At 56.8% G+C, this 138,598-nt stretch overlaps 3 protein-coding genes across 14 annotated transcripts; 1 reads left to right on the top strand and 2 right to left on the bottom strand.

Moving 5' to 3' along the window:
• Window positions 1-4,214: 4,214 nt before the first annotated feature.
• On the bottom strand, window positions 4,215-21,769 carry PTTG1IP (PTTG1 interacting protein). The gene is made up of 6 exons (XM_061193833.1): window positions 21,557-21,769; window positions 14,699-14,751; window positions 12,768-12,876; window positions 8,967-9,141; window positions 8,110-8,156; window positions 4,215-6,008 (listed from the first exon to the last, which is right to left on the bottom strand). The coding sequence occupies exons 1-6, from the start codon at window positions 21,654-21,656 to the stop codon at window positions 5,962-5,964; spliced, it is 531 nt and encodes a 176-aa protein (XP_061049816.1). The 5' UTR covers window positions 21,657-21,769; the 3' UTR covers window positions 4,215-5,961.
• A 6,161-nt stretch (window positions 21,770-27,930) lies between these two features.
• On the bottom strand, window positions 27,931-63,753 carry ITGB2 (integrin subunit beta 2). Of its 4 annotated transcripts, XM_061193828.1 has the most exons (18): window positions 63,569-63,753; window positions 56,440-56,504; window positions 54,767-54,929; window positions 44,112-44,172; window positions 43,730-43,818; window positions 40,831-41,011; window positions 39,606-39,776; window positions 39,137-39,378; window positions 38,082-38,237; window positions 37,221-37,316; window positions 34,720-34,809; window positions 33,794-33,934; window positions 32,334-32,521; window positions 32,007-32,251; window positions 31,670-31,889; window positions 31,276-31,478; window positions 29,320-29,486; window positions 27,931-29,158 (listed from the first exon to the last, which is right to left on the bottom strand). In XM_061193828.1, the coding sequence occupies exons 4-18, from the start codon at window positions 44,167-44,169 to the stop codon at window positions 29,096-29,098; spliced, it is 2,310 nt and encodes a 769-aa protein (XP_061049811.1). In that variant the 5' UTR covers window positions 44,170-44,172; window positions 54,767-54,929; window positions 56,440-56,504; window positions 63,569-63,753; the 3' UTR covers window positions 27,931-29,095. The 4 variants fall into 4 exon arrangements, with proteins under 4 accessions (XP_061049811.1, XP_061049813.1, XP_061049815.1 ...); XM_061193830.1 differs by lacking the exons at window positions 56,440-56,504; window positions 63,569-63,753 and adding an exon at window positions 55,340-55,403; XM_061193832.1 differs by lacking the exons at window positions 56,440-56,504; window positions 63,569-63,753 and adding an exon at window positions 55,051-55,322.
• A 7,888-nt stretch (window positions 63,754-71,641) lies between these two features.
• On the top strand, window positions 71,642-101,309 carry SLX9 (SLX9 ribosome biogenesis factor). 9 transcript variants are annotated; one of them, XM_061193819.1, is made up of 8 exons: window positions 71,647-71,855; window positions 76,718-76,826; window positions 87,717-87,785; window positions 94,304-94,439; window positions 96,810-96,855; window positions 98,141-98,344; window positions 99,286-99,351; window positions 100,378-101,309. In XM_061193819.1, exons 1-8 carry the CDS (start codon window positions 71,718-71,720, stop codon window positions 100,519-100,521), a joined length of 912 nt encoding a protein of 303 aa, XP_061049802.1. In that variant the 5' UTR covers window positions 71,647-71,717; the 3' UTR covers window positions 100,522-101,309. The 9 variants fall into 9 exon arrangements, with proteins under 9 accessions (XP_061049801.1, XP_061049804.1, XP_061049806.1 ...); XM_061193821.1 differs by lacking the exons at window positions 99,286-99,351; window positions 100,378-101,309 and adding an exon at window positions 98,515-99,010 and having other exon boundaries at window positions 71,644-71,855; XM_061193822.1 differs by lacking the exon at window positions 98,141-98,344 and having other exon boundaries at window positions 71,648-71,855; window positions 96,810-96,947.
• Window positions 101,310-138,598: the final 37,289 nt, after the last annotated feature.

Here is a 138,598-nt window from a genome sequence, read left to right as displayed (position 1 = left end):
TTCCAGTGGTCTAACACATGTGTAATTGGAGTCACAGAAAGAGAGGAGAGACTGGGCAGGAGAAATGTTGGAAAAAATAATGGCTACACATTTTCTAAAAATAAAGACACCATAGCACAGATCCAAATTCAGAAGGATTTAAATATATACATTTAATAATATATATAATAAATATACAAAAGGCACAACAAGACACAGCATATTCAAGCGATGAAAACCAAAGATAAGGAAAACACCTCGAAGGCAGAGAGAGGGGAAAAAAGACACGTTACGTGCACAGGAACAAGGATCAGAATCACAGCACACCTGATGCAGAAACGATGCAAGCCGAAGACAATGAGGACGAGGACACGCTGCCTCTACACACACGACGCTCAGGTCTCTATACTCAGCAAACCAGCCTTCAGAAGCCAAGGAGAGACTTCTGGTGTGGACAGGACACAACCCTCCGAGGACTCTGAAAGGTCAGTAATAGCAGGCAGCTTTGAGAGCAGACCCAAAACTTAAAGACCTGATGGGGTGACTTTCCAAGTGTTTCTCCTCTTTCATCGGCTAGCTTCGACCAGAGGGCGACCCCAGTGTGGGATTACATACCGGTGCAGGTGTCAAAACCTCCAAGAGAAAGCCTCTCTCTCTGGCCAGAGGAAAGGAGACCCTGCGAGCCAAAGCATGTGAGTGAACCCAGGTTTTGGTAGGTTGGTCGGTTGGCTGGTTTTGTGCTTTTTACTCACCGGATCCTGTCCTGAAGAGACCCCGATCCTGGAGCTGCACTGTGGCCACCGACCAGGCACCCCAAACCTCAGGAGAAAACCCATCCCTCTGGCCACAGAAAACGGGAAAAGGGGTCCTGTGGTCCAGAGAGCGTCAGAGATCCTTCATTTTATCCCTCTTCCCTCCCTGCCTGGCCCTCAGGCAGCCCCAGTCACATGACCCCACCGGCCCCTCCCCTAGGGAGGCGGGGCCCCTCCGCTGACCGCCTCCCGGCCCCAAAGAAGGGTCAGAGGTCCACACAACTACCCGAAGGTTGTGGGTCCTCACCAGCTATATTGGCAGGGTCTGGGAACATCCTAGAAACAGAGCTCACACCTGTCAGACCAGGGAGATGATGCACAAGACTGACTGGGCTGAAGGTACCTCCGTGAGAGCCACCCCAGGATGCGGGGATGGTGTCACCAGTCTGGCTAACGGAAACGTGGGCATCACCGGCATCCAACCGCGTAGAATAACAAACGTCCCTGGCATTCTAGAGCAATCTTCCCGACGTCCCTGGACCAGCAGCACCCACGTCTGCTGGAAACGTGTTACAAGTGCACACTCTGGGGCCCCTCCCAGACCCGCTGGATCGGAAACTCTGGGGTGGGGCCCCGCCATCTGGGTTTTACGAGCCTTCCAGGGGGTTCCGACGCAGCTCAAGCTTGAGCACCCCTGGCGGACAGCGGTGCTGCTCCGATGGGACGCTGTAGACAAATCGTCAGGGAATCTTGGCGAAACGCAGGTTCTGACTCGGCAGGTCCTGGGTAGGGACTGATGTTCTGCAGGCCTGTCGAGCTCCCAGGTGATGCCGGTCTACTAAAACCTGGGCCGCGCCATGAGGAGCAAGCCCCGAGGGCAGTGGTTCTCAGCCTCGGCTGTGCATTAGAACCACCTGGAGATGTTGGGAAAAACCCACCTGTGAAATGAGACCCATGAGGTGGGTGTGGCTGGGAGTGCGGGCTGGCACTGGCGAGCGCCGTGAGCAGCCGAGGTGCAGGCCCGCTGCTGCGGAGGAAAGGCCTGGGCTCCCAGAAACGGGGGTGTCGGTGGGCCTGTTACGTGAGCCTGCGCACATCCCCTCCAGCTGAGCTCAGGACACTCCCTGCACAGAGTCATGGAGAAATGCATGGGCAAAGCGCCTCGGCGGCTGTCCTCTGCAGACCGGGGAGGCTGCCGTGGAGAGGGGTCACCCGATCTCCCTGGGGATGAGGGGTCCTGGCGTGGTGGTACCAGATGTCAGTGCTTAACGCTAGAGACAGACGCAGAGCAAATAATCATGGAAGGAGAGGAATCAGAATTTTTTGAACCGATGGCAGGGACCCTGGGAATGAAACTGATGCACAGCTGCTAAACTAGCAGGCAGGATAATTCTAGGTCTTTTGGTCAAGCCCCAACCCGTCACCGTAACGGGGGTGCCTGGCTCTTCCTAGCAGCTTCCAGGACTGGTGAGGAAGGAGCCTGCAATTCAGCCACAGGTGAGACCAGCAAGTGGCTCTCAGGGCTTCCTCAGAGGGACCAATGACCATTTTCAAGGGTCACTGTGTCCTGGAGCAAAGGAAAGCCCCTGACCCTCAGGGGTTACTACACACCAGCTCTGAAGAGGCCCGGCCAGCCACTGAGGTCCACTGGCCAGAGTGGGCTTGTGGAGGCCGGATGAGAATGGGTCTCACCCCGAGTCTCGCTCACCGTGGGCCCGTGGGAACCAGAGGCCCAGAACGTGTAGCGGGAACAAGCACACTTAGCGCCCTATAGAGTCTCCCGACTTGTGCTCGGGGCCGGAGCGGAGGCCACGCCGTACAAGGGCCCCGTGGAAGCCCGTGGAGCCCTACCCCCTGCTGCGGGAGGTGGACCAGAGGCGCCACATCCCCAGAGGGAGTGCTGCAGGTCAGGGCACCCCCCAGGCTCAAACGCAAGGCTTCCTGCCTGTGACTAGCTGGACTGTGTCCCCCCAAGTTCACAAGCCAGAGCCCTAATCCCAGCATCTCAGAATGTGCAGAATTCGGAGAGAGGACCTTTAATGAGGTAATGAAGTTAAAACGAGGTCGCTGGGTGGGTCCTAATCCAACCTGACCGGGTCCTTACGAGGAGAGACGAGGACACAGACACACACGGGACGAGCACGCGGGGGCACGGGGAGGGGACGGCTGTCCACATGCCCAGGAGGCCTCGGGAGGGACAGCCCTGTGACCCCTGGGCCTCGGACTCCCAGCCTCCAGACTGTGAGATGATACATGTCTGTTGTTTAAGCCCCAAGTCTGCGGTGCTTGTCATGGTGACCTGAGCAGATACCCCACGGCCAACTGAACCCTCTGTGGCTGTTACAGAGCAGACGGGTCCTGAAGAACGGCTGTGGCTCACAGCCAGGGCCCTGGGGTCGCAGCTCCTGGCACCCGGGCTCTGCTCTCTTCCCCCGACAACGCCGGCCGAGGTCGCCAGCCGGCGGGTGCCTGCACGGGCTGGGAAAGCAGAGCGCCTCCACGCTGACCTCGGCCGGGCGACCTTCTGGTCCGGCCATCCGCAGCGCACTCCGACATCCCTGGAGGCGGTGGGCCTGGTGCACAGGAGGCGGGGGCAGCCCAGATGCTCAGCTAGGACCGGTGGGGCCCAGGGTGGGGGAGGAAGCGGCCCCGGCTCAGGGCACGTGACCCTGGTGCCCCGCTCGGGGAGAGGGGCGGGAACGTGGAGTCGGGGTCACCGGGGCCTGGGGGAGCCTGAGCAGGGGGAGAGGGTGAGGGAGCTGGCCCGGCTCTGAGGCCGGACCCACGGCCACCATGCTCTGGAGCCCAGGACCGCGGGGTCAGAGCCGCCGAGCGGGCGGGCTCCTGACGAGCTGGCACCTCCTCTCTGTCCCTTGGGCAGGGGGCGCCCGGATCCTCCGGGGAAAGGGGCCGGCTCCCCCAAGCAGCCATCCAGCTTCGCTCCCACCACGGTTTCCCTTCCCAAGAAGCCGGGTCCTGGGGTGCGGCTTTGAGCCGCTCGGTCCCGGGCGTGGATTGTTCCTCCTCCCGGGGGCGGCCGGAGGGGCCAGCAGTGCCCTTCCAGTCACCGTCAGCAGCCCTGTCACTGAAGGCAAGTTCCTGTGCCCAACGCACAGTGAGGCCAAGCCAACCAAAACATTGCAGTTTGGAGCAGAGAAGGGCCCAGCAAGGAGACGGGCTCAAAAAACCCCTGGGCTTTAGTGTGGGAGATGTCTGTTGCTGGTCACTTGCTTCAAACAGGAGAGCCAAGGACTCCGAGCTCAAAGGTACAGCTGCTTCCCCTGTAGCTCTCTGTACCCGATCCCAGCGCTGCAGCAGGGACACACGGCGGGGCCGATCCCCGCCGGCCGCATGTTAGGAGGGAGGCTGCTCATTCACACCGATGGGTGCAGAAGCCCGTCTTTACCCGGACAGTCCCACTGTCCTCACTCCCCAAGCAATCACGTCCACACCGCCCAGAAATGAAACACAAGGAACGCAAAACATAGTCAACAAAAGCGTGTATTAATCTGCTGGCTGGAAACTGGTTAAAGATTAAGGCACTCAGGCTCATGGTCTCCTTGAGGTTACAGTTTTGGCTGCTCTTAGTACCATCTCAGAAGCTCATGGCTACAGTGACGCTCCCGGGGTGGGCCCCGTGCTGTGTGGGAGGACGGCGCCCGCTCTAACAACTCGCGCTAACAACCCGGCTCTGCTTTCAGCTCGGCAGCCTCAAGTCAAGAGAGTGATTTTACATCCACACCAACTACCGTGTTAATACAAAGTTCACTGAAGTCTATCACAAAGTTTCTTTTATGAACAAACAGTAGAAAGTAAAAATTTGCAAACTGTTATAAAATACTTAGGAATGTTTCATAATACTTCACTGCTATCAAATGCCCAAGAAACCAGAGAAATAAGACTAAAGAGTTTGTTAAAGGTTGTTTGTGAAACTTAAAGGTAGGATTGTTAAACAGATCTGTGTAGCTAACAAGGCACGTGCAACCGTTTGACGACATGTCCTTTGATCACTGGGTCCGCACAAACTCACTCACTTCATGTGCTTGTTCACCCGCCTCCCCAAAGCTCAATGGTTTTCACATTCAAAGCAATTTGGCAACTAGGACTATTTTCAGATTTAAGAAAGGCTGTTCACGGTGACTCCACGGTCTGCTGTCCCTGCCAGGAAGCGCTCAGACCATTTACTGCAGTCACGCATCTTGATCTGGAAGAAAAGGAACCACCACGTGCGGCCACTGAAGGAAGTTCCCAGAACACGGCCGAGACAAAGGAGCAGGCCGGGAGCTCAGGTTGTCGGCCAAGCAGGACAACCGCCAGCATCTGTCGTGCGTGGAGATCCCATCAGCGGCCCCGCGGAGCCTGGCCAGTGCAGGCCACTGCCTGCCGAGGGCGGACCTCTGGTCACCTGCGAGCCCTAGGTGACCATCGCAGATGGCAGGGAAGGTCTGATTCAGCAGACTCCGCCCCTGGGGCCTGAGGCCTGTGGTCAACGGGGCGGGAAAGGAGGCAGGCTAAGCCTCTTAGACACGCCCCCCTGCCATCCACACACCAGCACCTGACCGACTACTGCCCTTCAGAGAGGTTTTATAATTCAAACTTTCATTGGAAAAATATCTTGATGTTCCAGTAAAGAGACACACTAAAAAATCATCCCATAAGTGGCCTGAACTTTGACAGTAAAGCTTTTTGGTGGAATCTTTTAGGTGGGAGAATAAAATCCAAGAATTATTAAAAAAAAAAAAAAAAAAAAAAAAGACGTAAGGTGAGTTTAACTACCGCTCAATGCTATTCGGTACAGTCAAGGTCAGAAAGCAAACCCTCGTCCGACTGCGTCCTGTACCCCGAGGTCAACGGCAAGTCGTCTGTGCTTTTCTGGGGAAATGACAGGGGCTGGAGGGTGGCCCCAAGACGGACTGCAGACGCCCCACTTCCTGCGCGTGGAGCTGCGCAGGCCCGGACGCAGGGAGACGGTCTGCACTGGCTCGCAGACGGAGCAGAGGCCTGGGATGTGCAGTTTCCTCCCCAGATGAACAACAGAAAAGCCCTGACAGTCTTAATGTCTCAAGTGACTAAATACAGAAATGAGAGAAGAGGGAACAGAAGCTCCCAGGCCTGGGCCTGGAGGGCAGCTTCCCTCCCCAGGGTCGGAGGCGGACGGGGCAGCAGGTCCCTGCTGACCCACATCCCGAGGAAAGGCGTGGAGACCGCTCGCCGTGCCACGAAGTGCATCTCAGTTGTTCTCGAATCTAGCATATGGGTTTTCTTCTCTAAACAAACCTGAAAACAAAACGGGCCTGATTAGAAATGCACTCAGCCAACAGGAAACGAGGGTCAGAAAGCAGCACGTGGTGTCTTCTATGAAGATTTACTGAGGCCAAAAGGAAGACGGGTATGCTAAGCAGGCTCAAACACTACCCTTAACCTTTCGCGAAAGGCGCACCACAGGTGACTTTAAAACTGAAGTGGAATTTATTGGAAACGGTATTTCTAAGAAACACAGATCCTAAGAAATAAAGACTTGTTTGCTGATTCTCTCTAAATTATACAGAAGAAAACAAAACCAAACCACCTTACTTTAGATGTTCTTATAAATGCTGATTAATTTTCAGAATTAAGGCCACACAAAGAAGGTGACCGTCAGTTTAACTGTGAAGGAGCTAAGTACCCAAAGACTCGGAGTTTTCTCTCTGCATCGTGGAACCACACCCTCTCCCCTCTTTAAACATCTGGTCTGTACACGCAGCTATCCGGAGCCACTGCAACACATCTACTTACACAGGGTTTTGGGGGGCGGGGGACAATGGGGAAAGGTAAGGGCAGAGGGGAGAATGCCCTTCTGTCAGAGGAACAGGGCGAGCTCAGCCTGGGGCGGGGAAGAGCTCAGCCTGGGCCGGGAAGCGCTCAGCCTGGCGGTGGGGCGGAGCACACAGCTGGTTTTGGGTAAAAAACTATCATGTGCCAAATACCAAATACGAGCAGTCTTGTTAAGGCCCTGTTGGGAAAAAAAAAAACCCAAAAAACCCCCCAGATCCTGGCTCTACTTCTAGTTTAGAGGGAAAAACAGACATAAACTGCTTTGTGATAAAGAAACCAAAGGCCTTCTAAACTCAAGAGATGGTTTCGTCTGCGGTGCATTTGGTGTTAATAAGGCCAAGCACCTCCCTCCCCCTCCCACCAGGAGCTCGAAGGTTCCCCACAGCTGAGGCTTCCTTCCAAAGTCCAGGCCACTCAAAGGGCTTTACACAAAGGGCACAAGATAATTCTTTCAGTGCAATTAAAGGGCAACTGACCAGCTCCAAGATAGGAACACAGCGAATCCGTGACTGTTCCAGAAAAGGCCTCATGCAGGCCCGGCAGAGCAAAGGTCCAGGATCCCATCACTACCTGTGCTGTGTTGTGTGTGTGTGTGTGTGTGTACACGCACACGAGCACACAACCATCCTGTCTTTTATTTCCATTAATGTTAATCAGATGCCAAAGCTCCAGGATCCCATCACTACCTGTGCTATGTTGTGTGTGTGTGTGTGTGTGTGTACACGCACATGAGCACACAACCATCCTGTCTTTTATTTCCATTAATGTTAATCAGATGCCAAAGCTCCAGGATCCCATCACTACCTGTGCTATGTTGTGTGTGTGTGTGTGTGTGTACACGCACATGAGCACACAACCATCCTGTCTTTTATTTCCATTAATGTTAATCAGATGCCAAAGCTCCAGGATCCCATCACTATCTGTGCTATGTTGTGTGTGTGTGTGTGTGTACACACACACGAGCACACAACCATCTTGTCTTTTATTTACATTAATGTTAATCAGATGCCAGAAAGCTCCTTTCCATGATTTCCAAATTTCGTTGGAAACCAAGTGCCAGGGAGCAGAAAACACCAATGATATCGGTGGTTTGAAAATCAGTACAGAGCCAGCTAAACACAGGAGCAGGTTCAATGCTCTCAAACACCGAAAAAATAGTCCCCCCACCGAAAACCTCACCAAACAAAAACCCAGAACAGAACCAGGACACAGCTCCCGGGAAACAAGCGGTCCAAGGCCTCAGTGTGGCTACTGCCGACTCGGTCAGGAGGCGGGCCAGGAGCAACTCCAGCACAAGGGAGAAGGCGGGCAAAGCCCCGCAGGTAAGGGACTCACCCCACCGTAGGGCAAACAAGACCACAAGGTGGGAAAGGGCGACAGCACTTCACCAGCAAACAGGTGCCAGGAAGGCCGGCAGAGGCAGAAACACTCGCGGGCCTCGTCTTACGAGAAGCCGCTCCCGGTGCAGCCCACACCCTACAGCAGAGCCCGCCGGGCGCTGGACGTGGCCAAGACGGCCAGGCCAGCTCCTGCCAATGGAAATGGAGAGCCAGGCAAGTCTCACCATATTTCCTTCTGATTTCATCATGTCTTGACTTCATCTCTGCTCTCCTAGAAAACACAGAAATCTCGTTCAGCAGCAAATTACAGTGTAAAATTCTTGTGTGTGTGTGTGTGTGTGTGTGTGTGTGTGTGTGTGTGTGTGTCTGCGGGGCTCGCGGGATCTTAGTTCCCCGACCAGGGATCAAAGCCGGGCCCCCTGCAGTGGAAGCGCAGAGCTCTAACCATTGGACCGCCAGGGAAGTCCCCACAGTGTAATTCCAACAGCTGTGCCTTTCACTCCCTGTGGGCTCCGGGAGCCAGAGCCGGGTGGTGGCGGCTCTGACGTGGCCACGGCCACGCTCCCACCGGGACGGGCAGGGTGCTGAGCACGGACCCCTTCATTTCAAGAAAAGCAATCCCAATACCCCGTACTGTGATTGAGGACGTTTTTTTCCGTATGAAAACGAACCAATCAGCAAAGATCTTACGCTTGGTTCTGAGGATGGTTAGGAACACGCAGGAGCCTCGGCCTCAGCAGGTGCGGGCTGACAAGCCCCCCAGCCCGACCGCGCGCACGCCAAAGGGCTCCGGAACCTGGGACGCACGGTCACCAGAGCACTAGTCACACAAGAGGCCCGGTGTGGGCTCGGACAGACGGGAGACCCCAGTCAGAAGCCTTCCTCCTGCTGAGCCCCTGCGGGCTCAGAACCGGACGGGCCCCGAACCCCGGGCTGGCGGCCACCGGCCAGGTCCCTGCCACGCGGCTTCCCACCCTCCACGCCACCACCGAGAAGCCCCCTCGGACGCCCGACACGGTCCTGACTGTTCCACGTGGAGAAAGCTGGGACCGAGTAACCGCCCCCGGTCGCGGGGCCTCACCGCTCCTCCTGGCGGACCCGGCGCTCCTCGCGCTCCCGAGCGGCCCGCTCCTCGCTCTTGTCCGGCCGCCGGCTCCGCCGCTTCCCGCAGAAGCAGCAGCAGCAGCAGCAGGCGACGCCCAGCAGCAGGGCGCCCCCCAGCACCGACAGCGCGATGATCAGGGCCTCGAAGTTCACTGCCAACGCAAAGGCGCAGAGTCAGGGCCCCGCTCAGGCCACGCCCCCTCCGGGGGGGCGGGGACGGACGACGACGACACCCCCGCCTTCCTCAGCCTGCTGCTGTGACTTAGTCACCATTTCCACCAACCTGAAGCAACAGATAGCTTTTCTCATCACCTGATGCTGAAAGGCTGTTTCCAACCTGAGAAAAGTTAACAAAACCAGGAAGAAAGAGAAGCTCCGCAGTGCACTCAGCTGCTACGACACTTGACTCAATCTCGCGGAATCGGATGCTAAGCCCGACGCGGCTTCCGTGATTATCCAAGTCAAAGCCCAGAGCGTCCCATCTGCTGCCAACGGGACAGAGTCTGCCCGCGCGGGCAGAGCACCAGCTGGAGCTGCGGCCCAGGCCAATGCCCGGGGGCTGCAGAACGGTGACGGTGACGGTGACTTCCCGTCCAGACCAAACGCACTCGGAACACGTTGCAATTCTTTCCAACTTCTCTTGAGGATTTACAAATTACAGCCAGTCAGTCGGTACTTTTCCACTCCATTCAAGCCAGAGCCCATCACAGGACAGGCTGACACCTTCCAGTTAGCTCAGCCCCGCCCTGGACAGCAGTGCGACCCTCACAGGACAGCCTCCTGCCGCACACAGCTCGTAAGCTCTGGTGCCACTGGTTTCTTGGTTGGGGGGGGGGGGTGGGCTGGGGTCCGGAAGGTGAGAGCTCTTCCTTGGGTCGGGGAGGGGAGGGAGACACCAGTGCCCCGGTGCCCCCAGCCCCCCTCAGGCTGCCAGTGTGACAGCACTCGCTCTGCCTTCTGAGCTTTGAATCATGTGGTTTTTCCTCCTCTGACCTGTTCTGGAAGTGCCAGAATTGCAAGATACAGTAGTAACAGGAGACCCCCACAGGCAGATGGTGTAACTTTTTGACTAGAGAACTCGAGAACAATCAACTTTATTTTTATTTATTTTTTAAAATAAATTTATTTATTTTATTTATTTATTTTTGGCTGTGTTGGGTCTTCGTTGCTACACGTGGACTTTCTCTAGTTGCGGCGAGCGGGGGCTACTCTTCATTGTGGCGCGCGGGCTTCTCATTGTGGTGGCTTCTCTTGTTGTGGAGCATGGGCTCTAGGCGCATGGGCTTCAGTAGTTGTGGCGCACAGGCTCAGTAGTTGTGGCTCAAGGGCCCTAGAGCACAGCCTCAGTAGTTGTGGTGCATAGGGTTAGTTGCTCCGCTGCATGTGGGATCTTGCCGGACCAGGGATTGAACCCGTGTCCCCTGTGTTGGCAGGTGGATTCTTAACCACTGTGCCACCAGGGAAGTCCCGAGAACAATCAACTTTAAAAACCGGCGAGGGACTTTCCTGGTGGCGCAGTGGTTAAGAATCCACCTCCCAATGCAGGGGACGTGGGTTTGATTCCTGGTCAGGGAACTAGATCCCACATGCTGCAACTAAGAGTCTGCATGCCACAACTACGGAGCCTGTGAGCCACAACTAAGGAGCCCACGTGCCACAACTAAGGAGCCCGTCTGCCACAACTAAGACCTGGTGCCACCAAAATAAATAAATAAAATAAAAATTTTAAAAAACCAAAAAAAACGAAACCCCGTGAGACCAATAAAACAGCTGGCTCTAAAATACACCTACCCCCAAAAGAGCTTTTCTGATTAGCAGCTAAACCATTATAAAACAGAAACAGAAATCCCACCATGATGGGAAACAAAACTATGGGCTTCTTTCCGAGAAATCTACTCTAGGACGTACTAGACCTGAACGGAGAGAGACACCCGTTCCCAGACGGGGGTTCAAACGGTAAAGATCTTGCTGTTCTCCAACTGAACGTGTGTGTGTGTGTGTGTGTGTGTGTGTGTGTGTGTATTTTTGTTTGTTTATTGGCTGAGCTGTGCAGTATGCGGGATCTTAGTTCCCCGACCAGGGATCGAACCCAGGTCCCCTGCAGTAGAAGTGCAGAGTCTTAACCACTGAACCACCATGGAAGTCCCCTGAACATATATATTTAAGGTCATTACAATCACAACCCCAAAACAATTTTGCCTAGAACTGGTTAAGATGATTCTACAGTTACTTGTAAGAATAAAAGCACCTGTGGCACAGGGCTGAGTTAGTGTGAGGTGCTGCCCTGACGGGGTGGACCAAGAGGGTCTCCAGTGGCCTGACCGCAAGGCCCCACCCGCTCGGCTCCCGTGGATGAGGTCCCAGCTCCCTGCAGGCCCGAGGAATAAACCCGACAAGGCCAACGCACCTTCTCTCAGGAACCGGGGGCACTGCACCCTCCCGTTACTACAAAGCCTGCCCTCCCGCGCCCCTGCTCACCCCCCGTGAGCCCGTGTGCCCCCATGCTGCCTGGAGCAGCATCAACTGGGGCAGCCACTCTTGAGAAACGTGTGGCCGACCGACTAAGGCTAGACAGGAAAGGGGTACCACTCAGCAGTCTGCTGCTAAGCGCACGCCCAGGGCGGGTGGGCGTCTGTGTCCAGCCCACGCGGGAGCACACGGCAGCCGCACACAGCCTGGTGTCCATCGGTGCACCGCAGCAGTCGCCCACGGTGTCCTGAGGGACAGGCGAGCACCGGGCGTGGCCTGTGTGTTTTGCTGAGTGGCGATAACCTGCAGACTCACGTGAAAATTCACTGAGTACACGGGCATTTGTATATGCACAAGTGTACATGCATGTGTGCACGCATGTGTCTGTACTTGCACGTGTGTACGTGTGCGTGTCCTCTGGAGTCTAGGGCCCGGAGACAGGGAGCGAGGGCTCACGTGTGCACTGTGTTAGAGTCATGCTTCAGTTTAAAAGCATTTTAACAGTTAAGGCCCCATATGCGGATGGTTGGTTCCCTGGTGCGGGAGCCGTCTGTGCGGAACAGACGGGGAGGGAAGGTTCCACGGAGGAGGCAGCCGCTAACATGGAAGCAGACGGCCGTGTGGCCCAAGGAGCCTTTTTGGAGTGAGGGCAGCAGAGGGAACGGCCAGCTGGGAGGACGTGACGGGTGTGTCTGCACATGTACACGCACCCATATACACACACTCCCACAGACACAAACTTCTGGGTTCCCTGGGTTTCAGCTGGTGAAATCAGAAGTGAGTCATTTCAGATGGAGGCTGACAGATTCTGAGATGGAAATCAATTAGAAAAAAGACAGATAAAACAGATCATCGCAATTCTCTGCGAGAGCACTGGCTCCTATGACCTGTAGCCAGGCGGCCTCTCGATGGCCCCAAACCTGAAGCCATAAAGGAAAGGATTAATAAGCCCAACTCATAAAAATGAGTTCCATGTGGCAACACACACCACAAACCAACTTAAAAGGCCACCTAGCAAACAACCTGGGTCTCCCCTAGGGCTCACTTCCCTTGGAGAAAGAGCACCACTGAGACAGGTGCTGACACGCCACCCGCGTGGCCCCGGGACGTGGGGAGATGCCTGCGGAGCAGAGCCAAGGCCGTGGCCTTCAGGGCAGCCTCCAGACCCGGGCCGGCCACTTTCCCAGACGCCACGGCTCACACCAGCCTCCCCACCTCCCCACTTCTGGCAGCTTACAGTAACTGAGCACAACCAGAATTTTCAAAACGGCCCTGGTTTTGCAAGAAGCCAATGAGAACAGCGACTTACCCCAGCACACACCCCAACGCGCAGAGCTCAGCTTGCAGAGAGAGCTGGGCGGCAAGATTTTGGTCACCGGGTAGTCCAAGCACGCCTTGTCAGTGTTGCACCAAAGACACTGCAAGAGGCGATGACAGGGCATCAGACGCGTAAACGCTGAAGGGCAGACGGGCCAGGGTCCGACCTGCACCAGCCCCGCCAGCCACACTGCTGTTCCCCCTCGGCCCCCTTCCCAACACTGGCTTGACGCCGCCAACCCACCAAGGCCCTCCTCACTCAAACCTCTTCCACCAGGCGCCCTGCCTGCCTCGCGGCCTCCTTGCTGATCCCCGCCCGGGGCCTCTGCATGGCCTGCTCTTCCCGCCTGGATGCTCCCCTCCCTTCCGAGGCACCACCTTCTAACGCCCAGAGCACCCAGGCGTCAGCCGCCTGCAGGAAGGCAGGCCTTTGTGCCCTTCTCCACGTCCCCCTGCAGGAGGGACCGAGCCGGGCATGGTTGGGGTGGTGGCCACCCATGGTTATCACCCTGTAAAGATCCTAATTTGATCTCTAGGACTGGACCGAGAGGTCTGTCTTATTGCTGGCTGTCTTAAAGAGGATGCAACTAAAGCACATGGGCATCTGTCCAGAACCGCAGAGCTGGAGAAAACCTGGCAGGTGTGCCTGAGTCCCTGGAACGCACGGCAGAGACCTGGCCAGCACACCAGCCGAGGGGCCCAGAGCCGGGCAGGCACTGGCACAGATGTGAGCTTTGGGTCAACCTCACAACCCGCCCAGGTCAGGGCATTCAGAATATTTTCAAGCTTGAAGGTAAAGATTTTACTAAGTTTTTTTCTTTGAGGTTTTAACAGGATGGAAAATCATGGTATGTTTTGGTCCCAAGTTAGGGCGAAAATCTATTACAAAAAAATGTTTTAGTGAAACCTGGGGCCCCAGGGCCACTGACACAGTGTCCACTTCGGTGTCTTGTGTTCAAAATGACAAACAGCAGGGAGGCCCTCTTCATTTTGGCCGTTTCAGAATATCTTCCACTCCAGTGGTTCTTTCCTGGCTTAACAATTTCTGGGAAATCCACCATTTTCAAACAGCTCAAGTTTTAAACACCTAATTTTCCATTTTTACATGACAGTTTTACCGAAAGCCGTATGAGCTCACTAGGAGGATAAGTTCTCTTTGTGGTGGTGTCGTGGCTGTTTGTCACTCTTGTTTTTTAGATTAATGAGGTACACGCACGTGGTGAACGCAGGGGCGCCAGCAGATCCTTCCGGAAGCCCGTGTGCTTTAAGAATTCACACGCGGCGGGGTCTACCCTAGCCCTGGCTTTCCTCTGCACTTCTGACCTCACCTGTCTGGGTTCAGAGTGGGGGTCAGGCCTTCAGAGGAGGTGTGCACCCAGCTGTGGTCTGGGCACCCCCCAACCCCACACAACGAGGGAGAGCACGGGCACTCCAGCTCGCGGCCCCCTCAGCACTGCGTGAGCCCGGCGGGGGGCCGGGAGGGCTCCGAGCACACCCGCCGCGTCTCGGGGCCCGTCTGTAAGACGAGAGGCCTCCAAGGTGGAGTGAGCCCCGCGGGAAAGCCCTGGGCACAGGTCAACAGTCGCAGATGAGGGGCTAAACGTGCTCCCGCCTCCCCGGCCCCCACCCTGCTGCCGGGCACCTCTGCTCACGCCTGCAGGCCCCGGGAGCTCACACAAGTTCCGGGCTGTGTGAAACTTACGTGTTTTATTTCAGGAGTCGAAGTAGCATGTGAACAACACTCAAGTGGTGTGTGCAGCTTTCACGAGACGGTTTAATACGCCTGAGAAAGGCTGTTAAGAGCCATCATGAAAAATACCTCCACAAACCCCAGACCACAGAACCCTGAACACACACAAGCGGCCCTGGAGTCAGAGACAGCGGGTCTGCTTCTGGATCACGTGCTGACCCTGTGCTACTTACAGAGACGTTTTTCAGGCACTCTTCACAGGTTCTGTTTGTGTTCTGAGAACAACCTGCAGGGGAAAGAACAAACATCACTGAGAATCCTGCGGCATCGATGTGGGGAGGGGGAGGGCAAGTGACGCTCAGAACCCGAGACGGACGGCCCCTCCCGCGCCAAGCCTTCAAGGCACAGACTGAGCCTCTACCAGCAGGGCCCTGGGAGGACACGCAAGCAGCACACATGTGGTCCTGACCCCAGGGGTCTCCTGGGAGAGGAGACGGTGCCGCCCAGCAAGGCTGGCCGCCTGCCTCTCACCTGCATGGTCGCACACCACTGACCGGCTCGTCAGCAGACACCCTGGAACCAGAGGCCACAGCGATGCCGGGCCAGACTCAAGCCGGGCCGCGGCCCCCTCGCCGGTCCCAACCCTGCGGAGCAGCCCCTGCACCCCCGGGCACTCTTCACTGCGCAGGTGCTACGGGAAGGGCTCAAACCCCGGGCAGCTGACAGCTCTGGGACGCAAGCTAAGCAGAAGTGAAGAGCTGGTGTACGAATAAAGGATTCCAATCCACCATCAAGCAGCCGCTCTCCACCCCACGCCGCCCCTTAAGACACGCACACGCTTGGAAGAGGCCTGAGCACACCCCATCAGCCAGCAGGAAAGGCACGTGAGAATCGCAGTCAGGCCCCACTTCACCCCCACCGGAACGGCTGCATTACAAAGACTGACGACGCTAACGTGGGGCTCAGCGGCTCGAAAACAAACACGTGCTCCTCCGAGACCTGGCAATTCCACTCTCGGTCTCGTACCCAAGACAAATCAGAACACACGTGCACAGGGACACCTGCACAGGGGGGCTGATGGCAACTTTACGTACAGGAACAGCCGAGAGCTGAAAGCGGCCCAGATGTCCAGGCGCCCCGCACGCCCCTCGGCCTCCCCACTGGTCCTGAGAGCTGCCAGCTGGCTCCCTGGCCGGGGCCTCTGTGCGGCCTGCTCCTCCTGCCTGGATGGAGGACGCGACCCTCCCCGGGACCACCTCCTCCTAACACGCTGCACCCAGGGGGCAAGGGGACAGAGGTCGCTGGAGAATGGACAGGGAAACTGGCCCAGTCCTACAGTGGGACACTCTTCAGCCCTAAAAAGAAGTGCGCCGTCTACGCCACACATGATGACTCTACAAATGACCTGGGCTGGGGGAAGCCTCCCGCAAAGGCCCGCAGCGCAGGGCTCGGGGATGGGTGAGACTCATCTTCGGGGGCGGTGGGGGGGGGTGAGGATGGGCTGGGTGGGGCCCCAACCTCCTGGAGAGGCCTGTTCTGAGGCTTGTAGGAGGTCAGGGTCTCACAGGTATAAGTCGCTGGATGGCGCGTGTAGGATTCCTGCATTTCACCGTATGTAAACTTGATCTCAAAAGAAGGAGACAAACGTTGAGCTCTCGGTGATGACGTGCACGGGGAGGAGCTGGGGGCTCCTCCAGCTGGCGGGGGGGGGGGGGGGCGTGCACGTCTGTAACTTCAAAATGTGACAGACCTGGTGGTGGGCAGAGGGGTGCTCACTGCCCAGGTCTCTCAACTTCCCTCTACTTTCCAAGACTTTCCTAATAAAATGTACGGGAAAAGAGCTTTAGCTTTAAGTTACGATTGTATTCATGTTTGCTAAGCAGGACCCATACAGTAAACTGCTACTTTGAAAGAGTTGGAGAGTTCTTCTCTTCAACAGTCTTCTACGTTCCATTTTTAAAAACCAAAATCCTATTTTATCTGAAATGAAAGCTCATTCTGTCACAACATACCATTCTACGGCAGTCGTTATTAACTAGTACCCTCCTCAGAGCCTCTAGTGGCGTGCTGCTTGTTTTGTGTTCAAGCTGATCCTAAACTGCTTTACTCCCTCGGCCCCAGGAAGGCAGAGCCAGTTGGCGGTCCCCGAAATACCTCCACTTCTCAGAGCACTGCCGAGAGGGGCCCCGGGGACCTGTGCACCGGCAGGAGGGAACAGCCCCGAGGACGGTTTCACTCACAAGCCGGATTCCTAGTTCTGTCCACCAAGGGGCTGAGAGAGGACGGCACACATGTTGCCAGGCCTTTGGTCTCCAGCCACTGTCCCCACTAAAAGGAAACGGGCAGAACAACAATGCCAGAACCGGGGCAGAGAAAGGACAACACCAGCCTTGGACAGCTTGCTGAGCCAGAAAGTGGCACAAGGACCCAGAAGCCAGCGTGGAGGGGGTCCTCCTTGCCAAAGTGGCACAACTTAACATCAGAGTGAATGACAGTAATGGACTCTCACCTCCTGAACGCCCATGATTTCACACGGACACAGAATAAACACAGAGAAGGACAACTAGCCAAGAGTCTCCGTCGCAGTAAACAGGGGCGCCAAGACCACTGCGCCGTTTGCGGAGGGACAAGATGTTATGTACGGTCTCAGAGCACCCCCCGCCCCGGTTTAATTATACTTGTGAATAGAAAATGGCACCTGAAAAGTGATTGGAGATATCACCAAGACAACCTGTGACAAGACAGCGGCACAAAGTGACAGCAGGTGCCTCTGAGGGGCGCAGGAAGGACAGTCACCCAGCGGCTGAACCCTCCCCAAATGCACCCGAATCAAACCAGAGGAAACCAGGCAGGCCCACGAAGGGGCCCCTGAGCACAAGGACAGGCTGAGGGGCTCCCCCAGGGGAACAGAGGCTGAGAGACACGACACCTAAAGGCAACACGCCGGCCCGGGGTCAGAGGGCCGAGGACGCTATCGAGGTAGCTGGCGATCTGTGTGCACAGTCGTGTGTTAAATCAAGGGTCCGGGATCGTACCAACGGCCACTGTGCAGACTTGACCGTCACGTTCTGGCTACGTCCTTCTTAGGAGATACACCCTGGCGAATTTAGGGTAAATGGCCACATCACAACTTGCTCTCAAACGGTTTGGTGACAACAGTAACAGGCAGCGACTTCCCTGGTGGTCCACTGGTTAAGACTCAGCGCTTTCACTGCGGTGGCCCGGGTTCAATCCCTGGTCAGGGAACGAAGATCCCACAAGCCGCCAGGCACGGCCAAAAGAAACAGAAACAAGCAGATACAGACAAGGAGCAGTAAAGCAAATACGGCAAAGGCTGTAAGAACAGAAAGGGACTCAGGAGTTCACTGTACCATTTACTCCTTCAACTTTTTCTGCTAAAGCGTTGGGCAGGGAGGTATGGTGGGGACCTGCACGACGCCTACCACACCCCCTCTCGAGTCCTTCTGAAGCACTGTTAAGAGAGGCCCCAGGGAGCAGGTGATAAAGCGTGGGAATTTTTTCTCAGGCGTCTCCAATTTAAAAGTCTGTGTGATAACTGGTCTTGCGTGAACTAACAGACCTCGGCTCCAAGATACACACCATAAACCCGTCCACCCTGGGGTCTCTGGGTCACAGGCCAGATGAGTCAACAGAGAGGCCCGGGAGGGGAAGGGCCAAGAAGACGGCCTCGCCCTCCTCCTGCTCCCAGCATGACCCGGAACCGGGCAGGTTCTCAACCCAGAAACGCCAATGTTAAACAGCCCTCCCAAAGTCAGTTCAGAGCCGAGAGAAGGTCGTTCCCTCCTCGCCCTTGAAAACACCAGGGTGTTTTGCGCAGTAAGACAGGGAAATACGTTAACCATTTGCAGCTGCTTCAGAGACTGGGCGTCAGCAGTCACTCACTGGATCTTATCTCATCCCGGAAACAGAAAACTCTGTGCTGAAAGCCAGAGACATGTAAACATCTGGCCTGAGTTTCCGAGGTCTAACGCTGAATGTCACTGTTCTGACTTCGGAAGGCCCGTGGCCGGGACTCTTCAGCTTGCACTCTCCTTACCAGTGACTAGAGAACCTTAAGTCTCATGCTCTTGGGAAACTAAGTTTAAAAAAAAAAAGGTTCTCAGGACACACTAACCCATGATACATTTGAGTTCTTTCCTAAAGTTTCGGGTGAGTCACTGCTTAAGCACAAAAGGACACACACTAGTGCGTGTAAAGAGGTATGTTTTTAAAAAACAAGGAACTGAGTTAAGTATATTTACCGTGGAACACACCAGGCCAGAGGGCTGCATTCGGCAGTGCCGTCAGCAGCGGAAAAGCCCCAGAACCGGGCACTATGGCCATGCCGCATGGTGACAGGGCACAGAGAGTGCCTGCGCTGTCAATTTCATGGGAGAAACGAGGCAGAACGTTCATCTAGACAAAAAGTCCTGGCTGTCCTACCGCCTCAGCAGAAAAGGGGGAGTGAGGAGGGCAGAGGGCAAAGGCTCGGACCCACGCACACACCCAATGCCCCGAAACCTGCCTGGAAGCCCCAGTTCTCAGCAGCAGGACCGCTGTAAGGAGCCCCCGCCCCCAGCTACCCTGGCCACCACCAGCTCCTCTGGATCCCTCTGTTTAGGACAAGACTAAGGTCCCTTTAGGGGCTGCCTTCCCTCTAGATGGAAAGATGAAACTCTGGGGTGGAGTCTGACCCCACACACAATTAAAGTGGGGTCCAAAGCCCATGAAACTTCTTTAATTCAATGAACTTCCCTCTGAAGGTCTTCAACACCTTGTCGGTCCCTAACGTCTCCCCCCACCCAAGCGCACAGTAGAGAAGACAGACGTTAGACATGGCTGGGTTTGGACTGGTATGATGGTCTCTGAATTCACACACCTGTGATGGTTATCTGTCAACTTGACTGGGCTAAGGGATGCCCAGAGAGCTGGTAAAATACTTTGTTTCTTTCTTTCTTTTTTTAAGATTTTTTTTTCTTTTCTTTTTTTTTTTTTTTTTTTGGTGGCCTTGCAGCGCAGCTTGCAGGATCTTAGTTCCCCAACCAGGGACGGAACCTGAGCCCCCGGCAATGAAAGTGCAGAGTCCTAACCACTGGACTGCCAGGGAATTCCCAAAACACTGTTTCTGGTAGTGTCCGTGAGGGTGTTTCCAGAAGAGACGAGCATGAGTTGGTGGACGGATGAAAGCACCTGGCCCTCTCCAAGGTGGGTGGGCATCACCTAACCAAACGAGGGCCCGAACAGAACAGAAAGGCAAGGAAGGAGAGTCTGCTCTTCGTGTGAGAGCTGAGATGTCCCCCTCCCCCTGCCCTTGGGCCTTCAGCCTTAGACTGGGCCGTATCCCCCTGGCTCCCGCTGCCTGGCCTTGAGGTGTGGCCTGGACTACACGCCAGCTCTCCGGGAAAGCAGACGGCAGCTCGTGGGGCTCCTCGGCCCCTCGGTCACATGATCCAGTCCCTCATAATAACTCTTTCTCGATAGCTACGTATATCCTGTTGGTTCGATTTCTCTAGAGTAATTTTTCCTAATACACACAGCATCCTTGCGAGAAAAAGTCTCTTAAACAGTGTAGTCACGTTCCTATAGCATGACAAACGGTAAAAGCTCACAGCAAGCCCAGGCTCAGTGCAGCTAGAAGAAGAGCCACCTTTCTCCCGAAATACTAGGGTGAGAGTCCAGTTTCACTCCCAAACTGTCACAGGACATGCCCACTCAGCCCACAGGGGTCTCTGCCCTTAAGTCCAGGGCTAGGGAGGGGTGAAAAGCTGGCAGTCAAACACACCTGGGGCGTTTCCTGACACACCCACTCTAACAATACACACCCGGCGGCCACCAAGGAGAGGTTCTCTGGTGACTGAGGACTCTTGGCTCTCAGCCACCCAGTTTGGTAAAAAAGCACTCACACCACATTTGTGCTGAACAATCCATCTGGACCGAAAGTTCCCTATTCTGTGCCACTCGACTGCTGCGTTAACTAATAATATCACAAACGTACACACAAGTACGCTCAGAAGGCAATCAGAAAAAACTCAAGCAGTCCTGCCCTGGAACCGACACCCCATGAGGTCACAAAGAGGAAAGGTGCTTTGCTGTGCTAAACAGAAGATGACGAAGCCGCAGCTGACTGGCGCTGAGAAAACCCCCGGCCCCTCAGGCTGACCCAGGTCGCTGAGGCCACCGGCCCGAGGCTCGATTCCCACACTAGTGACCATGCGGGGATGCCACACACAGCAGCCAGACCGAACGCTCCCAAGATTCCCAGCAGCCTGCAGACCACCTACAGGAAGCCACCCTCCAGCACCAGCGCTTCTGGAACTGCTGGGCCCTTAGGTCATGCACTCCCCTCACCGCCCCCCCCAAACTCTAACTGCCGTTTCCTGGTCAGGCACCCCAGGAACTCGTCGCCTCCACGTGCCGGTCACCACCGTGGGCCCGGCACCTGGCACAGGTAGTTACTTACTGAGAACAGGGGGGATCGCCTAGCAAGGCCGCCCACCTGACCACGCAGCGCGGGCCTGGAGAGCCCAGGAACCAGCGGCAGGGCGGGCTCAGCCCAAGCACCGGCCGCTATCCCTGGAGCTCCTCGGAGGAGCCTACTCCGCACGGTGGAGGGTGTAGGGGCCGCATACAGGCCTCCTCGAAGCGAGCAGGGCCCCCAACATACCAGCCGCGCCCGCACAAGGGCCCGGCCCCTGGACTCCGGCCGCCGACCCGCTGTGGGACAAGCGAGCTCCCCAGCTCTGCTTTCGACCCCGAGTCCACACCCGAGACGCCTCTTTCCGAGGGTCGTGGAGCCGCTGCGCTCGGCCAGGCCGACGCCGCGGTCCCGGACCACCCCGCATGCTGAGCCAGGACAAAGGGCCGGCCCGCCGCCGTCCCCGAGCCCCGCCGCCCCAGGCCGCGGGCCGACACTCGGGTGGCCCCCCGGCCGCAGACCGCGCAGGCCCGGAGCACCGACCCAGAGCGGCTGCGACCCCCGGCCCTCCGCCCCCCTTGACCCCGACACCGCGCCCCCCCGCCCTCCCCCTCCGCCGCGCCCCCGCCCCGCACCCCCCCGCACCCCCGCCCCCGAGCCCGCCGGCTGCCCTCACCCTGCGCGGCGGCCGCCGGGAGGAGCAGCAGGAACAGCGCGGCGCCGCCGAGGGCCCGTCCCCAGCGCGGCGTCGGCCCGCGGACCCTGCCGGACGCCATGGCTGCTGCGGCCCCGCTGCTCAGTCGTCGTCCTCGTCTGCCGGACGCGCCGCACCTCGGACCTCGGCCAGGCGCCTCTGCCCGGAAGGGCTGCGCGCCGGAGGCGGGAGGGGCGGTGGACTGGCCAGTGCGCAACAGGGGCCCCGCCCGGGGCCCCGCCCCTCGCCGCTTGCGGTCCCGCCTCCCGGCGCGCGGATCAGAGCGCCTGCGCGGCGGGAGGGCGGCGGGCTGCGGGGAGGGGGGGCCGTTGAGGCTCAGTGCGCTTGCGCGGCTGGGAGGGGCGCTACGCGACCTTGACCTTAAAGGGGTGGAGGAGCGCTCAGGGAGTGGAGGGGAGGTCTTGGTTTCTGGGTTGGTCTCGCCGGCTTCACAGAGCCAGCACGCTGGGCCCTGACCCCCGCCCCGGAGGTCACCTCCCCGGAGTCGGGGCTCACCTCCCCCGAGTCCGGGCTCGGGCCGCGGGGCGGGAGCGGGCGGGCGGCGGCCGGCTCCTGGGAGGTCTGTTGGACCCCGGCCCCGGACGGCGTCATGGAATGATAAAAACATATACTGCGAGAGTCCAGTTGCTTTCTTTTTAAGATTGTGTTTCCATAGCCAGAGTACAGTGGGGCTTTGGTTATTGTATAGGGAAGTCAGGGATCCATCTCCTAAGCTTCTTGGGGTCACTGGCTTGTGGCTTCCTGGACCAGCCTGGTAAGACCACCTTCCCAGTAGCAGCAGTGCTGGGATCAGGGGTGGGCCGTCCGTCACGGGGGAGGTGTCTGCCATCTTTGACCTAATTCAGGGCCCCAACGTCACTTACTGGGTCGTGTTCCACTGCTGTTCCACACCTACCTCAACTCTGAGGCCTGCGGTGAAATCCGGGCAGTGGGCTTTTCAGTCTAATACGGAATCTAGCTGGCCCCGGCGAGGTAGGTGTGGTGCAGACTGATCAGAGCATCCCTCCCTCTCAGTGTGCTGGGATTCAGCGGGGTGACCTTTAAAATCTTCCATACTTGCTCTCCCTGAGACGGCCCCAACTGGCTGGAATGTAACTGGCCCTCAACCCCCAGGGTCAGTGTGGAAAGACTTTTCTCGGACAGGAGGACACAGTTGGTTGCAGTGTATTTGTGCCTCTACGATGTGCAGGGGCCAAAGGCAACGTGACCTCATCCTGCCCCGCTGCCAGATGTGGAAAACTGGGCCCAGCAGGGTGCCTGCGGAAGGTCATAGGGCCAGGAAAACAGCGCATCAGAACTGTGAGGCTGGCGTCCCAACCCCGCCAGTTCCTACCTCCATGACCTCAGCTTCCGTGCGCTTCAGTGGCACAGCTCAGCTCACAGCACTGCTGACCATCACAAGGTCACGGGGTCACTCACAGAAAGGACCCGAGGGCCACAGGTTGGGGCCCAGTGTTAGCGTCCCTGAGCCTGGCGCTCCTGCACACAGTGACTGCACGTCTGTGACGTCACATCAGTGTGGATGTCCAGTGTTTTAACAAGCATGCCTTCAACTTGGCTCTGGCTCTTTGTAGAGGGACAAAGTTCCTTCCTGTTCATGTGAGGCAGCAAAGGGCCCTTGACTGCAGTAAGCTGTGTCTGCCCCACATCCTCCAGTTCAAATACTTCTTACCTCCCTTTGGTTTGGATCTTCTGTTATAGAAAAAGATGTTTAAAGACTCATTTGCCATTGGAACTGGAGTAAACACCAGCCCGGGATAAACAACAAGGTCCTACTGTACAGCACAGGGAACTATATTGAATATCCTGTGATAAACCATAATGGAAAATAATATAAAAAAAATTCTATATGTGTATAACTGAGTCACTTTGCTGTACAGCAGAGATTGGTACAATGTAAATCAACTAGACTTCAATTAAAAAAAATTTTTTTTAAAAAAGAAAGTTTTGGAATTAAAACAAAAACAAAAACACCAGCCTGGGCTTAGAACTATGGCCCCAGAAAGCAACATTTTTTCATCCTAACAACCACACAACAACAATGTACTGGCATTTGAAGGACATTGGGCATTTGTAAACATTAGCCAAGACACAGTGAACGCTACTGCATCTCCAACAGTGCCATCAGCAATGGCATTTTAAAATACAACTGAGCTGTGGGACAATTCGACAATGAGGAAATTCAAAAAATACTCAGTAACTAGAGCCCAAGTCCCTGTTTGAAAAGGGGGAGGACGGGACAGCATTATTTAACTTGACACATTCGATTGTCAAAGAGCTTCAAGCTGATAGGAAAGACCCAAAACCACACAGGATGAGAAATACGAAATACAGTGACTTTTCGAAGAAACAGAATGATTATTCTGTTTGCAATCTGGAATTAAAAAAGAATGTATGGTTTTTCCAGAACAGTGGTTAAGGGATGAGATTTGATACAGTTCGTGGTGTTAACTTAGGAGGAGTGCCCAACGGCAGCACCATGGACAGGGCTGTCCGGGGGTAGACCGGCCACGGTGGGCTGAGGCCTGGGCCCGGCTGGTTCTGGAATTCCAGGGCCCCCGCCCCTGGACTGTGCATATGGGAATCACACAATTTGGGCCTTTTCACCTGAGTTGTTTTTATTTGGTGGTTGAGTGTGCCATCTGATTTTTTCCATCATTGCTAGTACATTCTTTAGTAAATTAAAGAATTACTTCCAGAAAGGCTGTGTGAAAAGATCGAAGCTTCTACCTGGGCCGGTCACATTTTAACCACCGTGATCATGAACACTGCGGAGAGTTCATTTGCAGCTCAGCTGAGGACAAAGGGTGCACTTGAGGGCCTCAGACTTTGGAGGTGCCTCGGAGGGATCTGGAAAGGTCTGTGGGTGCTCTCAGGCCGGGGGGCAGCGGGGCTCTGGGGCAGCGGGAGGGATGGACAGAAGCAGAGGGCTGTGCCGACAGGCCAGAGCCCATTTTCTGTGGTTGGGTTAAGAGATGGGACGGACCGTGCATGCACCCAGGGTGTGAGGATGGCTCCAAGGGGGGCTGCAATTGGGAAGGGCTCCCTGGTCCCTGCCAGGTTGGACCTCTCGGGGCCCAGGGAATTGCCCTGGAATGAGACACAGAAAACTCTGCCACCTGCCCCCTCCCACGCGGGCAGTCATGGTCCTCAACGAACTTCCTCTGAGGGACGGGGAAGGGGGCTCTTGTGACCCCTTCACCTGCACTTTGACAAGACAGAAAACTTAACTCTTTCAAGGTCATGCAGCCAGTGAGAGGCAGGGTGGACTTGAACCCAGGGGTTCACCCTGGGGGTCCATTCTCCTTCTTGGGGTCTCAGTCCCACTGGGACAAGGTGGAAAAGTTTCAAGAGGATTATCTGAAAACTAGCCGGAAGATGTCACAAAAACAGGAAATGGACTGAGGGCAACTGAATCTATTCTTCATGTTTCTGTAGCCCTCCTCGGGGTACCAGCCAGCCCTGGCCCTGCCCAAGAGGGTGCAAGGCAGGCAGAGTTGGTATCTGGTCTCTCCCTGCATGCAGGCCTCTGATTTCCTGGGAAGCCCGATACTTGTGCAGGGGGGCGGGGGGGGGGAGGGGGCGGGAGGGGAGCTCCCCCTGAGCCTCCTCCTGAGGGGGCATCACCCCCTGCACCCACAGCACCTGCAGCCCCCATGCACAGAGGCACCCTTATGTCCAGAATTAGACTTCCATCTGCTTGCTTCACCTAACTATACACAGACTATAGAGTGTATCAGAATCACCTGGAGGACTTGGCAAAACTCAACTGTGAAACTCAAGCCTGTCCCAGAGCCTCTCATTCAGCAGGTGGGGGGCCAGGCCCAGCATCTGCATCTAACAAATTTCCTGGTGAAGCTGAGCCTGCTGTCTGAACCAGCCTTTGAGAAGCATGGTTCTGGGCCAGCGGGGTCTCAACTTCAGCTGACATCACCTGAAGTCCATTTAAAAGTGGCAATGCCAGCGCTCTCAGACATACACACACACACGCACGCACACACCAGCAAGGAAGTCAGAACTTGGTGGGCGAGGTGTTGTTTAAAGCTCCCCAGGCACAGGCTGCTGAGACCCTGAGCTGGGAAGTGCTGCTCTGGAAGGGCAATGATAGGGCACCCACTATTCTAGTTCGTCACCTGCCCAGGTGGAGGGTCCCAGGTCCCATACAGTAAAAGGCCCTCAGCAGTTAGAATTTAAAATAAAAGTAGGGGACTCAAAGCCAGATGCCCTCCAGATGTGCCCATTTGCAGGTCTGCTGGGGGCCCAGAGAGTGGTGTGATACTGTTAAGAAATATGTATTTGGTCTTCATCTGTTCAAGGCACAGAGTTCCTAAAACCCTTGGAATTTCCCAAGTAATGAGTGATACAGGAGTGTCTTTGTTATTCATATCAATCCCCTTTCAAGCATATCTGAGTTTGTTCCTGTGGTGACCTTTGGAAAGCAGCCGTGGATGGGGGCTGGTTGCCTGGGGAACTTTCAGCCCCCTCTGCATCCCCACCTTCAGGGAGGGGAGAGGGGCTGGAGTGATTTGATCAACCATGCCTACGCCTGCATAATGGAACTTCCATAGAAACCCAGAAGCACGGTGTTCAGGGAGCTTCCAGTGGGGGGGAGAGTGGGCTCAGAGGGCTTGGGGGCCCTGTGCCCCTTCCCAATCCCCTGCCCTGTGCACCTCTTCATCTGGCTGTTCATTTATTACAAAAATAAACTGGTAATCTAGTGAGTAAACTGTTTCCCAGTTCTGTGAGCCCCTCTTGCAAATGAACCGAATCTCTGATCTATAGCTGGTCTGTCAGAAGCGCAGATGACAACCTGGGATGGGCAAGGGATGGGGGGTGGTCTTGTGGGACTGAGCCCTTAATCTGTGAGATCTCCAGGTAGATGGTGTCAGAATGGAGTTAAATTTGTGGGACTCTGGTCAGTGTCCTCAGAGAACTGAGTTAATTGCTTGGTTGTGTGGGAGAAACACACACACCAGAGATGGCCCACCGTCCAGATTTGCCCAGACTTCAGGGTTTCCCGGGGTAAGGGACTTTGAGGGTTAAAACCATGACATCCCTTGGGAATTCCCTGACGGTGCAGTGGTTAGGACTCCACGCTTCCACGGGCTCATCCCTGGTTAGGGAACTAAGATCCTGCAAGCTACAGGCGTGGCCCCCCCCCCCAAATAAAAGGGACATTCCAGGCCACCCTGGATAGCTGGTCACTGCGGCCTGGCTGTAAACGGTGCTCCCACGTCATTCCGATACCACCGCCTGCCCCACCCCCACCCCCAGTCTGGTGTGTGCCACCTGCCGCAGGTCACAACCTGCCCGCGTGGGAGCTCAGAGTTGTTCACAGCACGAACCCCCCGGGGAGGAAGGGCTGGGGGAGGGGGAGGGCCCAGCTGACCCGGGGCCTTGGCAGCGTCCGGGTTCCCACACAGGTGGTGTGGGCGCTGGGATGGACCTGGCTAAGGAGCAGACACTGCCAAAGCACAGGACGGTGCACGATGGAGGCTGCATTAAAAAAGGGTAAAACCAACCCGCGAAATGGGTTTTGTTTTATCCTGTTGAAATGCACCCACAATCTAGAAACAAACACCCATCGGGTGACGGGCCCATGATGAGTGACGTAGAATTGTGACCCTAACTGAGTCTCTAAGCCTGTGTTTAAAACAGAAGGTGAATGAGGACACCGCCTCAGCTGGAGGGCGCGGCTCGGGACCTTTTTTCTGGTCCACGGGCTTGTGCTGCCAGAGGAAGAAGGGCACTCGTCTAGCTGGAGTTTTGGGGACCAAGGGGCATCAGGAGGGAACTGCACCCCGGTTGTAACAGAGGGAATATGATCACTAGTTGTCTGTGGACGCGGATGCACAGGAAGCGCACGGGGACTGCACGCAGGGGACCCCGGAGGAAGGGGCCGTTGGGGGGAGGGCACCAGACTTCCTTGGACGGAAGGGATGAGGCGACACAGGACGAGACAGGACAGGGTGCTGACGTCCAAGCAGCTGTGAGCGGGCTCGAGCAGGGAAGGCAGAGCTTCCCCCCTGCAGGGGAACAGGCAGCAGTGAAAGTTATCAGCTGCGGGAGTGTAGTGGGTGAGGTGGTCACTTTTATTTCTTTACACCTTGCTCTCAATCCTGGACCACGTGCTTTTCCGTCTCAGCGGGCATCGTTTATCATTTTACACTGGCTGTGAGGCTACCCTCTGTGTACCTCCGGGAGGGCAGTGAGGGCCTCTGCTTTTGCCCACTGTTCTCTGCACAGAGGGCGTGAGCAGTACTCGGTAAGTGCGAGTGCAGACTCTTAACCACTGAACGCCAGGGAAGCCCCTGAACTGATGTTCTTTTAATAAAGAGTTATGCTGGGGTTTTAATAAAAAATTATACATTTTACGGAAAAAAATAAGGGCAAATATCATCTGAAACTATGTCTATGCACGTGAATAAATATTCACAAATATTCACCCTGTACTCACATCCGTCTGCTTCTCTCAGGTCTGTGTAACATGAGGAAAGAGCCAGCATTGGCAGGGCTGCAGACGATGTTAACATACCGGAATAGAGCCCTTTCCTTCGGGACCCAGGACCGCCCCACCCTGACAGTCCCTCACGGGCCACACCCGGACCCTGACCCACATGGAACCTGCAGAGATTGGCGGACACGCACACGGCTAGGTGATCACGCTGGGACCTGCCACCTACTACCATCACACCGGATCACCTTGACCTCCAGGTCACCCCAGGAAACAGCCCGTGAGAAACACACTTATTTAAACTCTCTTCCACTCATTACCCAAGAGTGGGTGTAGACAGCCAAGAGCGTGACAGACGCCCGCTTTCCCATCTTGCCTCGGCCCCATTCAAGCTCTGCAGGGGGACCCCCTTTGCTGGGGCTGCCCCCTGTTTTCTGAAAGCTGCCTAGGAGGTGGGGCCGGGCAGGGACAGAGAGGGGCTTGCACGGCCAACAGGTGAGAAAGGAGAAAAAGAGAACCCTGAGCCGCGGCCCAAAGTCTACACGGACCCTCGGAGTGTGTGAAGGGCAGTGGAGGTGGGGCACAGAGCCCAGCTCCCAGGGAAGCCCCTGCGGAAGGGTTATTAATTTTTTCTGTACACGTGATTGGGGGCAGCATGATCAACGGGATGTAATTTTACACCCTGAGAAATTCACATATAAATAAATCTGTACCACCTTTCATCAGACTGCTGTGCTAATTTTTACAAAGGACAACACATGTCTAACCTTACAGGACCCGAGCAATTCCTTCCTCAAGTTGCTATCAAAAGTCACTCATATCAGAAGGGGGAGGCTGGCCCTTCTGATGGGTTCCTAGAATTATCTGGCCGCATCTGTCATTCTAGGGGCAGGAAAAACGGTGGATTTTCAGTTAGTGGTGAAGTTGCCAAGTGTCGTCAGCCAAGTCCACCGGGCGACGGGGTCACGGTCGGCCTGCTGGAGGGGACGTGGCGTGGGCTGCTCCCACCTGGGCGGTGCAAGAGGCCCTGTCTTCACCAAGCGGCCCTAACTCTCAGCAAACTTAGGGTTCATGACTGTCGTGGTGGCGCTCTTGAAAAGGGGGTTATCCTGGTGAGAAAAGCAAGCGTGACTTGTCAGCACACAGAAGAAGGCGCTGGGCTCTGGGGACGAGCTGCGAGGGTGGGGTGAGGCAGGCTCGCACTCCCGTGGGCATGCCCTCGGCGCAGAGGGTGGGAGGTGCGCCTTGGCGGGGGCCAGGGGCCACTCACATTATTCCACTGAGACTTGAGCTTCTCCTTCTCGAAGCGCTTGTACTCCCTGAGGTCACTCACGTGGGTCAGGACCTTCCAGATGCCCAGCAGGAGGATGCCGACGAGCACGACTCCTGCCACGGTGCTCCCCACGATGGCGGCGATGTTGGGGCCCTTCACGCACTCTAAGGCAAGGAGGCACACACGTGGGGGCGTCAGGCCCGCCCCGTCCCTGCACGGTGTCGGGGTCCCGCTGCTGGCTCTCAGCGACAGGTAGTGAGCAAACCGGCCCTGGCCCCGGCCCCGGCCCCCAGCCAGGGAGGGTGCAGAGCTGGGCACAAGGCCAGGCCCTGTGGTTCCAAATGAAATTGAGAGGCCCTTTGTTCATGGAGAAGGAAAGGGGGCCGAGGTGACCAGTAAGGAACCAGGGCCAGACACTGGCCTCCCACCTGGACAGCCAATGACCCAATCACCGGAACCTAACCTAACCCACGTTGGATCAGAGTTTAGGGATGGGCACTCTCCTCGTAAAGGCACTCCCAGGGGAACCAAAGGCAGCAGCCTTGGGACTGAGGGGGGTGGGGTCCCAGTGCCCGAGGGGCTGCACCCAGCCTCCTCCTGAGCTTGGGGGAGGGGGAGGCTCTGGACTCCCCCTCAGCACGCCCGCGCGGCCCCTGACCAAGGCGCAATGTTCAGTGTGAACCCGTTTGCCTGGCTTGTGGGCACGGGGGTTTGCGGGCACTCCCCTCCATCATCCTGGCCTCTCCAGGGGGCCTCCCCGTCCTCACAGAAGTGGAACAACTTAGCCAGCGCCGCACAAAACCAGACCTGACCCCACACCTGCCTGTTAAAACGCCCGGGGAGATCTGTCTGCACCAGCAGGCTGGGCTCTGCCGCCCTGGTAACAGACAAAGGGCTTGGGCCCTACCTGCCTTCCTGGGAGTCCTGTCGTGGGGAGGGGGAGCTGGGAGCAGGTCTCAGTCCTGCAAGGACCCCGGGGTGGACTGCTGTCCCACGTCTGCTGTGGTCACCCGAGAGGCCGGCCTCGCAGCCTGTGCCCCATCCCCGCAGCCTCTCTGAGCAGTAAAGGGGCGGGGGTACCGAGAGCTGGTATGTCCACACAGCGCGGCGTGCTGCTGATGTAACCCTCAAGCCCATCCCCCCGTGGGTGTGTTACTCTAAGTCCCCGCGTCCCACACACGCTTTGTCATCGTCCACTCAACCTACCTCCTCGACACTGACCCACCCTCCGTCCCCACTTGTTGTCCTCCCTGCTGATCCCGCCCAGAGTTGCATCCAAGGGCAGGCTCTGTCCACGCCGCCCCCAGAACCCCAACCCAGCCCTGCTCAGTGCCCGGACTGGGCAGTGGCCCTTCCCAGGTCTGCGCCCGGCCTGTGAAAGCACAGCTCACTCCTCTGAAACCCGGCTGGCAGCCTCCCGGTGTGTCTGGGAAGAGACATAAGCCCAACCCCTCCCACCCCGCCCCCGCCGCCGCCCCCGGACTCACAGGGGCCCAGTAAGAGCCCAGCCCAGCACCTCTGACCCCCTCATCCCCTGGTCTCAGCTGCAAGTGTCCTCCTCAGAGAGACTTCCTGACCTCTGAGACACGCCCCGCCGGCGTCTTGGCCCCTGGGAACCGGTTCCTGTGTCCCCACCCCGTGTCCCGGGAACCTATGAAGACAGAATCATCCTCTGGGTCCCCGGCGAGCCGGGCGGCGGGCGGGCAGCGGCGCCTGGGGAAGCCGGCTCCGGCTCTGGCTCCGCGGGCCCCTGCAGGGCCAGGGCCGGATGTGGGTCCGGCGGCCCCCATGGTCCCCCCGGCCGGCTCTCGGGGCTTGCGCTCCAGGCCGCGCTCAGCGCCAGCGCTCCGGGCAGCGTCCCTGCGGGTCAGCCGGCCGCCCCGGAGCAGGGCGCACGGCGGGCAGGCTGAGCGGCGCGGGGACCCGGTCCTGAGCCCACCCGCCCGGGCTCACCGCGCGTGTCGTTCACGTGCACGTCGTATCTGTCCCGCCCCTCGCGCTGCAACAGGGTGTAGGTCATCCAGCAGCCCTCGGAGTCGCGCTCCTTGCACGTGCGGCCGGGCAGTGGCTTGGGCAGCAGCTTCGTCTCCCCGCACGCCGCGCTGCAGTTCTTGGCGAAGGGGCCCTGGTTGAACTTCAGACACTCGGCGCAGTTGCTGCGGGCGAGGCGTGGCGTGACCGCGGGCAGGAGGGGCGGGGGCGCGGGGCCCGGGCCACCCGGAGCTGCGGGGCCGTGCAGGGCAGTCGGGGGAGGGCCGTCCCCAGCGCCCCGCGCCCCGGGTCCGGCCGGACGGCGGTTCTCCCGGGCCGCGGAGGCGCGAGGCCGGCGGGGCGGCGGGACACTCACGTGTAGCGGGCGCAGGGCGCGGGGCAGCCCGGGCACTCGAGGCACAGGGGTGGCTGGTAGCCGGGGTCGCACTGGCACACGTTGCAGCGGCACCGGCCGCGGCCGCTGCACTCGACGCCATCCAGGTTGAGGCAGCCCTTCGTAGACTTGAGGCACTGGCACGCCGAGCCCTCGTGGCCGTTCTGGCACCTGCAGGTGCCGCAGAAGCAGAGCCCTCGCTCTGGAAGACAGGGGCCCCCGCAGACTCAGCCCCGCCCGAGCCCCCCCACCCCACCCCACCCCACCCCACCCCAGGGGCGGCTGAGGCTCCGCCGGTTGGTCTGTCCCCCGCGCTCACTCTCGCCCCCGCAGACTTGGCCGTCGTAGCGCTCGCAGTTGACGTTGTCACACTCGCAGAACTGGCCGTAGATCTTCTTGTTGGGCACATCGCTCGTGTGGCACACGCACTGCCCGCAGATGCAGTCCCCCAGCCCCGAGCAGATGATGGAGCTGTTGTCCTTCCGGCAGCTTCCCTCCAGCTCCTGGCTGCTCCGGCCCTGCGTCTGGCACTCGCAGTTCTTCCCCATGTAGCCGGCGTCGCACCTGCAGGGGGATGTGAGGTCAGGGCCCGCCCGCACCGGCTCCGCTGCGGGCGCCTGCGCGGGGGGCGGGGCCGCGGCCCCACCTGCAGACTCCGCACTGCACGGAGCCCCTGCCGCCGCAGAGACCGCGGTCCCGGCTCGCGTCCCGGCACCGGCACTGGCACTGGGGGCGGACCCGCACAGTCACCGTGTCCGTGAAGCCCAGCGCCCGGATGACCAATGACTGCTCCTGGATGCACTCTGTAGCTGTGACCTTCACCTGGAAGGTGATCTGTAGGGGGAAAGCAGGGCTCAGGTGAACACTGGACACCGGGCACACAACCCTGCTCCCATCTCCTCCCTGGGCAGCGTGGACAAGGGCATGGCCTAGCAGGGTGAGGGTCAGCGTGCTGGGCTCCCAAGCATGGAGGGGACCGCCCCTGCTGGGCCCCCGGGGGAGTGCATGTCGGTGGGGCGGAGGGAAGGACATGGACACTCCAGGTGGCTCCAGGACTTGGGAGGGGAGATGAGGGAAGAGAGGATGAGAGTTGGAAACTCAGAGTCAGAGATGCTGGAACATGCCCCCCACCCCTCCCCCAGCTCCCCCACCCACCATCCTCTGGTGGCCTGGACTTGGGCAGGGATGTCTTTAGAATACTTTTAATCTCACATCCCTTTAAAAGAATTTTAGAGTGACTTTGTAAATGATGTATATTTTCTCCATGTATTTTGTCCTGAAGGCTGGAGGCTAAGACGCCAAAATCGCACAGGAAGTCCTAGGTGCTGCATGTGGGGTTGTATTCTGACCCCGAATGCCCAAGGGGAACCGAGCGGGCAGGGCAAAGTCCCTGCCACTCACACAGCACTGCTCAGCCAGCACTGAGCTTCAGGGAGCACCGGCTTGTCCACGGCAAGCCTCACTGCAAATCAATGTAAGTGAATCTCCAACCCGTACGTTAAGACAGAGCAGAAACATCAGGGAAGTAATCAATCAGTCACAAGATTGAATAAATTCCTGTATGGATGACCCAGTATGAGGGGGCTACGTGTCACTAAAAAGTCACACACATTTAGTACGTCACAGAGTTGAAAGAATTCCGATGTCGTTTAGAAATAAAAGCAAGTATTTTGCTGAATATTAATTCACAGCTGGAGAAAGGAAAAGTTTAATTGTTCTGGTCACGACAAATTTAAAATATCAGGGACATAACTCAGTGCCTGTTTATAATCATTTGTGTGGCCCCTGCTTTAATGTCTTTGTCAAAAAACAAAAACACAAAAATCAAGAAAATCAAACCAAAGCAGATGCCCCGTGTAGAAGGAACGCCCTTCTTAGGCGGGTGGTGCTGTACCCAGCATCTGCCCCCAGGGGGCGCTGCCGTCCTCGCGGCGGTCGGTGTACACCAGGCCGCGAACAGTGTGTGTGGATTTTCAAGGGAAGGAACTGGACCCGCGGTGGACTGGACCCCGCCTCTTGCTGGTCCCTGTGAAGCCGTGTGCCGGGGTGCACCCTCCCTCGCTGTCCCTGGGGGAGCCCCTTCCAGAGGCCGGGAGGGAGCCTCACCGGCACGTTGATCTGGACGCCGTCGCAGTCCCCTCTGGGCTGGTCCACCTTCGATACCCCGTTACTGCAGAAGGAGTCGTAGGTGACTTTCAGGGTGTCAGGGAGGGTGTTGTGATCCAGAAAGACTCTGGAGGACAGTTTCTGTGGGCAAAGAGCATCGCCATCAGGCTCACCCCGCTGTCCCCGGCCCTTCCCGCCCCTTCCCAGCCGACGGCTGCCATGCCTCTCATCCCCCTCCCTCCACCCGTGTGTCCACTGAGAGCTCCATGGGTGCCGGGTCCTGCACCCCATGCCACGCCCCCCAAGACAGGCCAGTGGAAGACAGGTCATAGCCCTGCAAGAACGGGAGCTCGACCGTCCACCCACCAATGAAACCCCAGTGCCTGGCACAGGGTGGGAGCTGGAAAAACTGTCTAAGTGAACGAGAGAGAGCGAGACAGACCGTCAGACAAGAAGAGAGACAGAGAAACAGAGATAGAGAGACACAGAGAGGTGAATGAGCCACTCACTGAAGGTGGCATCATCGGTGCAAAGACAGAGCCCCCCATGGGCAGCATCTGGAGTTTGGGAGGGCCTGCTCGGGGTGGGGGGTGCCTAGGGCTCCAAGAGGCTACGAGCAGCAAACGGAGCTGCCTCAGTGGGGCTCTGACTCAATGCAGTGTCATCAGTGCTCACTGGGTGCTCCCAGCGAGCTGTGTGCGCGAGGCCAGCAGGCCCTTTGGCTGGAAGCGGGCCTGATGCTCGTGTCCCAGGGAAGGCATGGAGGGCCTGGGGTGGCACCTACCACACCATCAACGAGGAGGACAGCTGCCCTGGGGAAGTGCCTGAGGATGGCCCACAGAACGCAGGGGCTCTCCTCTCCAGACCATCCTCCTGTTGGCCTGCAGCAGGGCGGCGTCTTGGCTGACTACCCAGGGGGCACTTACGTTGTAGGCGTTCTTAATAAGCTGGACTACGTTGCTGGAATCGTCTGACAGCTCTCCGACTGCAGACTTGGGGATGATCTCCGTGAGCTTCTGTCAGGGAAGAAGACAGGTGGGCGTGGCCAGAACCCTGGTACCAGGACACCTCAGCATCCACCCAGTTTTGTAATAACACCCCAGAGGGTTTCCTTCCTGCTTGTGAGATGGCTCAGACAACCCTGCACCCAATTTCTTACTGTATTTAGTTAAGACAGCACGTGGTCAAGTGTTGTGCAGGCAAACGTTTAACCACTGGCTCTCAGGAAGAAAAACACCCTGAATTGCAGCGTTTGCCGATTTCCTCGGTAGAAATACTCCACCCTGGCTGATTTCCCAGCACTGAAGGCAGAGCTGGGAAGAGGTGCCTGCCATGGTTAGATGCCACCCCGGGGACTTCCCCGGTGGTCCAGTGGTTAAGAATCCGCCTTCCGATGCAGGGGACACGGGTTCACTCCCTGGTCGGGGAACTAAGATCCCACATGCCACGGGGCAACTAAGCCCGCACGCCACAACTAGAGAGCCCATGCTGCAACAAAAGATCCCACATGCCTCAAGACCTGACGCAGCCAAATAAATTAAATAAATAAGTAAGTAAGTAAGTAAGTCTTTTAAAAAAAAAAGATGCCACCCCATCACGCAGATGTGATAGGCACAAACAACCCAAGGGCACAGGTAATCATGAAATGTGGCATAAAATCAGGAAGCGATGTGTTCTGAGCGTGTGAGTTGACATAATTTAACTTTCATAATGGCTGTGTTAAACAACATTGTGACAACTGGCTCTGGCAGGCGGGGCCGGCTGGTCCAGCGGCACCTCTGGGGTGGGCAGGCCGGAGCCCGGGGTCATGCAGACAAGCCTGGGGCAGCCTCCAGGGAACATCTGTGTCCCCTGCCACCCTTAGCTTAGCCCATCTTTCACGGGAAATTGCACCATCACTTTATCTTGCAGAACCAAGGGTGGGTCACGTCCCTGCCACAAAGCCCTGCTGTGACGCCCCAGAATGGAGTCCAGTCTCCTCCACAAAGCTCACGAGGACACACAGCCTGGCCACCCCACCTCCGGCCTCTGCCCCCCTCTCCCCTCCTCCTCAGCCTCGGGACCCCGCCAGGGCTCGGAGAGCCCTCCTGGCCACCTGCTCTCCATTCAGTGCAGAAACACATACTGAGGAGGGTCCAGCGTAAGCTGCCCATACAGACTCGGGCCTCCTTGACCCCCCCTCCCTAGGAGCCCCGGGAATGGGGTCAGGAAGCTAAGGCTCAGAAAGGCCTGTGACCTGCCCAGGGCCTTGTCCTTGCTGTCGGGGAGCAGGGTCTGGGGTCCGAGTCTCCCATCTCCAGCTTCTACCCCATCAGCACACTGCCTTCTGGGACACGACTCCTGCTCCTAATAGCAAATTACTGGGACCTGCTACCTCCTGGCGACCAGGAGATGTCACGTCCCGTAACACGGTTGGGGACACGGCGGCTTGCCGGCGCATGACTTGCCACATGACTTGCCACGGCACTTGCCACATGACTTGCCGGCGCTCGGGCAGCTCATGTGGGCGGGTGCTCTCTCAGCGGCACCCGGCCACCAGCCCTGCTGTCCTTGTGGCTGGGCCAGCTCCCACTGCCAGCCCCCGGGGGTCTTCCGGACACCTGCCCCTCCTCCCTCGGCATCCCCTGCAACCTGTCCCCAGTCTGGGGTCCGGGAACGCTGATGGCAGGCGCGGCTGGCCCCACTGGCAAACGCCCCACACAGGCACAGCAGGCCACGGGCCTCAGCAGGAAGGGGACCGGGACTCAGGGAAGGAGAGGGGCCAGGAGGCACTCCCAGCCCATCGCAGCCAGAGGCCACCACGCTGAGCCCGGCAGATGAAAGCACAGCAAGCAAAACAGCCCCACGGTGACTGGGAGAAGGGAGGAGGGATGAAAAACGCTCTAAGACAGAAGAAAATTCCCCACGAGAATTCCATGCCGCAGAAAAATTTAGTAAGAACAGCAATTCAGAAAAGTCAGGACAGACCCAGGTCTCCTGAGCCGGGAAGGAAGTGCTGTCACAGCTGCTGGGGGGCCCGGGCGCCTGCTGGTTATGGGGGTGTTTTCCTCGCGACACTGAGCTGTGCTCTGGGGGTTCCAGAACCCTCCTGTGTACACCTTATACTGCGTGAACAGTGTTGACGTGCAAACGTATGTGGACACAAAACAAGGGACTTTCCCTGACGTGAAGGATGGGGTCTGCAGACCCAAAGGGTTTCGCTGAGGCAAAACCACGATTACTGAAGTGCAAGGATTTGTCAGTGTCATGTGGCCTAACGAGGCCTCAGCTCCTCAGCAGCAGCGCTCACTCCCTGAAACTCGGGCTGCCCGCGTGGCCACAGCCCACGCACCCAGCACGGAAGCAGAACTCAGGCTGTGGTCACCCTGGATTTTGTCACCATTCAGTTGCGACGCCTTGTCCTGTCAGATTGCTCAAGCCCGCTTACCTCGTACGTTTTCACCATTCTCTTGGTCACAGCAAAGATGGGCTGGATGTTGCTTTCTGCCAGTTTGTGCGCCAGCTGGCCCACCGACGGGTAGTCCTAGAGAAGGGACCCCCGGTCAGATGGCTCCCAAGGCTGGGGACAAGCCATCCAGGCTGCCTGTCCGCTCCTGTCGGCAGAAGTGACGGCCCAGGGCGCCTGCCTCGTGCTGTGATGGGGCTGCTCCCAATGATGTTCGCAAACGCGTAAGATAATGGGATTAGGAGGGAAACTGACAATATTGAAATACACTCAAGAAAATATTAAAAGCTGCGAAGTGCTTCCTGATCAATGCGCTAAAAAAGAAATCCAGTGGCAAGTAACCGCTCCCAGACACTCAAAGTGGAGAAGAGTGAACAGCATTTTGCGGTGTCCACACTGTGGGGCGCTGGGGAGGCGCCTCTGACTTCTCCTGGGGGCGGCATCCCAGACGCCGCCCCCAGCACAGTGGCACCTATTTTCACAACCGCATGACGTGTGCAATTTCAGGCAGAGGCTCACCGGAGCCTGAGATGTCACATCTGTCCTGTCCCAGTCGATGGGCCCCTGAGAGCTGCCACCGACACCCACCTCGAGTCTGCAGGCTGCAGGTGGAGGACCCCAAGGGTCACATCTCTAAAGTCCTCTGCAGTGCCTGGGGTTTACGATGCCAGGGTGCCGAGCATCATTTCACAGCAGCCCTGGACCAGAGAATTCTGACCTCTTGGTGCCATTAAAGTGCTCCCCCCAGAGCGAGGGCCACTCCCCACCCCTCTGGACCCCGGGCTGGGAGTGAGCCTACCTCCCCACTCCTCCCCCCGCCCCCCTGCAAGACACCACACTCACGAATTCGTTGCTGCTTTTGTACATGTTGTCCTCCAGGTGGCAGCGGCCGTCGTTGGGAGTCAGGATGGCGCCCAGCTTCCCGTCTCCCGCAAAGTGGAAGCCATCATCCGTGGCAAACACCAGCAGCCTGGTGACGTTGCGCCAGCCGATTTCCTCCTGACAAGGAGAGGGCAGGGTGACCTGCCTCAGCTTCCCCAGCGGGGACCCACAGACTGGAGGAGCCAAGGCAGAGCTTGCCGTGTCGACCTCAGGGCTGTGTGCCCCCCACTCCTGGGTTTTCTGGGGAGCAGGAAGACCAGAGACAGGACCCAGCACCCAGGGGAGCCCGAGAAGTGTCTGTGGGGCGACAACCTCCCAGATGCCCAGGTGAACGTGTGGGACACCGAAGGGACACGAATGCATGTTTACATTTGCATACTCGGTGGCCCAATCAGCTCAGACCTGGGAGCACCTCCTAAGGGGATACTCCCAAAGAAGAAAAAATACTTAGAAATGTTTATCTCAGGGAAAAGCACTGCAAACACAGAGGGAGGAACCCGTGGACATCGTGATGAGAGGGTGACAGAGCCAGGACACACGCGCGTCATGAACCGTGACCTCACACAGAAATGAAAATGTGTGTCTGCGATGCAGGATGGTGCACCCAGGGACCAGAGAGGCTGGGGGACTGGGGTCCGGTCTGTGAAGGTGGCAGGACTGCGCGGCTATACACAGGTCGATGTGTTGCAACCCATCACAATACAGCGGCGGGACAGGACCTCGTGGCGAGGGGTCAGCAGGGGGCAGGGGACGGCCGGCACCGACACTAAAGCCACATAACTGTTGGGGAGCCTGGCCAGGACACCCTCTGTTCCTTGAGGGGTACTGGAAGTAGGGGTGATTCTACTGCAGGAACCGCCAGGGTTAGGTGGCTCAGGGGTCTTGCTTGACAGGATCATTTCCTTGCATTTAGGCTTCAAAAGATTTGCACAGGGTCGCAAGCTAATAGTGGAATCTGTGGGTGTCGTGACGGAGGCCCCCAGGTCTGGAGGAATCAGGGCAGGCAGGGGCCTCACCGGGCACGCGGCGACCTGCATCATGGCGTCCAGCCCGCCCTCGGGGGCGTCCAGGTTTCCTGAGATCAGCTGCTTCCCAACCTCTGTCTGGAACTGGTTGGAGTTGTCGGTGAGTTTCAGCACGTGCCTAAAGGCGAACGGGGCCTGGCACTCCTTCTCCTTGTTGGGGCACGGGTTCCGCAGCTTCTCGGGGTGCGTGTTGACGAAGGGGAGCACCGTCTTGTCCACGAAGGAGCCGAAGCCTAGGGGTCAGGCGGGCCGTGAGCCCCGGCTTCCCCACCTCATGCCAGGGGCGGGGGGGAGGAAGCAAGGTAGCACTTGGGGGGTTGCACCCAGGGACACTAGGTCTGGAGCCCTGGTGCCCTGCCCTTGGGACGTGGGGGCACAGAGGTGCCCAGAGTGGGGGCCTGGGGGGCGTGCAGGCAGCAGGCTGGCCAGGGCTCAGGGGAGGAGGGAGCGGGCAGCTCACCGATGCGGCCAGACTCGGTGATCTCGTTGAGGGCCCGGAGCAGGTCGCCCCCCAGCTTCTTGACGTTGATGAGGTCGTCGAGCATGGAGTAGGAGAGGTCCATCAGGTAGTACAGGTCGATGGGGTAGCCCTTGGCCCGCTGGAAGGTCACGTTGAACGCAGCCGCCTGACCTGCGGGATTTGGGAATCGCGGGAGAGTGAAGGCACGCCACCTCATCTAGTGGGGTTCGGGGGCACTGGTGCCCCCTGCAGGTCTCAGGACCCTCATGACTTCCCCACTCTCTGAGGCCTGCGGGTAAGATGCAGGGCGCCTACTCAGATTCGAATTTCAGATAAAGAGCACATTCCCAAATAGAAGACTATTTGGGCACAGAGATACTGAAAAGCGTTCGTTGTTTATCTGCCATTGTTGAAATTCAGATCCACCTGGATCTCACTCGATCTCCCCGGCAAGGCCTTCTCTACCACCAGCCAGCAAGCAAATCCGTCCCGTCCCAGAAAGGGCTCCCTGGCCATCCGGGGGATATCCCCCTTCCTCAATCACATCCCGCTGGCTTCAGCTCTTCGTCATCTTAATCACCACCTGTACCTGTAATTACTTGTCTATCTGTCAATATGAATAGCCTGTGTCCCCAGCTCCCAGGACGGTGCCTAGCACACAGCTGGTGCTGGACAAAGATGTGAGGAATCGAGCTCCGAATTGAGTCCCCTCTGCCTGGCCCACCTTCCAGCATCAGCTCCCACGTGTGGCCGCCCCAGCCCGGCCCAGGCCCGTCCGACACATCCCCTTGCCGCTCCACCACGCCGCCTTCCTGAAGGGCGTTTCTCGGAGCGCTAACAGGGAGCTATGTCCTGAACCTGGGTCCGTGGTCAAGTCAGGTGGGCAACACTGATTTAAATGGTTACTAGGGTTCCTTGGCTGCAGGACTTGTCAGAGCCTTTACTTTGCCAAGAGTGCCTGGCCTTCTGAGAGTGGGACAAATGAGTGCTTTCCAGATGGCTTGTTCTCCCTTTTAAAAAGCACACAGAACTCAGGGCTAAAAGAGAGACTAGGCACCAGCCGCAGACGGGGTTCTTGGGGGCATCCTCCCCGGGGCAGAGAGAAGAGCTCAGACTGGTTCCCAGCAGTCCCAGGGCCTCGCCCAGCCCACCTGGCTGTCTGACCTGGACACATGGATACACGGCCATCAGGGGCTGGCTCACCCCCAGCCGAGGCCAAGCCTACCTGGTCTTAGGTAGAGCGTCACTTTCTGTGGGGACAGCTGCTTCTGGCCCCCCACCTGGTCCTCCTGGGTCGTGGCGTGGCTCCTGGGGTCCATGATGTCATCCGACGGGCAACCCTTTGACAGCAGCTGCTCCCGCGTGTCACAGCGAGTGGAGTCAGGCTCCCCTTGCCCCGTGAAGTTCTGGGGGAGTCAGGGGTCAGGGGTCAGGGGCAGAGAAAAGATGGGAGCCCACACTGTGGGTGCTGTGCGATGCTGACCCCCTCATCTGCACCGGATTCAGGTCAGGAGTCCCGGTGGGAGTGGGACGAGGCAGGGGCTGGCCGGCCTCCAGAGGGCCTCTTCACGAGGCTCCGCATCCCAGGAGAGCCCGGGAGCGGGCAGAGGCGACTCAGGAACCAACGTCTCCAGCCGCAGGTGGAGCTACGGGGACTCTCCGCGGCCCACAGAGCACCTGGCCCAGGGTGTTCAGACCCTTGGGCAGCGCCAGCAGCACCTGACGAAGGAGGGAGTGGTTCCCTCCCAAGGGGACGCGAGCGCCCCCTCTTGGCCCACGTGTTAGCCCCCAGGCACCACGCGGACCCGGAATACAGGCCAGGGCTCTGGGCCAGGCAGTTCAGAAGGAAACAGGCCGGAGGGGAGTGTGGGGGTCCTGGGTCTTCCCTCGTGACCACTGTGCCCCCACGAAAGCCCCCTGGATGTGGACACGGCAGGGAGAGAGAAGCGGCCGCATTCGGAGGGTCCCGCCCTCGGCTTCCTCCGACAAAAGGAGGCTCGGAAGAGCAACCGCCGGCAGGAGACCAGGCAGGTGCAGGGGGCGTGCCCAGTGCCGGGGCGGGGCCAGCAGAGGGGCGGTGCTTCCTGAGCTGCCTCTGAACTGTCCTCGCTTTTGGAACCCTATCAATGCTTTAAGTACTGGGGAAAGAAAATTAACAGGAATGGAGACGGAAGAGACCCCTAAAATGGAATCCACTCGGAAACAATTGAACCTGACTGCATTTCAAATGCATATGATAAACTCAGGAAAGGGAAGGGAGAAATTCAACCTGAGGAGGGACTTTTTAAGCCGGGACTATGACCGCACCCCAACAAGAGGAGACAACACAGACCACACCCGATTTCCCCCCTGCAGTGGTGTGGGTAGCAACTCTGTAACCACTTTCTGTGAATCGTAGGATTAAGAAAATGGGGAAATGTATCGCGGATGTTGGGAGCCTGGCTTCTCATGAAGGGGAACCAGGAACCCTCAGAGAAATGTCTGAGTCCCCAGCGGGGGCCAGGAAAGTGCAGACAGGCCTGGAGCGCTGCTGATCCCAGAGAGTAAGAGAGCTCAGGAAGTGATGCTGGGGCGTGCTAACAGGACACAGGGCCAGCCTGGGGGCTCCCAAAGGCCAAACGGGGAACAATTTGAGCTTCAAAATGACAAAATGAAAGTGATAGCTTATAAGCTACTGAATAAAATAAACATCTACGGGTCCACACCGATGAGAGAGACAGAGAGAGGGAGATTGGGGGACGGAAAAATTCCTCCTTACATTAGAAGCCATTAGAAGGAGTAATGAACAGGAATGTCACCATTTTGCAACCATCCCAGTGAGAACTGATTCAGGCACCCAACACCAACGGATGCTCAAGTTAGTGGGTGTAAGCCTGATGGGAAGCAGAGTATTTCCTGGCCTCGGAGTATCTCTCCACAACTTACTTACTATTGCAAAAGGGAAATAGTGACGTCATGGTGGAGAGCCTGGCAGACGCCACCTCAGCTGCGTGGTCCAGGCTGCATCCCCAGTATCAGGACGAAGTGACAACAGGAGCCCTGCATGGGGTTCCTGCCAAAACGCCCACCCTGGGCTGAATCAGAGGGCATGCCAGACAAACCCATATGAGGGGCATTCTGCAAGACTGCTGTCCTTAACTCCTCAGAAATGTCAAGGATGCGAAAGACAAAGAAAGCTGATGAATGTTCCAGATTGCAGGAGATAAAGAGACATTTGAATGCAATGTGTGGTCCTGGATTATAATATTGACCAGTGGGGTAGGTGCGGAGTGGGGGGGAGGGGGGATGATATCAAAGACATTATTGGAACAATTGGCAAAATTTGCACAAGATGTGTAAACTTGATCAGCGTAAAGTACCGTGTTAAGTTTCCAATCTTTGATAAATGCACTGTGGTTTTGTGAGTGCCTTGTTCTCGGGAAAGTCCCTGGAAATATTAAGGGACAAAGGGGTTTGTGTCTGCAACCTACCCTCAAACAACTGAGAAAAAAAAAAATATGTGTGCATGTGTGTGTTTCCAAACAGACCTGTGGTGTCAGAACCTCAGGGACCCCCGTGAGGAGGGCGTGGTCAGGATCTGGGGGTCCCTAGGGAAGGGGTCCTCCCCAGGAGGAGGTGGAGCTACCCCAAGTCCTGGCCGTCTTGGGCCTTTGCCTTTCTTCCCAGAGGGTCTCACAAGTAAAACATGAAGTCACTAAGGACAGCAGAGAGTTAGGTTTCCAGCAGGGAACTTCCCCAGTCCTCCGTGTTCTGGGAGCGGACAGCGGGGCACACGGGCGGGTGGCAGCAGCTGCCTTCCTGCTGCGAGCATCTCTGCCTTGTCTCTGGCCAGGGCTCCTGCCTCGGGGGCTCGGGCTGCACCTGTCCAGACCCAGCGGTTTCACCCTCAGATCTGCTTCTGCCAGGCTGCCTGGGGACATGCTGTGTCTGCCTGTCTGTCTCTCTGACAGCACTGTGTCCCTGGGCTGCTCCTGCCCCACTAGAAAGCAGAGCGGTGAAGCTTCTGGAGGCCAGCAGTTTCAGAGGCAGAGAAGGGGGTCCAGCCCGGGAGGAGGGAAGCGGGGAAGGGCAGGCCAGGCGTGAGGACCCTCAGGGTGGCTGACAGCATTCAATGAGGCTCTTACCAGCTTCTGGCACCAGGCGCAGCCAGGCCCTGACTCGATGCAGTCCCGGCAGGTGCTGACCTTGTACTTGGTGCACTCCTGCGAGAGGACTGGGGGAGAGGAGACAGGCTGGTGGGCGTAGACCCCCACAGAGACAGCAGGCCCTCCAGGGACCGGGGGTGTGAATGGGGGTGGTGGAGAAGAAGGGGCAGCGGGAGGGAGGGAGGAAACTAGGGCCCTAGGGGAAGCGGCCTCCAGGAGGGTGGGCCCCACGGTGGGCAGGGGAATGGAGGAGGGCGGCAGGGCAGGGCCCTTCCTAAGCCTCCACCAGGGGACTTCGGGGCAGGAGGGTGCCAGGGCGGGTCCCATTCCTCCCATGAGGAGCTCCCCCCGCGGGACTCACCGGACCGGAGGGCAAGCAGGCCCACCAGGGGCAGCAGCAGGGGGCGCTGGCGCAGCATGTCCTGTGGAGGAACGGGGGCGGTGACAGGGACGGGGGCCCCAGACTCCGGGCCTAGAGACACGGAGCTGGGCGGGCCGTCCCTGCTGCCGAGGGGTGCTCAGCGCTGGGGCGCAGCCAGCACGGGGCAGTCTCCCCGACCCCCCTCAGCGGGGCTGTGCGGGCCAGCGGGAGAGGAGGCCTGAGTGGGGCTGCGTGCGCTCCACACCGCTGAGCCCCCAGCCTCCGAGGACCAGCAGGGAGTGGGCCTCCTGGCAGTGACACACGCACACGTGCTCACACGCACACGTACACACTCACCACGCGTGTGCGCACACACGGGCGCCCAAGGTGCCGCGCGCTCCGGGTCAGGGCCCCGCGTGGCCTTCGTGGCCCCGAGTCCTCAGTGAATTGAGCTGAGCTTGGAGCAGAGACTCGGCCGGCCCAGGCCTCCTGGGAGGAGGCTGAACCAGGACTTGGAAGAGAAGCCAACTCTGGGCACCTACCGGCGCCAGGACCGTGCCAGCTGCCCGCTGGGCGAGGAAGTGTAATCGGGCAGGACATCTGGGGCCTACCTGGGACAGACCCCTCCCCCCATATCCTCTTCCTGCCTCTTGTCTGTAGAAAAGCTTAGTCTCCCAGGCCTCCCCTGAGTCACAAAAGCCTGGCTGGAGAATTAACGATTGAAAGGATGTGAACATGTTGTGACAAAAGTAGCAGTTGGGCCAGGAGAACTGGTAAGAATTTAAACAGTAAATCAGCCATACGGCAGTCACAGAATCTTTAGTTCCTCCTTGAAGTACCTAGATAACGGTATCTGATGCACATATCCTAAGCTGTTTTACAGATGCTAAAACCCCTACCAAATGGAAGAAGTTAATTGCACAATGACCATGAACATGTAGCCCCCAGACCTACTGGAGCCTAAGGATTGATAATGTGAACCTCTGTGACCCCGCCTTGTTACCTCACCATCAGCCAATCAAAGAACCGTGCACAAGCTGATCGCATACCCTGCGACCCCCCTCCCTCACCTGGCCTTTAAAAACGCTTTGCCGAAACCCTTTGGGGAGCTCAGGGTTTTTAGGGCCTGAGCCACCCGTCTCCTTGCTCGGCCCTGCAATAAACCTTTCTCTGCTCCAAACTCCGATGTTTCGGTTTGTTTGGCCTCACTGTGCATCAGGCGCACGAACTTGGGCTGTTTGACCACAGAAGGGCCCGCAGAGCCGTCACCTGCTGCCCGAGGTCACGAGCTCTAGGCGACCATTATTTTGCTCTTCTTAGTCCACACCTGCTGGGCCTGGGGTGAGGCGTGGACAGGGCGTCGGGCCATCACCGGCTGGTCCTGATGCTCCCAGAGGCAAGAGCATGGGGCGGGGCTGGAGGCCTGGCGCTGGGGCTCCGGGTCTTGGAGGTGGAAGCAGCACCTTCAAACCCGCTGCGCAGGGGCCGGCAGGGCAGCTCCACCCTCCCCCCGAAGTGCCCCGAGGGACCCATGCTGGGCCCAACCCTCCTCCAGGCCAGCTCCCGGGAGGCGTGGCAGAGCTTCGTGGGCCCGCGAGGCCCCACGTCTGAGAACCCGTAGGGCTGCTGCCTTTTAATCTGACGCCAAGAGAGCGGAGAGGGTGCTGAGGAGCCAACAAACCAGAGGCAGCAGGCAGGAAGGGGGGTGTTTTATCAGAAACCAAGATCAAGGCTCACCCTGAATGCCTTCAGAGCCAGCCCCTCTCCCCAGCACACTGCTTGACAGTGCTGGGCCAGCACGGTGCACTCAGGGTCCCAAAGCCGGGCCGGCACATGCTCCAACCCAAGGTCCACTTGTGTGGAAGACCATGTGGCCCCTGCCGTGGCGGCCTCTGCCGTGGCCTGTGGGCTCTGGGTGCACCTGGAGGTGGGTCCTGCCCTCGCCTCTGCTCTCCCGTAACCCCTGCCCGTGTACCAGGGGCTCTGGGGTGGAGGAGGATCCCAGGGGGTCCCATGGGGGGACCCAGTGCTTAGAGGCCCCGCCCAGCCCCACTCCCCGGTCTTTTTGGGGCTGACCCCGCACCCCGGTCCCCACCAAGATTATAATCAGGAGCTAGAAGTGTCAAAACAGAACAGACCCCTTCCCTTTTCTTTCCTGTTCGGGTCAAAAGCAGAACTTACGCCCCGCTCTGGCTTCCGGGGTCACAGAGCGGGAGCTGGGAAGGTGCTTTCGGTTTACTCCACGCCCACCCGCTTGTGAAAGCCCCGTGTTGCCCCGGAGCCCTCTGGGTCCCCCACCGTTCCGCAGCCGGACGCCCCGAGAGGCCCGCGCGTGCTCACTGACCCCCCCGGCTGACCTGGGCGCCGCCGGGCCCAGTCGGCCTCAGGACAGCACCCCGCTTCGGAGGCAGAGGCTGCTCCCAGTAGAGGTCGGGGAGCCCCCGCCCCAGGCGCCCCAGCTGTGCACGTAGCCGGCGGGGGGGCCAGTCCTGCCAGGGGTGGGGAAGGCCCTCCAAAAGCAGCTCGACGCCCTTTCCTGTGGCCACGGACCCCAAACAGTCACAGCAACCAGCAGGCAAACCGCGGTCCTCGCCTGCGGAAACCGAGGCCGCGGCGGCAGCAGGATGCGGACCCGGTGCCGCTCACAGCTGGCGCACCCTCCCACGCGGTGGGGAGAGCACCTTGGTTATGGCAAGAAGACCCACAGGCCACAGGTCCCGTCCACAGGAGGGGCGTCGCCGGTCTCTCTCGCCCCTTAAGCACTGGACTCCCGCCGCGACCGGCTCCGCCCCAGCCCCAGTGCCCACGGCCCCTCGGGGGCAGGACGCCCACACACGCGGTGGCCCTGGGAGCTCGGAGCGCGGAGCCTGCAGCCAGCCCTCCTCTCGGCCCCGGCAGGGGTCCCAGTGGACGTGCCCGGCAGCCAGGACTGGCCATCAGAGGCCCCGATGCCGCAACCAGCGTGGCGGGGCCTCACAGACCAAGGCCTCCTCTGGGTGTCGTCCTGGGGCCCGGCCCCCTGGACGGCGCAGGGCAGTGCCCGTGCCCGGGTCCCCGGCTGCCCCAGCGGCATACTCTGCCTCGGCGTCCTCTGCGTGCCTGGAAGGGCTTGCGGGCCTGGTCCCGCTCTCGGGGAGGGCAGGCTCGGACCGCCCTCGTGAATGTGAGGCCCCGACTCGGCTGGGACAGCTGGTCCGAGAGCAGGGAGGAAGGCGCGGGCTCCAGCTGGGCCACCCGAACCCAGACCTGCGGCACCCTCCCTGCCACTCCGACGGCCCCCAGGCTGCACTCTCCCCAGATCTAAGGGCGGCCCCGCCCCAGGACTCAAGGTGCAAAACCCCAAGTCGAGGTGGCTTGAGAAACCCAAGGCCCCACGGGCCTGTGAGGACTTTGCGTCAGAGCTACCCTTGAGCTTGACCCTGCCCGACAGGGGGTTGCTGGCGCGACCGAGTGCAACGGCAGGAAGTGGCGCATCCCCGCGGACCCCGGGCACCCTGAGGATCACCCTTCATGATGAATAAAGCTCTGAGCGTCCGGGTCCGTCAGGGAACATCAGAAGAAAAATAGGATATAATCCTTCCAAATCCCACGCACTCCACAAAAGCCCATAGCCCTTATTTGGTAAAAGAAGAGAAAGAGGAAACATCAAAAAAGAAAGAAAAGTTTAAGAGGCAGAGGGAGGCCCCACTTCGGAGGCAGGGTAAGCTGCTGTCGGATCAGGCTTGCTGTCAAAGACGAAAGCTTTGCCAAAGTGCAGACCCTTAGACAAGGCCCTGTGGGGCCCCAGGACTCATCCGACCGTCAGGACTTGGCGTCAGAGCCTGCCCTTGACCGTTCAAGGTCAGACCATAAACCACCTGGTGCTGGTTTCCAAGAGGCATGGCCAGCAAGTGGCAAGGAACAGAGATGCTGTCAGGAAAAGGTTAAAAGAGGGGAAGGCAGGGGTGCGGTATTCATGCCAGGAGCTGAGGATTCAAGGCTGTTTCATGTAGAAAAAGGCCAGTGTTGACAATGGATCTAAAATAGGCATCAACCTTTTTAAACCAAAAGGCAAAGTTAGGGTGTGGTCGTTTCTGCTTTATGTAAAGACAAAAAAGAATTGGACAGAAGCGGATTCCAGTGGGGGCTGGAACCCCTCCCCCCTGCCCCAGGTCACGGAGTTTCCAGACAGATCAGAAGACAAGGGCAGAGGGGATTGAGGAGGGGGCCACCCACGTATTCTCTGAACCCACACATTCTCGGCCCCAGGAGAATCCACTGCACATGTTCATCACTGCTCCGTTCACCACCCGTGAAGGCTGATGGCAGAAATTTTAAGGGCCACAGTTTCTGACCAAATGGAATAAAATGAGATGCCCCCCCAACACACACATATTAATTAGAACCTTTAAAACATTCTGCCCAATATCCCTTAAGTCCAAGAGGAAATCAAATTTATATGTACAGACACTTCAGAAAAGAGACAGCACAACTTTCTCTGTTCAACGGGTCCCCGATGGAGAGAGAAGCCCGAGGCCCTAAATGCTTTTCTGCCTGATGGAAGGGAATGATGATAAACGTGCAGGGCGGAAAGTTCAGACGTGAGAGAAAGAGCCACAAAGCTCAGGAAATAAGGGAAGGGAGGTGAGAAATACACAGACAACAGAAAAAGTCGATGAATCCGAAAACAAACAGAAAAGCTAAAATTGATAAAGACATCAAAAATCATTTCTTTGGAAAAAGCAATAAAATGGGTCATCTGGAAGAGAGCATGTATGGCAGTCGCCAGGGAGCTTAGGAAAGGAAGAGGCAAGGCAGCAGTGAGCTATGCACTGGCCTGTAAAACGCATCCAGAAGCTTCGGGGACAGAGTCGGTGTGACCCTGGCCCTCGGGCCGGTGGCCGGGGGAAGGGAAGCGAGCAGCGTCACTCCGGCCTCAAAGGCACCAGGCAGAGTACGTGCCCGGGAGGCCACGTGCCGTGGCAGTGCCCCCTTCACACCATGGGACCCGTAAACCCAGGTCTAGGAAATAAAATGATAAAAGGAATAGAAGAATGTGTATCTCAGAGTAAGGACACTGAGCGTAAAAACTAAGGGAGAAAATACCAAGAAGATAGACTCAGACTTCCCTGGTGGTCCAGTGGTTAAGACCCTGCGCTCCCAATAGAGGGGGCCTGGGTTCGATCCCTGGTCAGGGAACTAGATCTTGCACGCATGCCGCAACTAAGACCCAGTGCAGCCAAATAAATAAATAAATAAATATCAAAAAAAAAGAAGAAGATAGACTCTAAGATGAAAACTCTAATTCGAAAAGATACATGCACCCCAGTGTTCATAGCAGCACTATTCACAATAGCCAAGACGTGGAAGCAACCTAAGTGTCCATCAACAGAGGAATGGATAAAGAAGATGTGGTACATATATACAGTGGAACACTACTCAGCCATAAAAAAGAATGAAATAATGCCATTTGCAGCAACATGGAAGGACCTACAAAATTACTATACGAAGTGAAGTAAGTCAAAGAAAGACAAATAGCATATGATATCACTTATATTTGGAATCTAAAAATTGATACAAATGAACTAATTTACAAAACAGAAACAGACTCACAGATATAGAAAACAAATTGATGGTTTAAAAGGGGAAAGGGGGAAGGGATAAATTAGGAGTTTGGGATTAACATATACACACTATTCTGTATAAAATAGATGAACAACAAGGACCTACTGTATAGCACAGGGAACTATATTCGATAGCTGTAATAACCTATAATGCAAAAGAAACTGAAAAAGAATATATATATATGAAACTGAATCACTTTGCTGTACACCTGAAACATGGTAAATCAACTACACTTGAATAAATTAAATAAATAAAAAGAAGACAGGCTCTAAAAACAAATTTTGTACATAAAAAATTGAATAGATGAAAATATTTAGTATCTGTCTCATGCAGAAGGTGAATGGTAATCTTTGTGTCCAAGGAGATTTTAGAAATAATAACAAAAAGGCAAATACCCCATAGAAAAGGATCTTGTGAACAGGTAATTCACAAAAGAAGAAATGCAGCTTGTGGCCAAACATTTGAAAAGGTTGCTCTGGCTGATAATTGGGTATTGTAATCAAAATGTCTAGATTCCTGGTCTAGCTGTCAAACTGGACACTGTTTTTAACATCCCTGAGGCCCACCCAGCGGAACCTACATGGCATGAAAATGTGTGAACGGCTGCTCGCAGCTCAATTTTTACAATCAAAAGTCGCTGTGTGGGAAAACAATAAATGTAAATAACCAAAATAGGCCATGTTTCTTCTGTGTGGTGGCATTATAAGTATTTTCAATTTTCTTCATTATTCTGGTTTGTATTTTCCAAACCTTCTACAATAAATATATATAATGATTTTTTTTAAAATTCATACATTTAAGAAAATCTGAATATCGTGGTGGTTGAGGAATTGCTTGGAAATGTCTCTAGATTCCTAAAGTGGTCAGTTTCTCTGTTCCCACTGCTGACACTTCTGAGGACAGTGACCCCCTGCTGGGACATCTGCTCATAGCTCGTTTGCTCACTCATTCATTCACTGAACAAGTGCTGCCTGTCTGGCCCTGGGCACTGCTCTCCGGGATTCTAGGATTCTGACCTCTGCCAAGACCTTAGGGCACCTCCACACCCCACACCTCTCCCAGATTCCCATCACACCCGAAAGCCCCACTGCTGCAGACACCAACGCATGGCCACACCCACACTATTTAAAAATGAACTGGTGGGTTTTCATCACTAGGTGTTCAGCAAGGGCCTCCAGACCACTGTCGGATGCTTCCAACTTGCAACAAATTATAAAGCATTTGTTTTGTCTTTTGTAACCATATACAAATGAAATACGTTTACAAAAAAAAATAAATTGGTGGAAGCACGGCTCCCGAGGGGCTGCCTTTCTGTGTGCCCCCAGCCCCTGGAGCACTGTGAGAGAAGGCCTGCCCCGTGCCCACGGAGGCCCGTCAGGCAGGAGCCCTGGCTCGGTGAGGTCTCGTCCGTCAAGGAGGCTGACCTCAATCCCTGACCTTAGCTCCTCAGCCAGCAGGGAACCCTTCCAACTACTTCTGGCTGCAGCCCAGGGTGCGACACACCCAGACGACCTTCCCTCCGGAAGCTTCCCGGAGCAGCGGAATCAGGCCACATGGGTGCGGAGGCCTCTGCATCTCAGACTGGCCAGATCTGAGCATCCGAGGGGCCTGACCCCACATCTGCCAATGGGAAAGGGGCCGCGACTTGCTCTGTGACGACTCCTGGGAAGAGGGCAGTGGCTGTGCAAGGTTGGGCCACAGCGCTGGGGACCACGGCAGACATGGTCAGTCCTCAAGGGAGCCTCAGCTAGTGGGTGGCGGTCCCTGCCTGGACAGCCACTCAGGACCCCCAATCCCAGAGGACCAGGGCAGGGCACTGCCTACGGCAGCCACCCTGCTGGCCTGGCTACACTCTGCACTCACAGCCTCAATTCGCCCGCAGCTGCCTTGGGGGTGGACCAAACCTGCTCCCTGTTCCTAGGGAGGGCTCTGAGAGGGTCAGGCCCTCAGCCACACAGCCAGGACAGACGCCAGGACCGGGGCCCACGTCAGCCTGACCCTAGGGCTGACACGCTCAAGTCTACGCCCAGCTGCCGAGTGAGTGTGGACGGGTGACTTCCCCTTCTGGACCTCAGTTTCCTCCCTTGTCACAGAGAGCCAAGGGTGCTGTGATGGTGAATTTCACGTGCCAACTCCGCTGGGCTGTGGTACCCAGATGTTTGCTCAAACCCTGGTCTGGATGTTTGCTGCAAAGGTGTTTCTTAGATGAGTTCAACATGACATCAGTGGGCTCTGAGTAAAGCACACGGCCCTCCATGATGTGGGCGGGCCTCATCCAACCAGTTGAAGGCCTTAAAGAAAAGACTGATGTCCCCCAAGAAGGGGAGACCTCTGCCTCCAGATGGCCTTTGGGCTTGAGCTGCAATGTCGCCTCTCCTCTGGGTCTCCAGCCCGCCCTGCAGATTTGGGGTTTGCCAGCCTCCACAATTGTACAAGCCCCGAAATGAATCTCTGCCTCTGTACACACACACACACAGGCACACGTGTACACATCCTATTGGTTCTGTCTCTCTGGGGAGCCCGCACTAGTACAGACCCCAGCATGAGCACCCCAGGTTCAGGGGAAGCTGCTAGAGGTGTTTTTTAACACCACTTCGAGGTGAGCAGGCAGAGCCGTGCTTTCCTGCTCCGTGTGTTTCAGAGGCAGTGAGGGTACCCGGCTCCTGTTTCTCTCCACCGCCACCAGAGCCCTGCGGTGGTGGCGCCCCACCGCTGAGCCTGCGTGACACGGTTTCAGACCCGGGCTGCGGGGGGTGCCGTGCTGAGCGGGGACCGTGCCAGCGCTCACGCGGAAGCCAGGGTCTGCTGGCTCCCTGGCACCCCCGGCCCTGCTGCTCGACTGCTGGGAGGGTGAGCCGCCTGGACACCCCCGGCTTTTGGTGGGGGGGACCTTGGACCAGGCAGGAAGGCCTGCCCGGGTCACAGGCTGGCAGCTCGGGGACTTGACTGCACCTGCCATGTCACCAAGACACCCACTCGTCAGCGGTGGGAGAGACTGGAAACCCCCAGGCCCACCGAGGACTCCCCTCTACATGGGCTACCCTGCCCGGAGGGGGAAGGCAGGGGCTCTTTCTGAGCGGCCTGGGGACCCCGCCCGCTGCTACGGCTGAACGTGGACTCCACCAGCCTGACGGGGGACGGGGCCCCAGCGGCCAGGCAGGTGACACGTGGCAGCACGGCTGGGACAGGTGGGTCTCGGCACCTTCCCCCGCCAGCCGCTTGCTCCCTGGGGGCCTCAGCTCCCCGCTCGGGCAGGTCTGGGTGAGGTGACGACAGAACCAACACCCCATGTTAGGTCCAGTTTGCGCAAAGGGAAACAGACAGTGACCACACTAGCATCCCAGCCCTGCCCGCCTGGTGGTGTCACCGGGGCGTCACCAGGAGACTGCCTAGTGCTGGCGGGGAGCACCGGATGGGGCTTCTCAGCTGGGGACACAGTTATTAACTGCCGGCAGCTGTCCCACAACGTGGGCTCAGGCGGGACCGTGGGCCGCTCGCGGTGGCCGCCGGACCCTGCCACCCAGGACTCTTCCTAGAGCTGGCGGGGCTGAGTCAGGAGAGGCCACCGCGGGCTCCGTGCTGCCCCATTCGTGGGGCGGACGCCTCTCCACAGCCCTGTAACCGGCGGAGCTCGGCCTGAGCTGAACCCGCGGGACCCTGTGGACGCAGGCCCACACCTCCGCCCCCTCCAGGGAAGTGAGTTTTGAATTACAATTTGATATAGAGTCAGCTGGAGTGTCAATACCGGCCCATTTCGCAGGTGGGAGGCCCAGCAGCCGGCCTATCTCCTGCCCATCTTGCCAGGGTGCAGGCAGGGCAGGCCTCTCCCCTCCCCTGGACAGTGGTGCCGCCTCTGCTGAGCTTCTGCAGGGCCCCTGGCTGTCTGGGGTGTCTTCCCTCGTGAAATCTCCAGGAGGTGACCGTGACCGGCACAGTGCAAGCTGACAGCCGCAGGCAGACAAATCCACGCAGATTTCAGCTGAGAAACCCGAGGCTGGTGGAGCGGTGTCTGGCTGCCGGGCCGAGCCCCTCGAGAAATGTCTCGATTCATTCCCGTCGGGACAAAGCCCTGGGGCAGCCTTGAGTCCCCTCTCCCAGCGCTTGTCCGGGTCCTCGGGCTCCAGTCCCCTGACTCCTAAGGGGACAGGCCTCCAGGGGCCTGGCTGTGGGAGGTTTAGGTCACACACCCAATGCCTGACCCCCTAAAGCTTAACTGTCAGCCAACGTTTTCACATCGTTAGGCCAGAGCTGGTGAACCTTCGAGAGTCCGAGAGAAGCAGCAGACCCACCCCCGAGACAATGTACCGTGCACACACACACACATACACACACAGACACACACACAGACACACACAGACACACACAGACACACACACACACACATACACACAGACACACACACAGACACACATACACACACACAGACACATACAGACACACATACACACACACACACAGACACACACACACACACACTGCTGGAGGACAGAACCACCCCGGCAACCACGGAGCTGTGAAGACAGAACGGGACCCGCTCAAGCAGGAAGAGGAAGGCGCAGCTGGGGAGGCCCAGGGACCCTCCTGCACAGCCTGGCCGTGCCAGCCCCGTACCCACCAGACGGGGGTCTTGCCTGTCCCCCAGCCTCCTCCTGGCTCTGCCGGGCCTCGCAGCCCCTGCATTGGGGGCTCAGCAAGTGCCTGGGGCTTGTTGAGGGACCCTCACCCGGGGAGTCGAGGCTGGGGTCTGAGTGCATCCTCCCGCCATGCTGGTCCCATCTCCTTGGTTACATCCCTCCCATCACCCCGCCACTAGCTCTGTCCATGGTGGGCTCAGCACTTCCCCTTGCCGGACCTCAGCTCAGGGGGCCTAGAGTGGACGATCCCAGGGTGTTTGACACAGACCAGGGCCACCAGGGCCTCTGCAGGCTGGGCCCCTTGGAGCTGCCTGCCTTGGGAAAGGCAGCAGCCACGGCCGGGGGAAGAGCCTCAGGGCTGAGGTGCTCCCCTTCAGAGGAACCAGCCCGGACACAGAGGGGCCTCTGTCCACTCACCCGCCGATGCCCTGGAGGTCTCAGCAGGGGTGGTCCTGGCTGGGCTGGCGGGGGCTTCGGCTCCACTCTTCACCAGGCTGGTGCTGCAGCGGGTGTGGGAAGACACCGGCCCGCCCGAGACCCCGCTGGTGAAGGCACGATGCTTCCTGTTCTAAGTCAGGAACTGGAGGAAGTAGTTACATGTGGCTGATTGCACCACACGCGTCCCTCCCAACCTCAGTCCCTCTGCCTACGGGGCCCCCGACAGAGGGCTGTCAGAGGAGCAACACACAATGGGAACACACCATCCGTCACACACGCTCACAGCTGGAAGTGGAACAGCGTGCAGGGAGGACGGAGTGGGAACAGGGCCTCTGGTGGCACCATGGGGCGCCCCCACGGGCCGAGGGGCTGGCCGTGCCCCGCAGGGGACAGAACACCCCGGAGGGCAGTGCCCAGGAAGTTTCACCCCAGGAAGGGAGCCGGCCCGCAGACTGAGCGCGCGGGAGGGGAGCGTGCGCCCCCCGAAGAAGAAGCAGACAGGCACTGGGGAGTCAAACTTGGGTCACGGAAACAAAAAAGCATCACACGGACCAAAGGGCAGAATAAGAAGCTGGAGAGCAAATCAGCTGGAGGGCAGGATGAGGGCATCAGCTTGGGAGGACAATGGGACAGGGGAGAGGCAAGTCCATCTGCCCTGCGCTGCCCACAGGAATTCCCGGAGAGAACAGTAAACAGAGAGGGGAGAGACTCCGACAACAGAAGAGAATTCCGAGAGAGAGGACCCAGATGAAGAGGCTGCTGCATGGCTTGGGAGGAAGAACAAAGGTCCCGAAACTGGTTAAGTTGTGATGCCATCACAGAACATTAGTGATAGAAAGAAAGCAGGACAGATTCAGAGAGAGACAGAGACAGACAGAGAGGGAGAACGAGGGAAGGGGAGGGTTAGGATGGGGAGGAAGGGAAGCAGAAGAGGAGACACTGATTACATCCACAAACAAACAGAAAGCAGAGTCTTCAGATGAGCCAGGGCTCAGATACATAACTACCCTAAAATCTATTTGGAAGATGCACTCCCGAAATGAAGACAGACAGATGAAGAAATCCAAGAGGAATCCAAGGGTCGCTGAGGCAAAGGTGACCAAAGAAATAAGGAAAAATTGTTAAGCCTAAGTAATTGTTGATTTTAAAACAGAGGTAAAAATACTAACAATTTGAAACAAAAATCCTAGAGGAGCAGAACAGATGAGCAGGGGGGCGTGCTGCAGTTTCTGATACCCATCAATGGACACTTTGCCAGGAAATATTTAATTTTATATGTGACAACAATTAAAACTCTCCTAAAGGATAGAAATAGGAAGTATACATCTGAAAAAGAAGAAAATACGAAAAATCCTTTTTTTAAGGCAAGGGAAACAGAACAAACAAGAAAGGATTGTGAATTAAAAACACACAATAAGTTATCAGCGATGATTTCAGAAGTTCCGGAGAATCCAGAGTTCCAGGGTCACAGGACCTGTGAAGGGGTCACCTTCCTCAAATATAGTCCTGATGAGTTTTAAAAATAGAAAAAACTCCAATTATATGTTCTCTATCAAGGGAACTTCCTCTTTATGGAACTATTCCCGAAAATACAACAAAAAAAGGAAGGAGAGATTGAGAATGTCCCCGAATCACGCCCCCTGGTGACTCACCAGATGGCTGTGACACCGCGAGGACACGCTCCGCTCACAGACACAAGTTGCTTGCTGTCCTAGGCCTTGGAGAAAACAGCAATAGGAAGTAAGTTAATCATAAAGTAAATAACATAAAAATCACAACTTTTACTCTTGAACCCGAATCAGGTCAACACTTCACCTCCCAGTACATAGGAGCAATGGGGACAGAGGGCTGGGTTAATGGTCTGGCAGGGATGCAGTGAGCAAAATCCAGGCTGGAGAGAAGCCCCCAAGATGAAGAGCAGGTTGCAAGAGGGGAGGAGGTGTGGGAACCCGAAACAAGAGATGGGAGAGAATATCAACCAGTCACAGCGCGCGGACCACAGGACATTAACAAATTACTGTTAACATTTTGGACGTGTTAAAGGTTTTGTGATTATGTTAAAGAATCGTCACCTTTTAGAGTCTCATGTTAAGATATTTGCACAGGACATGACAGGATGTTTCAGATTTGCTTCCAAATAATCAGGGGTGGGGTGGGTAGGGGAGACTGGGTAGGGATATAAATAAAACAAGATTGGCCACAAATTGATAATTGTTGAAGCAGATGTCGAGGACACATGGGTTCATTAAACTCTTCCATCTACTTTGTATAGGTGTGAGATTTTCTATAGTAAAAATATTTTTTCTAACTTTAAACAGAAGTGTAAATTTGTTTAATGGGGATAAAGTTTCAGTTTTGCAAGATGAAAAAGTTCCAGAGGTTAGTTGCACAACAGTGTGAATATACTTAATAATACTGAACTTTACACTTAAAAATGGTAAAGATGTTTAAATGGTTAAATTTATGTTATATGTATTTTACCACAGTTAAAAAGAAAAAAATGCCGCCTATCAGATAAACTGTTAAAAGTGACACTGGGGCTTCCCTGGTGGCGCAGTGGTTGGGAGTCTGCTTGCCAGTGCGGGGGACGCGGGTTCGGGCCCTGGTCTGGGAGGATCCCACGTGCCGCGGAGCAACTGGGCCCGTGAGCCACAACTACTGAGCCTGCGCGTCTGGAGCCTGTGCTCCGCAACAACAGAGGCCGCGATGGTGAGGGGCCCGCGCACCGCGATGAGGAGTGGCCCCCCTCGCCGCAGCTAGGGAAGGCCCTCGCACGGAAGCGAAGGCCCAACACAGCAAAAATAAATAAATTAATTAAAAAAATAAATAAAAAATAAAAAAAATTTAAAAAAGTGACACTGAAGGCTGAAAATAAAGTATTGGAAAACTTACATAGCACGTGCTAGAAAATACTAAAAATATAATATAGAGATAATATTAAAAGATATAATTCAAGGCAAAAAGCATTAAACGAATAAAGAAAGATGTATGTAATGAAAGTTCCAATCCACAAAGAAAGTTTAGCAGTCATGAATCTTTATATACGGAACAAAATCACCACAATATATAAAAACCAAAAACTGACGAATACATAAGCAAACGGACACAGCCGCAAACGGACACAGCCACAAACGTAGCAAACATCTTTAATATACCTGTCTCAGAAATGAACAGATCAAATAGAAAACCAGGTCTATGGAGAATTTGAGGAATATAACGCTTTCTCCTTACCTTGTACACAGTAAAGTTAAAACATGAGGGACAATAATAACAGATCATTTATTAAGCCACAAAGGAAATCTCAACATCTTCTAAAGCACAGAAATCATAAGGAGGCCAAATTCACAGACACAATGTAATAACAGTAGGTGCTAACCAAAGAATAACATTAAAGAAAAACCCAGCACCCCAAGAAACTGGAAACAAACCCAACATGGCATAAATAGATACCTTGTGGCCTTCATGCACAAAAGCAGCAATTAAAATATGGATCTGGAGCTCTATGTGTCCACATGACACGCCCAAAACCGTAACACTGAGGTTATTTTTAAAGGCAAATTGCAAAAGGGGGCTTCCTATTATACCACCCGTGGTTACAGGAAAAACACCCCTGTACTCCCCAACCCGCGTTCAGGGTAGTGGCTACCTCTGAAGGTGGAGAAAGTAGTGGTCCTGCCAGAGGTATGTAGAGGGCTTCAATTTTATGTTTTTAAGTTTTATGAGGAAGAAAGAAGAAAAAATTCTGGGCAAACTAAAGCAAGATATTAAGATTTGATGAAGTTGGATGGTGGGTACAAGGCTGTTGGTGATGCTGATCTCCACCCTTTTCTGTAGTCTTGAGATAATCTATTTTCTTTTTTGAAAAGGAACTAATGGGTTGGGAGATTGGGATTGACATATATACACTAATATGTATAAAATGGGTAACTAATAAGAACCTGCTGTATAGAAAAGTAAATAAAATAAAATTCAAAAAAAATTAAAAAAGGAACTAACAGGGAGTGACTGCAAATGAGCGTGAGGATCTTTTGGGGGTAATGGAAATGCTCTAAAAATAGATTGTGGTGATGATTGCACAAATCTGTAAATTCAGCTAAAAATCATTATCATTAAATTGTACACTTAATATGAGTGGATATTGGCATTCAAATTCTATCTTAATGAAGCTGTAAAAAATGAATTGAAATTAAGAATAAGAAGAAAAAGCACCAACATCTTCCAGTCCCAGCTAAGACAGAGTAAGCACACTGCACTCCACCGTTACACTGACCAGAGCTAAAAATATCACACAGAATAAAATAAAGCAACTTTCTAGACAGACTGGGGTGAGAAATCAAAACCTGATGAAAGGCTGATATGGTAGCAAATGTCTTGTCCCCCTACATCCCCTGCATTAGATTCAAGGTAGCCTGCACCCCAGGACAGCACAGTGAGCACAGCCAAGAGAACCCCTCCTTTCTGGTCAGTGGGCTGGGAGGAGCAATGCCCTGAAAGACAGAGAGTGAGAGAAATGCCCTATTTCATTTTCTTTTTCCTGGTCTTGCCCCAGAGACAAATTTCTGTCCCAAAGCCGCACTCCCAAGATGGTGGTAGCAGCAACTATAGCGGCAGAAGCTATTGTAATCGTCACTTTCACCCAGAGGTGGATCTAGGCACAGGAAGCATGTGACAGTGCAGGAGGCTAAAATTCCTGCTTTATAGCCAGAGGACCCGGAAAGGAAGACTCGGGAAGCCAGAGAGCATCAGAGAAATTAATAAAAAGGAGATTAAGAAAGAGACCCTGCAGAGCCTTTTTTAAAAAAATTTATTTATTTATTTTGGGTGCGCCAGGTCTTAGTTGTGGCAGGCCCGCTCCTTAGTTGCGGCTCTCAGGCTAGTTAGTTGCGGCATGCAAAATCTTAGTTGGGGGATGCATATGGGATCTAGTTCCCTGACCAGGGATCGAACCTGCAACCCCTGCATTGGAAGGCGGATTCTTAACCACTGCACCACCAGGGAAGTCCCCTATAAAGCTTTATATGAAGTTCCAGACTCACCTCTGAGCTGGACATATGTGGAAATGACCCAAATACCATGTCAAAGGCTTTGAGAATTGAATCGTGGTGTAGACCACTGCCAAAGTTGAAAACTGGACCAGGGGGATGCAAGTGCAAGATGGATCCAAATAACACAGCAGAGACTTTGAAAACTAAACTCACATTGGAACCACAACCCACAGGAGGCAGGTCTGAACTTGTGGTCTGACCCAACCAGGTTGATGGCCAGAAAAAAAAAAAAAAAGAGAGAGAGAGAGAAATGTTGGAGAACATTGGAGAAGATTTTGATAGGATCCAGAGTCTCATTAAATAATATCTAAAATGTCCAAGACACAATCCAAAAGTACTCAAACAACAATAACAACAAAGAAAATCTCAAGAATTTGTAAGAGAAAAAAAACAATTAATAGATGCCAACTCTGAGATGATCCAAATGTTGAAATTATCACATAAAGCATTTAAATCAATTATTTAAAATGTGCTCCATTAAGTAAGGAAAAAACCCTTGAAACAAATGCAAAGGTAAAAATTTTCAGCAGAGATATAAAAGCTATAAAAAAGAACCAAATGGGTATTAAAATTAAAAATATGATTACAGAAATAAAAAATTCACTGAGTGGGCTTAATAGGAGAGTGGTGAAGACAGAAGAAAGAGTGAGTGAACTTGAGGACCAATAGAAATTATCCAATATTAATGACAAAGAGAAAAAAAGATTGACAAAAAATGAACAGAGCCTGGGGACCTGTGGAATAACATCAAGAGATCTAACATTTGTTGCCATTGGAGCCCCAGGATGAGAGGCGTAATGGGTTGACCCAGAAAAAGTATTTCAAAAAATAATGGCTGAAAACTTCCCAAATTTGATGAAAAATATAAATTTACAGATTAAAGAATCTCAGTGAATCTCAAATAGGATAAACTTGAAGAAAATCAAGCCTATACACACCATACTTAGACTGCTGAAAACCAAAGATAAAGAAAAATGTCCTGAAAGCATCCAGAGAAAAATGACACATCACATATAGAGGAAGAACCATTTGAAAAACATTAAATTTCCCATCAGAATCCACAGAGGTCAGAAGACAATGGAACAACCTGTATAAAGTGCTCAAAGGAAAGAACTGCCAGCTCTCAATTCTGTTCCCACAAAATTATTCCCATCAATGAAGGGGAAATAAAAACATTCTCGGGACTTCCCTTACAGTCCAGTGGTTAAGACTCTGAGCTTCCACTGCAGGAGGCGAGGGTTCAACCCCTGGTTGGGGAACTAAGATCCCACTTGCCATGCAGTGTGGCCAAAAAAAAAAAAAAAAAAAAGGCACTCGCAGATGAAGGGACAGTAAGAAAATTAGTCCCCAGCAGACAACTCTAAAAGAAATCTTAAGATTTCAGGAGGGAAATGATACCATAGGAAAACTGGGAATCTTAGAAATGAAGAAAAAACAACAGAAATGGAAAATAGAGGGTTACTACGCTATTTTCCCTCTTAAGGTCTTTGCAATATGTTGATGGTAAAAATGACAACATTGTCTGGTGGGATTTTCAATGTATGTAGATGTAAAATATGTGGCAGCTCCAACATAAAAGGAGAACAGTGAAGGGACATACACAGTTTTAAAGTTCCACTTCATTTCACTTGAAATGGTAAAATGTTCATTTTAAGTAGACAATGAGGTGTTTAGTATATATATTGCAATTCCTCCAGCAACCACTGAAAAACCTATATAAAAAGATATAGTTAAAAAAACCAACCGATAAATTAAAATGCAATACTAAAAACACTGATACAATCCAAAAGAAAGCAGGAAACGGAAATAGAAAAGTGAAAACCAAAGGGAGCAAACAGAAAACAAAAATTTGAACAATAGACCTAAATCCAACAATTTCAATAATTACATTGTATAAATGATCTAAATACACCAACTGTAAGACAGATACTAGCAGGTGGAATTTCTAAAAATATGACCCAACTATATGCTGCCTATAAGAAACACACTTTAAATATGATAATATAGGTAGGTAAAAAGAAGACGGATGGGGAAGATATACCATACAAGCACTAATAAAAAGAAAAATAGAATGACTGTGTTAATATCAAGCAAAGTAGACTTCACAACAATGCAAATTACCAGGTATATGTTGGGGCTTGACTTAATGATGAAAGGGTCTATTCAACAAGACGATACAACAATTGTAAATGTGCATACATCTAACGACAGAACATCAAAATACATGAAGCAAAATCTGAAAGAACTAAAAGGAGAAATAGACAATGACAGCTGGAGCCTTCAATACTCCTTTCCCAGTAATCAATTTTTTAAAAATTAGACACAAGATCAGCAAGTACACAGAAGACCTAAAAAGCACCACTGACCAACTGGACCCGAAAGACATTCCACCCAGCAGCAGCACAAGGGGCCCACAACACGGTCACCAAGGAAGACTGTGTCCTGGGCCATAAGATAAACCAGAACACATTGAAGAGAATTGAAATCGTGCACGATATGTTCTGTAGCCATAATGGAATTAAACCAGAAAATAAGCAACAGAAAGACATAGAAGAAATCTCCTAAGAAACAACGTACTTCTAAATAATCCATGGATCAAACAGAGCCTCAAGGGAAATTAGAAAATATTTTGGACGGAATGAAATGAAACACAACATACCGTATTTGTAGGATGTAGCTAAAGCAAGGTGTAGAGGGAAATTTATAGCATTAAATGCAAACATTAGAGACCCAACAACATGAATGATTCTCAGGCATTGTGCTGAGAAGGCCAGCAAAACAGAGACTCCAGCCTCTGGGGAGATTACCATCAGAACTGCAATGAGAATCCTTCTCCCAGCCATCACAGGGACAAAATCTACAAGGTGAATTAAAGAGTGGGGGGAAATGGGGGGGTGGCATCCTGTATTTAGGTGCATAGTGTGCACCCCATTTGGCTCAGCAGCACCCACCAGGAACGATACCCACCAGGGCTTCTGAAGTGTCTGTGTCTTTATGGGGCAGTATTTGTATGAAATGTCATTAAATCTCATCTAGTACCAGGGAAATGGCCTCGGCAAACCCTGGTGCATCCATTCTTGGGAATTCATGAAATAGTTGAAACGCCGGCGGCAAGAAGGCAGACAGGGAGTTCTGGGAATGAGAACGTGAAACAGAGGACATCACAGGCCTTTGTGGGGAGTGACCGAGAGGGACAGGGTTTTGCATCTCGAAGAAAACTGAAGCCAGGGAGGAGTGAGCTTTTGGGGCAGGATTCTGGGAATAATCTTCTCCCCTAAGTCAGCCGAGAAATTCCACTTGCAGTCACTTTCACCTCCACCTTCCAGAAAATTGACTTTATTTCACCAGGTGTTCATTGAGGACTCCAGGGCCTGGGCGGGACACTGAGCTGGACGCCCAGAGGGTGCATTGCCGTGCCCTCTGGAACATCATGACCTGGCTCAGAAGGCAAGCATGTCATGGTGATATAAAGCAGGATGAGGAGGGATACCCCAAAGTGTGCCAGGCCTGGGGGGTGGGGCGGGCAGGAGGCAGCCAGGTGAGTGTAGAAAAGAGGAAGAGATGCCCTCCCCTTGCCATCGTGGACATTGACCTGGGCACCCCCAGCCCCCTTCCCGCCCAGCCATGTCCCCATAACACACAGCCCCGAGAGCACAAGAAGGGGGCTCCTTTGCGACAGTGTGAAGAGTAAGAAATATTTAATGATGGAGAACATGCGAAGGGGTTCCAGGCTCACCATACAGAGGTTCCCGGGTGGGTGCAGTTTTGTTGCCGACACTGGGGGGAGGCTGCAGTCAGACACTGAAGCCCACGATGCTGTGTCTGTGGGACAGATGAGACACGAGAGCCGGAGAAAGACCAACCCAGCACCCAGCACCCAAAAGGCAGAACACAGTCCCTTGAGAACTCGCCCCACGTGACGTGCGGGCATTCAGGGGAGCAGCAAGGCTGCCGGCAGCTCCCTCCCAGCCCCCAGCTCCTGGCCGGCACGCCTCCACCATCGCACCTCCCTCTGCCAACCGCCCTCCCACCTGGCCTGCAAATTCCCCCTCCAACCCAGCCCTTGTCTTCTCCAGACCCTTCCCCCATCTTTGCTTTTCTCTTTTTAATTTCTTCCTGCCAGTAGCTTCCTTCTGCAATGTTGATTCAGCTGTTGCTCTTTTGTGGGGAGGCGGGGGTGGGGAGGCGGGGATGGGAGATGGGGGGTGGGGGAGGTGGAGTGGGGGGGAGACGGGGGAAGGGGGTGTCGGGGGGAGACGGGGGAGGTGGGAGGTGCTGGCAGAGGCAGCTGCAGAGGGGGTGGCAAGCACACTCCAGGGGGGCTGGGGGACCAGAGCAGGAAGTAGTGCTCGCCATGGCAAGGGCTCTAGTAGCTCTTGCTCATTTGGCCCCCTACAAACCCACACCAACAGGCAGAAAGCCACCCAGCCAGGGCAGTGGAGATCCTTGCTCTAATCCAGGCCACGTACCTGCAGGAGGGTAGCCAAGCGAGCATGGAAAGGAGAGAAGAGATTTGAGAGGCTGGGGGCTGTTTCTAGCTACCTACTGTCCTGAACACTGGCCACAGCACACCCAGCCCCACTTCTCATTGTCAAGCAGAGGGCCTTTATTCCTTAGCCTTCCTCCTTGCGGCTTTCTCTGTTTGTGGGAGGAAGCTGAAGAGGTGGCATTCCTATTTCCCTGACATACCTGGAAGGAAGGTGTCTGAGCACCCCAGGGAGGCTGGGGTGGGGGCTGGGGCCTGAGCAGGGGTTGCCTGACTCTCATCAAAGCATAGAGATGAACTGATAGGCTTGACAGCGTGGACGGTCACACTGAGAAGAGTCCCTGTCGGAGGGAGGAAGACCGGGCTCTGAGTTGAAAGGAGACTGAGCCAGCAAAAAAGCTAAGCCATTACCAACTCTGGAGGAAAACCAGAAAGTTGTACCAAGAAGAAAATGTAATTACAGTATGTCCACTTGGCTCAGCAGAACACATTTACACAGTTAGAATAAGGAAAGCACTGAGCCCAGATTAAAAATAAAACTGTGATAACAGCTCTACGGCGAGGTGAGGGATGGGCGGGGGTGTGAGGAGCTAACACCTTCCTCTACCGGAACAGGAAGATCTAACGCCTTCCCAGACCCCTCCCTTCACCACAAAGGCCAGGCTGATCTGTGGGGCACCCGTGGTGGGGTGGGGTGGGGGGGGTTGGGGGCACAGTGGGGGGGTAGACATCTAATCCTAACCCAGTCCCCAGGGTCATTCCTCTCCTTCCTGGTACTTGTCATATTGCCATTTCCTGTTCAATTGTGTTTTCCACCAATGCCACTTGAGGAGGCACATCCACAGGAAGTCTGGGCTGCCTTTGTCAAAGCAAGTTGGCACCTTCCAACCCTGGATTGAGTGTCCCAGTTCCCAGAGGCGCTGTCTAAGCTCCTCTTGCCCCAGGGGCCTGGCTGGGGGGAGTGGAGTCTGAGGCTAGAGATAGCACTTGCACTTGGGGTCTAACAGCTGGGCCCGCTAGTAGTGGTGGCAACTCAGGACCCTTGGCCTTGTTTTTCCTCTGGGCCTTAGTTTCCCACAGTCTGCTCCCCTGCCCAGTTGGGAGGATAAATGAGGACACGTGAAAGGATCCTGCAATGGGCCTGGCACCCAGCAGGTGCCCAATAAATGCAAAGATGTAAATCATAAAAAGAAAAATGAGATGCAGTCCCAGCGCTCATGGAGCTTTTGATAAAATTACAGACTTTTTTTTTTTTTAGGGGAGGGTCTATATCTGGATTTACAGAGAAATTTCTTCCCTTTAAGTTTTCTGCTTCTACCTTCTAACTTTTGAACCTGGGGGAACAATCTATCTTTTCTGCATTGGTCTCTTTCCATGTAATAGATGATAGGAATCAGATTCTCTCCCCGTTCCCTCCCAGAAATGCAGTGCAAATTCGAGCCTGGCTTCTCCAAGTTGAGAGGATGAAGTAAGAAGGATGAAGAGAAAAGCGTGGCATCTGAGCCCTTCCTGGGGGGTGGGGGGGTGGGAGCACTGGCCCCTGCCCACCCCCAGGAGTTGGTGGGTTTTAGGCAGGGTGAGATTTCAGAGGAATGTCTGAGAAACTCCTTCTCACCCGCCCCCCTGCCAGGATCCCTGGGAAGGTCCACAAAAGCCCACGTGCTTTTGTGATCCTCCCCCACCGGGGACCCCAAGCTTCAGCTAAACTTAATTACCTGCCTCATCCCTGACTTCGCCTGTGTTGTCCTACCCGCATGCTTGGCCCTGAAGCCCTCCCTGCCCACCCACACATTCCCCACCCTGAAGGGTCCCACCTAAACGCTGTTGGCCCGTGGACCCCTCATCCCTGCTGTGTCCCTAACCGGTAAGGAGCTGTCCCTGCCTCTGGCCCCAGGGTGGCACTTTACACGCAATGTGTCACATCGGTCATGTAGAGGTGAAGGGCAAAGGCCTGGGTGTGTGGCCTCAGACTTGCAGCCAGTCCCCTCATCCACCAATGAGAATGATGACCACGGCGCTCTGTCACCAGGTGTGGGGTTATGAGCCACACGGACACAGAACGGCGCCTGGCACAGAGGAAGTGCTATGGGTCTGCTGGGGACAGGGAGGGGCAAGCTTTCCTGGGAAGAGCAGATAGCACCTGTCTTCAGCTTGGCTGGCTGTGTGACCTGTGCTGTGTCAGCCACAGCCCATCCTGCCTTCAATAAGCAATTGCATTTAAACACAGACGGAGGGCCAGCCTGTGGGTTGGGGTTCCCCGGGAGTGAGGACAGTGGCGATGGGGGCGGGCGGAGGGAGCACCTGGGCGCTTCTTGGGAACGCAGATCCACTGGTCCACGTCCAGCCCACTGGATCGGAGCTCGGGGAGGGCCCTGGTGTCTGTTTAACACACTCCGGTGGCAGGTCATCAGTGCGGGGACGAGCCCAGATGGGACCCTGAGTCCCGTGCCACACTGGCCTGCACGGGAAGGCACTAGGCACTGGGGAGGAAGGAGAGGAGGACATCAGAGGCTGGAACAGAGTCCAAGACCACCCAGCACTGAAGCAGACCCCAGAGGTCATTTCTGTCTTAGAAACTTTCTCTCTTGGCCTTTCCTGTCATTTCACGACTCCTCCTCCTCCACTGAAGCACCTCACTGGCTCCCCAGTTCCCACTGAACCCCCGAAGGTGGGTGTTGCAGTGCCTGACCCACCTGGGTCCCTGGCACTCTTGTAGGCATCCCGGCTGGGGCCAGGGGATCCTCTGCACACCTGCTCTCCTCCTCCTTCTTCCTCCCTCCTGTCTGGTTCTGGGTCCCAGCCCAGAGGCAGCCTCTCAGCCCAGAGGGACCTCTCCAGAAAGGTCTCGCCCTCCTTCACCGGGGAAGCCCCTGCAGTTCGGGGGACGGTCTTCTATCTTCCTTCTCCCACTTGGGTTGTGTTGTTTTTCTCCAAGAACTAGCAGCTCGTCTCCGGCGCGGGCCCCATGGGTCAGCCTTGCTGCTGGCACACAAAGGAGGAGGGCAGGTGGGCAGTGGCTGAGCCCGGGAGAGCTGGGGTGCAGGCCAGGCGCAAGCCGGGCAGGTGGCTGCAAGGCCTTAGGCCAGTTCCTAGAAGGCGCCTTTTTCTATCTGTAAAATGAGGGCGGGGGGTCTGCCTCTCAGGATGCTGAGATGATGTACAGGAAGCTCTCAGCAGAACCTGGAAACATGGAGGTGGAGCAGGGTTCAGGGCCAAGTGCCAGGCCAGCCCAGCAAGGCTGCTGAAGCAGTCAGGGCAGGGGGTTAGGAGGGGAGGGCATGGCACCCAGAGGCTGGCTAAGCTTGGGGTGAAGCCGAGGTGGCGCTGGGGAGGAACATGTGCCCTAATCTGGGTGTGGCACCGTCCAGCAGGGAGCGACCCACTGAAGGTCACATGGGTAGGAGGTGGGTCCGGGCTGTAAGAGCTGAGCTGCAAGCCGGCTGACCCTGGACTGTGTGCTGGGTGGGTGTCAGGGAGACCTAATCCTTTTCACACTTTAGCAACGATCAAGCTTCCTAGTTACAAAGGCTGCACCACCCAGGGAGGGAAAAAAGAGGCTCGAGAGGCGCAGACACCGTGCACTGCGGTGACACCTCTGGGCAACGGGATTAAAGGGATTTTAACTTCAGAGCTAGATTTCTGTATTTTCCAAATTGTCTATGATAGCCACGTATTAATTTTGTAATCAGAAAAGGGTGTTACTATAAATCAGGTTAATGAGACCGCAAACCAAAAACCTAGGGACCCACCGCCATCAGCGGGCTCTCTCTCTAGATGGGGGAGGGCTAAAAGGACGAAAAGGAGCAGAGCTGGAAGGAGGGCGCCAGGCTGCGGGGCTCCCCGGAGGGCCACGGGCCAGGGCCACCGCGTCTCTTAGCCCGGGGAGTCAAGTGGAAATCGCGAGCCGGGTAACCTCCTGCCCGGCCTCAGCCTCTCGCCCCTCCCTCACCACTTCCTCCGGATCACCCCCCGCGCCCCGCCGCGACCATATTGAGGACGCATTATTTTACCCCAAGAGTTTCCCAGTGCAGCAACTGCGCAACCCCAAATAGTTTGCACCAGACCTTCCTGTCGCATTGCTGGGCGCAGACGGGCGGGACCTGCTAACCCCGTGGTCGCCGCGCGCAGAGGCGCACAGGTTGGGCCCGGGCCGCGCTGTCCCAGAGCCAAGCGGGAGGCACGCGTGCCCGATTCCCAGAAATTCCTCCTGTTTGGGGGATGCTCAGACGACAAACGGCCCCGCAGAGACCCAAACCGATCATTTTTAACCCCAACGCCAGCCTCAGTCTCCCAATCCGTAGCCGGTGGACGGAGCCCACTCGACCGCGAGGCTGGGGCAGGTCCCAGCCGCACGCCCTGGAGTCTGGCGCCTCCTTCCCGGAGCCGCTTCCTTAGGAGTCCTCGGGACGCGCCCGCAGAAGCGCAGAGGGAGGGGAGTCGCCTCCCCTCCCCATCGCCCCGGGGCAGCAGGACGGGGCAGGAAGGTCCTCACATTGAGTACTTTTCTTTGCCCCTGCCCGGCTCAGACGCCCCAAGGCCCGCGCGCCGAACCTCCGCCTGCCGCGGGGCACCCTGCCTGGTGCTGACGCTGACACCCCGACGGCCCGCCCCTGAGCCGCCAGACTGTCTGGTTTGCTTCCCTACCGACCTGCTGCCACTGGAATCTGAGCACCGGCTGCCCGCAGGGGCCTCCTGGTGCTTTACCTGTCAGTCCTCAAAGAACCCCTGCGGCAACCCAGTGTAGAGATGGGGAAACTGAGGCTCCTACCTTGCCCAAGTCACCTCCAAGCCTGGCCACCTCGCTGGAGGCGCGTGAACCGGGCCTCCTCTCCGGGGAGAGGCCCGGGGGCTCCCGAGACCTAGACTCAGGCCTGCGGGGGCTGAGGGGAGAGGAGTGTGGCCAGGGAGGGGGCTGATAGGACGCCTTCCCGGGGCTGAGGAGGGCTAAGGAAGGCTTATCCGGAGCCGGGTTCACCGGGCTGGGCGCTGTACGCGGGAGGCTGGTGCAGCCCCAGGACCACCCCAGGAAGGAAGTCCTGACAGGGGGCACATGGAGACGCGCGGGGTCAGGGCATTGGCCCAGGGTTAGTCAGGGCTGGGATGCAGTGGCCCCTGGGGCTCCACGTCCCAGCCCGGCCACTGGTCAGGGCGGCGCCCACGCCGCAAGGAGCCGCGGGCGCTGGGAGGAGCAGCGGGTCAGAGCCGGGGGTCTGCAGCCCCGCTGTTCGCAGGTTGCCGTCCGCTCTAACGCGCAGCCTGGTGGGGTTTGGGAAACCCGAGAGCAGAGAGCTGGGGCGTCATCAGGAAGTCCTTGCGGAGGGCCCCGTAGCACCGGATGGACCGGGATGAGCGGCGGGGTGTTTGCCCCGAGGCTCTCCCGGAAGCCATCCTTCCACGACTTCGTGGGACCCCCGGACCCGCGAGGAGGTCCGCGCCCTGCGGAGGCTGAAGGCGCTCGGGGTTCGGGGAAGGGCCCGCGCTGGGATCCCCAGCACGCCCGCGCCTGCGCCCGCGGCGCCCCAGCTCCTCCAGAGAAACCCACGCGGGCCGCGGGCGCCCTCGCGCGACGGAAGAATTAACTCGCGCCTCCAGCACGGGGGGCGTGGCCTGTCCAGAGACCACCAAGGCGGCGAGGTCCCGCAGGGAGGTGGACGGCATATGGGACAGAGGAGACACGGCTGAGCGCTGGGAAGGACAGAGCGGCTGAGGGAGGGGTCCTCCCCCGGAGGCCAAAGCCAGGGGTAGCCTTTCCAGGACGATCATGGCCGTGGCCCCTCTGGGGAGGTAGGGGCCTCCAGTGAGGAGGCCAGGGCAGGAGCCCAGGTGGGGGTGGAATTTGGAGGGAGTGATAAGGGGGCTCTTGGGTTGGATGTGACAGGGAGAGGGGACGCTAGCCAAGGAGACGGCTCGGTTTGGGGCTTGGGAGGCTGTGTGAGTGCCCGTGCCATTTCTTCTGGAGGGGAATATACTGCCCGGGTAGTGGGGGCAGGTTGGGATGGGAACCAAGAATTCCACTTTAAGATTCCCTCAATTTCAGGTGGAGACCCAGAGAGAGGTCGGGGCTGCAGATGAAAGTGTCAGGGTAGCAGGGTGTGGCCTGGTCATGCAGGGGGATGAAGGGAAAGAGAGGGAACGGGCCCCAGGATTTAAAAAACTCATAACAGATCCATTTTGCAGCAGTTGGACATTCTTTTCCTTCTATTGAGAAAGCATGGGCTGTACAGAAAAGGCAAAAAGCAAACCCTGAAATGGTGGCTGCCCTGCAGGCCTTTGGAGGTGGCCAGGGGCCCAGCTCATTGGGGGTCAGGCAAGGGAGCAGGCCCCCAAGTCAGGAGGCAAGCCCAGGTCTCCCTGCCGCAGACGGCTCAGGAAGTGAGGCTAGCTGGATGCAGAGTATGCGAGTGTGTCGAAGATCAGGCCCAGTGATGCTGGAGCCGACAGAACAGAGCTGCTTCTGGAATGCTGCCTAGTGCCTCTGCGCCTGCTTCCAGGAGGTCGTTCCTGGATGCCAGCTGAGTTAGTGCTGTGTCTGCATGCACCCTGGCAGCACGTGTACCCAGCAGTCATTACCTCTGTGTTCTCCTTAGGTCTGGCGGAACCAGAGAATGACTCGTGACACCCCTTAAAGAAGTTGTAGGTGCCACCAGATGAGTGGGGACATGAGTGAGTGGTGGGCTTGGCCTTCTCCGTGCTCCAGAAAGCCTCTCCAGAAGTTCCACTACTCTGGGTCACAGCCAGGAAACAGTTTCTAGCCAAAGGAAGCTGGTCTGGCAGGCGCTGGTCAGACACCCAACCTGGCCCTGGGCAGGCGCTGGTGATAGCAGGGCCACTGACAGAGTCGGGGTGCTGAGCCTGAGAGCTGGCTTCTGGGGTTTCTTCCAGGGACATTTCTCTCTGGCCCCAGCCCAGATCCGTTCTGTGAAGTCGCCCCTATAAATCCTGGCCTGATGCCTCTGAGGTGTTTTAATAAGTATGGGGTTTCCTTTAGGGATTCCCCAGTCCTCCGATTCTCTTCCTCCCCGCAGGGCGTTTTTGACAGGCACAAGCAAACACACTCGTGTATTTCAACAAACTTGATCCCCTCCAGCGCTGTAACCATCATTCTCCAGATCACAGGGAGGCTGCGTGATTCCAGCAATTAGCCACACCTGCCCCGGGAGGCGGGGCGGAGCCAAAGGCAGGACGAGGAGCGCGGCCCCGCCCCCACACCGCAGCCCCGCCCCCTGCGGCCCCGCCCCACTCCTCTCTGGCGCCTCGCGGCCGGCGCGGGCAGGATCGCGGATTCCAGCCGCGGCGGCTCTTGTTTCCGCCGGGCCGCCAGAGCGGCGGACCAGCTTCCGGCAGCCTGTGCCGCGTGTGCTCCTCGGTTTCCGGCCGGTTGTGGGTCTCCGCCGCGGACATGGGGAAAGTGAGGGGGCTGCGGTCCCGGGTGCACAAGGCTGCCGTGAGGCCCACGGGGGAGGCCGCGCCCGGCCCCGCGCCGCCCGCCCGGGAGGCGGCCTCTCTGCAGGCCTCGGCTGGCGGAGTCGGGGGGAAGGTAAGCTGGGGACACCGCGGGCCGTAGGAGTGGGGAAGGGCTGCGGGTGGGGGAAGGGGGCCGCGGGCCGGGGTCGGGGCGCCACACTTTGCGGCCTCGGGGGTCCCGGGCCGGCTCCGGCCCCGCGTGTTTTGTGGGCGCCCCCCTGTCGCCCCCGAAGGGTCCCCGCGACCCCGGGACCGCCCTGGGCCTCGGCGGAGTTTACCGCGCGGCCTGCGGGCCTTCCTAGTCCGCGAAGTGTCGTGGCCTCCGTGGACCCCGAGGCTCGGCTGCTCACGTGCGCGACGGCCTGGGAGGCGTTGACTTGCTCCGCGTTTGGAGTTCTGCGAGGGAGGACCAGGAACCTCCCATCCCCACGTGTAGAAATGCTGCGCGAAAATGGCAAAAATTCCTGTGCATCGTAGCTGTGCTCCGAGGAAAGGAAAGGGAATTCCCAGGATTAACGAAGAGCAAACTGAAGAGACCCTGTACCCTGTAGCAGTCCCCCCCGTCCCCCCATCTTACCTAGCCCTAAGCAGCCACTGATCTTTCTGCCTCTGTTCGGTACATTTCCTACGGATGGAGCCGTGGCCTTTGCGTGTAGGCTGTGGCCTTTGCGTTTGGCTTCTTGGACTTAGCATAGCGTTTTCAGCGCTCATGCAGGTTGTATGATGTGTATCAATGCTTCATTCCTTTTTGTGGTGGAACAATGTTCCACTGTTTGGTTAGACCATGTTTTGTTTATCCAGGTGGTGACCCTGGAGCTTCCTGGAAGCATTTACTGGTGTTTGTAACCAAGGGGCTAGCACCCGGACAGTGGACAAAATCTTGCTGGCTTGTGGGGACTGTGGCTTTGGATCAGTAATGCTAAAGAGAACAGCCATGTTTGTTAAGCACTTGCTGTGTGCCAGGCACTTTACTTCTTCATAACAGCCCCAACCCTCATTTTGCTGAAATGAGGAAAAAACTGAGAGTTTAAGTAAATTACCAAGAGTTTAAATAAATTACCATCAGCTGCTGATGGAGGAGCCGACGTTTGAAGCCAGGGTCTGGCATCAGTTCCCTGGTTTTCATAAAAACTTTATTGGGGTAGAATTCATGTCATAAAATTCACCCATTTAAAGTGTACAATTTAATGGGTTTTGTTTTGTTTTTTAATATGTTCACAGATTTGCACAATCATCACTACAGATTTCAGAACATTTTCATCACCCTAAAAGGAAACCCCATACTTATTATCAGTCATTCAGTCATTCTGGCAACCATGAATCTGCTTTCTGTATATATATGCCTCTTCTGGATGTTTCATACAAATGGAATTATATGATACGTGGCCTTTTGTGTCAGGGTTCTTTCACTGGGCATGCTTTTGCAGTTCATCCTTATAGTACTATTTTTGTAGCATCCTTTTCTTTGTTGTCTTTATTCTTTTTATGGCTGAAAAATATTCCATTGTATGGGTATACCAGACCATGTCACATTTTATTTATCTATTCATAAGTTGGATAGTTAGGTTGTTTCAAATTTTTGGCCATCATGATAATACTGCTGTGTACAAATTTTTCTGTGGATGCATGGAGTGGAATTGCTAGGATGTATGGAACTCTATGTTGAACTTTTTGAGGAATTGCCAGATTACTTTCCACAATGGCTGTGCCATTTTAGAGTCCCACCAGCAATAAATGAGGGTTCCAATTTCTCCACATCCTCACCAACACTTGTTATTGTCTGTCTTTTTGATTATAGCCATCCTACTGGATGTGAGGTGGTATTTCATTGTTTTGATTTGCATTTCCCTAAGGGGTAATGAATAATGTTGAGGATTTTTTTCATGGGCTTGTTGATTGTGTATCTTTGGAGAAATGTCTATTCAAGTCCTTTGCCCATTTAAAAATTATGTTGATTTTTTTTTGTTGAATTGTCAGAGTTCTTTATATATTCTGGATAGTAAACCCTTATCAGATATATATGGTTTGCAAATATTTTTTTTACTTCTGTGGGTTGTCTTTTTACTTTCTTGATATTGTCCTTGGAAGCACAGTTTTTAATTTTGATGAGGTCCAGTTTATCTTGTTTTCTCTTGTTGTTTGTGCTTTTGGTGTTGTGAAAAGTCAAGGTTTAGTTGACTCAGGGGAGTCTGAGCAGAGTTTGGTCATGGAGAGACTTTTTGTCAGTGGATGTCCTTTGCTGGTTGACATAGGGCCCATGATGTACATCAGTATTTACATCTTAATTCAAGTGAAAGACGGAATCTTCACTACTGTTTAACTCCATTCCCTCTTATCCCCTTGTTGTGCTGTTATTGTTATGTATGCAAGTTGTGTCCAAATATGTTACAACCCAACTGTAAGTTGTTACAATTATCCTTTCATAGCTAGTTACATGTTTACCTTTTCCAGGCCTCTTGTTTTGTTTTTGTGGATTTGAATTACTGTCTGGTATCATTTGCTTTTAGCCTAAAAAACTTTATTAATATTTCTTGTAAGGCAGGTCTGCTAGCAACAGATTCTCTCAGCTTTAGTTTATCTGGGACTGTGTTTATTTTACCTTCATCTTTGAAGGATAGTTTTGCTGGATATAAGATTCTTGGTTGACTATAGTCTTTCACCACTTTTATGTTATCCCACTGCCTTCTGGCCTCCATTGTTTCTCATGAGAGGTCAGCTGTTAATCTTATTGGGGTTCCCTTGTATGTGATGAGTCATTTTTTGCTGCTTTCAAGATTTTCTCTTTGCCTTTAAACGTTTTGACTATGATGTGTCTTGGTGTAGATCTCTGTGCTTGTTCTGTTTGGAGTTTGTTTATCCTACTTGGAGTTCATTGAGTTTGGATGTATAGGTTAGGGTTTTCCATCAACTTTGGCAAGTGTTCAGACATAATTTCTTCGAATACTTTTTCTGCCCTGTTCTGTCTCTCTTCTTCTGGTACTTCCGTTACATGTGCATAGGTTGGCATGCTGAATGGTGCTCTGAGGCTCTATTTGTTTTTCTGCAAGGCTGTTGTGTAAGGTTATTTCTATTCATTTTTGTCTGTGAAGCTCTGTTCTTTTTCCGTCTTTTCTTCATATGGTACAATTTCTATTGATCTTTCTTCATATTCACTGATTTTTTTCCTCTGCCAGCTTAGATTTACTTTTGAATCTCTGTAGTGAAATTCTTTGTTTTGATTAACGTACTTTTTTACTCCAGAATTTTATTTACTTATATATATTATAAAAATATACATTATAAAAAACATGTATATATTTTGTTATGGTATGCAGTAGGGGTTGAGAATCATTTTTTTCCCCATATAAATATCATTTTGTTTCCACATAATTTATTGGAGTTCTCCATTAAATTATTTTGGAGCTTTTGTCAAAAATCAATTGACCATATATGTGTGGGTCTATTTATGGACACTAATATGTTCTGTTGATCTGTTTGTATATCCTTACGCCAATGCCACACTGAATTGATTGCTGTAATTTTATTTTTTTTTTCTGTTTTTAAAAAATTGAGATATAGTTGATGTACAGTTATATAAGTTACAGGTGTACAACATAGTGATTCACAATTTTTAAAGGTTATATTCCATTTATAGTTACTATAAAACATTGGCTATATTTCCTGTGTTGTGCAGTATGTCCTTGTAGCATATTTAAGAATTTTATTTTTAAATGATTTCTGTCTCTTTACTGATGTTCTCTATTTGATGAGATGTTGTCACCATACTTTCCTGTAGTTCTTTAGACAGGGTCTCTTTTAGACCTGAGCATATTTACAGTGGCCGCTATGAGGCTGTTGCCAAGTCCAACACGTGGGCCCCTCAGAAGCAGCTTCTGTTGCCTAGGTCTTGCTTCCCAGTTTCTTTGCACAGGTCCTGCTCTGTTGCTGTTGAAAACCGGATGTCTTAGGCAGTGCATGGTGGCACTGCGGGGGCTTGATGCTGTTCACGTGGTCGTTTATTTGCTCACTGGCCTGGCTCCGGGCTGCCGTGTGACTCCGGGTCCACTCTCCGCCAGTGCGCGGCCTCCCATCTCCCTGCTCCTGTTTTTTCTTGTCTTTATCTTTCAGCCTGGCAGCCTGGGTCAGCACAAGCTCCTTACTGGTCAGACTGTGCTTAAGCCCCCATGGCCACAGAGATCCTTGCCCTTTACTGCTGGATACATGTGTGTGGCTGGGAGGCTGCTGTCATAGTTCAGGGAGCTGATGTTTTGACCCGCCTTCACAGGGACTAGTGGCTTTGCCATTCTGTCCGGCCACTTCTGAGCCAGTGCAGCCTTGAGCTCACACCACCTCCAGCCTGCCATGACGCTGCTTCGTGGAAGCTGCCCCCGGGCCAGGGCGGCTTGCTGCCCGGCCAGCGTCTGCTCAGAGGTTGTGCCTAAGCCCCCGTGTTATTGGCGCCCCTTCCAAGGCCCCTGTCCTGGAGCTTGGACCCGAATGAGCTGGCCAGGCCTGGGAGGCGGGGTCTGGGTTAGCACAGTGTGATGGGCAGAGTGACCTGGAGGATTTTGAAATCTTGATGTGGGATGAATGGGGGTGGGAAACAGGGAGATTGCTGAGAGGGAGCAGTGGCTGTGAAACGGGAGGGACAGTGGGAAGGTGGGAGGTGTGGGGGGAAACCTGGTTCCTCTTACAAGGGCTCCTGAGTGTTGAGGGTGTAATTCATAATCATTACTGATCCTGCATCTGGTCTCAGAGGGTCCCGCAACCAGGATCCAGGGCTGGGTGGTGAACCGAGGCTGCAGAAAGGATGTGGCTTGAGAGCTCTGGGGTCTGAGCTGGGGTGGCCTCGGGCTCCTCTCCGGCTCCCGCTCTGGAAAAGCGGGGGTCCGGCCCTCGCCGAGGGGTCTCTGAAGCCACAGAGCAGGTCTTAGGTCTCCTCTGTTTCCATTTCAGGAGTGGGCTTTCATGAATGCCAGTGTGTTTGCCGGGACCACGATAGACCCCAGCGCCTTGGTGCAGAAGCTGGACGTGGACGCGAGGAGCATCGCCTCCGTCAGGAGAGGTGAGAGCAAGCAGGACGGACCTCAGGGGCGGGCGCCTGGCCAGCTTCCACGTACTCACAGGCATGGGCCAGAGCAGATTTCAGGTTCGCCTGTACACTTCTAAGAGATTTTTTTTATTAGTGGAAAATTTTAAGGATGTACTAAGCAGAAGATGGTATAAAGACAGTCCACGTGCCTATCCTCTGTTTTCAGCACACACAGTACTGGGTTATTTTGAAACAAACAGCATTTCCCTCAAGAATTCTTTAGTAAGTATTTTTAAGAGCTCTTAGAAAAAAAGACATAAACGTGCCTACAAGGCCATCATCACACCTAAACAGATCAGTGGTAATTCCTTATTTCAGATAAACGAAGTAAAAGAAGCTCCCATCTTCGTGATTGCCTCAGTCAAAACCAGGTGGGAACAAGGGTGCGTTGCAGGCCCCGCTCCCCTTTCCTTCACGTGTTTATCATGTGGGGGAGGTCTTTTTTCCTACTGCACCTCCCCCACTTGGGGCTTTGTGGTGTTCCTGGCTCCAGCGTCCCGTCTGGGCTGCTCCTGGAGGAGAGGAGCGGCTCTCCTGCCCTGGGTGGCCACACTGCCACCACTTTCTGGAGAGAAGCTTCATGCTGCGTATATGAGCTGCACATTTACAGCTGAGCCATTGAGAATAAAAGCGTCTGTAGCCCTGTTGGGAGCACTCTGGCCTCCAAGGCAGGGCTTCTAGGTTTTTGGCATAATTTTTCTGGGTTTCCATCTACAGTTTGTAAACAGCTGTTGCAGTTGTAAGCTGTAGTTATTTCACAGGTATGGCTTATATCAAGCATCTCCCATGAGGTCATGTTGTTTGCATCATTGCTTTGGATTTTTTTTTATTTCACTGGGGAGATTATCCGAATCTCCTTGCCATTCCTTGTATGTTGAAGCTGTAGGGAGGGAAGCCGCCTCCCCTCTACCCTCCTAGGTTCTTGGCTAGGACCCTGCAAGTTAGACTAACAAAGACAGATTAACAAGAGAAAAACAAATTACTGCTGTGTGCAGGTCACATCACGTGGGAGAAACCTCAGTGATGAGTAACTCAAAGCGGTGGTGAGAACTTGGGCCTCTGCAGCATCTTAGCCAAGAGCAGTGATACTGTGGGCTTCCCAGGGCAAACTGGGGGGGGTGAATACGTGGAGGAAGGTTCATGCAGGTCCACGTGGTGCCGGCTCTGGTGTCCTCATGACCATGAGACTTCCTCGGAAGAGGGGATGCATGGCAGTCCTCATTTCAGAATTGTCTGTTTTTAGTCAGATAAGGGAAGTTCTGGATGGCTTCTTTCTGCACCTGCTGGTTCTGTTTGCCTCCAGCCCAGAGTAATCCTGACATCCAAAGTGGTGTGTTTGTGGGTACCATATTCTCGGCCGTCAGACTCTCCTGCTGTTTCTTGGGATGGATTCCGCAGAGCACATGGCAGCTCTGGCTGCGTGACCTGCCTGAGTGCTTTCCCGTGGGGGGCTGCCGCAGGGACTTGCCTTCGTTAGGGCGGGCAGGGTGTGCCTGGGAGGGCCGGAGCCATGGCCACTTAGGTCCCTTTGGTGACCCACATGATCAAACAACTTTATGTGTGTTCACTGGTTCTTTTACGGTTTGTGTACCGGGCAGTTTTGCTGGCTTTTCTGGCCAGCACCGGCATCCCTGGGGTCCAATCCCAGACCTGCGGAACCTTGTTTTCACACCCGCTCCAGGGTTCTCTGATGCTGCCAGATTCAGGACACTGGCCCAGGGCCTAGTGGGTCCTGCCTCGCGGCTGCAGGAGCATAGAAGCCCCCATCTCCTCTCGGTCCTGAGCTGCGATGGGCTGTCATCCAGATCTCCTGGTCAGCCCTTGCGGTCCTGATCTGCGGGACTGTCTCAGTGGGCGGCAGGCAGAGCTCACTTACCCCTGAGCCTTCGTCCTAAATCTGAGGGGTTGTAGAAAATTCCAGGCCGCCACAGACAGCGTTGGCTGCCCGGAGAGCATGGCCAACCAGAAAGAGCAGATGTCACCTCCCAGCAGAGGGGACTCTTAAAATCTGGGTGGTGTGGCCTGAAAACCACAGGGGTGTGGAGGGGGGACAGGGAGAGAAGGAAGGCAGTGTTTATTTTCTTTCACGAGGTGGTCTGTGGGGTGTGACCACGGAGGAGGAGGGGCAGCTGAGGAAGAGGTTTGTTACACTCACAGGTCCTAGCGACCAGGGCACGGCGCGCAGGACCCCGTGGGAAAGCAGCAGGGTGGCCAGGAGGCAGAAGATGGGGGTTGGCCAGCCCCCAGAAAGCAGTCTCTCTCCAGCCAGATAGGTGTTTTGTTTTGTTTTGTTTTGTTTTGTTTTGTTTTTATTAAGGATGTCACAGTGTCATAATGTACAGAAAATTGAAGAAAATTTACGGAAGGAGAGGGCCCGGGCCCTGGTGTGCAGAGCTCAGGGCGCTGGCTGCTGTGAGCTCTGCGGACTCGCGGCTGGCGGAGCTGTGAGAGCCTCAGGTCCCAGGGGACTGGAGGAAGTGGGTGGGCCGCCTGAGGCCCAGCGCTGACGGCGGTTGTGGGGCGTGTGCTCCGGAGCCTCGCAGCTGGGGGCTTGGGCCGGCCACTTGGCTCTGTGGCCCTTGGCTGCTCACCTGTAACAGGGGTAATACTGGTCCTTGCCATCTCAGTGCCGCCTGCTTTGGGGTTCAGATGAGTCAGTAAACGTGGACAGTGGGGAACGGCACCTGGGCCTGGCTTCCATAAGTGCCCGGTGATGCTGGAGGAGTAATCGGCCACGTGTCCCGTTGAGCGAGGCCCTCTGCTGGCTGAGGTGCCCTGGTTGCCCGGGGCAGGTGTCTCTCACCCTACCCACGCCTCCCTCTCCGGCTGCTCTTGCGTTTTGGGGTTCCTCAGACCTGCCTCCTGATTGGCCAGTGCCCTGGATCTCTTGGGCGATGGGCCTCGTGGCTCCCCTGGGTTTGAGCTGGGACCGGTGGCCCGGGGCAGAGGCAGGTCATGTGGAAAGTGGCATCCGGTGAGTCAGCTCTGCTCAGTGACCTGCTGGGCCGTGATGGCGAGGGCGCCTGTCTGCCTGGATGAGCACGTCCTTGCCCTGGGCTGAGGCGCAAATAGCACTGCTCCCCGCGTCCCTGGCCACTGTGCCCGTGTGGTCCATGTGGTCCCAGAGGAGTCTGGTTGTGGGTCCCCCCCGCCCCGCCCCGGGGTGGACGCGTGTCTGCTGCACTCCCCTCCCAGCGCAGACCTGCACTCACACCCTCCCCTGCAGCCTGGGCGCAGTGGGGCCTGGTCGACCCCGGGGGGCCTTGCTGGCGGCATCTCTTTAGCTTCCACGGGGAGACTTTGGGAGCCCTGCCGGCCTAGGAGCCGCGTCTCCCCCCCAGTTTTCCTTCTGATTCCAGGCAGGGGCTCTGAGCTTCCTGTGGGGGGACCACTGGGCTCTGCCGTGATGGGCCTCCCCACCCCCCACCAGCAGCAGAACTCAGCTTCGCCCTGAGGGTCGGGCCGAGGCCCAGGGATCCGCACCTGCACGGAGCGGCCTCAGCTCCTCCGCATCCGGACTGGAGAGCGGGTGGAGGTCGGGGCGGCCCCGGGCTCCAGCATCCTGCCCCGCACAGGGCACCGCCCTCCAGTTCTGTGCTCTTTGTGCTGTGCTGTTGCGGGAAGCAAGCCACTTGGTGCTCAGATAAGCGCCTGCGCTGTTGCCAGTCCCCCGCCTGTGCCCTGGGCTGGGCAGTCCCGGCCCCTGGACTCAAACGGGGGCGTGAGTGGGTGGAGGACGGGCTTGGTGAGGGACACGGGAGCAGGAGGGCAGGAGGGAGGAGGTGGCGGTGGCAGCGCGTCTGCAGGGGCTCTGGGTGGAAGAGGTGGGGAAGTGACGGTGGTGAGTGGACACGGAGGCCTCGAGGCCCTGGTGGAGGGACTTGGCCTTGGGGTCACCCGCCTTCATCTCCTGGGGCTGTGCTGCCGAGACGCCCCCTTCCCCCACCCAAGCAGAGAGCTCTGCCCTGACCTTCCCTTTCCCTGCGGCCTGAGCTCCCCCCGCTGGCAGACCGCGGCGGTTTCCTCCGGAACTCGGTTTCTTCCGAGGCAGGTGCTCAGCAGAGGGCAGCAGAGCTGCGTCTCATCTTCAGGCTGAGCCCAGACCTGGAGCGGGTCCTGCCTGGAGGAGGAGAGGAGGCTTGGGAGGGCTGACCTTGGGGCGCAGACGGGACCCGAGCGCTTCCCAGAGGCTGTCTTTAGGGACTTCGGATGCAGCTCCCCATCGAGGGACTTTCCCTGCCTTTCAAGTCAGGGCTGTGACGCCAGGGCTGTGGCCCCAGGGCTGTGACCCCAGGGCTGTGACCCCAGGGCTGTGACAGAATAATCCACTTAGAGCTTTACTAAGCTCTACTCCTCTCCACCCGGCCCGAGTGTAACAGGAACAGTGAGAGTCAGGCCTGGAGGGAGCTGCTGCTCTGTGGAGACCCGCGTTGGCCAGGGGTGGCTCGCTCTCCCCTTGGCCTCCCTGGCCTCCTGAGGCCGCTGAGGGGAGCCCTGGAGGTCTCCGGTGGGCAGCAGCACTTGCGGGTCTGGGAGCTGGAGGATGCCCTCCTGGGCTTGGCCGCGGTGCGTGGTGCCCGCCGTCCTCTGTGGCTGCAGGCTATGAGCACCCCGCGTGGTGCCCGGGCGCTTGCCTCCTGGCCGTGGGGGGAGGCCCTGGGAGGGGTGCCCACTGTGTCCAGGGCTGCCTGCACTAGCAGGGCCTGAGCTCTGTGTGCTCGAGCAGAGGATGGAAGGCATGGGCCGCTGCTCTGGGCCTGCTGGCAGCCGGGGGACAGGAAGGGCCCCACTGCTGGGCTCTTCTCGCCTTGCTCTGCCTGTGTTGAGCCCGTTCTTTTGGACGGACAGAAGCAGGGAAGGGCACGGAGGATCCTGCCTGCACGGTTCGGAGAGGGAGAGGTTGGGGCCCTTGGGCCGGCTCCTCCTCCTCGCAGGACGGGGTCTTTCCCAGCGCCTTCTTCCCGGCTCTGGACGGGCTCTCGGCTGGCGGGAAGTGCAGGGGATTTGGCTGCAGCGTGGCCTTGTGAGGAGGCGTGTGTGGATGGGCCCAAGGTGCCGAGGAGCTGGGTGCACAGGGACCCCAGTGTCCCGCAGCGCGCCCTGCACCCCAGTTCTGCGCTGTTATGTTGCAGGGCCCAGCAGGAAGGGCGGGTCAGAATCGCGGGGGTGGAGGTGGACGGTCACTTGGCTTATGGCACGCAGCACGGGACACAGGTAGTCAGAGAGGAGAGGTGCCGGACCACTGCCGGAGTCTTCGGGCAGGAGGTGGCATCTTAGCCGGCAGCAGGTCCCCGGCGGCTGAGAGGGAGGGCCTCGGGCAGCGTCTCTGGAACAGCTCTCGGCAGCATGGAGTCGGTTCCGGTCGCTGGGCTCAGGGGTCTCTTTAAGGAACATCGTTTGTCTTGGGAAGGGGGTCTGGGCTTCATCAGTTGCTTCTTCTGGTTCAGTGACGTACGTGCCCCATCAAACCTCTCATCTAAGGTAATGCTCTCAGTTCATCACTAAGACACTCGCGGTCCTGCAGTGGACGTTTCAAAACAGCTGACGCGGAGGTTCACATTGGCCACTGTGACTCCATTTTGAACCACCTAACGTGTCTTCACAGCTCATGTGTGTGTCACGCGGGATGAGTAGGAATTATAACACAAAAGAAATCACATCATAACACTCGCCCTCCGCCCGCTCCCCCACTTCCCTGTGCTGGGCCGAGCAGTGAGAGCCCCCATGCCTGTTCCAGCAGTGCCGGTGCAGGGGTGGCTGAATTCGTGCGTCGGGGGCGGCCAGGTGGCCTTAGGAGATGTCTTTGCGGGCAAAAGCGAAGTCCATGTAGTGTGGTGAATGTTTGCTAAGTGCCCATGCCCGCCAGGATGTTGGGCTCAGGGTGGGCGATGGGAGTGGCCCAGCAGCCCCCTTGTGTCCCCTGCCAGTGGCTGGAGCATCCCTGCGGACAAGGGGTCTCCCCGCCCAGCTCCAGGACCTCTCTCGGTGCTTCCCTCTCAGAGCCTCAGCCTGGCCTCTGCTCCCTGTGTTACCATCCCCCCTCTGCGTGGCACCCCAGTGGCCTGGCTATAGAGTGGGGTGTGGTCCTCCTCCCACTGACAGGTGGGACCTTGGGCCCTCAGTCCCGCAGAGTAGCTGCCTGGCCCACCCTGGTGGTCCCCCTTCATTCTCCTGAGGGCGGACACGGGTGGAGACTGACCCACCTGAGTCTACCCTGGGCACTGGCCAGTGACAGCATGACAGGTGAGGCCTGTACCCTGTTGTGGCTCACACTGACCCTTGGAGCTGTGTGACATGATAGGTGTGTTGTGTACCCCCGCCCCAGGTGTGCTGTGCTGCTGGCGTTCGGGTCATGGGTGCAGGAGGCCTCAGGTGGGCCAAGGCTCCAGATCTTGGTCTGGGCCAGTGTCCAGACCCTGGGAGCGCTTGCGTGCGGCGCTGGCAGGGCAGGCGCTCTACTGGCCTGTGCTCCGCGATAGCTCTGGGCATCTCTCCCTCTGGGACCTGCTGGCCTGTGGTGGCGAGCAGGGCTGGTGTGAGGGTCCACTTGTTGGAGGAGGCTCTGCCGACTTCCCTGGGGGCCAAGCTTTTTTGCTTGGGAAGCCAGTGGGTTGCTGTTTCTTGAGCCTGGCATCCTGACACGTTGAGACGCTGGACTGGGGGTGGGCAAACCAGGGCCCATAGATGTTGCCACGTGGCCTCCTGGTGGCGTTTTGGGTTTTCTCTCACACAGTCGCATATCTGCAGTGCTGATGGATTTGTCCCAGGCGATCCGTGCTTCAGTTATTCCCTCTGCTGTCTTGGCGGGGGGTCAGGAGCCAGTTGTGAAGCCAGCCTGTTGGGGCACATCCTGCCCCCCCTTCCTGCTGGCGGCCTGAGGCTTTCTATGATCAGCTTCTTTCTCTGCAAGAAGGGGTGTCAGGGGACCCCGTGAGTTTGTCCTTGCAGAGCGCTGAGTGCAGAGTGCAGCCCAAGTGGAAGACGAGGAGGATCGTGGCGACCTCCTCCCCTGTCTGGGAACGTGTGGTGCCGACATGCTCACGGCAGCATGGCGGGCTGAGTGTCCGTGGCGTAAGGTTGCCTGTGGGACTTAAATGTCTTCAAAATGGCATAAAGGGGGCTTCCCTGGTGGCGCAGTGGTTAAGAATCCGCCTGCCAGTTCAGGGGACATGGGTTCGAGCCCTGGTCAGGGAAGATCCCACATGCCGCGGGGCAACTAAGCCTGTGCACCACAACTACTGAGCCTGTGCTCTAGAGCCCGCGAGCCACAACTACTGAGCCCGTGTGCCACAACTACTGAAGCCTGTGCGCCTAGAGCCTGTGCTCCGCAAAAAGAGAAGCCACTGCAATGAGAAGCCCGCACACCACACCAAAGAGCAGCCCCCGCTCGCCGCAACTAGAGAAAGCCCGCGCACAGCAAGGAAGACCCAACGCAGCCAAAAAAAAAAATGGGGGGGGGCCATAAAGGCCGCAGGACACGACGCCCTGCGGTGCAGGAACGCTGCTTGTCCCTCCTGCCTGCTGCCCTCTGATGGGATGTGGTCCCGTTCACTCGCTTATGGAGATGTCACGTCTGGCTGCCACCTGGGCAGAGGAGGGTCCCAGCATGGTGGCAGCAGTGGGGCGTGCAGCCACCTGAGGGCCAGCATCTCACTGCACAGGGACAGCCGCACACACGGGACAGGAGGCCCTGAGAGGTGGCACGCAAGTGTTGGCCTCCAGCGGGCTCCGCGGTGGAGAAAGTGGACCAGGGCTGCCCTGGGGTCTTGGAGGCGGTAGGAGGGGCCAGGCTGTGGACGGGGCCCCTGTGCCCCCTCCTGTCTGAGCTCTTGGCTCCACGGCAGCTGAGCCAGTGCCTGGGTGGATGCCGAGTCGTCCACAGTGAATGGCCGCGGGGCTCCCCCTTGCAGTGCAGCGCGCCCCTGGCAGAGACTTGAAAGTTAGGGACCAGCCTCCTGCTAAAGTTACTTTTGTAAAAAACAACATTTCATAGTTGAAAAAGCAGGATGTGCACGTTGTAGAAAAGAGAGAAGCAACATTACAAGTAAAAGCTGTCCCTGTGTCCCCCACATGGGCTGTGTGTCTGTGACCCGTCCCAGCACGCAGATGCTCCCTGACCTGGGTGGGGCTGATGCCACCCGGGAAGGGGCCGCAGGCTGCTCTTTGTCTCGACGGGGCCCCTCATGTGGGCAGCTCAGTGAAGCTGGGGCCCCGCTGGGGGGACGTTGGCCTGGTATTAGCCCTGGTTGTCTCCCACGAGGCGCACGGAGTGCCTCTGTCCTGTGCTCCACACACTGACCGGGAGGCCCTCCTGGCCACGAGGTTGGCTTGAAGTACCAGGGTCGGTACAAGTGCTCCCCCTGGAGCCGCCTACATGGGGCTGGCGATTTCTGGAATTGTGTTCTCGGGTCAGTGAAGCCGGGCCTGGTCACCGGCAGGTGCTCCTCCTCTGTTACCAGGTGGGGTGGCCTTAGCGCCTTCCCTGTCCTCTCCTCCCCTGCCGTTCCAGAACCTTCCTCTGAGGGGGGACCTGTGGGCTTTGGCCTGTCCAGGGCTAAGCCCGAGGGGGCTTGGTGCTGGGAGGAGAGAAGCGGTGCACAGGCGTCAGGAGGGAGCGGACGCGACAGGATCGACGTGGTACCGCTGCCCTCTTGGTGCTGGCCAGCGTCCCCGAGTGTCCCCCGTCCAGCCTGGATGGCCCGTTCTCACGGGGTGTGTCTGTAATCGAGCGGGACCCCTTGGGGCTTGGAGGGGGGGCGGGCAGACCCCTCTCGCACATCCTCTGCTGTAGCTCCTTTCGGAAGTGCCCAGATAATAGTATCTTGAGCGTATTTCCTGAGTTTTTCAGATGCTAAAAACCACCACTAAGTGGAAGAAATTAACTACTTGATGATCCTGAGCACGTAGCCCCCAGACCTTCTGGTGCCTAATGTTAAGCACCCTGTTAACCTCACCACCAGCCAGTTAGAGAACTGTGCACGAGCTGGTCCCATACCCCGCCGCCCGCCTCCGTCACCTGGCCTTTAAAAACGCTTTGCTGAAGCCTTTCAGGCAGTTTGGGGTTTTTCGAGCACAAAGCACCCGTCTCCTTGCTCGGCCCTGCAAGACACTTTTCTCTGCTCCAGGCACTGATGTTTCACTTGTTTGGCCTCCCTGTGTGTCGGGCACTTGCACTTGGCGCTTGGCAACACGTCCGCAGGCGGGACCCTTTCACAGGGCTGGCTCGGACACCTGGGGAACTTACATGTGGCTGCTGTCCCAGAGTCCAGAGGATGGGCGCTGGCCCATCTGGGGTTGGCTTGAAGTACCAGGGTCGGGTGGATGCGGTCAGGGACACTCAAGGGTTCTTCACAGGGCCCTCTCTCCTGTGAGTTTGAAAACGTCCGTTAAAGCCACTATGGAGCCAGGCCCTCTTCCTTTGGCTGGACCTACATGTCTTTCTACAGCCCTGGAGATGTCCAGAGACAGGATAGAGCACCGCCCCGGGCAGCCGTGCTGCCCTCACTCAGCCCTGACCGCAGCCCTGGGGACGTGGCGGCCCTGCCCAGATACCGCCTTCTTCTTAAGGCTGGTCCACCTGGCCCGCTGGCCCCTCACTGTCCCATTGAAGGGCTTTGCCAGTCCTTCGGGGTTGGGCTTGTTGGGCTTTTGGAGCCTCCAGATGCCCTCGGGGTCCCTGGTGGGACGCTGAGGTGAGCAGACCCGAGGCGCCTTGGCCCCGCAGTGCCCGTTCCCGCCTGTTCCCTCCCGTGCCCCTGGGGGCGGCGTCTGTTGGCCGCCCTGGGCCGGAGGCTCCCCCGTTCTCGGGCCTGCAGCCTCCGCGAGACTGAAGCTTTCCCAATCCCCTGGGCCTCACAGGGTCGGCGTGCCGGGTCCCATTTCCCGGGCTACTGGGCAGGGGTCCCGGGTGGCGCGGGGAGGGTCCCGACGTGCGTGCCAGCCTGCCCCTCGTTCGGATGCCGCGTGCGCTTACGGGTCTGTCTGTCTCTGCGGGTCGTAAACTCTTTTTTCTTTTGAAATTATTTCAGAATCAGGAGTAAGGCAGAGAAGACTTCTCCCTGGACCTTTGAGGGTGGGTCTGAGGCTCCCGTGTGAGGCGCCTCTGCTGTCTCCTGCCGCTGCTGCCCTTGTTCAGGCTCCCGCCCCAGACATGCCGCCCTCACCCCACTGGCGGTCGGGCCCCGCGCCGGCCCGGGGGCATCCCCGCCCTCACCCACAGCCCCACGGCCGCTGACGCCTGCGGGGCGCCCGCCACGCAGCCCCTCCCTCCCGTCACCCTCCTGCACAGCCGCCCGCATCCCAAGCAGCCCGCCGACCTGGCCCAGGGTGACTGACGGCCCTGCGCCTCCCCTTCCTGCTGGCCTGAGAGGTCGGGGTGAGTGGGGAGGAAAGCAGGCCAGCTCCAGGCACGGCCGCCGCATGTAGGATCTGACTCGGGAAAGGGATTAGATCCCCGTGGGAGTCACGGGTTACGGGCGTTTACAGGGGATCCTGAGCTGACAAATCCAGCTGACCAGGAGCGCCGTCCTGATGGAGCTCGTCTCTGCGCCGCTTCTCCCCAGACGCCGTGGGTGTGTCGTGCCGGCTCGGGCGTCTGCGGGACAGTCGGATCCTGCACAGCATGCGCCCCGGGTGGGACGTGGCCTGGGCTTAAGCCGCGTCACCGCTGGGGAAACCAGCTAAGGCCCAGCGAGCGGGGCAGCCTGGAGTCGCTCTGCCCGGCGTGCCGCGGCCCTGCCTGGGGGGCCTGGTGTCCCGCAGCCGCGGCCAGGCGCGACGGCCGGGCACCCTGAATAGCTACACCTGTGTGCGCACCGTGGGCTCCTGGCTTTGTCCTGCTCACCCCGTGTTCTCTGTCCGCAGGTGCCAAGGCCAAGGCTGTTTTGCCCAAGAAGGAGAAGCTGAAGCTGAGGCGCGAGAGGTGGCTGCAGAGTAAGCTCCCCCTGTCCCTGCTGGGGCCTTGTCCCGGCCTGGCTCGGAGCCCGCTTTGGGTAGTCTGGGGCCCTGGGGGAGGGGGCCTGCGATGTGACGAGCAGGCGGCCCCGCGGGGGAGGGGCTGGCCCTGTCACCCGTGCAAGGGTCCGCCCGGCCTTGCCTCGACCCCCGACCCCCCCCACCGGGAATGTCGCAGGAAGCTGCTTCTCCCGTGGAAAGCATCGCAAAGGGAGCACGTGCGGGTTGGGTGTTTTATGATACCTACGAAATTTCCACTTTCTGGGTCTGCGTGTGTCCCTCCAGGCCCTCCTCCGGGCGTGTGACAGTACAGGGTCCCCAGCAGAGCAGAGGTGGCTCTTCACCCACCTGGTGGGGTCGGGGACCCCGGGCCTCCGCTCTGCGGGGGTTGGTGGCTCCCTCCTTTCTGAGCGCCTGTCTGTGGGGTGGATTTCTTCTTATTAATTTTGCTTGGAAAAGATATTTATATTTCATGATGCTGAATATCTGCTGATTTTTTCTAAAGATTTTCTTGTGAAGATTGTTTTGAAATTTTTTTCTTACAGTTGTCTTTTTAGTGTTTTGCTGATTTTTAAAATTAATTTGAAATGGTTTTTTCTTTATGTTCTCACGCAGTTAAAACATGATATGCATTATTTTTTCCTTGAAGGTTTTAAAGAAACTGTATGCTTTTAATTTTTTAGAGAAATTTATCAACTTCTTCCACAGTTGTTAATTTTAAGTTTTCTTTCACTTTTTGGATGTTTCTTAAGGAAATGATTCATTCATCCATCTTCTTTTTCACAGTCCCTAGCATGGAGTTGTGCAAAATATTCTTTGTAAAATGGATTTGGAAGAGTTAATGGGCCAGGAGCACTGGGGCCCTGAACGTTCCTGGGCTACAATTTTTTGATGACGTTTAAGTTTTCTTCCATGATGGTTGGTCTTTTTTTAACTACTTGAGTTAATCTTGGTCACTCATTTTCCTATAAAAACATCTAATCTAATCAGATTTCAACATTTATTAGCAGAGTTGTTGGCTTCTCATTATTTAATATCCTGTTTATCATTCTTTATTTGTATCCCCTTCTCTAATTTCTGGTTAATTTTGTCTCTTTCATGCCAAGAATTCTTGTATTTAGTTGTCACTTCTACTTTTCTGTTTTCCAAATTGTTAGTTTCTGGGTTTTTTTTGTACCCCATTCTTGGTTTCTTTAGGTTTGTTTTAGTGACGTATTTATTTTTGTATGTTTTGTTTAGGAATGAAAGGCTGTATGTCAGCCTCTGGATATAGCTTTAGCTACATCTCCCAAGTTGATTTTACTTAGTATTTTATTATGAAAAGTTTTGTACGGAAAAGTAGGAAGAATGTTACAGTGGGCGTCCTTATGCCCACCATCCACATTTTACAATGAGCACCTCACTTCTTTATCACATGCCTGTTCATCTGTCCATCCCATCTGTCTGTCCAGACACCAACCCATGTTTTAGCTACATGTTCCAAAGTAAATTACAGACTTCAGCACGCTTTCTCCCAAATAATTCCGCTAGAGTTCAATATTTGTTTATGGTTCTTTTTAGTTTTTATTTTGAGGTAAAAGTTACATGCAGTGAAATGCAAATCTTAAGTGTGCTGTTCAGTGATTTATGACACATGCCTACACCTGTACAACCAGAATCCCCTTCAAGGTGCAGACCATCACCATCACCCAGAAATGCCCCGTGCCCCTTCCCAGTCCCGACTCCCCCAGAGGTAGCCACCGTCTGATCTTGTTCGGGTCAGAATTCAGGTTTTACTGCTCTCGACGTCGTATGAAAGGAGTCACGTAGGATGTGCTCTTTTTGTGTCTGGGTTCTGCTCAGCTTGGCATTGGGCGCATCCGTGCTTTGTGTAGCCGTAGTCTGTGCCCTTCTGTTGCTGAGAAGTGTTTCCTTATGTGGACGTACCGTTTGGTGTCCACTTTCCTATGGATGGACACCTGGTCTGTTTTCTCTTTTTAGCTGCTGTGAATAAGGCTGGTATGCACATTCTCTACAAGTCTTTTTGTGGACATATGTTTTCATTTCTCTTGGGTAAATACTTGGAATGGAATGCTGGGTCATAGGGCAGGTGTATGTTTAGTTTTATAAGCAACTGCCAGACGTTTCTCTACTGTGGTTGTACGTTTAGCGCCCCCCCAGCAACGTGGGAGAGTTGTGGTTGCTCCACGGCTGTGCCGGCACGTCTGTCCCTGCAGTCCTAGCTGCTGAGCGTGAGGTGCCCGTTGTCACGGTGAATGGGCATTTTCACGTGCTGCTGCCCATTGGGGCGCCCTCTGAGACCCAGGGTCTGTTTCATGAGGCTCTTGCTGGGCTCTTTATTACTGAGCTCAAGGAGTTCCTCCGTCCTGGAGACCAATCTTGTCAGGTGTGTTTTGCAAATAATTTTCTCCCAGACTGTGACTTGTCTATTTAATTTCTTAACAGTTTTTTTTTTTTTGATAAACAGAAGTTTAATTTTGAGGAGGCTGCTTTGTCTTTTTTCCTTACGGGGTTAGTGTGCGTGTGCGTCTTGTTTAAGAAAATGGCCCAGTCCCAAGTCAGGCGGATAAATCCTACTTTTCTAAAAACTTTACGGTTTTGGCTTTTTCGTTTAGGTTTCTAATCCATCTTGAATTAATGTTTGTCTGTGGTGTGAAGTCCTGGTTCAGGTTCTTTTTTTTTTTTTTTTCAGTTCCAGCACAATTTGTTGTAAAGACTTTTCTTTCCTCATCCAGTTGTCTTTGTGTCTTTGTGAAAAGTCAGATAGCCTCTCAGTACCAGGCTGTCTCAATTGCTGCAGCTGTGAAGCAGGTCTTGGGGTCAGATAAGGGAAGTCCTGTGTCCCAGGTCCTCTGTTTCAAGACTGCTTTGGATGGTCCAGGTTCGTAGCATTTCCATATGAATTTTATCACAGGCTTGGCAATTTCTTGAACGTCACCACCACCACCAAAACCTTTTATAGCAATGACAGGGATTGCTTTGAATCTATAGATCAGTTCAGGAGAATTGCCATTTTAACAACATTGGGTCTTCATCCATGAACGTGGTATCTCTCCCGTTTTATTTACATTTTCCTTAATTTCTGTCATCAGTGTTATGTGGTCTGAAGAGTAGAGGTCTTAGATTTTTTTTTTTTTTTTGGATAAGCTTATTGCTGTTTTACAGTTTTTGAAGCTATTATAAATGAAATTCACAAAAGCTTCATATTCCAGGTTTCTTCTATTTATTATATTGTTAATCATTATTAATTTTGTATCCTCTGGTCTTGCTAAAATTGTGTGTTAGTTCTGGTAGTTATCCTGTAGATTCCTTAGAATTTTCTACATAAATGATCATGCTACTTAAAATAGAGACAGTTTTACCACTTTCTTTCCAAACTCTGTTTTATGTCGTCTTCTCATCCTACTGCAGTGGCTGGAACCTTTGCAGTGTTGCTAGAAGGGGTGAGAATTGGTCCCAGTCTCCAGGGGCTGAGGACTGGGCCATGGTCAGTGTCCCGTGAGCCTGCTTTGCTCAGGGTCAGTGACCCCAGGCCGTGATGGTGCATAAAGCTAGTGGTCCTCACGCGAGCTCTGTTTCAGGCCCTGTTTATAAGGAACTTCCCTTCAGTTTCTTACAGGTTAGCAAATGTGGGCAAGGAAGCAAGGAGAGAATGACCAGGATGGATGGGCCTTCAGGGAGCTGGTGCCTGCCCTCCTGGGCACCACATAGAAACACGGGTTTCAGCCCATAAAAATTTCCCACGTTCAGCATCCCACACGCCAGTGAAATTGTCTTATTTGTAGTGTTTAATTCTTGCATAAGTAATTTTTAGGAGTGGCGGGAGGGAGGGACCCCCCCGCCCTTACCCAGGATGGCCGGTCGCAAAGCCTGCTCTTCGAGTTCCCACCTCCCTGACGCCTCCTTGTTGGAATTTCCCTCGTTTCATAATTTGCTCTAATATCCAGTAGGCCAGCTCTCTTGTTTCTTGTTCTTTTTCAAAAATGCTTTGGCTATTCTTACACATTTAGCCTTTTTAAAAAATAAGGTTTGGAATTAGATCCCAGGTTCAGTCACAGGCCCTGTTGGAGTTGGAGCTGCGTCAGACTTGAGGCTGGTGTGGGAGCCGCGCTCGCGCCTTCCCTGGGCTCGGAGCCGCCTGGCCAGGTTGGCGGGGGTCTCCGCCGTCCCTTCTGTGGCCTGCTTCATTAGAGAGTCTGTCTGATGTACACAGGATGCGGAATTTCTGGTGGATAATCTCTCTCAAATTAAGGAAGTTCCTTCTGTTCTTGGTTTCATTGTAATCTTTATCCTGAGTGGACGGTGAATTCCGTCGGACTCTTTGGGCACTTCATGTGGTGACTGTCGTCTTTCCCTGTGAAGCAGCAGCTGCAGTGACCACCCGGCACGTGTCCCTGTGTTGTGCCGTCCTTGCATGCTTCGGATGCGTCCTAGGTGGACCCCACGCGTTTTTAACCTAAAATGCTCTGGCTTTGATTTGCTGGCATTCACCTCCGTCCTCCTATGAGCTGGGCCTGCTTTGCTCGCCTGGTCCCCCAGCTTGGGCGCTGGGCCGGCCAGCCGGGGAGGGGGCCACCCTGTCCTGTCCCTTCCGCTGCCTGAACCCCCCCCCACCCCCCACCCCCGCTGCTGCCTCGGCCCTCCTGGGAGCCAGGGCTCTCTGGGAAGAGGCACCCGGCTTGATGAGGTGCCGAGTAAATTGTGTATCCTGTCAGCATGGAGAGGACTGAATTGTCACCCTGTACATCCTAACATCCCTGGCATGGAGGGGTGGCCCGGGGCCCAGGGCAGGAGGACCCGGGAGGACGGGCGGTCTTCGTCCCCAGAGCTCAGCTCTTTGGGGTGAGTTGAGGGTCCCCTGGGCTCTCCCGGTCTGGATGCAACCGGGGTGGGTGTGTCCCTGACTTGGCTTGTCCGGGTGGGCCTTTCCGAGCTCCTCGGGCAGCGAGGGCCTGCGAGGGTGAACTGCGAGCCTGGGGAGGAGGCGCCCCTGCCAGGCCTCCCAATAGCTTCTGTTTCCACAAAGTCTTCTCTTTTGGGGATGCCTGTTAAGGGCCACCACACGTCCCTCGCTTGTCACATACACCTCCTGGGGCTTGGGCGGACCGGGGCTGAGCCGAGCGCACGCATGTTCTTTGCACTAATAATCGGTGGGCTGTCCTGAGTTTGTCCTCACTCGTGGGGCCCCCGTCCAGGTCCCCGTCCCCCTGGCCTGCCCCGTGCCTGGTGTCATCACCGCCCTTCTGGGTGCCGTGCCCACCGCCATCGCCTCCTGCACCTGCCCCGAGGGGTGACCGGGCGGCCACAGCGCCTGAAGGACCGGTTGCAGACTCACAGCCCCGCGGGAGGGAGACGCCCCGCGTCGGGCCCGCCTGGCCCGCTGGCTGACGCTTCTCTGCTGGCGTCTCCAGGCCTCTGTCGGCTGGGCTGTGAGTCTGTCGGCTGCTTGTCAGGAAGGTGCTCTCAGTTCCCTTTTTAGATGTGATTCAGAGTCTGCAGCCTGGTTATTTATAGCCCAATAAACCTTGTGCAGTTGGGAGGCAGGAGAGCCTCTCAGGCTCCAGTCTGATTGTCCCAGATCCATCACATCACAGCCTCATTTCCAAGATTTTTAGTAGCAGAGCCTTTTTTTTTTTTTTTTAAGGAATCTAATGCAGAACAATCAACAAATCAATTATCACAGGTTCAGGCCGTTTCCCTGGAGCAAGGTCTGCACACAAGCTAGTGAGCTGGCGTTTTCCTCGAGCCACACTGTGGAAATAACACATTTGAGTACGTGTTTTATTAGCAATTTTGAAATACATAATATATTTTAAAATGAAAGTCAGATCCTGAGGCCATGTCCCCGTCCAGGCCCTGCCGAACCCCTTCTCTGTAGAGGCCGCAGTCCTGCCGGCCGGCGCAGCCTCACCCCGGCTCATCCGCGCCCTGCCCTCTGCTCGGCACCCTGGACCCCCGGGCCCCGCTGCCCCCTCCCCAGGGTCTGTCCCAGTGCCCATAACCCTCTTCCCAGGCGCCCCCCCCCCCCACCAGTGCAGGAGCCCCCTCGAGACCCCACGGTGCGTGTTCCCTCTCACTTTGGACCTGGCCACTCTCACCCTGTTCCCTTGTTGGGGACCCTCCTGCCTGCTGACGTCTCCCGTGGGGACCTCTTTCTCCCTCCTGGCGTGTCCCTAGGAGGCACGAGGGAAGCAGAGGGGAAGGGGGCCGGCTGCTCTGACTGTGCGGCCCCTCCCTCCGCCCACCCCACTCCCGCGGCCGGGCCCGGCCTTCTCGGGCAGCTCCCCCGCCTGCAGCCCGTCTCCTCATCAGCCTGTAATTCGACAGCCACCTCCGGGATTAAGGGGAGCAGACCGCTCGGAGCCAGCCCGCGCCCGGGGTCCCCGCGAGCTCAGGCTCTGCGGGCTGGGAGTCGGGACCCTCTGTCGCTGAGGGCAGCGGCCGGGCACTTGTCCTCCTGGGTCCCCTCTCGCTGACCCCTTATCCCCCTTCCTCAGAGATCGAAGCCACGAGGCTGGCAGAGCAGAAGCGCACGGCGGCGCGGAGGCGCAGGGCCACGGTGGTGGTGGGGGACCTGCAGCCCCTGAGGGACGCCCTGCCCGAGCTGCTGGAGCTGCAGACGGCTGGCCAGCGGTGAGTGTCCTGGCCACGGGGCTGCCGCCTTGTCCAGGGCGGGAGGACGAGCAGGTGGGGGGCCGGGCCGGGCACTGACCCCGCAGAGGCCCGTCTTGACTTGGACACCCTTGTCCCAGGCCCAGCCACGAGCCAGGGGCCCTGGGGCCTCCTCGGGAGCAGGTGCCCGGCGGCACGTGGGCAGCACTGTTGCTCTCCCGCCGCGTGGCCAGAGCCGCTCAGCTGGGCCGCCGCCGGGCTCCGTGCTCTCCTGCTTGTCTTCCGGGAGCCGCGGCTGCTGCCTTTGCCGCCTCCCTCCCAGGACCAGCCGTTCTCCTGGGGCCTTTCCTGCCTCCCTGGGACCTGTGTGCTTTAGGAGAGCGCGCCCCTCTGCTGTGCCCGGGCTGCCGTTTCCGAGCAAGGGTGAGGCCGCCTGGCCTGGCCGGGAGGCGCCAGCGCAGGTGTGACCACGGCCTCGGCTTTAGGACAAACAGGCAGCAATTGGAGGGCCTTTCTGTTCTGTCACAGTTGCCGGACCACCATCGTTTACTGTGTTATCTCTAATTTTGCCTTTTTGAAATAATTCTTTCTCCTACCGAATTTCCCTCTGAGGAGGAAGGATCCGGGGTTGGCAGGGGACACGCTCAGGGCCCCTTGGCTGCAGAGCCAGATGGTCGATCCAGGCCGGTTCCGGGATGGAAGCGCCCAGAACATCAGGTCCAGATGAGGAGTGGCCACCAGAGCTGAGATTTGGCAACGGAACCAGAACCCAAAATGCACATTCCATTCCTAGTTCTTGAACAAAAATGTGACCCGGTCAAGCATCCTCTCCCTGCTTTTAGTTTTCTCATCTGAAAAATGTGCTCGGGGCTCCCCGAGGGGAGAGAGCTGTGTAAACACCGCGGCCGGCAGCCCGAGGAGGACCGCGTGGGGCTGCGGGGGCCCAGCTGCTCTCCCAGCCCCAACCTCCGGTCGACCGGGGTCACCGTTTCCCCCTCTAGTGCCTCTTGGCACTGGGGAGCTGTTCGTTTAAGTAAACATTATTTTAGAACAGTGTTTGACTATAAATAGAAAAATGACGGAGATAATAGCGACAGTCCCAGTGTAACTCACACACGGCTTCCTCTCTGTGACGTCTTACATCAGCGTGTGCATTTGTCACAATTAAGGAACCAACACTGATTTATAAATAATAAGCTTAAAATAATAATCAACTAAGAGCTCACAGTTTATTCAGACTTTCTCAGTTTTCCTTGGTGTCCTTCTGCTGTCCCAGGACCGCATCCAGGACCCCACGTGACATGTAGTCATGTGTCCCCTCAGAACTCCTCTGGGCTGTGAGTGTCTCTCAGACCTTCTTGTCTTTTTTTTTTTTTTTTAAATAAATTTATTTATTTATTTATTTATTTATTTATTTATTTATGGCTGTGTTGGGTCTTTGTTGCTGTGCCGGCTTTCTCTAGTTGTGGTGCGCGGGCTTCTCATTGAGGTGGCTTCTCTTGTTGCGGAGCACGGGCTCTAGGCATATGGGCCTCAGTAGTTGCAGCACACAGGCTCAGTAGTTGTGGTGCACTGGCTTAGTTGCTCCAGCGGCATGTGGGATCTTCCCAGACCAGGGCTCGAACCTGTGTCCCCTGCATTGGCAGGCGGATTCTTAACCACTGTGCCACGTGGGAAGTCCCAACCTTCTTGTCTTTAATGACCTTGACAGTTTTGAGGGCCAGTCAGACATTTTTCAGGGCGTCCCTCAGTGAAGCCCACAGAGGGGAAGGGCCTTTCTCATCACGTCCCGTCCGGGGTGCGTGCTGTCACGTGACCTACACTGTGGACGCTGACCTTGGTCACCTGGCGCAGGTGAGTCTGTCAGGTCTCTCCGCTGTGCAGCTGCTCCCCCCTTCCCCACTGTCCTCTGGAAGGAGGTCGCCGTGCACACCCCGCACCCAAGGAGGGGGGACGCTCCCCGAGGACGGAGTGTCTACAGAACCACGTGCATTCTCCCACAGGGCAGATTCCCTCTCCCCCCGTTTCCTTATCAATCACCTATTGACGTCCGTTTGGACCCGTGGGTGTTTGCTTTATACTTCGGGCCATGATCCAATACGACTGTGTTCTGTTGCTGAACCGGCTCCAGCTCTGGCCCTTGGCAGCTCCCTCGGTTGGCTCTGCTGTTCTCCCGACACACCCATCCGGGGGGCCTGTTGTGTTTTGTTTCCGAGCACTTTCCTTCCTCTCTGGCACAAGGTGCTCCAGGCTCATCCCGGGCATTTCCTGCTCCTGTCCGAGAGTTGGCGTTTCTCCAGGGAGCCCGGGTCCCTTCCGTTGGAAGTGGTGTAAGAAACCAAGATATGGGCGCTGGTGTGCTGACCGCGACTGGGGTGTGGTTGCTTCTAGGTCCTCTCAGCTGACAGCAGGGACGTACGTGTGTGTCCTGACCCAGGTGTGTTCCTGTGAAATTCGGGGAACAGTCTGCAAGTCCATCCTCACTTCTCATGCCGACCGCAAGTCTGGGGTCCCCAAGACCACTCTTAGGTTTGATGATTCTCACAGAAGGCCATTACACTCAGTTACAGTTTATTACGGAGAAGGAATACAGATTAAAATCAGCCAGGGGGGGAGACCGTGGGGAGGGCCCGGGAGTGTCCCAGTCTTCCCTCCCTGTGGGGGCGGCACAGAGGTCTTGCCCAGGACGTGCGGGGACGCCCACCAGTCTCCAGCCCTGGGGGGTGTGGGCGAGCAGGCCGGCAGGCTTTGCCTGTGGTCCCTTCACTCCATTCCTGTGGCCTTCTGGCCAAGTGACGCCTGGCTGGGAGCCCCCAGCCCCATTCACAAGGTTGGGGTCCCCATGTCATCAGCCCTCAGTTTTTCAGCTCCTAGAGCAGGCCCAGCCCTGGGATGTTTGCTGCACGGGGTGTTTGGCCTCTTCTGTGCCTTCACAAGGGCAGGGTTTCCTGGAGCTGGGAGAAGGCGGTGCCCTTCAGGGCAGCTCACGCCAGGGGTGCCTGTTAAAAGCAGTAGGTTGCACGAATGGCCCAGCTGACAGGTGACTTCAGGACATGACCCCAGGCATCCGAGTGGGGTGGAATGTGTTGGGGGGCAGCCTTGTGCCTGGGAACCCAGACCCCGAGTGCAAGGCCTCCGTCCCCAGTCGCCAGCTGGGACACCCTGACTGAGGCCCTGGGCTGCTCCCAGCCTGTCCCAAACCTGGGTGGCCCTGCAGGGTGGTGGGGGGAGAGCCCGAGGCTCTGAGTGGGCCCAGCGGGTCCAGGTGTTCCCCACACTCGGTCGGGTGGGCGCCGCCCAGCACTGACCGGGCACCAAGGCCCCCTGGAGAGCCCGTGGGGCCCCTGAGGCCAGAGCCAGTGAGTGGACAGTGCCGCTGCCAATGGGCCGCGCTCATCAGGGAAGATTAGACTCCCCAGGAAGTCGATCCTCCGCGGCCTGAAGGTCGTAGCGGACGAAGGTGGAGGGCCTCACGCATGGAGCCTGGACCTGACGTCAGCAGGGCTCACTCGGCCCCTGGGACCTCCGGGGTTTGCCCGCTGGTGCTTGGTTTTGGGCCCCCGTCCCCTTGGGCTGGGTGTGCTACATGGGCTCATTCATGTCAGAGGGGGAGGGGCAGGGGGTGGCACAAGAGCCCCAAAGCTGGGAGCCACCTGAGCGCACCTGGTCGCTCAGTGCTGGCTGAAGAGAGCCTGTCAGGAACGCACTGGCCTGTCTTACAGTTGGGGAAACAGGCTTCGAGATGGAGCAGCTCCCCTGAGGTTCCTCCCAGGGCAGCCAGGGCTGGGGTCCTCTTCCAGCCCAGGCACCTCTGCGGACATGTGGGCAGCGGGCAGTGTGCTCTGAGCTGCAGTTGGTCCTGGCAGGAAGGTCTCTGCCCATTGTCTACCCGACTCGGCCGTGCAGCCAGAGCCAGGCCTGACGCCGTGAGTGAGCTGGGGCCCTCCCCGGGGGGGACTTCAGAGCGGGCGGGCGGGACCGGGGCCGGTGTCGGGTGTGAAAGCCCCTGCCCCGGGCCGCTGGGGTGAGTGCTGGGGGTCAGTTCCCTTCAAGCCCGCGGCCTCGGGGAATCCACCCCGCTTGCGTCTGTCCACAGTGGAAAACGCCACTGGGGAGGGTCCTGACGTGCCCTGAGGCTCGGGCGAGGGTCCTGCCCCTCCTCGCCCCCGCCACTGTGCTTCCACCGCGCTATGCTTGGCCACACCTGGCCCTTGGGCCCCGAGGGGACTCCTGGGTATGTGTTCACACCTCGGTGCCCTCGGCCGTGGGAAGCCTTCTTACCTTGTGCTAGACGGGGGTGCAGGCCCAAGGCCTCCTGATCCCCCAGCACGTGGCCGCCTCCTGGGGGCGCTGGCTGGAGGAAGGGAGCCCGGGCCCGCCGGTTCGGCAAGGGTGGGGCCTCCCGGGAGCTCTGGGTGGTCGGCGGGGGACCTGCTCCCGGGTGGACACAGAGAGTTTCAGTGGTCGGAGGAACAGGGCTGCAGTGTCCTGGGACCGAGGCTGGCCTGGAGTGGGACGGAGCGCCCCCAGAGCGGCCGGGACCCGGGGAGCGGAGACAAGAAACGCCTTTCATTCATAACTTACGAAGAAACTTGAATACGCGATGAGGGCTCCTGGTCTGGAGGCTCAATTTAGGTGTCGGCCCAGGACTCCCGGGTTTTCTGGGCCCTCCCGCCCAGGCCGGGTCCCTCCCGCCCCGGCCGGGTCCCTCCCGCCATGTGGCGCCATGAGGCCGCATGTGCCCCCAGGCTCGCACGCGGGAGGAGAGCCCTGTGTGCACCGTGGACCGTGGCCTGAGTCGGGTGCTCTGGCGGAGGTTCCCGGTGGGCGTGTGCTCTCCTGACTGTCTCCTCCGTGTCCCCAGCAGGGCGGCCATCAGGTCCCGGGCAGCCCAGCTGAGCCGGATGAGCGCGGCGCAGAGGTTCCAGCTCCTGTGAGTACAGCCCCGCCTCCGCACGGCCCACCCCCGGGACTGTCCGGCGTTGGGCCGCGTCCCCCGACCCCAGTCCCTTGGGTGCTGGGGACAGCTCGGCCAGGGCCAGCTCTGGGCCCAGCGTGTCTCCAGGGGCCAGGAAGCCCCTTCCCCCAGGGCAGTGAGGGGAGCAGCTGCTGGCTCTCAGGGGGCCGCCCTCAGGGCCCAGATCCTAGGCGTCTTGCATGTGTGGACATCTGGCCGGGCAATCAGTCATCCAGTGGGGTCCAAAGTCTCCCCATTAGCAGCAAAGAAAGCTGGGGCCCAGCGTGGTTTGGCCTTGCCCTCGGTCATGTACCTGTGGGGGCAGAACATGGCTGGGCCCTCCACCCTATCTTGCCCGCCCAAGGCCAGGGCCATCCCCACCATGGTGCCACGATGGGCTCATGTGGGCTTGTGCTGGAGCTGCTGCCCTGAGGTTCTGGCCAGGCCACCCGTGGCCATGCTGGGCTGTGGGCCTGTGCGGCTCCAGACGGGGGCCAGCTGGCTGTAGGGACAGGCACAGAGTGGCAGTGGACTCTGCTGCGGAGGGGCGGGCCCACTGCAGCACCCCCATCGCCATGGCCCCCGTGGGGCCCGGAGCTCCTGCGCCCGCTTCCTGCTGGAGGTGCCGCTTATGTGAGCCTCGTGTGTGCAGGGCGCCTGCCACCTGCTGCCTTTGATAGCCGCTCCCTGTCACAGTCGGGGATGAGGGGCCTTTGTGACCACAAGGAGGCCCCCGGGCAGCCCCTCCTGTCCTGCCCAAAGCCCCTGTCGGGCCTCAGACCCCCCTCGGCCCGCCCCCCCCCCACCCCAGACGCTCCAAGCAGAACTTCACAGTGCACAGCCTTCCTCAGTCCCCACCCCTCATCCTGGTCCTGGACCACCCTTTGCCGGTGTCCCTGCAGGCTGGCCGAGCCGAGGCTGGTCCTGGGGGTGCTGACGGCTCATCCCCAGCCCCCCACCGAGGGCGTGGGGTTTGCTGACCTCTGCTCTCCATTCTTTCAGCGAGGAGGAAAGGACGCGGTTTCGGGAGCTACTGGCCAGCCCGGCCTACAGAGCCAGCCCCCTGCAGGCCATCGGGCGGCAGCTGGCCCAGCAGATGCGGCTGGAGGGTGGCGGGCAGTGCTGACGCGGCGCGGGCGCGCCTGAGCTCCGGGGACGCCCACGAGGAGGTGCCCGGGGGGCCAACCCTGCCATTGTCGCCCTGCTCCACCAGCCCCTAAGCGACGGGGCTGCTGTCCTCGGCACAGGCGGGTCTACCGAAGTGAGACAGGCAGTTGACATGGTAGTGTTGTGACTACCCATTTATTTTTGCAATAAAAAAGGTGCTGGACGGATCCAGGATGTCCGTGGAGCTCAGTGCCGGCCACCCAGGAGGTGGTGCAGCCACTCGGCTGGCGTTCTTCACGCTTTTCTGTTTTGTCTGAGTTTGTCAACAGTGACTGCACGTTATGTGTTATTTTAAGAGAAAAACCTTCTAGCTTCCTGGTGCTCCAGTGGCTCCAGGCTGACCATGGCTGGATGTGGCTCTGCCCTCTTCTCCAGATGCCCTCCGTCAGGGCCCCCAACCTCTGCCCGGACGCCAGGAGCTTCCCCTCGGCTGTGCTGGGGGGCATGGGGAGAGGGAGGACGGGGAGGCGTGGTGCCAGCCTGGCGCCGCCGTCCACCGCGGCGGACTCGGGCCCCACCCCGGAAAGTGGCCTGAGAAGTTGCAAGCGTGTGGGGACGCCGCCCTCCCCCCAGCAGAGAGCCCTGACGTCAGGCAGGGGCAGGTGGGGAGGTGAAAGCAGGAGGGCGGGTGGGAGAGACCCCGCCAGCCTGGGAGCCTGCTGGCTGTGGTCTCGGAGCCGGAGGGACTTCCACGTTCACAGCCCTGTGGTTTTAATCTTTGCAGAATGAACTTGGACTATCTGGTAATAAAATTAAGTGACAAATGGTTCCATGGTTTTTGTGTGCATTTTAAACGCAAACAGCAGGAGAAGGCTCGCGGGGCTCGTGGGCCTGGGCTGTGGTGCCCGCCCGGCAGGGCCTTTGAGGGGCTCTGGGCCGGGCCCGCGGGAGGGAGTGGGGGGCTGGGGGAGGAGCCCCCTGAGGGGCTGCGGGGAAGGGCAGAGTAGCCGGGGCAGGGGTGTCACCCGGCGGGAGGAGCAGCAGGTGCCGGGCTCAGGGAGCCAGGGGCTCCACGCAGGAGGGTCGAGATGGCCGGGGAGAGTTGAGCACCGCCCTCTGGGGAAGCGGGTGGGGCGGGGTCCCCAGGGAAGAGGCGACATTGGTCCACACGCAGCAGGGGGTGCCTGCTGCTTGCCTGCAGGCTGGGGGGCAGGATGTGAGCGGCTGGGAGAGGGGACTTGAGGCTGGGGACAGCAGAGCCCTGGGAGAGGGAGGACGTGGGTGGTGGTGGTCTGGGTAGAGGGTCAGGGTCGCTCTGGGGCCCCCAGCAAACCCCTCCGCTGCCGCCGTGCTGGGCGGGGTTCAGAGCGGGCGAGGGGAGGAAGGGCCCAGCGGGTGGGAGGTGGAAGCCCTAGGAGCCCAGGAGACTGGAGGGTGGCTTGCGTGGGGGCCACGCCCTCGGACGTCGGGATTATTGACGGAGGACCCTGCGCGTCTGCTCCTGGCTTTGTCCAGAGGGTCCCGCGTGGGGCTCCCCGTGGCCGCCCACCCGCACCCAGTCGTCGGTGGGCCCGACCCTGTTTGTGCCTGGCGTTGGGTGTCACCAGATTTGTCTTGAGTGGACGTCCGCTGGGTGGGGCAGGGAGGGGGACAAGGCACAGACGCCGCTCCTGGGGAGTCGGGTCCTGTGGCGCTCGCAGCCAGGTTTGCCCAGACTCCAGACGTGCTGCTTCTGGCATGTTCCTCGTGCAGCGATAACACTGGTGACGCATCCTGGCCGAGGTCATGGTGCTGAGAGGCCCTCAGGGTTCCCAGGGTCGGGAGAGGGGGGGCAGGCGGGGCTGCACGGCAGCGGCTTCCACACCCTGTGATGCCTCTTCTAAAGCTGTTCAAATAACGTAGGTTGAATGGTGATGACAGGCATATTCCTGACGTTGGCTTGTGCTTCTTGAGTCTCCCTTAAGGTTAAGAAATCTTAATTTTAAGATGCTGGGGAGAAAGTCTGTGATTACTTGTATTGATGTTTCTGAACCCAAATGTTTCTTCTGGTGCCACCAAGGTTGCTGGGTTGTAGGGCCTCCTGCTGGGCCTGGAGCCTTGTGCCTCCTGTGCCCCTGGTCCCGCCCCCTGAAGAGGAGGTCCTGGGACCTTCTCTCCAGAGGGAAACTGAGGCCTGGAGATGGGGAGCCTCCCCACGGCCGGCGCTGGGCTCTCGGGAACCCAGAGCTTCTGGCTGCCCCGTGACCCCCACTTGCACCTTGACCTCGCCCTGAATTCAGGTCAGCACCAGGCGAGCCACAGCACAGGGCTTGGGTGCCCCGGGAGGAACGGGCCCCAGGACGCTGCCCCCGCCAGCGCCCTCCTCCTGCCTCGGCATCTGGTTTTTAGCACAGCGGTAGTTATTCCCAAGTCAGCGTCTCTCCTGGGTTGGGAGCAGAGTCTAATCACTAACGATGTTTAATTAGAGAACCAGGCGCAGGTCGGCCCTCTGGCTGCAGGGCTCCTGCGGGGGCGAGCGGGCCAGCCCTCCCTCTGCCTCCCTGATGTGCCCTCGTCCTCGTCCCCGTCCCCTGGCAGGCCCACCTCCAGCTCCGTCTCATTCAGCCAACCCTTTCTGGCCTAATCTGTGGCTGGCCCGAGTCACCCCACCAGAGGGAGAGGAGACCCCTCCACGGGGAGCTGTGTCCGTTGGGGCAGGAACAACTGTCCGGTAAGCCGAGTCCGGGCTTGCCTGGGGCCCACCAGAGGAAGAGGCAGGGGGACGGTGGCAGGTGTGCGCGACGGGGGCGTCAGCTCCGTGCCAGCTGAACTCACACCCCAAGGGCAGACGGGCCCCTCCTGGCTCTGCATCTGCATGGATGGGGTCCTGGCGGCGTCAGGCTGGGTGGCAGCCCGCAAGGGCGGTTTGCACTGGCCCCCAGATGACTGCACAGCAGGCTGGGGATGCTGTCTAGCTGAGGCCCAGGAGGAGGAGAGGGGTGCTGTGGTCATCTGCTAGTCTCTACCACAGGCTGCTTGTAACAGAAAACCCAAGTCATCGTGGCCGATTGTATTTAAAATGGGAGAGAGTTGTCCCTTGCACGGCGAGGGTCTGGGAGCAGGCAGTCCAGGTCTTCAGGGTGCCATCAGCAGCCCAGGCTCCACTGTCTTTCCTCATCTTTGTGCTAAAACAACTGCCAGTGCCCCAACCGTCACATCACATTCCAGCCAGGAAAAGGGGGAGGGGCAGAGGGCAAAGAGCAAGAGGGACGGGGAAACCTGCCCTGCTCCCATTTTAAGTCCTCCTCAGAGGCCCACCCAGGGATGTCCAGTCCCAGCTCATCGGCCAGAGCTGGGTTACGTCCCCTCCCCAGGTTCCAGGGAGGCTGGGCAGGCAGGGACAGCGTCTGCTGTGGAGAGCAGGCCTCCTGCCCTCTGGCCCTTGGGGAGGCCGCCAGTCCCTGACCACGTGCCCCTGCCTTTGGCCTCAGCGCCAAACCCTGCAGCCTCTCTGGGGGATTTGTCACCAGCGTCCGGGAGGGAAGTTGCCCATCCCAGGGGCGGTGATGGCCAGGCACGGGACTGCACGGGGGCACTTGTGTGGAAGTGCCCATTCTACAGCCCAGGCTGGACAAGGCAGGGTGCCCATGGTGTCCCTCTCCAGGCCCGGGAGGGGTCCTCAGAGCGGAGGTGGCGTCCCACCAAGAAGCAGCTCTCAGGAGGGGGCCGTCCCAGGGCTGTGGCCCAGGCTGCTCTGGGGTCACATGGCGGGTTGGGGGCCAGGCCAGCCCCTGCGCGTCCCACACCCGCCTGGAGGCCTCGGGGAAGCAGGGCCGTCCACGCCGGAGTCCTCCACGCCGTTCGGGCATGTCTTCCTGTCAGGGTTCGTTGGGCAGGTGGCTGGTGCCTCTCTCTGGACATGAAGGAGCAGCCTGTGTCCCCTCGCCAGGCGCTTGTTGCCAGGGTGTCTGCGAGCTGCCCGCAGGCCCAGCAGGGGCAGCAGGTGCTTTCTTTATAACTGTGCTGAGCGCGTGGAAGTGGCTGGGGAAAGTGGTCAGCAGGGCGGCAACTGTCAGCTGCCCGCTAGGAGCCTGACCCCTGGACCAGGTGAAGGTCAGATGTCCAAGGGCGAGATGCTCGGGGATGAGAAGGCGGCGGAGGGTGTGCTTTGAGCCCCGGCCCTGCAGAGCCGTGATGGGTCATGGTGCGGCAAGGGTGCGGGACGCCGGGCGGGACTGGGGAGACCCCAAGCGCTGGGGCTGGGCAAGGGCCGCCTGTCGTGGGTGGACCCAGCCCTGGGAGTAGCGGGGTCCCCATTTTCCGGAAAAGAGCAGGGGGGTGATGGGGGGCCCTCTGGGGGTGATGGAGGCGCTCGGGGGGCTGCTCAGGGGGCCCCACTCAGGGGGCTGCTCTGCTACAGGGCTCCTGATTTTAGACGTCGCGTGCTGCTCGGCAAGAGGCAACCGGAGGATGCTGCAGGCCAGGTGGGCAGCTGGGCCCCGCGGGTCCCCAGCCCTGCTTGGACAAGGTCCCGACTGGTGGGTGATGTTGGCGGGGAGCGTGAGGCAATAACTGCTGTGACCCTTGGCTGTTCCTGCTCCAGGGCCACGTGCCCCAAACTCCCCGCTCAGTTTTGCGCTGAGAGGTGAGTTCAGGTTTGGACACCGGGCAGGTCTGGGACATTCTGCTGGGGGCCTGCAGACACCCCTGCTGCTGCTGGCCGGGGCCACCTCCTGGGGAAGAGCCGGGCACTGCCCTGTCCTTGCCCAGCCCCACTTGGCAGCCCGGCTGTCTTCCCAAAGGCCCTGTCCCAACCCCAGCCCACAGGCCCTCTGGGCGCTGGTCACTGTGACGGTGCCATTGGGCTTTCCTGTCCGGCCACAGGAACGTCTGCCTGCTGGGCTGGCCTCCCAAGCCCCTGTGAGGCCACCTCTTCCGTGGAGACTGCCCGCTGCCCCCCGGGCAGACCTGTCCTCCTTCCCTCTCATGGCTGGCCTCCTTCTGTCTCCTGGGTGGGCTCTGGCGCGCCTTTCCCAGAGCCAGGTCAGAGGTCCTTTCGGGGCCCACCTGCCCCTGGTCCCAGGCCCTTCCCGGAGAAGCTTAGAGACTTGACCCAGCGGATTCCTGCCCACCCCTCAGCTCTCCCTGCCCTGGGGCCGCACGTCTGAGTGTCATTAACCGTCATCCCTCGGGGGTCCCACCTCCCGGGTCCCGTGAATGTCCTGTTTCCTCCGTGGTTTGCTGGAGTCGCTTCACTGGGTTCTGAAGTCACTTGGGACACCTCCTCGCTCTGACTGCTGTCAGCTGGATACACAGCCAGCTTCACCTGCTTCCTTTGATTTTTAGGGGCTGCTTCTTAAATATTTAATTTTGTTTCATAATATGTGAACTTAAGCTACATCGTAAGGGTCAAGTCTGCAATATAAAATTTAACCCTCTTTTCTTTAACAGTGCTTGACAGTTGGGGGGGTGGGTTTGCTCCTTTTCTGGTGGAGAACGTGTTTAAAAGCAGGCACCTGTGTCGCATCTACAGCAGATGATTGAGTTTGTCCGTAAAGACTGGGGGCCACACTCACACTGGACGGGACGGCCGGGGCCAGGGGCTGGGTGTCCCGGCTGTCACTCAGGCCCTGGGTCCTCGGTCTGTGTAGATGGGAAAAAATAAGCCCACAAGTGGATGCGAGACTCGGGTGAGTGATGCCGTCTGGACACCCTGCCACGTCCAGCGCCACGTCCCCACCCTCCTGGTCCCTGGGGGCCCCGCGCTCAGGACAGGCCAACCTCATCCCCTTACACCAGCCCAGTGGGAGTCCTGGAGCCCTGGGCCGTGCAGCCCGAATCCCGAACAAGAATGATTGGGGTTCTTATTACGACTGGGATTAAACGAAGGAGAACAGGGAAGAAAGGCAGCACCCTGGAAAGGGCAGCTCCCGTGGGGCTGGGCTGACAGCCCCCACCCCGACTCCTGCACCCAGAGACCACCGGCTCCGACGGGGTGGGGCGTCACGCCCTGTGATGCCGACCTGCCGGCCGTGGGGTGAATGTGTGAGTGTGAGCGTGTGTGCATGCACGCCTGTGTGTACACGTGTGCTCACGCCTGCGTGTGTGCATGCATACATACACGTATGTGCATGCGAGTGTGCTTTCAGGAGCAGAGTCTGCAGGTACAAGGCAGGTGTTTGCTCTCCAGCACGGCCCTCTCAGAATAGGAAGGACACCTATGGTTCCTGACCCCTGAGTGCGTCTACTGAGGGGAGATGCTGAGTTTTCTTGAATTCCTTCTTGGCTCCTGTTCAGAGTCATGTGTTTTGTTATTACTTTTCCTGCTGCGGGGGCAGATGGTGCGATTAGTTCTCCACGTGCTGCACGGCTTTGCATTCCTGGGGTCACAGCCTGGCTCAGGGGTCCCTGGCCGTGCTGTGTCCACTCTGCTCACAAATGAGGGGCCTGCAGCCTTTCCTGGAGACTTTCCTTCAGGTCCCCAGGAAGGTCCACGGTGTCCATGAGCTTCCTCCTGCTGGAGGGGGGAGGGGGTGTTTCCAATCCCAAGGCTGGACCCCACCCTGCTCCCACGCCCCCCAGAGGGAGCAGGCCGGGCCCCAGGCCCCTTCTGCTGCAGGACCCCCTGGAATCCCAGGCGAGGCTTTGTCCTGGTCCTCGTCCCGTCCAGCCCACACCCTGAACTCCCCCTGGGGTGGGATCCTGCACAGGCCACATTGGCTCCAGCAGGACTGCACCCTGGCCTGCCCCTCGGATGTCCTGTTGTCCGGCTGGTGTCCTGGTCCCAACGTCCCAGAAGGAGCAGATAGCTGGGCCGGGACCTCCAGCTGCTCTGGGGTCCCCTGAGGTCCCTGACCAGACGGGCCCTCCCCTCCTGCCTGGCCTCTGGAGCCTGCTGGTGTCTCCTTGTTATCATGTGACAAAAACTGCTTCGCAAGGACTGTTTCCACGTCCAGTGCAAAGGAGGCACCAGCGCCCCGCCCCCACCGGGACAGACATTACTGATCAATCACCACCTCCTCCCAGCACGATGGGTCCTCAAACCCTGCCTCCGTGGACCGTCCAGAAGCAGCTCCTAGTGACTGGGGTGCAGGTAAGGCGCCCGCCCCCTTCCTGTCCTGGTCTCTGTGGTGGAGACCCCCTGTGGCCAGTCCCAAGGCCGAGCACAGAGCCTGTCCTCCCCCGGCTTGCTGTGGGCCTGTGCCCTCTGCTTCTCTGGGGTTGGGCACAGCCCCCAGCCTGATCTGGACACAACAGTGAGTGCACGTAACACGCACCACTTTGCGGGCAGCTTCCAGAGTCAGGGCCCCATGCGCCCCACGCGCCGGGCTGCCTGGTGACCAGCAGTGCTGCAGACGGTGGCCTGTCCCCCGGCCTGGTCCTGCCTGAGGACAACACAGAGCAGAGCCCCGCTGACTCAGGTGGACTTGCGGTGCCCGCAAGAGATGAACCGTGATTGTGGGGCCGCTGACTTTTGAGAGTGTTTGTCACAGCAGCAGAACCGGCGCCTTGTGACTGATACGCCTCCTTCCTGTTCCCCCCCCGACCCCGGGAGACCGAGGAGTAGAAACAAGTCGCCCTGTCTGTGCTGAGGTCAGGGCAGGGTGCCATCAGCAAGTCGGCCAGAAATACTGAGAAATAAGAATTTTCTGCAGGAAAGAAACAGCAAATCAGAAGTGCTTCCAGGGAATAACAACAAAAGAAGAAGAGTCTCCCGTGGTGGTTTTCACACTGACATGGTACCAGCTGTTCCTTTTTGTTTCCCCTCTGGAGCTGCCTGGGGCGTGGGACACTCAATAAACTCTGCTGGACACGTGACGAGTTCTCCGACACACGCAGTGGAGCCGAAATTAACCTCTAAGTCACAGTGAGGTGAGTGTAACAACCTGGAAAAGAAGCACATGCTCTCCAGAGTGACTCGGGCCCCAGAGGAAGCCATGCGGCCCGACGGGAGGTCTGGAAAAGCCTAGCACAGAAGACGCTCCCCAGTGCAGCTTCTAGAAGGCGGCCAGAAATGCACTCGGTGGGGAACTTTCCACTGTAAGTGTTTTCATTATACACAAGAGAGAATAAAAAATACATGAACTAAGCATTCAATTCCAGACTGTGGAGAAGAAAAATAAGACAAAGCCCGAAGCCCAAGAAGGCAGCAGGAATGCGTGAAAAAAGAGGAAAGAAGTGGCTGGTTTGGCAAACAGAGAAACAATAGAATCAATAAGCCTTAAATGTCCCCTGGGAGTTGCTTGTGGAGGCGTCTGGATGACCTGGGGGTCCCACTCAGGGCGGCTGTCAGGAAAGTGGCTCCCCCCTCGCTCCCCCGGGACCCCTGCGTTGGCTGGGAGCTCTCTGCTCTGCTCTCCCAGATGCTGGGGTCGGGGGGCAGACAGTGGGGTGCAGGTTCTTGGCTTGTCCTGCCCTTTCTATGAAGAAGAAATATTCGACCAAGGCGCAGGGAGCCGGGCTCCCAGGATGGAACAGGGGTCACGGGCCCTGGCGGCCCCAAAGGGGTCGGTCGTTTCCCACGGCCAAGTGATCCCCCAGCGCTTTGGGAAGAGAGCCAGAGCCCCCGATGTCCGGGTGTCTGGAGGCCCGAGGAGCCACAGCGGGGCCTGAGGGCCGGGAAGGGCCACTTGCACCTTGTCCAGGGCCCACTGGGCCGGGGGCCTGAGCCGAGGGCTGGTGCCCAAGAGGTCCCGCCATAGCCACGCCAGGGTGAGTCCCGGGCCCCCCTTCCCCGTCCTGTCCAGGACAGCCGACCACAGATGTCAGGTGTTCATGGCAACACAGCAGCCCCCAAACAGAGGGCCGCCAGCCCTGAAGGAAACCAGGCGCCACTCTCCTCCCCCCCGACCCCCAGAACCGAGCTCGCTTGGCTGATCCCCCCACCCCCCTCCAGAGAAAGCAGGGGTCTCTCTGGAGCTCTGGAGCGTCGTGGTGCGACACCTTGGCCGAGGGACCCCGCGTCACTGCTGTGGCTCCTCTCACACCGCTGCCCTTCGCTTCCGCCTGGCTCCAGGGCTGCGAGCAGAAAGACACAGCTGCTCGGGGCGAAGGGAAAGTTGTTTGGATGAAACTAAAACAAGACCGTCATATATTAAAGGCAGCTGTAAAACAGGACTTAGCCTTGTAATAATATTTTGGTTTTGTTTGCCCTATGCGCATCCTGAAAAATGTGACCTCAGCCGGGGGGTGGTCACACTCCGAGCCCTCGCAAGCACTTCGGCCGCTGTTAAAGACTCCGCGGCCCCCAAGTCCAAAGGCCACTGCAGCGCCCCCGCTCACCGCGGCTGAAAGGGGATGAACTACCGTCGGGTGTTTTCCACAGCCAGTCCCTGGGACCGCGGCCGATGGGTGTTAATACAAGTGGCATCAGGGCATTCTCCACCCTCAGTGGCGGCCAGCTCTGGGCTGAGTGTCGTCCACACGTTGTCTCCTGGAATCCTGCCAACCCCACGACGTAGGTGCCACTGCTGTCCTGTGTGACGGGTGAGGGTGCCGAGGCTCAGGGAGGCTGGGGCCCCTCGGGCACCGAGTGGAGCCTGAGGCCCGGGTACCAGCTCACCAGAGCCTGCTGGCGTGGCCCGGCAGCACGGAAGTCCTCGGGACTGACGGCCACGCAGCCCTGTCCACGCCCGGGGTCTGGGAGGCCGCGCGGCCCCCGCACAACGGAGGAGACGGGCAGCCCCGGGCAGGTGCACCGTGAGGCCGCAGCCAATGTCTCTCCGGGAAACGGACCCTCGGGCCTCCAACCGTCGGACGGTGCAGCCTGAGGGTGCAGCCAGAAACCGCGGAGACCTGGCGAGCTGGCCGAGTGAAGCTGCTGTGTTTGGGGTAATTTGTGAGGCAGTGACAAGTAACTCATACACCGGGGTTCTGCTTGGGTGGACAGGTGTGGGATGGGACAGGTGGGGGACGGGACAGGTGTGGGGACGGGACAGGAGTGGGGACGGGACAGGAGTGGGGACGGGACAGGTGTGGGACGGGACAGGTGTGGGAATGGGACATGTGGGAGATGGGACAGGTGTGGGGACGGGACAGGAGTGGGGACGGGACAGGAGTGGGGACGGGACAGGTGTGGGGACGGGACAGGTGGGGGACGGGACAGGTGGGGGACGGGACAGGTATGGGTACGGGACAGGTGGGGGACGGGAGAGGTGTGGGGACGGGACAGGTGTGGGGACGGGACAGGTGTGGGGACGGGACAGTAGGGGTTCGGGACAGGTGTGGGGACGGGACAGGTGGGGGACGGGACAGGTGGGGGACGGGACATGTGGAGGACGGGACAGGCGGGGGACGGGACAGGCGGGGGACGGGACAGGTGTGGGAATGGGACAGGTGTGGGATGGGACAGGTGTGGGGACGGGACAGGTGTGGGGATGGGACAGGTGTGGGGACGGGACAGGTGGGAGGACGGGACAGGTGGGGGGACGGGACAGGTGGGGGTGGGACAGGTGGGGGTCGGGACAGGTGGGGGTGGGACAGGTCCCATCCCCGCACCTGTCCCGACCCCCACCTGTCCCGTCCCCTACCTGTCCCGTCCCCCACCTGTCCCGTCCTCCACCTGTCCTGTCCTCCGCCTGTCCCGTCCCCCACCTGTCCCGACCCCTTACTGTCCCGTCCCCCACCTGTCCCGACCCCCTACTGTCCAGTCCCCCGCCTGTCCCGTCCCCCACCTGTCCTGTCCCACACCTGTCCCGTCCACACACCTGTCCCGTCCCCCACCTGTCCCGTCCCCACACCTGTCCCATCCCCCACCTGTCCCATCCCCACACCTGTCCCGTCCCCCACCTGTCCCATCCCCCACCTGTCCCGTCCCTCACACCTGTTCCATCCCTCACACCTGTTTCATCCCTCACACCTGTCCCATCCCCACACCTGTCCCATCCCCACATCTGTCCCATCCCTCACACCTGTTCCATCCCCCACACCTGTCCTGTTCCTCACACGTGTCCCCTCCCTCACACCTCTCCTGTCCCCCACACGTGTCCCATCCTTCACACCTGTCCCAGCCCCAGTGAGCGTGTCAAACACCCACCCCTGGCAGCTACTACTTAGGTTACAAAACCCAATCATCAGCCTCCACAGGACACCAACGGGCGTCAGGACCCGAGGTGCAGTGGAGTGAAGCGTGCAGCCCGTTGGTCATGTCCTATGAAGAGGTGTGAGGAGGCGTGTTGTCATGAGGCCCGAGCACTGGACTCTGCCCACGGCCATGCCTCCCGAGGACCCCGGGGCTGGGACGTGGTTTCCCAGCCTTAGACGAAGAGTCTTGGGGGTCCTGAGGCACCGTCTGGCGGGAGACTTGGCTGGCCAGTGACTGGCCCAGGGGAGACGCGGTCTCTCCCTAAGTGTCCCTTTCTGCCCGAGCGCAGGGGCCTGGTCTTGGCATGTGTCCCCAAGGCTGCGGGCTTTGGGGTGTGAAGGCTCAGGGCATCTGGGGAGAGGAAGGGGGATGACTGGGGGCAGCTGTCAGCCATGGGAGGCTGGGTGATGGAGGAGATGTTTTGGCAGTAATTCTGCATTCCTGCTTGTTGTAAACAGAATTCCCACTTGACTTTTGTTTATGAGACTTTATTAATGATTTACATTTCTGCTCAATTATTTATTAGGTGTTAAGCCGATATTCCTACAACTGCACCCTGGTGCTGAGACTGGGGCCTCCGTGTGTGTGCCTGTGTGCACACGTGCATACGTTTATTTGTATGTGTGTGTGTCCAAACATGGGTGCATGGTGTGTTCACGTGTGTGTGGGCTCACATGTGTGCACCTTGCATGTGTGCATGTGTATGCCTGTGTGCCTGTGCGTGTGCTTGTTCTTGAACTTGAACTCCTGGGCCCAGGCGTCCATTTGCTTGAGGGGTGAAGGCCTGGAGAGGAAGATTCTGCAGCCAGCTGACGCCTGGGAAGCCACGCTGTTATTTGCTCTGAGGGGGGATCCCCCAAGTTCTTCCAGCTCCCCGTTTAGAGCCTGGTCCCAGCCTGGAGGGCAGAGCGTGGCGGTCCCTCCCTCAGCCTCATGGGGGGCCACGGGCACCACAGCCTCTGACTGGCAGGCCTGGACAGAGCCTGTTTAATCGGATGGTGTTTCCAGGAACCAGATAACAAACACACTTTCTGGAAGCAGCAGGAATAGCCCATCTCCCAGGAGAGGAAGGAAAACAAGAACCTGCTGGTGGCCACACCCGGGACGGCGGCCAGGGCCTGGGCTTGCCAGCTGGCACATGGGAGGCAGCTCTGCATGTGCAAAGGCCCTGCACATGGCAGCCTGCAGACTTGGGGCTGCTGTCTGGGCGCTGGGGGTGCAACCCCACAGCCAGGCCTAGAGCAGCAGGGATGGGGGCTCTGCCAGCCCATCCCCTGGGGCCAGAGGAAGGAAGAGCAGGGACCCATGAGGACACTTGGGAAGAGAGGGCTTCACGAGGTGCTGCTTCTGTGACCTGGGGCCTTCTGGGCGGGACCGGGGCCGCTGAAGCACGGGGGCCTGGAGGCTCTGGTAGGGACAGAGCTCCCCCTGCCCAGAGGCCGCGGCCTCTGCCTCAGGTACCTACCTGCTCCCGAGACCAGCTCATTAGAGGTGCCTCCGTCTCCATCATCCCTCCAGGCCCTGATGCGGGGTGAGGGGCCTTGCCCTCAGAGGTGGGTCTGTGGCCTCTTCCCTGGACCCCGCCCTGCAGGGAGGAGGGCAGGTGGGCTCTCGGAGGAAGACGATGTCCTGCAGGCAGCAGGGGGTCCTGGCCTGAGCCTTGTAGGACTCACGTAAGACATTCTTCAGAAAACCACATTTTTCCTTCTAAACCTCAGTCCTGCTGGAGAGCCAAGAGGAGGCCCGTGCCCACGCAACACTCTCTGCTTATTGGAATTGGATCTTTTCCCATTTTGCATGTGAGCCACTGGTCTGACAGACCGCGCCGTCCAGCTCCAGGCCATCTGCTGAGGCCGCAGCCCTCGGCAGGTTGAAGCAGCCAAGGGGAGGGCGCCCATGTGGGGACTCAGGTGGCACCGTCAGCTCCGCCCACCACACAGAGATGGGGAGGGGTGAGCGAGGGGCCAGGCGGGCCTGCAAACCCAGAGGTGCTCTGTACACACTGAGTTCCCAGGGCCGGGTCTCTGAGAGGGTCTCCTGGCAGGGGAGGGCGTGAGCGAGGGGCTGCCGTGCCTGGGGGTGGGTGATCGCTGGGCATCGGCCGGCTCCCTCGCTCTCTGCTGAGCCCACACTCACGGGGAAGGAGGGGATTTCAGGCCCCTGGAGTCTGTGCAAGGCCGTGGCTCCCAGCTGCGTGCAGGCTGCCCCACCCTGAGGTCTAGATTCCTTAGCGCTGGGGTGGGCACAGAAATCCGGATCCCAGCCACTCTTCCCGGGTGATTCTCACATGCATGTGGGTGTGAGACCCCTTGGCTGGGATGCAGGGGAGGGAAGCCCCCCCACCCAGTGGTGATCCCGGCGAGGCTGGACAGTGGGCTCCAGGGGTGCGGGGCGAGGCCAGGAGCCGCTGGGCTGTCGGGGGCCGAGGTTCACAGCCTCCAGTGCAGAGGGGCTGGCGGTGAGTTCTCTCCGGCGGCCCCTCTGAGACCCGGGAAGGAGCTCAGGAGCTCGCTGCGGTGAGGGCAGCGTCACAGGCTCAGCGCTGGCCCTCCAGGAGAAACACCTTTGATTCCTAGCCTGGGGTTCCAGCCTTGCCGGCAGCCAAGGACGAGGTGCTGCTGTAACTGTGCATCTTGCCTCCGAGCGGGAAGCTGGGGCACCCTCGCCGTGCACCTGCCTCCCCTCCCGGAGTCATCTGCTCAAGGGACGTGCCGTGAGCCCTGGGTGAGCAGTGTGGCCACAGACAGACGGAACCCCCGCGGGCCTGGTCCTGCGGCCCCTGGCTCAGCAGCTGTGTCTGGAGGGGGTGGGGAGATTCCCCAGGACACACCAGAGCCCCTCATTCCCTGCCCGGGGCGGGGACACCAGGGAATTGCAGCAGTGGGTCTGCCGGCCTTTGCCAGCCTTGGGCACCTCCCTCCCGATGCCCCGAACCCACGGCCCCCCTGGGGCCTGCAGGGGAGGGGCTGAGGCCAGCCAAGCCCTAGAAGCTGGTGGGGGGCGGGAGACCAAGGCAGCAGAAGCCCCGGCTCTGGGTGGGCAGCAGGACCCTGGCCTCTCCTGGCTGCTGGAAGGCCCCAGCATCCGGACGCTCTGGGTGCTGCCGGCGCATCAGAAGGAAGCACAGCTCCGGGTGCCGATATAGGCCCTGCTCCCCTGCAACCCCCGCAGATGGGGCTATGTCTGCCTCCTGGCCCCCTGGGCGGTGCCCAGCCCTGACCACCCACGTGAGTCCTGGGCAGCGGGTGATGCTGTCTGGTCTCCGAGCAGGGCCTCGCTGCGGTGCCCCCCACCCCACGCTCCCATGCCCTTGGGGCAGCTCCCCCGGCTCCCGGGCCCACGTTCTAGGGTCACCCCACTCTTCCCCTGCACACATCCTGTGGGCAGGAGTTTGCCTGTGAATCTGGACGTTTCCAGAAAGAACGGTTCTGGAGTTGGCCTCCAGCGCTGTGTGGCTCCCTTAGCTAGCTTAGCTGTCAGTGCATCTTCACCCTGGTCTGTTCCAGAGGATTCCAGAAGAGGCAGCTGCCCCGGACCCACTCCCCCGGGGGTCTGCAGACAGGACCCTTCCCCCGGGGGGCTACCCTGCCTTGTTCTTGGGCCAGCAGTGGGGCTGCCCGGCCGCAGAGGCTGAACCCACCTCTCAGCCCCACGTGTGCCCGAGGGTCGGCTGGCCGGGCAGAGTCCGTGTCTGCCCGATGGGTCCGCCACCTGTGTCCCAACACCTTGAACGGAGGCCAGGCCCCTGGGCAGTTCCCACACAGCTGCTCTGAGGTCGATGGCCCTGCTGTCCCGAAGCCAGGGCTGTGAGCTCCAGAGACCTGGCTGGGCTGGCACCTGGCTCTCCCCTACTACAGCCCCCCATGGGCGTGAGCCAGTGCATGAGAGGTGTCCCTCTGGGCAGCGGTGGCAGCTGTGGAAGACACCTGACCACCCTCATGCACACCTTCCCCTGTCCCCCACGCGGAGCTGCCCTGCACAGGCCAGCAGGCTGGTGGTGGTGCAGGGACTCGCTGATCCAGGGCTGGGCCTGAGCTGGTCCTGAGGCTCTGGGATGTGGGGCTGCCAGCCCCACTGCTGCCCCACTACGTGCTGCTCAGCTTCCCTGGGGTGGGAGCTGTAGGGACGGATGGGGTTCAGGAGGGGTGCGCTCACCCCAAAGGCGATGTTCCCCCTCGGCCTCGGTTTCCCTGATCTGCCAGGGCTGGACCACACAGCCCTGAAGCCTCCCCAGCGCCCTCCCCCACCCCCGGCTACGATGTTCCCGAGGGCCTTGCGGTCTCCACGCCGTCACTGACACCACGGTGAGGGGCCTGGTGAGGTGGCAGCCGCCTCCTCGCCTCCTGCCGGGTAGGGACACCCCTGGAATGGGGCGAGTGGCTGGTGTACCGAGTCAGGTGCGTCTCGGAGAAAGCGTTTGCTTTGCCCAAGACAGAACGAGGGAGCGACTAGAGCGTGGCTCGGGGAGCAGCTGAGGCCGCGGGGGCCGCATAGCGGGGGCTGCATAGCGGGGGCCAGGGTCCGCGGGCCCCCCACCCCTCCCCGCCCCGCAGAAACCCCAAATGGCTAAATGGTGCAAGAAACAGCAACTCAGGGGGTCCTTCGTGTTTATTATGATGGAAATCAGGTCCCTTGGCTCTTTTTGTCTCTTGCCGGTTAGGGTTCAAGGCTGTGTGTATTAGCTCAGGCAGCTTAAACAACTGAAATTGTTTTCTCCCAATCCTGGAGGCTGGAGGTCTGAGGTCCAGGGGTCTCAGGGCTGTCCCTCCCGAGGCCTCTCTCCTGGGCGTGTGGACGCTGTCTCCTCCCCGTGTCCCCAGGCGGTCATCCCTCTGTGTGTGTCTGTGTCCTCATCTCCACTTCTTACAAGGACACCAGTCTCTATCGGAGTGGGTGCCACCCTAGTGACCTCACTTTAACCTAATTACCTCTTTAAGGCCCTGTTTCCAAATACAGTCCCATTCTGAGGCCCTGGGGGTCAGGGTTTCAACATATGCTTTTGGGGACACAGCTCAGCCCATAATAGGGGCACTGGCAGCCTTGGGTTTGGGGTGCACTGGCTGCTCACCCACCCATCTGGCCGCTGGCATCTCTGGGCTGCAGGGGTGTTTGGGGGTCGCAGAGGCCGAGCATCTGATCTGAGGAGGGACCGGGCTGTGGTGAGGGGGCGTCCTGACTGTGGGCCTGTCCTGGGCTGGGTCCACATGCCCCAGCCCTGTCGGTGCCCGCAGCCCTCCCCTCTGTCAGGAGAGCCATGTCCACTGTCGGGCAGCTCAGTGAGCCCAGCCCAGGCAAGGGAGGGTTCACACACAGGTGGCCGGGCTGAGCCCACCAGCCCAGGACGGAGCCCAGCAGAGGCTGGCCTGTCCCCGTGGTCCCCATGCTGCGGTGTCACCAGGCCCCCTCAGCCTGGGGCAGGGCCATGCGTCCTGTCACCTCCGCCCGTCCATCCACCGCCGGCCCTGACCTCCTGCAGCTGCACTTCATGCTGTTTGGGTGACTCCCCACCTCTGACTGTCCCTCCTGCTTCTGTTTCCAGGCTCGGTGTTCGCTGCTCTCCACTGGGAGAAAGGATGCCGTCCAGCCTGGAGCCGAGAGGAGCCGAGAGGCATCGCCCAGTTTCCAAGTCCTTCCGCTCAGAAGGAAGCCGTCATCAGGAGGCCAGATCCTGCCTGACTCACCCTCTGTGCTGTTACTCTGATGCAACTTTACCCAAGGTCAGTTTTAGGAGTTCTGGGTCGGTATCAGCTACTACATGAAAAAGGGGGCTCTTTGGCCAAAATTGTTTGGGGGATGCAGAGTTGGGCAAGGTTGAAAACAGGCCCTGCTGCAGGACTTATCAGTGCCTTTAACGGGCTAATGTGAACCCTGACCCTCTGGGGATTGGGGGTCAGCAGGATTCTCAAACTAATTGTTGTTTTAATTTTCATGGAAATTCTCACAGGGTCAGTGTCTTAGGAACATATTTTGAGAATGCTGCTTCAGAACAGCCAACAACAGAAAATATAGGGCAGAGATTTTTAAAAAACTAAACCTTAACTCTTCCTCACTTTCTTCTTATTGTTTAAAATCTGAGAAGGACCTTCTCAGTCCATCCTCCCGCCTCACCTGCCTCTCTCCTGCAGACGTGGGGGCCTCTGGGCAGGGCCCCCTCCCGCCCAGGAAGAGACGGCTCCCTGGCGCACAGGTCCCGGGTTAGTTACCTCCTCACTTCAACTGGATTCTCATCAGGCTGGGTTTCTTAGCCCCTGAGGACGCCCTCGATGTTCCCTTGACTTCAAGGACCCCAAACGCTCTTTTCTTTTAAAATGTTACAAATACAGGATTGTTGGATTTTAACCAGTTTCCTTACATGTTGGAATGTGGGTGTGAGGATGCTGCAGCATCCAGCCACTTTCTCCTGCGTGATCCAGGCGGGTGATGGGAGCTCGTGCGCGTCCCCAGCTGCACGGCAGAGACCCCGTCTCCTCGACCCTCATTGTGCGTGGCTTTCTGATTCTGTCTTCGCATCCTGGGGTTTCCCGGCACCCACTGACGGAGTAACCGTGGGGGACCCTGCAGGCTGGTGGACCGGGAGGGTCTCTGGGCTGCCGGCCAGTGCCAGCTTCAAGGCTCGGCCGTGCCGAGGCAGCTGATGAGAGGCGATGCTGACCTCAGCCCCGGGGGAAGCCCTCTGACAGGCGCCACTGTTCTTGCCCCCGCGGTGGGGGGCTTGTCTCCATTTGCCATTGAAGCTGGGGACAGTGAGAGGTAAAGGACGGGCAGAGAGGGCAGCTCCGTTGCTCCGGTCCACGCTGACCTCACTTTCAAGACGCCCAACCATGCGGGTGGCGGGGTGAGGCCGGGACAGTGGTTGGCGGAGGGGGACCCTGGGACGAATGGCGATGCCCCGTCTCCTGGCCTGTGGCCCTTGCACCCATCAGGAGCCTGGAGGTGGTGGGTCTGAGCCTGGCGCTGTGCTGGCCGGGAGGTGCCGTGAGGAGTTTTTTGGGTGACTGAACAAACGTAACCAAGAAGAAGCAACAGTCCGGTGAGTTCTGAGCTGTGTTTCTGCAAAGCTGCAGCTAAATTGCATGTTGATAAGTTAATTTCCCATTGACTCGTTGGAATTTCGGCAATGCTCTCTCTTTTTCACTCACAGTTACACTTTGCAGCTGGCAGTGGGCCCTGTGAATGGCAGGTACCTGCAGAGCTGCATGTTGGTTGCGTGTACTCCCCACGTGTGACACCCAGAGAAGGTCGTCATAGAGGACTTTCATGAAGAAGGGAGGATTGGGTTGGGAGCGCAGCCCTGGGGGCCGGGTTCCAGTTCTGGGTTGGCCCTGGCCGCGTGGGCTCCTCCTGAGTCAACCAGGCCCCTGCCGCTCAGCAGTCAGAAGCATCCTTCGCGTGGGAAGTGACCACCGGTGGAGGGATGAGGTGTGCACTCCCTGAGACCCCACCTCCGCCCGCCAGGTGCCACCCAGCCTCGAACCCCGCCTCTCCCCTGGGTCCGCCACGGCCCCCTGACCCTCTGGACAGTTCTCCAGCTGGTGGTCCAGCTCTTTCAAACTGAGCTGCTCTGATCCCAGGACCACGCCACCCCCAGCCCCGGCCCCCTGTACTCTGTCTGGTCCTGGTGGGCAGGGTCCAGACCCCCTGCTGCGCTCGCCTCTCTGGGGGCAGCAGGGGGTCCCAGAGGTCTCAGCAGGGAGTGATTAGGGCTGTCACAGACACCCGGCGATCCCTCCTTCCAGGGCTGCATTTCCTGTCTGCCCTGGCGTGGCCACCAGCCTGCTTTGGTCGGCAAGGGAAAGCGTGTCACCTCTGCGCAGAGGCATTCAGGCCCTTGTGTGGCCCACCAGGGTCCTGCTCTGTCCGGCTCTGGCCCTAGAGAGACTCCCCAGCTGATCCGCACAGGCAGGGAGCGTGCGAGAGGGGAGCTGTCGTGAGATCTGGGGCCTGCTGGTGATGCAACGTGGCCCATCCCACTTTGACTCCAGGACACACGCAGGAGCTGGGAAGGTGGCCAGGCATGGCTCCCACCTTGGGGGACCGTGGCCCAGAGGCACTGGTGTTTTCAACGCTGTACCGAAATGAAACCAGAGCTCTGTCACGGGCCTGAGGATCTTCGGATGTACACGACCTGGACTTTCCCTCCTTCCTTCTTTCTCCAAAAGTTCTTGGCTAGAGGGTTGATTGTGTGAAATTTTTTCCAGGCAAGGGTAATTTCCAATTATTCTGTGACATTTGCAAACTCTGCAAGAGCAAGCAGATCTCTGCTGTGATGTTTTCCAAGAAATCTAATCTCCCCAAGCAGCCCTAACTGCTTTCTTCAATGCTGCAGGGGGAACAGGGGGCCCTCCGTCTGCCTGCTCATCCGGCACCAGTCCTGTGGGCAGCGGGGTAAGAGGGCGGCCGAGTGCAGCGTGGCCACAGTGGACGTCATGGGCCCTGGTTCTGGGAACGTGTACCCATCCTTCTCTGCGTTCTTTGTGGAAAGGCAGACCCAAAAGCTCATATACGGCCTCAGCCCAATCCACCTGTACGGTCACGTCAAGGTGGCTTGTGGCCGACCAGCTGGACCGCCCGTTTTGGCCCGGCCCCTACCTCCTTGCCCCCTCCAGGTGTCCCCACGTTGGCTCCATGGCCACGTGATACTCCTCCAGGCTGACGCCCACGCCCCAGGACCCACCCCATCTACCTCGGCAGGAGCTGCCCCTTATAAGATGACCGGCCTCCGGATTTGTGGTCCTCCAAATATAAGACAGTATTTAGGCCCCACTGGCGTACAGCATCCGCAGGCAAGCTGACGGTGATTTTACAGTTTTCTCCAGGAAAAATTCAGTGGGTGTCAATTTCACATTTATGCAAGTGAAGGGCTCATCCTGGCGATCTTCTCCAAATTAAGAGACTTCCTGTTCTGATAATATAATCCTGTTTAAAAAAAAAATCTTAGAGAATTAGGCATTGAGAGACACCCTTCAAGGTAGTATGAAAATCCACCATGAACCGTTAGCCCACATCACATCCAGCAGTAAAACAGCCGTGGTGACCCCATCAAGGTCAGACACGAGGCCAGGAGTTCTAGCGGTGCAATGACAAAGCAACAGCAGACGGGTCATGACTGCAGGCCAGACCGTTGCTTCCTTCAGATGCCCAAGAGCATTACCTGGAAACACATAACATACAAAGGATCAGTGAGATGTCTCATCACAAAAGTTTTAAGCATCTCTGTCTTTCCTATAGAACAGAAGTAATCCATTCAGAAAATAGAAAAGCCTGTGTATTAGGCTAAAAAATGCCCCCCCAGAGATATATGCACTCTCTAATTTCTGGAATCTGTGAATATTACCTTATATGGCAAAACATGTGATTGAATTAAGGATTTTAAAATAAAGGGGCTATCCTGGATTATCTGGGCAGTCCCTAAATGCCATCACAAGCGTCCTTATATGAGAGAGGCAGGGATTTGGTGACACACGGAGGAGAAGGCCGTGTGACGTCGGGATGGAGAGAGATTCGGAGATGCCGCTCTTGAAGGTTGGAGGGCTGTGGCCACAAGCCCTGGAGTGCTGGCAGGCGCCAGAAGCTGAAAGAGGCAGGAAGGATCCTCCCCTGGAGCCTTGGAAGACGGTGTGGCCCCTTCCACACCCCGACTTTGGGCTTCTGGCCTCAAAACTCTGAGAGAACAAATTTCTGTTGTTTTAAGGCAGCAAGTTTGTCTGTTGCCGTGACCACAGGGACGTCCTGTGCTCATACATCCTGAGCCTCTATCCTGAGGTTTCTCCTGCTGGAAAGGCTTCTTAGTGATGGCTGGTGCCTAGGACGGACGAAGATTTTGACTTCATTGGTTGTACTTACCTGTACTCACATCACGGAATAGCAGACCACGAGCGGGACCAGGCCTCTGCCCGGAGCAACCCGCATGCCTTTCCCAGGGCTCCCCTGTCTCCCTGGTCCGCAGGGAGACTTCCAGGCTCCCCCGAGCACTCTGTTGGGTGGTGGGACGTTCCATCTGCACCCCACTCTTGGGAGCTCTGCTCAGGCCATCCCAGGAGGAGTAAAGGGAGGGAGGTCAGGGAGGGGGACTCAGGGCCAGCCCCCCTTCTGCAGGGGAGGGCTCAGAGCTTCATCTCCCGACTTCCAGGGACTGAGAACAAGCAGGGTGACCACGTTGCACCAGAAAGGCCCAAGGGGCCGCCACTGTTGTCGCCATGTGCTGGGGGCTGTGGCCCCTCCCTCCCTGTCCCTCTGGGTCTCAGTTCAGCAGGTGTGTGTGAGGGGTCTGGTTTCCAAGGTGGGCTGCCTTTGCAGGCTGAAAGGGAGCGTCCTGGTGACCGTGCCCTTCGAAGCTGCCCGGGTATCTTTGTTCAGGGCTGTTCAGAAGCTCCCGGCACGGCTGCCCCTTACCCCTCCCTCTGCGCCCCCCTGCAGCCCCTCCAGCCAGAGGGGCCCTGTATCTGCCCAGGTGAACTGAAAGCTTGTGCTCACAGCTGCTTTGCAAGGACCAAAACCTGGACAGAACTCGGGTGTGTTCGGCAGGTGAGTGGATAAGCAGACGGTGGCAGGTCCACGCAGTGGGACCGTTCGCAGGATAGGAGGGGACACGCTGGTCTTCACACAACACAGACGAACCTTAAGTGCGTTTCTCCAAGTGGAAGAAGCCGGAGCCAAGAGGCCACTTCCTGTCAGATCCCGTTTCTGTGACGTCCCGTGGAGCGATGGGGGCTCACGTCTGCTGGTTGGTCCTGTGACAGCCCAACCCCGAGTGAGCTGGAACCTGGAGCTGCAGACATTCCTGTGACCAGAGACCCCATGACCACAGCTCGGAGCCCAAGTGCAACCCCTGGGCGCCGTCCACTCGTCCTGGGCTCGTGCATGAGCGGCCAGCCCTGCGGGCTCCACACCTGGACTCACCGTCCCAGCTCCAGGCTCTTCTTTCTAGAAGCCATCTTTCTGAGTCAGCCTCTTAAGGAGGGGAAGCCGGCACAAGCTCCGGGGCTTGGGGACCTCGTGATGCCTGATTCGGTAGCTCTGCCGGGCGGCTGGTACCGGAGATGGCGGCGGGAAGCCCAGAGCGAGTGGGTCAGGGCCGGGACACTCGGAGCCGGACGTGCCTCTAAGGTCATCCTGTCCACGTGGCCCGGCAGAGGGGACAAGACTTGCCGGGATGCAGCCGGCACGTGGCCGAGCCGGGCCCGGAACCCAGGTCTCCTGAGCTCCCACCCCCACCCCACAGTTTCTGCAGAGGGGGAGGCCCCAGATCCAGCTGACAGCATGAGGGGGGCTCCTAGAGGTGGGGGCCTAGAGGGCTGGCCTCCTGCAGACGCCCCGGAAACCAGCAGCAGCCCGTGCAGGAGCTGGCAGTTCTGGCCGGTGCTGAGCTGGGGGGTCAGGACCCACGGCCGCTGCTCTGTACCCCACACCTTGGTCTCTGGCTCCGAGCTTGACAGGCAGATCAGCGAGTCCTGGTGGGTCTCAGCAAGCCCGGCCCGGAAGGTGGTGCACTTGGGGACCTGGGAGATGTCGGAACAGGAGCAGGAGTCGTGTCTGTCCATCCCGATGTCTGTGTGCCCAGGCGGGGTTATGGACAGACCCCAGCCTGCCCGAGCGCCTCCTGGGAGGGGAGAGCAAGGGTCACAGAACCAAAACCCTCTCAGGTCTCCCCAGCCACACGCCTTCTGGGTGGATGGGTGCACCAGGGAGCCGTGCGGCCCTAGTATTTACGAGTCATAAAGATGATTTTTAAATGCGGGAATCTGCAGTGCCTTCTTGCCCAATTTCCCGTGAGCGGGAGCTGGGAGCCTGGATTCAAGGCGATTCAAGGCCGCCTCTGCCCCGTGGTGGGAGCCTGACTGGGCTCCCTCCTCCCGCCTCTGTCCCTCTTCAGCCCCTGATGCCAGGCCCGGGACCGAGGTCAGGCTGCCCGGGCATAGGCACAGTCGCCGAGGGCCAGGGCACACCTGGCCGGCCGCCTCCCCGGCCCCGAGGGTCGGCTCCTAGAATCTGCCGCAGAAACACGTTCCTCTCACCACACAGTAAACACAGCACCCTTCGAATTAGAAATCAACGGCAGATGCAACCAGATTAGGCCTCGGAGTGACAGGCAGGGGAGGGGCTGGAGGCCGGCCAAAGCCAGAAGAAACTGCCGCTGCTGCAGCAAGATGCCAGGGCACTCTCGGCACGAGGGCATCCACGTCAAGACAGGGCCAGGCTGCTCCTTAGAGCCACAGCGGGAGAGCGGCTCCGTGGGCCCTCGTGCCCCGGGCGTGTGCTCCCCCGAGGGCGGGCACGGCGCCACCGCCGGCCCAGGAGCACAGTGGACGTGGAGTAGCATGGTGACCCCTTAAGCGTAGTTACCATCTTTCAGAAGAATCATCTCTTACAGAATTTGAAAAAACTGAGATGTAATTCACATACCTTGCAATTCATCCTTTAAAAGTGTCGTTCAGCGCCATTTAGTACGTGCACACTGTTGTATGCAGGGCACTGCCACCTCTCGCTAGTTCCAGAACTTTTCCATGACCCCAAACACAAACCCTGTGCCCACTGGCGATCCCTCCCCATTCCCCTCTCCTGCCAGCCTCACCGCCACCGCTCAGCTATTTGTCTCTATGGGTTTCCCTGTTCTGGACGTTTCCTACACATGGAATCACACAGTGTGGGATCTTCTGAGTCTGGCTTCCTTCCCTGAGCGTAAAGTGTCAAAGCTCCTGCAAGCTGTAGCATGTTGGGGCATTCCTTCTCATGGCTGAGTGATATTCCATTGTCTGGACGGACCACATTGTATTTGCCCCTTCATCATTGATGGACGTTTGGGTTGTTTCCACCTTTTGACTATTATGAATAATATTGCAGTGAACATTCCTGTACAAGGTTTTGTGTGGTTGTATGTTTCCATTCTCTCAGGCATGTACCTAGAAGTGGAATTTCTGGGTCATATGGAAACTCTGTGTTTAGCTGTTTGAGGTTACAAACGGAAAAATACGTTTGTATTGTCTTTTATATTTACCTTTCCCAATGTTCTTTACTTTTTCGTATCAGTTCAAGTTACCCTCTAGTGCCTTTTCTGTTCCGCCCAAAGCCCTCTCTTTAGTGTTTCTTGTAAGGCAGGCTTGCTAGTGATGGATTCTCTCAGATTTTATTTACTTTTGTTCATTTTGTTAAAATTAAAAATGTATCTATATTTATAAATTTTTAATATTTATATTTTTATCACTTTATTTTGTTATTTATTTTGTTTATGTGTCTTAATTTCTGTTTCATCTTGCAGGGGAGTTTTACTGTCCATAGAATTCTTGGTTGACCGCCTTTACCTTTCATCACTTTGAATATGGTCTCCATGGTTTCTGATGAGAAATCAGCTTTCGATCTTACTCAGGATCCCTCGTATGTGCCACATGGCTTCCCTATTGCTCCTTTTAGGATGTCTCTTTGACTTCCCTGGTGGTCCAGTGGGTAAGACTCTGTGCTTCCACTGCAGGGAGCATGGGTTCGATTCCTGGTCAGAGAACTAAGATCCTGCGTGCCACGGGGTGGCCAAAAAAAAACACAAAAAGATCTCTCTTTGTCTGACTTTTACAGTTTAATTATGATGTGTCCAGGTGTGGATCTCTTTAAGTTTATCCTAGTTAGAGTTTGTTGGGCTTCTACAATGTGTAAATTAATGTTTTTCATCAAATTTGATAAGTTTTAGGCCATTATTTTTCCAAATATTCTCTCTGTGCTTTTCTCTCCTCTATTTCTGGGACCCTATTAGGTGCATTTTGGGGTGCCTAGTGGTGTCCTACGGGTCTCTGTGTCTCTGTTCATTTTTCTTTCTTTTTTCCTCTGTTGTTCTGTTCCTCAGACTAGACAGGCTGACCCATCTTCACGTTTTCTGCTGCTCAAATCTGCTAGTGAGCCCCCAGTGAATTTTTAATTTCAATTACCGTATTTTCAACTCCAGAATTCCTATTTGGTTCTTTTTATGTCTCTTTGTTGATATTCCTTATTTGGTGATACATTGTTCTCATACTTCCTTTTAGTTTTTTTAACTTGGTTTCCTTCAGTTCTTTGAACATATTTAAAACAGCTGATTTGAAGTCTTTGGTAAATTTAGTGTCTGGGCTGCTCCAGGGACACTTTCCATTGACTGCTTTTTCCCCTGTGTATGGGACATACTTTCCTGTTTCTTTGCATGTCTCTATTTTTTAAAAAACTGGACATTTGGGACTTCCCTGATGGTGCAGTGGTTGAGAATCTGCCTGCCAATGCAGGGGACGTGGGTTTGAACCCTGGTCCGGGAAGATCCCACATGCCACGGAGCAACTAAGCCCGTGCGTCACAACTACTGAGCCTGTGCTCTAGAGCCCTCGAGCCACGACTACTGAAGCCCACATGCCTAGAGCCCATGCTCCACAGCAAGAGAAGCCGCCACAGTGAGAAGCCTGCGCACTGCAGCCAAGAGTAGCCCTTGCTCACTGCAACTAGAGAAAGCCTGTGTGTAGCAACGAAGACCCAATGCAGCCAAAAATAAATAAATAAATAAATAAATAAATAAATAATAAATAAAATAAAAAAACGGACATTTAAAATAACATAATGGGGTAACTCTGAAAATCAGAGTCTTTCCCCTCCCCAAGGTTTGTTGTTGTTGGAATTTGTAGTTTGGTTGTTATTGCTAGTGATTTTCTGAGTTAATTGTATAAAGTCTGTACTCTTTGTCCTGTGTAGCTACTGAAGTGTCTCCTCAGCTACCTTGGTGGTCAGCTAAGGACTGGACAGAGACCTCCTTAAATCCCTGAGCCAGTGCATCTCAGTCTTTGCTGAGGGGCTCTGAGTGTGTGCTGGGCACCTCCAACACTCAGCCTGGCAGTTGGCAACTCTGCTTTAGCCTTCACTTCCTCCCTGAAGATTGGCCAGAGGTGAGAGTGCAGGGCCTCCTCAGCTCCTTACCGAGCAAGTGCACAGCCCTGGGCGTGTGCGTGGCCTTCCAGGCTCCTAGGAATAGGTGGGAGCTTCCCAAATCTCCCCCACGGACACCACATTCCCCAGTGTCTCCTTTTAAGCTTGTTTGTTTGTCTTTCTTTTTTTTTGGCCCCAGCTGTTATGCACTGCTTTGGGCAGCTGCAATGTTAAATGATTGCCTCTGATTTTTTTTTTTTTTTCTTTTTTGGCCGTGCTGCAGGGCTTTTGGGATCTCAGTTCCCTAATCAGGGATTGAACCCAGGCCACGGCACTGAAAGCCCAGAATCCTTACCACTTGCTTCTGCTTTTTTTAACAAAACAAATGCCCTTGGGGAAATAGCTGTTCCTGTTGGGTGAGCTCCAGGTCAAGTCAGATGAAGACAGCCTTGCAAGTGTGGTCTTCAGATAGTGACACTTCTCTGGGGATGGGCCATCAGGGGGCACCACCTCCATTCTGCCCCCTCTGTCAGCTGCCAGCCTGTTGGTTTTCAAGGCTACTGTGGAGATGGGGAGGGGAGGGTAGATGGGAATAGGGCAAGTTAAAATGCCAAAGAGCTCACTGTTCTTACCAAGATTCAGCTGTTTTTCTTGAATAAACATTCCTCATTGCAAGTCTTTGGTTAATTTCCAGAGGTCTGAAAAAGTTGATTCTGATCATTTTTGCCAATGTTCCCGTCGCGTTTATGGGTAAGAGGTTTCTGGATGTCCTCATTCTGCCATTTACCGATGCCATTACTCTGAATTTTAAAAACAGCTTTATAGAGGTAAAGTTGACATATATTAAACTACACAGACTTAAAGCCCAGTTGACAAGTTTTGACCTACGTGTGCACCTATGAACCATCACCACAGTTGAGCTGATGAACCGTCCAGCCACCCACCTCCCCCGACTCCTCACGCCCTCTGGGGTCCCTCCCTCCTACTCTCTGCACTGCCTTCGTCTCCAGGCAACCACTGATCTGCTTTCTGTCACTGTAGATTAGTTTGTATTTTCTACAGTCTTACGTAAGTGGAATCATTCTGTCACTCAGCATCAATATTTTGAGACTCATCTATGTTGCTTTGTGAACCAGACTTTCATTCCTACTTAAAGCTGAACAGAATCCCATTGTTTGGAAATGTTACAGTTTGCATATCCCTTCCCTTGTTGATGGACGTGTGGGTTGCTTCTTGTTTTTCTTATTACAAATAAAACTGCTATGGACACTTATGTACAAGTCTTTGTGGGGACGTATGCTTCTCATTACTCTTGGGGAGTAAAATGGCTGGATCACTTGGGAGGAATATGTTTAAGTTTTTAAGAAACTGTGCATCTGTTTTCAAAAGCAGTTGTACCATTTTACATTCCCACCAGCAATGTGTGAATTGATCCATAGCCTCATCAACGCTCGATGCTGTTGGTCCTTTTATTTGTAGCCCTTCTAATAGGTGGATTGTGGCATCTTATTGCAGTTTTAATTTCCCTGATGGCTAATGATATTGAGCATTTTTTTGTATTAATTTACTCTTTGTATATCTTCTTTGATGAATCATTTGTTCAAACCCTTTGCTCAGTCTTAAAAAGGGTTATTAGTTTTCTTATTAATGAGTACTCTGGATTCAAGTTTTATCAGACATATAGTTTGCAAATATTTTGTCTCATTTTGTGGCTGGTCATTTCATTCTCTTAATAGTGTCTTTTGAAGAGCAGAAATTTAAAATTTTGATGAAATCTAGTTTATCAATTTGTTCTTTTATGGATCATGCTTTTGGTGTTGAAGCTAAGAAATCTTTGCCTAACCCAAAGTCACAAAGATTTTCTCCTATGTGTTCTTCTAGAAGTTTTATAGTTTTAGGTTTTACATTTAGATCTATGATCCATTTTGAGTTAATTTCTGTATATGGTGCAGGGCATAGATAAACATTCATTTTTTATCCATATGGCTAGCCAATTGTTCCTAGAACATTTGTTAAAAAGATTCTCCTTTCTCGACTGAACTGCCTTTGCATTTTTTGTCAAAAATCACTCGTTCATATGTGTGTGGATCTATGTCTGGACTTTATATAAGCATCTTATCTTGGCTGCTATCTTTATAAAGTCTTGAAGTCAGGTGGTAGAAGTCCTCCAACTTCATTCTTCTCTTTCAAAATTATTCTGGCTATTATAGGTTCTTTGCATTTCCTTATGGATTTTAGAGTATGTTTGTCAAATTCTAATGAAAAAAAAAAAGAGCCTTCTGGGATGTTGGTTAGGAGTCTGTTGAATCTATAGATCAATTTGGGGGTTGATATCTTAAGAACTTCAGGTCTTCCAACTATGACGCAGAATAACTTCCCATTTCTTTAGGTCCTCTGCAATTTTTCTCGGCAACGTCTTGTTGTTTTACGTGTACATGTCTTTCACATCTTTTGCCAGATTTATCCTTAAATATTTTATATTCACTTGACTATAAATGGGGTCGTTCTTTTCGTTTCAGTTTTTGATTGCTCATTGCTCACTATAGAAATACATGTTGACCTTGATCCTGTGACCTGGTGGACTCCCTCAGCTCCAGTCACTTTTTTGTAGATTCCATTAGGTTTTCTGCATAGATGAGCTCGTCATCTGCCAAAAAAAGACAGTTTCACTTCTTCCTTTCCAGGCGTGACCTCAGCCTTCCGTTTCTTTTTTCTTGCCCTGGCTGGGACGGAGTGTGAGAGCAGACCTCCTCCCTGGTCCTGATCTGGGGGGGAAAGCATCCAGTCTCACCCGTAAGTATGATGTCAGCTGTAGATTTTTTTGTAAATGCTCTTTATCAAGTAGAGGAAGTTCCCGGCTATTTCTAGTTTGCTGAGAGTTTTTATCAGAATGGATGTTGGATTTTGTCAAGTGTTTTTTCTGTGTTTGCTGAGAGTTTTTATCAGAATGGATGTTGGATTTTGTCAAGTGTTTTTTCTGTGTCTACTGAGATAATCATAATTGTTTTTCTTTTAGTTTGTTGGTATGGTGAACTGAATTGATTAAAACTTGAATGTTAAATCAACCCTGAATTCTTGGGCTAAACTGTGACGTATTACGTTTTTTATATATTGTTGGATTCAATTGAGTAGACTTGTTTAGAATTTTTCATCTATGTGTGTGAGAGATATTTTCTGCATTTTTTTCTGGTAACTTCTTGTCTGATTTTTGTGTCAGGATACTGCTGGCTTCATAGAATGACTTGGGAATAATTCTTTTCTTTTCAATTTTTTGAAAGGGTTTGTGTAGAATTGCTATGAATTCTGCCTTAATTATTGGAGAGAATCCTCCGGGCCACCATCTAGGCCCGGAGTTTTCTTTGTGGGAAGGTTTCTAAGCACAAATTCACTTTGCTAATCTGTGCTCTGCTGTGTACTCACGGGACTCTGCATCTCCCTGGGCTCTCTGTAGGCTCTCTCTCCTCTCTGGTACCTGGCTGCAAACTGTCACTGCCTTGGTCTCCCTGGATTCTTAAGATCCTCCATTCAGGATGCCCACCAGGCTCTGCTGGGTCACCTCTGCACTGTGGCCTGGAAGCTCTGTGCAGGCAGCTGGCCAGGGTTCCCATCGGGCTCACCTCCTCTGTTCCCATCTCTCTGGCTTCGCGGCTCTTTGTGGCCTGATGTCCAGTGCCTTGAAAACCCTGGTGTCATATGTTTTGTGTGTGTTTTGTTGGTTTCAGGTAGGAAAGTAATCCAATCCCTCTCATTCCATCTTGGCTGGAAGTGGAAGTTTTCCATCTTTTTTCCTTTGATTGGAAAGTAATACTTTGGACCTACTGTAGAGCACAGGGAACTCTACTCAGTACTCTGTAATGACCTCTATGGAAAAGAAACTAAAAAAGAGTGGATATATGTATATGTATAACTGAATCACTTTGCTGTACAGCAGAAAGTAGCACAACATTGTAAATCAACTATTCTCCAATAAAAATTTTAAAAAAAGAAAGTAAGGAACTTCCCTGGTGGTGCAGTGGTTGGGAATCCGCCTGCCAGTGCAAGGGACACGGGTTCGAGCCCTGGTCCGGGAAGCTCCCACATCCCGTGGAGCAACTGAGTCCATGCGCCACAACTACTGAGCCTGCGCTCTAGAGCCCGCGAGCCACGACTACTGAGCCCGTGCGCCACAACTACTGAGGCTGCACTCTGGGGCCTGCGAGCCACAACTACTGAAGCCTGTGCGCCTACAGCCCGTGCTCTGCGACAAGAAAACCCACCGCAATGAGAAGCCCGTGCACTGCAACGAAGAGTAGCCTCTGCTCGCCGCAACTAGAGAAAGCCCGCGCGCAGCAACGAAGACCCAATGCAGCCAAAAATAAATAAATAAATAAATTTATATATTAAAAAAAAAGTAATATGTTTATTGTAGGAAATCTAGAAAATGCAGAGATGTAGGAAGAAAAAAGTAGGAATCACAGATAATCTCACTGGCAGCTAACATGTTTGACTTAATGGTACAGTGTGTCCTAGTCTGCTGTGCCCACCCCAGCAGAGGGGTGTCCCACCTCCAGCCTCCTGGCACTGCCAGGCCAGTGCTGGACTCAGAGAAACCAGGTGTGCCCGGGGCTGCAAGGCCGAGGTGCAACCCACTGCTGCCCACTGCCCCTCCAGCTCCAGAGTCCCCAGCACCTGTCAGAGACCTTGGCCCTGCCCAGGCCCTGGTGCTTGGCATCTGGGAAGCGGCCCCAGCGGTGTGGGAAACCCCGCAGAAAGGCTGGGATGGCACCCCCGCCGGGTCTGCAGAATCTGGGGAGCAGTGTTTTGAGTCTCAGATGGGTAGGCGCTAGGCCCCTTCCCTTGTGTGTAGAAGGGTCTTGGTGTGGCATTTCCTTAGAGCAGATCCCAAAAATGGAATTTCTGGGTCAAGGTGTGTGAGCAGAGCGGGCTCTGACATTCGGCCAAAGCTCCCTGCAGGATGGTGGTCCCATTCACTGAGAGGCTACTTGAACCCAGACAACAGTGCAGGCACAGGAACCCAGAGGCCACACAGTTTTCCTGCCGTCTGAACCTGTCAGGCCTGAAGATGGTACTCCGGGTGTTGTCTGGTCCCCTGCGGGCTGGTGGGCACCCGTTTCCTGTCACGGGGGCCGCAGTCCTTGGCAACCCCCTCTGAGTCAGGTTGAAGTTGGAAACCCTCCCTCCTCCCTTGGGCCCCGGCCCCTGCTGGCCAGCCCCTCTCTGTGCCCACAGCTGTCAGGGAGGACTTGGTGGCGGGGGCCAGGGATGCCGGGGGAGGGTCCCGTGGCATACCTGGGATCACGAGGGTGGGCGTGTCACGGGCTCTCCCAGGGAGAACACTTTGTCCCAGCCCCAGCCCCAGCCCTGACACGGACATTGGTGCAGCATCCATAACGCTTACCTGGAGCCCAGGGCCCCCCAACACCATCCCCCTGGGCTCAGGCCTGGAGCCCCGGGCCCCCCAACACCATCCCCCTGGGCTCAGGCACGGGCTGGATGGGCTGAAGTTGGCCGGGGGCGTGACTCAACAGGGAGCAGCCTCCCTGAGGGACCACGAGGATGGGAGAGGCCTGGGGCCCGGGGGGCACAGGGCACGAAGCTCTGGAAGGCCAGTTTGTCCTGACGCCACCTTCGTGGAGGGGGTGCTTTCAGTGGCTTCATCCTGTCCAGAAAAACCTTAATCAGTATTCAATCTAAGAAAGAAATGGAGAATTGTATTTGAGCGAAATTGAGGACTGCAGCCGGGAAACAGTCTTTCAGGAGCTCTGAGATCTGTTCCGAGGAGATGGGGCTCAGCGTATGTGTGATTTGGGGGAAGGGGTACGTGCAACCAAGCACACATGTCGGTAGAAGGCTGCTGCTGGTCACCAGGAACGGACATCTCAGTTAATGGTTTGAGTGCTTTTCTAAGTACGGGAAGATGCAAGAATCCAGCATCATAAAAATTTTCTCCTGAAGGTATTATCTGAGGGCGGGTTCTGCCTGTTTTCCCAGAGCACAGAGGGCCTCACCCTGATCTTCACCCCGAATTCCTTGTAGGTCAACGACTGCAGTGGCTGAGGGCTTGATTCTTGTAGAACTGGAGGGTGGGCAACGTTCTTTATTTTACAATCCCCTCCCTTTCGGTATTAATTTCAACCAAAGTTTGGGAGGCATTTCATGACCAATTTATCCCACGGTGCTAGGAATGCTCATTCCCAGGTCAGGCGAGGACTTCCTTGATAGGCCACTCAATGCGCTGTTACTGGACCAGGCCCTGTTAATGGTAGCCCAAAGCCTCTGGGCCTCTGGTCCTACTAGTCTGTTATGGTCTAGGAAACGTTTCCCTCTTGTTACTTCTTCCCATGCCTAGAGTTACACTATTACAATCACTGATCTTATAGAACTATATGTTTGGTCAATTGTTTCAGGTCACCTAGTCATCATTATTTTTATCTGAGGCTCAGTCACACATCTGGTGATGCAAGAAACAATAATCTTGTAAAATAGACAGAATACAAGTACTACAGCTGGTAACATTAATAAGGTCATGAGTAAGTATTTAAGCTCGGAACTTCCATGAAGTGTGGCCCAGTATCTCCCCAGGTCGTCTGAGCAGTCTATTCTAATCGCTGCCTTTAAGGGAAATGATATATTGGCATTTAACGTAAAGTTCACCGAAGATGTCTGCACGTACAAGGCAAGTGGCGGGTCTTTGTGGCCCCTTACAGGAGCACTGTCTTCTAAGGAGTCACGTGGCTGGGGTCAGGAGGAGAAGAACCAGCCTTCGTGGCTGAGCAGGTATCTCAGCTCGGGGAGGTCTGGTTAACACAGCGGCGCAGCGCACACTGGGGGCCAAACGGCAGAAAAAAGCTTTGTGTTTAAATGTTTCTTGTCTTGTCTTAAAATGGGAATTTAAAATGTTCAGTCTGCAGGTGGGCAAGCAGTGTCTGGGCTCCGGTGGCCGAGGGGCAGCAGAGTCCAACCAACGCCCCACATTGTCCTCTGAGGATGGCCCCCCCCCACCCCGCCGCTCGGCCGGGCCACGCCGCCCCTGGTCCCCTGAGCCCCCTCACTGCGGAGGGTGGAGAGATGGCGGCCGGAGCTATAGGAGCGGAGCCCTGGCCGACGAGGAACCACTGGGGTCCGGGGGGGAGGATGTCCCCGTGGGAGCGGTGGGACCACCAGAGGCCAGGCTGAGGGGCTGCGTGCGCGAGGGGGAGGGGGAAGGGGAGGGGGAGGGGAGGGGGAGGGGAGGGGCAGGAAACGGGCCGTCGGGTCCCTGGGCCCCTGGGGAGGTCTGGGTCGGACTCTGGATGTGACCAGAGGCCCCCGGAAGGTTCTAGCTGGGAGGGGCAGATCCAGCACGACAATTTATTAACTGCTCTTGTGCCCACTCTATGGGAAGGAAGAGTGAGGCTGGGAGCCGCCACCTGCGAAGCCGTGGGAGCAGATCGCAGCCCCCCCGTGAGGGGTCCCCAGCCCTGGGGTCGTGTCCCCCTGCAGCACCGTGAGGCTGCGCTCGTTTGGGAGCTCGAAGCTACAAGCCTCCACCCTTTTCCTCTTTGCCGGCCGGCCAGAGACAGCCTGTCTTCCAGACTCAGCAAAGCCCCAGCCTCCTCAAGGCCGGCAGGCCAGATGTTCAGGGGATCGCCCGCCCGCAGACGTGGCCTCATTCACCCAACAGCCCTCCTCAACCCCAGCCCGTTCCCAGCCCCGTGGCTCCGTGGGGAGGCCCCTCCCTCCAAGAATCTCTCCGTCCAGAAGGCAGAGAAGCAGAACGGGCAGGTAGCACGTGTTCTCTGTCAAATTAACTAATTCTGTCCATTTGCTTGATGGATGCTTGACCAGAGGAATTCAGAACTTAAATGTAAGCAGTGGGTCTGCTTCAAAGTGAATTATTCATTAGAAACAGACAAAGCATCCCATGAGATCCATACTTGGACTCCTGTTTTATTTTTCTAAAAGGATCGCTTAATGCTGGCGGGGATACAGCAGGGAGCCTCGGAGGTGGTCTTGGGGAGGGGCTTTGAGTGGGAGCCCACGGCCAGCTAGGTTTCGGGGTGACGTTCCCCCTGAGTTGTGGGCCCCGGGTGGAGGGGGTGTGTGTGTTTCTGCTGACACAACCAGACCTCTCACCATTGGGGGCGTCAGGGTCAGGGTGGGGGGTACTGCTGACACAGCTCAGCAGCTGGTGGGTGACGGGGGCAGGGCGTCATTGGGGATCTGCTCTCAGCTAAAGTGGGACCGATGGCCCAGCCGGGGGGGGCCTGCATGAGGCCCTGGGCCTACGGCTGGGGAGGAGAGCCTTCGTGCGGAACTTTGGGCTGGTTGGAGACCGCCCCCCTTCCTCTTGGAGGGCGACCTGTTAGTGGGCACACGGCGCAGCCCACAAGTTACCGCCGAGAGCGGACCCGGGCTCCTCACCAGGAAGGAACCCCGTTCCCACAGCCTCTGATAGGGCCGGGGCAGGGGCTGGGACACCCTCTGACATGCTATTAATAGCTTTTCCTTTTATTACAAAATTAATGTGTGTTCCTTTGAGAAACTTGAGAAAATGCAGATTGTCAAAAGGAGAGCAATAAAACTTGCTGGCATCCCACCCACTCTGATAAAATCCACGTTGGTATTTACTTCATCGTGTGGCCTTTCAGATATGTGTGGGGCCCCACTATTTATGTCGCCTGGCAGCCTGTTTCTCCACGTCACGTTGTGTCTGTCCGGGTGACTACGAGCCTCACCGTGTACATGCTGTTCCACATCCCGCCCGCTGTGTAGACCTGAGTTGGTTTAACCCAGCCCTGTGGCCAAACGCTCGTTTATTTCCAGATTTTCACTCTGTGAATAACACAGCGGTGAACACCTGTAGTTGGCCTTATGCCTTTTACCCGCCTAACGTCCAGCGGGAACCCCCATTCTCAGACCACGTGGTCTGGGTGGAGCTGCCCGCTCTTCCGGCTCCAGACGCAGGTGAGTGAGGCAGGCTTGACCCATCACCCTGGCCAGAGACTGGGTCGGGGATGGTCGCGTGGCCTGTGCTGAGCCAGCAGAACCCCCGGGGAAAGGGCCCCCTCTGCTCCTGGAGCTTGCTAGCCATGGGGGTCACCTGTGGGCCACCCTAGAAGGAGAAACAGACTCCGGGTGTGAGAGGGACAGTGGCCTGGAGGCTCGTCTGGACTCCTGGCTTAGCTGGGCCCAAATCATGGTCCCCTTACATGTGTCCGTTGCATCAGCCATGGGTGCTATCTGCTTGTCTGAGCGGGAGACACACCAGAGGACGGACCTGGGTTTGCAACCAGAGCATCTGGACAGATGCAAAAGTGGTACCAGGCCTGGGTGTTGCCCGTGGCAGTGCCGGGGGTGGGGGCGGCAGGCGGGCGCAGGTTGGGGCGGGAGGAGGGCTCCTCGGCCCCGTGTAGCAGGGTCCCCGCGGAGAAAGGCAGGAGGGCCGTGTGCCCCTCGAGGTGGGAGAGCAGATGCTCTTCCCCAGACCGAGGCTGGGGGTAGGGGTGGCGGGAGCCCTAGCCCAGAACGATGTTGCTGTGAGGCCCCACTCCTTGCACCCCTGCCTTCCACTCCCTACGGTTTGCTGTCACGAGCGTCCTCTGGTGGCAGCCTGGGGAGTGAGACGTGGGCCTCTCCTCCCAGCATGTGACCCCCTCCCTTCTGGGCCATTGGCCTGGGCAGGGCTTCAGGACAGGTGCTGAGAGACAGACACCCCAGGCCAGGTCTTGGTCAAACACTGTTTTCTCCTTTTGCTTACTGCTCCCTCATCCCACCACCCCATAAGTGAGTGAAAGCAATGAACCCACAGAAATCCCAGGTTCTGCAGACAAGGTCATGGTTGCTCCAACCTGGGCGGCCTTGGGCCTTCCCGCCCTTTGTGGGTACCTGCCACCTCCCATCTCCCCCAGCTCCTCTGTCCCACCCGGCGTGTGCCCACCGGGGAAAGGAAGGGGAAATGTTGGGGGACCCAGATCGACTGGACACGGCCCCTCCTCCACCATCCGGCTGGGCTGTCCAGGCTGTGGCCTGGGGCCTGCTTCCCCTCAGCACTGCCTGGTCCGCTGTTTTCGTGGCCCAGCTGTTCACACGGGGCCTGAGTTGCTCCGTCCTGACCACCTGCGGGGGCGCAGGTCAGCGGGGACCACATGTGGTGGCCTCTGCATGGCTGGGTGGGGGACGCTCGGCCTTCCTTTGTGTGGTGGGACGGGACCGCCCTTCGCAGTCAGCACACCTGTGATCCAGGTGAAACCTCGAAGGATGCTCCCTACAGCCCACGCGTGAGCCACGAGAAAGACCTGGATTAGGGACAGGGATCCAGCCAGGGGAAGGCAGAGGGGCCCCAGGGAGAGGCGGAGGGAATGCGACCGAGGGAACGTGGCACTGTGGTGACCTCTGATGGTCCCAGAGCCTCTGGCCAGGCCTGGGGAGGGATGGGGAGATGGTACAAAGACAGCCGGGAGAAAGTTAACACGGGACACTCTTCCCATGGTGGGGAGGTAGTGCACAGAAAAGAAGGAAGACAGCCGGGGTGTTGGGCTGAAGGCCCCTCGCACGGCCCCGCGTCAGGCTGACCGCCGGGGGGAACAGCCAGGGGCCGAGGGCCACCAGGGTGGTGTTGATGGCCTGGAAGGGCCGTGGCTGCAGCCCGGCTGGAACGGACGCCCGGCCGGGCTTTCTGTTAGCGTCGTTCGACCTTCACCCCTGGCGCAGGTGAGGCTCAGCAAGATAAAGATGAAACAAAAGGAAAAGCCAAGGCAGTCGAGCTCACGCTCAGCCCAAACCCGCCGAGGGTCCCCGGGTCCAGACGAGCCCTCAGGCCCTGTCTTGCCACTGCTCAGCCCGACGCTCTTCAGAAGCCCTTTATTGCCAGATAAGCACCAATGACAGGATGCCAGTGGGCAGAGGGATGTGGGGTTGCTCCGGCCCCACTGGCCCCATGTCCTCCCTGGAAGCCGGATCTGGATGTGGAAAGTTCAAGTCCCCCAGCCCGTCCCCTTCCGTCCCTTCCTGTCCCCTCCTGTCCCCTGGCGCCGGGTCCCCGTGCGGGTACCGCTGGTGCCAAAGTCAGCAGCCGGCCCGGAAGGGAGTGCAGCCTTATCTGTCGCACTGTTTTCCTTGAGGCTGGCCGCACCCCGCTGGCTGCACACTCTCACCCCCGCCTGCCGTCCAACATTCCCAGACATTCTTTGGGCCCCTGGGCCCCTGGCATCCTGGCGGGCGGCGCTGGGAAGTGGCCCGGCTCCGGCTCCCACACGCCAGCTCTGTCGCGGCTGGGGCTCTGGAGAGGCCGTGGTCACCGCGCTGTTTTTGTGGGCAGGACACCCAGGGGCTCGGTTCCCACACCGCCCCCGGGCCACCCGTTCCAGCCACTGTGCCGCGGACAGACGGGGTGCGGTGGCTAACCCGTTCCCACAAGGCCCCCACCCCACAGAGGAAGACCGAGGCTTCCAGGTGCCGGTGTGGAGGTAGCGGCCAGCGGCCGCCTGCGCCCTGAGGTGCCCGTATGACCAGTGGTCTGAGGTCCCAGGACGACGTCGGAACAAACAGGCCACGCATGTGCTCTGGGCGAGAAGACTTAGCAAACCAGAGCCTTAGCCCCAGCGGTGAGCAGTCCGGCCACTGCCCTGGGCGGGCCGGTGTCCTGCTCTACGGGACGAGCCCAGGGCATCAGCGGCAGGCGCTCCCTGTGGGGCCTCCAGGCAGGGACCCCAGCTTCCAGCCTCGCGTCTACACAGCCGGTGGTGACCCCCGGGCCAGCCAGGCCATGGACACTGGGCCTGCAACGCCTGCGTGGGGCTGTGGAGCTGGCGGGGCACGGAGGGTCTTGGAAGTCCACCGTCAGGTCAGGGCCGGGCTCCCTGTGGGAGGGACACGGCGGCGTAGTTTGTGAGGCCACCGAGGGTTTTCAGTGGGTCCTGCACTGGGTGTAGCCTTTCCTGAAGCCTGCCGGTTGCTGGGGGAGGGACACCCACAGCTTAAGGTGCCACTGTCCTCACCAGTCCCTGTCTTCAGAGCTGGTCGTTCCTGCGGCCCCGTCTGTGGGTCAGTGACCGAAAACCTAGGGGGTCCAGGCCCAGTGCTGGGGCAGCCTGCTTTCGCCCTGGGCCACGGCTCCGGGCGGGTGTGATGGGCTGGAGGGGGAGGACACGGGGAGATGCGGAGAGTGGCCCCGGCAGAGGGAGGGGTCCCAGGAGAGAAGGGAGC

This window comes from Eubalaena glacialis, chromosome 6 (assembly GCF_028564815.1).
Source record: "Eubalaena glacialis isolate mEubGla1 chromosome 6, mEubGla1.1.hap2.+ XY, whole genome shotgun sequence".
NCBI lineage: Eukaryota > Metazoa > Chordata > Mammalia > Artiodactyla > Balaenidae > Eubalaena > Eubalaena glacialis.
This window is presented reverse-complemented; position numbering and strand designations above follow the sequence as displayed.

Coding starts and splice junctions, on each gene's coding strand:
- PTTG1IP (XM_061193833.1), bottom strand. CDS start 21,656: ATGGCGTCCGGCAGGGTCCGCGGGCCGACGCCGCGCTGGGGACGGGCC. Junction 14,752..21,556: donor CCCGGCGGCCGCCGCGCAGG/GTGAGGGCAGCC, acceptor TTTCCCCTGCAG/GTTGTTCTCAGAACACAAAC. Junction 8,157..8,966: donor CGGGTCCGCCAGGAGGAGCG/GTGAGGCCCCGC, acceptor TGTGTTTTCTAG/GAGAGCAGAGATGAAGTCAA.
- ITGB2 (XM_061193828.1), bottom strand. CDS start 44,169: ATGCTGCGCCAGCGCCCCCTGCTGCTGCCCCTGGTGGGCCTGCTTGCC. Junction 39,379..39,605: donor CACCGAGTCTGGCCGCATCG/GTGAGCTGCCCG, acceptor CCTGACCCCTAG/GCTTCGGCTCCTTCGTGGAC. Junction 29,159..29,319: donor TCAAGTCTCAGTGGAATAAT/GTGAGTGGCCCC, acceptor TTTTCTCACCAG/GATAACCCCCTTTTCAAGAG.
- SLX9 (XM_061193818.1), top strand. CDS start 71,718: ATGGGGAAAGTGAGGGGGCTGCGGTCCCGGGTGCACAAGGCTGCCGTG. Junction 76,827..87,716: donor CATCGCCTCCGTCAGGAGAG/GTGAGAGCAAGC, acceptor CTCTGTCCGCAG/GTGCCAAGGCCAAGGCTGTT. Junction 87,786..94,303: donor GCGCGAGAGGTGGCTGCAGA/GTAAGCTCCCCC, acceptor CCCCTTCCTCAG/AGATCGAAGCCACGAGGCTG.